The sequence below is a fragment of the Colias croceus genome, chromosome 27 (assembly GCF_905220415.1).
Source record: "Colias croceus chromosome 27, ilColCroc2.1".
In the NCBI taxonomy this organism is placed as follows: Eukaryota; Metazoa; Arthropoda; class Insecta; order Lepidoptera; family Pieridae; genus Colias; species Colias croceus.
The window spans coordinates 2,964,069-3,084,792 of record NC_059563.1 but is presented as its reverse complement, the minus strand read 5'-3'; the positions used below and the strand labels follow the sequence as shown (position 1 = coordinate 3,084,792).

Here is a 120,724-nt window from a genome sequence, read left to right as displayed (position 1 = left end):
TCAATCATATCTTCATCAAATTCATGGTTTCCTAAAATTATGCAATTAAAATGACGTTATAATCATACATCATTATGCACCCGAATCATTAACATTAGTCTCTGTAATACATTTTGAGACCGAACGAACGAATTGAATCGAAAGCAATGACTTATAGTGAGCTATTCAGATCATTGTGTGCGGTGGCACTACGCCAAACGCCAGAATGGTTTAGACGCTTGAAAAGTGACATTATCGATTGGTTAAGCTTTTTACAGCCTGATACTGATAGTTTTCTGTTTTTAACGGTGAAAATGCTTTTCGTTTGAAGGTCTTTTATAGTGACTGTGAAAGAGAGTGAATTAAATGAACGATTTGAATGGTAAAGATTATCATGCAGATAATATACTAGTAAAATATAAAAATGATATAAAATAGAGATAAGTGTCTATCAAGAGATTAAAGAATAATTAATAGCAAAAATTTTGAACATGGTTCATCAATTTGTGAAATTTATTAATAATTCATCTCATTAAATAGTCAAATATTGTAAAGCAAAATCATCGCTGAAAAACACTATAAATGTTAAAAAGTGATTGAATCTGCGTCTGTTATATAAATAAAATTTATATAAATACATTAAAAAGCACTCATAAAATGCAATTCAAGGAAAACATCAACAATAGATCCAGCGTTCCGCTTATAATAATTTGTAAACGTTCAAAGAACTTCATTTAATATCTCTCTCAATTTATTTGAAACGCAATTACGTTACTGTAAACTTGAAAACATTAAAAGCGAACCTCCCACAATGTAAAGGATCATTTAACACGGCACTAACAAACAAGACGCATTTATTTTAGAGTTAGGTATGCCGCATTGCATTAGTGTTTAAATCAAAAAGTATTTAGTCAGCGGTAGAAGCGTAGATGATAGATTGGACTGGATGTGGCAATTTTATTGAATACTAGCTTACCGCCCGCGGCTTCGCCCGCTTTGTCTAAAACCTAATAAATTATATACAAAAACCTTCCTCTTCAATCACTCTATCTATTAAAAAAAACCGCACCAAAATCCGTTGCGTAGTTTTAAATATTTAAGCATACAAAGGGACATAGGGACAGAGAAAGCGACTGTGTTTTATACTATGTAGTGAAACGTGTCACTGATTAAGTGCAATGCACTTACTACTCTTTAAAATATATTTTTTTCTAAATTTACAATTACGGCTACGTACAAGTAATACGACAATGTTTCAGTAAAACAAAATACAATCTGACGAAAGATCAGCTTTATGACTATATATTTACAGTACTCTCTCGCTAATACTTAATACTTGCTTTTAACTAGCTTTGTAGTATTATGAAGCCAAACATTTGTATTGCATAATATTAAAGTAAAGCTTTGCTTTAACATTCATGCAAGAATACATCGTACGAATTTTCGAAAAAAAATGCTTCTTTGTCGCTTGCACTTCAAGCCTTACATGAAATGCCTCAGAGCGAGGTAACGCCGCATGAGTCATGTTTATTCGTGCGTGCAGCCGGCTCTATCGAATTATAAGACGATGTCACGTCAAAAAACGGCGTAGGTTCATATTTTTGTATTATCACAACGCAACAAGCAATTTTACAGATGTCAAATAGATCTAAAAACAGCTATAGTTCGTACGACAGAATGTCGCTATTTAGAGTCTTCCCTATCCCCTTATTGATTAATTCTTCATCAGATAAATGTTTTGCAATATGCGACGTGGTTCCCGTACAAACTTACAGACTTGCTCCATCTAGTAAACCATGATCTGTGGCTTCAAGTTTACTGCATGAAGATAACTGTTTGTTGTGTGTGCCTCTAGACAGAGTAAGCACTTCAATTTGAAAACGAAACTATAAGTCTATTTCAACACAAGGGAAACAATTTCTTGTTAAGAAATAATTTTATGGTAGGATGAAGTTTTCATGTTTTATTATCTATACTAATATTATAAAGAGGAAAAGTATGTATATGTATGTATGATTTTCACGCAAGCACTACTGAACCGATTATACTTAATGAAATTTAGCAGACATATAGAGGGTAACTTGGATTAACACATAGCATAGGTTTTATCCCGGAAATCCCACGGAAACGGGAACTATACGGGTTTCCTTTAAAAACGCGGGTGAAGCCGCGGGCGGAAAGCTAGTTTACAATAAGAACATTACATTATAGTTATAATAATCTAAGACTATGGTACAGACTGCTATACAGTTTTAAGTCATGCAGTATTTGAATTAAGTGATATAATGTTAACTTCCATAATTAAAATCAAAACAAATTGGTAATTTGACAAAAACATACATGCAAATACAAGCCGCGGTATGAGTATTTGTATGTTTGAAATTAGTTTATAAATAAAGCTATATCATTGCCGTCTAAACATAGACAATATTGACTGAACTAAACTAAAAAAAAGGAATCATTGAACAAAATCTAAACTTCTATTCAGATAGTATTTCCAAACAAAGTTGGAACGTTCGAGCTCTGGTTCCTATTTATTTAACTTTCAACGGATCGTAGTATTTTCACGATTACTGAACAAACATATTATTCACCTGACGAGGTTATTCTGTACGATGTTGCAACAGCTCTAAGAAGTAAGAACGTTACGTCATCGTTATGACTTCGTTAAACGGTATGGTAAATTTTATCTGCTGGTTATTAAAGTATGTATTAGTTAACATACATACTTCATGCTGAGGTATTTAATAGAACCATTTCATTTATTTTAACCCACTATTGAATATGTTTGATAGGATAAAATCGTTTCAGTTACTATAGGGAGATGTACCAGCTCATTTCGTAGAAATTTGTTTTTGTTATTGAAATTTAGAACTTCAGATAATAATACTAAGTACCTATATCTAATCTTTTATATGCTGTAACATATCTCTAAGTATTCTTGCAAAATGATATGATATTATTAAGCGAATGAAGGATCTGATGTTCGTTTGTAAACTATTCGTTGAAAAATATTAGAATTTATATTTTTTGGTTTTTATGGCATTCAAATGCTTTATAAATATAAATTTATAAAGAATAGAAAAAATTCGATCACGAGGCGGGACTTGAACCCGCATCCTTCGCGCCATTCCGGGGCGGATGCCTAACCAACTCAGCCACTCGTGACCCGCCTGAGCAATCGAATTTATTCTATCCTTTCAGTTTTTTATGTGTCTTAAGGGACACACCGCGCGCCATCTATTGAGATGATTTAACAACCATTTCAACCAATATGAAGCACTTTTCAGTGAATACAATATTGTAACGATGGAACACGACCTTTTCTTGAATTTATATTTTTTGGTTTTTATGGCATTCAAATGCTTTATAAATATAAATTTATAAAGAATAGAAAAAATTCGATCACGAGGCGGGACTTGAACCCGCATCCTTCGCGCCATTCCGGGGCGGATGCCTAACCAACTCAGCCACTCGTGACCCGCCTGAGCAATCGAATTTATTCTATCCTTTCAGTTTTTTATGTGTCTTAAGGGACACACCGCGCGCCATCTATTGAGATGATTTAACAACCATTTCAACCAATATGAAGCACTTTTCAGTGAATACAATATTGTAACGATGGAACACGACCTTTTCTTGAATTTATATTTTTTGGTTTTTATGGCATTCAAATGCTTTATAAATATAAATTTATAAAGAATAGAAAAAATTCGATCACGAGGCGGGACTTGAACCCGCATCCTTCGCGCCATTCCGGGGCGGATGCCTAACCAACTCAGCCACTCGTGACCCGCCTGAGCAATCGAATTTATTCTATCCTTTCAGTTTTTTATGTGTCTTAAGGGACACACCGCGCGCCATCTATTGAGATGATTTAACAACCATTTCAACCAATATGAAGCACTTTTCAGTGAATACAATATTGTAACGATGGAACACGACCTTTTCTTGAATTTATATTTTTTGGTTTTTATGGCATTCAAATGCTTTATAAATATAAATTTATAAAGAATAGAAAAAATTCGATCACGAGGCGGGACTTGAACCCGCATCCTTCGCGCCATTCCGGGGCGGATGCCTAACCAACTCAGCCACTCGTGACCCGCCTGAGCAATCGAATTTATTCTATCCTTTCAGTTTTTTATGTGTCTTAAGGGACACACCGCGCGCCATCTATTGAGATGATTTAACAACCATTTCAACCAATATGAAGCACTTTTCAGTGAATACAATATTGTAACGATGGAACACGACCTTTTCTTGAATTTATATTTTTTGGTTTTTATGGCATTCAAATGCTTTATAAATATAAATTTATAAAGAATAGAAAAAATTCGATCACGAGGCGGGACTTGAACCCGCATCCTTCGCGCCATTCCGGGGCGGATGCCTAACCAACTCAGCCACTCGTGACCCGCCTGAGCAATCGAATTTATTCTATCCTTTCAGTTTTTTATGTGTCTTAAGGGACACACCGCGCGCCATCTATTGAGATGATTTAACAACCATTTCAACCAATATGAAGCACTTTTCAGTGAATACAATATTGTAACGATGGAACACGACCTTTTCTTGAATTTATATTTTTTGGTTTTTATGGCATTCAAATGCTTTATAAATATAAATTTATAAAGAATAGAAAAAATTCGATCACGAGGCGGGACTTGAACCCGCATCCTTCGCGCCATTCCGGGGCGGATGCCTAACCAACTCAGCCACTCGTGACCCGCCTGAGCAATCGAATTTATTCTATCCTTTCAGTTTTTTATGTGTCTTAAGGGACACACCGCGTGGCTGAGTTGGTTAGGCATCCGCCCCGGAATGGCGCGAAGGATGCGGGTTCAAGTCCCGCCTCGTGATCGAATTTTTTCTATTCTTTATAAATTTATAAATATTAGAATCTATTTTAGCCGTTTTAAAATAGGTTTTCAGAATAAGGCCCTTGAGTATGAACAACCGTTTAACCTTTCGTCCGTGTATTTTGTTTACGATTCGCCTCATGTTCACTTTATTCACATTCATCTTATGAACAATTTAAACTTTAAACCTCAAACAAAGTTATTTTACGATTTCTGTTTGGAATATTCAGTTTTACTGTGAAAAAGAAAAATTTCATTAACACACATGAATCTCTCCTGGTTCAACGCGCCAGTAAGATTTTTAGAAATGACACCAAATTTTGAATGTATCTACATTTTAAATGATCATGCAATGCATGATTGCATTTATGTATGTATGTATGTAATAAAGAGTTGTGGTCTGAGCACGTTACCCTGTGGTAGGTACTCCAAATTATGTTTGTATACAAATGCGTTTATGTATCAACTTCTCTATCTTAAATTATTTTACGGAACTTTTCAATAAGGAACTATTCAATATAATAATATTTTACATAATTAAATGTGCTTCACGCTCCAATTGTATATTATTTTTCCATACTTACCGTTTCCATGAATAAATCAATTATTTAACGCATCGTGCGAAACCTGAAAACAAAACAACTCAATATTCTGTACGCGGAAATGTGAAATGTAATAAATATTAACATCTTATCATGAATTATTCCGAACATAATACAGGATCAAGCGCTGACAGACGCTGTGTTTTTGCAAAATGACACATTTTTATGGAATTCCGTCTGAATATTTTGGGCTTGAGGCGAAATATGAAATTATAACAAAACACGAAAAGGGTAGCCTACGAAGAAAATATTTCTTGTATTTAGATATTTCGCTAAATCAACATTATTTTCTAGAATAATAATGTACCTATTAAACTCTAAACATGAAAAACTTAATTGACAACCATTTAATGAAATAAACAAAGCTTTTAGTTATAAACAAAGACACCACTCAAAAAAGAGAATACGAATTAATTAATGTTAATAATAATATACCAAAACCGTTAAAGGAACAGTTTTGATACTTTTATAATCCAATCGCTGTGCCACGCGGTTTTACCCGTATTGCTCCGCTCCTGTCTTAGCCTTCCTCGATACATGGGCTATCTAAAACCGAAAGAATTTTTCAAATCGCACCAGTAGTTCCTGAGATTAGCGCGTTCAAACAAACAAACTCTTCAGCTTTATAATATAAACAAGTATAGGTTCTTAGAAATATTATAAGCTAAAAATAGTCTACTCATTATTCCACCCTTTTTGCTTATAAAATAGTATTACATCAAATTGAAAAAAACAATGACATGTTAATCCAGAAGGCTTAAATAATAAATAATTCATGTAATATTATGTCAAAAACAAGATGGATGGATCACATCAGGTGTTATGAATGATTTTACGGACAAATTGGATGTTGTTTTTGTTTTAACTTTACATATTACTAAAGTTGATCTATACTTAATATTATAAAGCTGAGGAGTTTGTTTGAACGCGCTAATCTCAAGAACTACTGGTCCGATTTGAAAAATTCTTTCTTGCCCATTTATCGAGAGAGTGATATTTGCATGCATTAAATGCTTTATAAAATATGAGAAAAAAAGGAATAAAAAAAGCAAAAGTCACGGATTCAAATCCGGTCTCGTGATCCATTTTTTATATTCTACCCTTAATTTGGTATAGTCCGGTGTGACAGACACTTATTTAAAATAAATCCTGTCAAGTTTTTATTTCATGTTCATCGATTTTTAATCGATTAAATGTTTATTTATACCATAAACAAATAATAAAAAATTAAGCAATGATTGTGACAACATTTCATATGTCAGTTGGGACGCAAAATGTTTGCGAAAAGGCGGCCACCTGTTTTCCTCAAGGTATTTATAATTATTTTTCTTATTTTTTGTCGAAAAACGAATTGAATTTTATATTTATTTATTAGATCATAAACATATCAATCATTATTTACAAAAACATACACACTTTATTACATTTTTATGGTGTTTATTTGTAACCGAAATGTTTTGTCCGTCACAGCGGACATTGCTAATTGTATAGAAAAGTACCACTTTATTACTATGTCCGCTGCGGCGGACACCGTCAAAATGTGTGTGTGTGAGTTTGGATTTTTTTTCATTGCCAAAAGCCTAATCGCGCAAGTACAATTATTGATTTAGTGCCGAATGAATATACACCTTCCCATGCTAGCGAAATATCAGATTCGGAAACTCAATTGCATGAAGCACGTACTAATTCTTCCACCCCCCTGTTTCCTCCTGCACCATCTGCACCATCTTCCCTTGCTAACGTAACAATAGATACATCCGTCGATGAAGAATTACACTCCGAAGATTCTGATAGACCTGCTGATGACCAGATTCTTCCGTGCGTGAAATTGGCGAGTCCATTTTTGAAAATGTTCAGTCCCTATCTGCTATTCCTTGATTGCTTGCAACGCCTATAACACCAATAGCTTCTTGATTAGCACCCCGAAAAATAAGATCTAGGAAACCACCTACACTCAAAGCCAAAAGACCAAAAAAACAAAAAAATTCAGCTGACTTACAATTATTGGAGAGTAACTCAATTCCGTCACCAAGCGACAATAGAAGAAGGTGAGGAGGATGATTACATAGACATGCCAGAAGATGATTCACCTTTGAGTTTCCTTCACCTTTTTTTCTCTAGATATTTTACTAGTATCGTAGAGCAGACAAACTTATATTCAGTTAAAAAAACCGGCAAGTCAATTCAAGTAACAGAGGAAGAATTTAGAGACTTTTTTTTTAATTTTTATACAAAATAAACTTGAATTTTTTTTTTTTTTAATTTCATATAAAATAAACTGTACTTCGGTATCAAATAGTTCTAAAATTTTCATTTCTGTATTTTTCTTTAGTAAAAAAACATAAAAATAGCTGTGGTTTTTATTTTCCGTAATTTGGCAGTGTCCGCTGTGACGGACACAGGTTTTCCCAGCAGTGGGCTATGGTAGATTTTTTTTTTCATTTTTCGAGAACTTTATGACATACTCCTAAAACCACAAAATTGTCAAATTCATATATTTTGAATATTTTTATCGGTGCCAAATTAAGGGTTAAAATTTTCCCATTTAAAGCACTGCAAATTCAATTTTTTTTTTCAAATTCAAATTGTCTTTATTTGCTGAATGTAATTACATAGCTGAGGTACAAATTTTATAAGTTCATAGACGTTCTGCTCGTAGTTGAGCGTGCAAATATCTTAAATTATAAATTACATTATACAATATTACGTCACGCACTTGTATCTTATGTAATAAATAAACGAATTTCGAACGTGTTTTTAACATAATGTACCATTTAAAAATATTGATCCTCAGCAGAGTTAGCAACACCCCAAATAAATTAAACCCTTTAATTGAGACCATACCTCTGATCCCTCATTATTTATTCTTATAATGCCTTAGCCCGGGAAAATTCTTCTCCTAATTATGTCATTAGCGAGGTGACAACTTGCTGGGAGTTTCTCAGTGATTTAATTTTGTTTCCTCTTGTTATCCTTTAGGATTCGCTTTGTATATGCTAATTCTGGGAGTTTTATGTCATATTTAATTTATTTTAACGCCTTGCACGAAGTCGAAGTGTTGCTTTGTGTGATGATTAAAAAATGTCTTGGTCTGGCAGGACACAAAAGGTTGATCAACTACTGGTCCCTAAAGAAAATCGATCAGTGAAACAGATAAATGCGTTATGCATCTGCCCCTTACTTCACTAGGAGACACGGGACTTCATACTTCTTTATTTTACGCTTTTGCACGACTTTCATTGGCCACTGCGGTCAAAAGTTGGTTAGACGTTCTCAATACCATAATTCAAACCGCATTTCACATATACAAACGAATCCAATAATATACCATAAATAATAATCGACCAATAATATCAAACCTATTATGCATAATGTAGTCACAAAATTAGGTAAATAGGCGGCTTAATGAGTGTGGTGAAATATAATTATTGAGAGCTGTTCCCCAATAGCACTTATTTGCATATATATCGTATTTTAACCTATATTGGTTTCAATTGTATGGCCGTTGGTAATTAATGAGTTTTTGTCCCGTTTAAGGGAGTTTCCAGCGACTTAATTATATGATTACGTGTTCATACGATTGACGTTTTTGTATGGGCTGAAATCAGAGGTAAAGTTGTTAATTGTTGTATGCAAAGCTTTGATTTTCCTACTTTCAGGACAAATAAATATTTCAGGACAATTTTCACAAACGGCACGATCTGATCCCATACTAAGCTTTCGCTTGTGTTATGGAAACCAGATGGCTGATAAACATACATATATAATTTTAAATAAATACTTATATAGATAACTAATACCCACACACAGAGCAAACATCTATGTTCATCACACAAAATATATTTGCCCCGGGTGGGAATCGAACCAACGACCTCTGGCTTGGAAGGCAAGGCCACTACCAACCAAGCCAACCGGTCAGTAGGTAGTTAAATGGATAAATTGAGTTTGAATATATTTTTAAGCTTTTTGTAAGTATATTACCTATGATGTGATAAAAAATATTGTTCCTAGGATCAATATACGAGCAAATAAAGATTTGATTTGTTATGTTAACAAGAACAGAATTCTTTGAAACAAAATGTCTTACCTTAGATATATAACATGTGCTTTTTTTTGTTTATTACGATTTAATTAATGAACTACCTATTATAATACTTTTACCATTAGAAAGCTACATTTTATTCTTTTATTAACAAATATTACGTACTTTCTGTATTTCTATAGATAATAATAATATAGTCATGAAGAGGTTCTTTGCTTGTATGACCACGAAAATCTGGAACTATGGACCGATTAAAAAAATTCCGTCACCGTATATTATAGAAAATTTTTCTTGTAATACACAAGGAAAAGTAAAACATTTTGCTATAAACATTACTTTTACAGATTCAACATAAATTATCATCATTATTGCAAAGATCGTTCCTCAAATAAACAGAAAAAAAAACATCTCAAGATTAAGGCGATACCAAACACGTATTTGAATAATGATCGTTATGATCACGCCTTTAATTTTAATTGCTGTTAATCTGAAGCAATTTGTCGTTGTTCATGAGCTAATGATTCGTTTAATGAAACCGAAATGATTAATATCATATACATTTATTACGCTTTATAACTTTATAGTGTAAGAGCTGATGAATAACTTAAACTAAAAGAAGTTTTAAACAATAGTGAAAATAATAAATATTGTATCGAAATTAATATCTGGATTCGTTTAATAAGTTTTAAAAAATAATTCAGAGAAAATAGAACTGTTATGCACCACTACAATTAATGTAATCCTTCTGTACTTCGAGTTATCTGGTAGAAATTTTTGGGGGCCGAGTCACCTTCGTCCGTAGGAGTATACCCGGAGTATGGATTCCCTACACGTGGCCCCTGGGTGGTGCTAAACAGGTGACATGGTGGGAGACTATTGTCGCGGCTATAATGACCACCCATCAGCTGAAGCCGTGTCGCCAAGCGTCCGCGTTCCGACACGATGATGCTGATGTAGCCCCAGTGGAGACGGGTCGAATCAGTTGCGCTTATACAACCTGGACGATTTGACGCACACTTATGTTGTTGCACCTGGAGACTAGTCATGGAGGGTAGCGGGATCCGAGGCACGGTTCACCGCTGGCCGACCGCTAGTCAGTAGGGGGCCCAAGTAGCGTGCTAGCCACATGTGAAAGGCTGCCCCGCCAACTAGCGAAAAATCCCAAGATGCGCCATAGTGCCGGTTGGCGACCGGATGAGAGGGCCCTAAGGACATCCTTGGGGGGGCTCGGGCGTCCCCGCAGTCTCCAGACTAGTCCCCATCAGTGTAGCTGATGAGTGTGTGTCTCAGGTCTAGAAGTATAACGCCTCGATTCACTGCCGTCTTCACACCTACTTCACTCTCTAAAACAAACATGAAAAAAGCAAGGTACAGGAATAAAGTTGTACAGCGGCAGCACTCCCTCTCGCTGAAAGTAGACCTCACTAACATCAGAGGTCTACACTCCAATCTCGCTGCAGTCCACTACCACCTCGAGACTCAAACTCCTTGTATCTTGTTCCTCACGGAGACGCAGATAAGATGTCCGTCTGATCAGGCGTACCTAACTTATCCCGGCTACACCCTGGAGCATAACTTTAAAGCTTGGTCTGGTGTGTGCGCGTACGTACGAGACGACATCTGCTGTCGGCGTCTCCGTTACCTTGAAGACCCCCATCTCTCTGTACTATGGATGCTGGTGGACACAGGCTTAGAGAAACTCATCTATGCTTATGTCTACCGAGCGCACAGCGGAGACCAGGAGACAATCAGGCTCACAGAGTATCTAAGTGAGGCGGCGGATACTGCTCAACACAAATACCCTTCCGCTCAGCTAGTGCTTCTGGGGGATTTTAATGCCCACCACCAGGAGTGGCTATACCCATACCAGTGCACTGACCTAGCTGGGAGAGAGACGCGTAAACTCGCTATAGCGTTAAATCTCACCCAGCTGGTTCAAGGAGCGACGCGGGTTCCTGATGTTGAGAGTCATACAGCCAATTGCTTGGACCTTCTGCTGACAACAGATCCAGACCGTTACTCGGTGGCGATTTCATCGCCGCTTGGCAGCTCCGATCACTGTCTGGTGAAATCTGTATCCGTCTACTCGCCGCCCGATCCCAGTCCCAGGGGCTCTCGGCGCGTGTGGCGATACAAGTCGGCAGATTGGGACGAGATGCGTTCCTTTTTTGCATCTTATCCCTGGCGGCCTGTCTGCTTTTCTTCTGAAGACCCTTCAACCTGTGCGGATGCTGTGACTGATGTGCTGCGGCAGGGAATGGAGTACTTTATTCCATTCTCCGATGTAGCCACCTCCAGCAAAGCTCAACCCTGGTTCAGAGCCGATTGCAGACGCGCTGAAGCGCTTAAGCATGAAGCATATCTGGCTTGGGTTGATGCTCGACACCGCAAGGCCAAGGACTTGTCAGAGAAGAAGAAAGCCTTCAACCGGGCCGCCAAGTCCTGCAAAAAGGCTCTACGGAAAGCTCGATTTGACCATGTCAGCCGTATAGGGAACAAACTGGCTTCTTACCCCTCTGGTAGCAAAGCGTTTTGGTCCCTGGCTAAGGCGGTTGAATCGAATTTCTGCCGCCCCTCACTTCCTCCACTGCTGAAACCGGATGGGTCGCTGGCTCACACCGCCGTAGAGAAAGCGAACCTTTTTGTTTCTCTTTTCGCGGAAAATTCTCGTCTTGATCCCGCAAATGCGAAACCTCCCAGTCTACCTGGATGCGAGGTGAACATGCCGGAAATTCGCATCCGTCAGACTGAGGTTCTTAAAACGCTGCGGAATCTTGACGTGAATAAAGCCAGTGGCCCTGATGGAATTCCAGCCATAGTTCTTAAAACCTGTGCACCTGAACTTGCTCCTATTTTGACGCGCCTCTTTCGCCTCTCGATGACGACTGGAATAGTACCAAAATCTTGGAAACTTGCCAACGTGCAGCCCGTGCCCAAAAAAGGCAGTCGTGCCGACCCCTCCAACTACAGGCCAATTTCAGTCACGTCCATACTCTGTAAGACTATGGAGCGTGTACTGAACAGCCGGCTCCTGGCACACCTAGAAGCGAACGACCTCCTCAGTGACCGACAATACGGGTTCCGCCGAAACCGGTCCACTGGGGATCTTCTAGCGTACGCCACCTACATCTGGAGCGAGGCCATCGAGAATCATGGTGAAGCACTTGCTGTCTCCCTTGATATCTCGAAGGCCTTCGATAGGGTCTGGCATGATAGTCTTATTGGCAAGCTTCCATCCTACGGTCTGCCTGCTGGTCTCTGCGCCTGGATCTCAGATTTCCTGAGAGACCGGTCGATTCGAGTAGTCGTCGACGGCTGCTCGTCCGACCAATTGGCTATTAATGCCGGGGTCCGTCAGGGATCAGTTCTCTCCGCAACACTCTTCCTGCTACACATTAACGATCTGCTGAGACCCGGTATCTATGGGTACGCAGACGATAGCACTGTTGTGGAGAGATATGCATCTAGCGCGCGAGCCAGTGCGGCACAAATCCAGTCGCTACGGGAGGCGATGGTCCAACGCATGAACTTGTCCTTACAGGCTGTCTCCGAGTGGGGTGAGGCCAATCTGGTCAAGTTCAATGCGTCCAAGACCCAGGCGTGTCTATTCTCCGCAAAACGGAGTCCATTCAACCTGACTCCGTCCTTCCAAGGTGTATCCGTGCCGATAACTGACCGCCTCGAGCTTCTTGGAATCACCTTAACGCCTACTCTTAATTTTGGTTCATACATTGAATCCAAAGCCCAAGTAGCCTCGAAAAAGCTCGGTATACTGGCGAAGGTGAGGCAGTATTTCAGCCCGGGACAGTTGCTCAATCTCTACCAAGCACAAGTCCGTTCGTGCATGGAATACTGCTCTCACCTCTGGGATGGATCTGCCAAGTACCAGCTGGAGTCGCTTGAGGCGATTGAGAGGCGTGCCAAGAGGCTCATAAACGACGATGTGCTAGTAGGCAAAAAACTCCAGAGCCTCGCTCATCGTCGCAGAGTGGCAAGTCTATCGGTTTTTTACCGGATACACTTTGGAGAGTGCGCTGCGGAATTGCACGACTTAGTTCCGCCATCCCCATATTACCATCGTTCGTCGAGGCGCACAGATTCTAGGCATCGCCACATGGTTGACGTTCCATGTACCCGGACTAAGCGGTTCGGATCGACATTCTTTATTCGAACCGCTAGGGACTGGAACATGCTTCCTGAATCTGTGTTCCCCGATGAGTACAATATGGGGGTCTTCAAGAGGAGAGTGAACAGGTACATTCTAGGGAAGCACGCTCCATCTTAGGCCACATCTCAGCTTACCATCAGGCGAGATCGTGGCCAAGCGCTCCCCTATCGCAGCATTAAAAAAAAAAAAAAAAAAAAAAAATCGCTCACAGCGATAAGACCACCCTCTGTACATGGAATTACATTTATCGATCTTTTTTGTAATTCTGTATTTAGTGTGCAATAAAAAAAAATCATTTATTCATTCAGAGTGTACCTAACATTGATATATGGAACTATTACTGATGAAAAACGATTTATAGATATTCAGATTTTGAATATTCTTCGTTTATTTCATTGTCGAACAAAAAACGTTTTAATTCACTGGTTAAAATGAATTTAACCAGTGAAGTTCTCTTAGTGTAGGAGCTACAGTTAATAATTATAGTGTATAATAAGCAACAGCAAATTCTTATATTTTTAACTTGTTTTGGTACCTACTGTGTTTTTGCTGAAATAAATAATTTTTCATTTTCATTTTCATTTTTTCAAAGTGTGATGAAATTGACCTATCTAAATTATATTTTGACAAATTCAATCTTTGACGGTTAAACCACAAAAGAGAGATTTTGCAATAATATTATTAGGATAAGTAGGGTTTATAAGATTAACTCAAGTCGTGATCTTAGGGTAATAAAGGCCAGAGTCCCTACCGTGGCGAAAATGAAAATTATCCGTTAACCGTTTTATCTTTTTTCTCATTTAGTATGCCAATCATGCCTTTACAAGCCTAACTGTATCTATATCTATAATTACTAAAGAAAAGGTAGGTGGTAACGTTTCTTTCTGAAAAAGCTCTAATTAAACTGTTTCGTTTTAAAACGGAGCAGATTATTTAATGACGTAATAAAATAATCTACTCCTACTAGTCTTTATAAGTTTATTTGACAGAATTATAATAAAATATGTAGGATTTAAAATAATATGTAAGAGTTGTATGCTACGAAAATCAAACAATATATTTTCCAACAGCATCTCTTGGACCAATTAAAAAGTACTTAGGTGTATATGAATATTTAATTATTGCGTGTGTATCCGGGATATGGTTGTTTTATTTCTTTGTTGTAATTAATATTGTTCTGTTACTTTGTACTTTAATTACGTATTCGACCTTTTAGCTTATAAAATATCAAGTAGGGTAACAATATTCAATTTGTTTTGATTGTCCTTTGAATGGTTAATTGTGTTTGTAATGTCGTTTTATGACATCTTTACTGAAATTAGGAAATCCATAATATAATAAATGCGAAAGTAACTCTTTCTGTCTGTCGGTTACTCAATCAAGCAAACTACAGAACCAATTTTCATGAAATTTGGTATGGAGATATTTTGATACCCGAGAAAGGAAGGCATAGGCTTCTTTTTATCCCGGGAAAATGACGCAATCCCGGAAATCCCACGGGAACGGGAACTATGCGGGTTTTTCTTTGACTGCGTGGGTGTAGCCGCGGGCGGAAACCTAGTTATTTATATATTTAGACTGTTTTCTATAAGTGATTATGTTTCTTAAGACCTTAAGATACTATTCAAGAAACGATTCTTGGTAGGAATAATGAATGTATACTTATCATACAAGTATTCAACTTAAGCAAGTTGGTTAAATTAATAGAGTTAACTAAGTATTATTTTATTATATTATTTAATACAAATACCTATAAAAAACAAACAATGCTATATAAATATAATCTTTATTTTTAACATCTTTCGAATTAGTTTTACTATTCACACATTATAAATAAGGAAAACACAGAATCAACTGACCATAATCAAGGACGTCATTTAAACCATTAGTCTTTAACCATACCAGCAAATGCATGAAAAGCACTACTTAAAACAGCGGAACAAATATAATTTACACCTTCACAAAGCAAACACTTCCAGGTTTCAGAGTATTAGCACTCATTCGAAAGGTTTAGAGTGCTTTATACATTCCCCTATGATATCTGATACAGTCGACAGTGTATGTGTTGACACCGAAGTTCAGTGACGAATTTTGGTACTAATTTATACTCGCTTTGTACCCGCTTTGTCTAAAACCTAATAAGTTATAATATACTAGAACCTTCCTCTAGAATTACTCTATCTATTAAAAAAACCGCATCAAAATCCGTTGAGTAGTTTTAAAGATTTAAGCTTAAAGGGATATAAGGATATAGGATATCACTATGTAGTGATGATAGCTTTCTGCACGCCGATTCGCCAGCTAGTATATAAAACTTAACAAATGAAATAAAATCTTCTTCGCCATGCATTGGTCTTCAAACGGAAAGAAAATCCTTGTTTTTGTTTTTGAGGCTATCGCAAACACACAGACAGATCGTGTCGATTAGGATTAGGGAGCATATTTTTTTTTATAATATGTGAGTAATTTATACACTTTATGACCATCATTGTAAGCTAAGCTGGAAATCTATTTTTGTTTTCATTCTCACAAATTGTACTTAATTGAATGCACTTAGTTACCTATTCCGTTTAAAGTAGCTATGTATAGTTTATTTATCATGACTATTTACAACCATTAATGACGAATGTTCCTTCCTTCTTAAATGAACAACAGCTACAAATTTCGGTATTGTATTCATTCAACTCTTACATAAGAATAAAGTACGAGGACTAAAATCAAAGCAAGATCCTTTAAAAATTCTCAACTTCACACAGAATATTATATTAACACGAACAAACACCTATTATCGCGCTCGTCGATCACTCGCGACGGTGTGACAGGCGCCCACTAAGTAGGAAATGAAATTGTGGATTAGAAACTCCGTGCACAGTTCGTTGCAGTATAAACTACGGCATTCAATATAAGTTGTTTTGATATTATGCTGTACAAACATTTCTAATTCGAGAGAATTTATATTTATTTCTGTTGAGTTTATGTACCTACCTGTTCGTTTCACGCAGGAATAAAAAATACTGCCATTTCGTTGTGGAAAAACGTGGAAATTATTATGTTTCCAAAATAATCTTCAAAATCATGCTCATGCCTCGTGCTCATGCTTATGCTCATGCCTCATGCTCATGCCTCATGCTCGTGCCTCATGCTCATGCCTCATGCTCATATCATATTTTGGTTTTATGGCATTCAAATGCTTTTTAAATATAAATTTTCAAATAATAGTTAAAATTCGATCAAGAAGCGGAATTCGATTTTACCCCGGATTTGCGTGAAAAACACGGGATCTAATTCCATATCGTGATCGAATTTTTTCTATTCCTTAAAAAATTATAAGTACATTACTTTCACAAGATTTTCCACTTAATTTTGAAACGACTGTCGGCACAAAAATTTTGGATTTAACAAGTAGTACAAACTTACTAAAGATTAACATTCTCATACAAGTTACAAAATAAAAGGGATTATATTAAAAACTATAGGCCTGTTTCTGAATTGAGAATTGGTTTGATTATGGTTCGAGAAAGCTTATGTCACAAACAAGAAAATATGGTTTAAGAGTTGAAGACGTTCTTAACATCTAATATAATATATTATATTCTTATATTATCTTATAAATATATATTCTTAGTTTTAGTTTTAAATTATTATATATGTATGTTAGTCTGTAAGGTATTTATTCTATGGGTCTGTACAATTTATTGTCTGTTACCTGAATTAAATATAATAAATAAAATAAATAAATAGTCAATTCTGAGACTGACCGTAAAAATGTACATTACAAATAAGTAATAGGTATGTAAACAAAAACATACAGTCAAAATTTCTATTGAATTACTCGGATTCGTTTCATAACATTTTCAAACTTACCAGAAAATAATGCACTTTTAAACTAAAAATAATCCCCTTTAGCTTATTAGACCGTTAGCGTGTCTAGCGCTAATTTTATAAGTAACATACATGATAAGATTAAACCGACCTTAACTTTATGTTTTATAGTAAGCTAAGGTATACTTTGAGTTAAGTAAGATTAGTTTGAACTGTGCTTTAGTTAATGGTAATAAAAATTGAAAATGAAGGATACTAGAATAAGTACTGTCCCTCGTGGTATATGAAATTAAGGTGTTCATAGGTATCTTTTTAAGCTATTGCATAGCTTCTATCGCGGGCCTTGAGCGCGGGGACCGAATCCAGAAATTCCGTAACGAAAAAACCTCACGCTCCCCACTCCGACGGGCGTAGGTGTGGCTTGAAGGCATGCTATGCAAGCTTTACCGCGGCAGTCCCCGAGTGCCACACGTCTTTTTTTATTGATTTATTTTTAACCGGTTAATGCCATAAGGAATATTATTTTATATATTATTGAATTTTAGGAAAATTTGAAATGTTTACTTAATTTCTTTACTGTTCCAAATTTTATTTCAGCGACACAGTCTGTTTGTGAAATTATAATATTGTAATATCTTGTTTACAATCTCAGCACATACAAGTCAAAATTAAATAGCCCAAACTCAATTTATCAAACACTTAATTATGATAAAAATTAAGTTAAGTGTTCCGGTAAAATGCGGTTAAAAATCTTTCGCAATTAATTATCCTAGTGGAACATTACACGCAGTAATTTTGCGTCATTTTTGAGCATATTTCAACGTTATTTCGTTAAAATTATTATAAAGAATGACATTTTACTTTTCGACTATTTTCTTTTGTGGTAACGATTTAATAATTGTATGACGTTGTGGTTATTATATAATGTCATTTGTTATTAAATAAAGAATTTTTATGCAATGATAATTTGTTTGTTTATTTTGAACGATATTTAAATACCATCATTAGCTGGAAACTGTGACGTCATAAAACATCTATTCGTTTACCTCTTTTATAAGAATAAACAAGTTTGATGTTGCGGTTTCACTTGCGTGGAGTGCTAATACGGACTATAAAAATATATAATATACTAAATATCACATTATTTTAGTTTAGTTTTTTCCGCAAAATATAACATATAAATAAGTAAAATAATTATAACTGAAAGAGTAAACAAAGCATGCAAACTTTAACGTTTAGAATGTTAGTAGTTACTAGCAACCCGCCCCGGCTTCGCATTGGTAATGCATAAGATAAACTTTCCTCTTGACCACACTATCTATTAAAAAAATTGCATCAAAATCCGTTGCGTAGTTTTTAAGATCTAAGCATACATAGAGATAGACAGTAATCTTAAAAATGAAAATTCTACTTCGACCACGCAGGCGAAGCTACGGGCATCAGCTAGTTTATAATATAATATGATTTCTAACACATACATATAGGTACCTATTATGTCTATATGAATATGATTTATATCCCATAGAATCTTCAAGGGTCCAGACCCCTTGAAGATGGTAATCGAGACACGCTGAGACAATGTTTAAGTGGTCTCTACATTACAATACTGAAGTTCCTTCTCCTACCACTATTGAACAGAATTTTCTCAAAAATAACCAGGCTTTCTTTGATAAAAACAAATGATTCAGATTAATATTGTATATCTTTTAATAGGTACAGAGGTTAGAAAAAAACAATAAAAAAGAGCGTGTGTGTCATTCGAATAGATATTATTTAAGCTATCCTCAAATAGAAGCGAAGTATCAATGAGAAATGTTTATTACAATAGTTTTACTATTTATTTTGAGTAACAGGCAGACAGATAGAGTAACTTTCGCATATTTTATAATATTAGTATGGACTAGGTTTCCGCTCGCGGCTTCGCCCGCGCAGCCAAAGAAAAACCCGCATAGTTCCCGTTCCCGTGGGATTTCCGGGATTGCGTCATTTTCCCGGGGTAAAAAGTAGCTTATGTCCTTTCTCGGGCATCAAAATATCTCCATACCAAATTTCATGAAAATTGGTTAGGTAGTTTAGGCGTGATTTCCGCTCGCACAGCCAAAGAAAAACCAACATAGTTCCCGTTCCCGTGGGATTTCCGGGATTGCGTAATTTTCCCGGGGTAAAAAGTAGCCTATGTCCTTTCTCGTGCATCAAATTATCTCCATACCAAATTTCATGAAAATTGGTTCAGTAGTTTAGGCGTGATTGAGTAACAGAGTTACTTTCGCATTTATAATATTAGTACCGATTAAGACATGATAGTATTCATCCAAATTCATATAATTTTCCGTATCAATTATATTTTTCTATTAATAATTATTAAGTATTTTAAAAATAAACTATTGTTTTACCATTATTAAATTTTATTTCTACCTGAGATTGCCCTTGTCCAGGCTTGTCCAGGTATAATATTACAAAAATATTTCCTCAAGTAGAGCACTTGTAAATTTCCTTTCCAGCCCTATCGTTTGTCACGGCAATTTGGAAACTTTGCTATCGGGTTATGTGAAAAATTTCCTGTAACTTCCCCCCAACTTTGGTCTTTGTAAGCCGATATTTCAAGACTTTGAAAAATATAAGAATTTTTAATAAACAGCTTTGTTGAAAATTTCGCCCGAGAGTGGTGTAACGTGTTGTAAATCTTTATCAGATTGGAGTTTTGGATATTTTGATTTTGAATTTAATTTATTCTCTTACTATCATCTATTTATCATCGATAATCATGATGTTCACAGGCCCTTAATTGTCTTTATTTAAAAATATTATTGCATAAAAATAAAGAAAAAGCAATGTGTTAAGTAAAATAATTTAGATGTAGATAAATACATATTTATTTCATATATTCTGACTCACTGACATATACAATTTTTTACCTAGTTTGAGAGTCAGAGATCCCATAAGTAGCAAATAAAAATATTATGTCAATAAGTTTAATTAAAAAAATATAAAACTCAAAGGTGACTGATATAGTGATCTAACAACGCACAGCCCAAACCAATGGACGTATCGGGCTGAAATTTGGCATGCAGGTAGATGTCATAACGTAGGCGTCCCCTAAGACTTTAGAAAATTCATCCCCTAAAGGGGTAAAATAGGGGATGAAAACTTAAACCATGAAAATTTATCTTTTCCACGGAAGCGAAGCTGCGGGCAACAGCTAGTTAAAAAATATATTTGACTTCAGTTTATTAAAGTTATTGAAGGCCTCAAATTTATGTAATACGTGTAAAGTATTAACCTTAACCCTGTATTGTGGCGTTCTATTCAGTAATAACTAGAAATTCTTATCCTACAGAAGCACAAACTAAAAATATAATTTCACAATAAATGCATACCAATACAAACTTTTATCCCTGTGTACGTAAAACGAGTCGGATCAAGCAAGCTTCAGGAAATTAAAACCGTACAATCCAGGGATTGCCGTTTGAAATATTATATACCAAGGAGATAGAATAAATATCTGGTTTTGTGTTTATTTCATGGTTGTACATGGATACGTATGATTTAGATTTAAATAGTTACTTAGTTAACTGGGTTAAGTTATTGGCTGTTAGAATCTTAATAATTTATATTAACAAATGAATATTTTTTAAAAGAATACGTGTGATCTACAATAGATACAAAACATAAGCCAAGATTACAGTTTTTAGAAATTTTGTCTGTTTGACTACATGTATATCCGGGCTAATCTCAAAAAGTATTGCATTATTGGGGATTTTTCGTGACGCTCGCCTTAGCCAGTGTACTGCGATAAGGAGCTTGTCTTAGATGTTATTAATTAATTATGTTACTAATTTTAACAGAGCAATAAGGCGGGTAAACACAGAGCGAGTAGCCCCGCGAAGCTATTGCTGCGCGAATCAGCTCGATCAGTGTGGACATGCCTCGACGAGGAAAATTACGTGTGCTGTGATTTTTTTTCAACTGTTATAATTCTCTACTTTATATAGAGCATACTTTATATTTCAATTTCTTTCAAATTTATCGCATAATAAGCTTATAATCTCAAAGTATCGATAACCTTTGGACTCAATATAAAGACTTGTTTTCTCTTACCGTCTTTCAGAGGTAAATTATAGGCAATCAATCAAGTGAAGCTCTATTGAATTTATGACATGGAACTCAATTAAAACACTAAAACAATTGTATTAATAAATTAAGAACCTATATTAATAACATGTTAAGTGAAAATCGAACTTGTTCAAAGGTTATAATGGAATATAAAAATGGCCATTAAAAAATGTAGGTAATTATTTCAATATCTGTCTCTATAAAAATGAAGCCATATTATTTCCCTTGGTCACGACATCACGCGTGAACTGCTGAACCGATTCCGATAATTCTTACGTTGATGTGTTCGTTTTAGTCAGGGGACGGATCTTATAAAAGAAAAAACTCAAGAAATTTTCGCCAAAAAATTAAAAGATTAAAGACCATAAAAAACTTCACGAGTTTGACAATTGCGCGAAGACAGGACAACGCCTGTGGGGCAGCAAGTAAATAATTTCATACATTGAATATAGTTAGTATTAACGCGAAATTAATTTTATTTCCTTCTTTATTAGTCGGTTAACAAAAAAGCAAATCCATTCAACCCATTGCCATAATATAACCAATAACCATCCAATGTAATTAGCATTTTTTGTACAAATAAATAGTTCCCAATGCTTTTGCCATGTCCTGACCCGAGATTAAGCTAAACCGCCGTTTAAACCCTATTTACCGGTTTTAACTACAAGTAAAACAACGGTTTGCGGGTTTAAGTATGGACAAATCCTTTTAATGGGTGTATCTAAGGGATTTAAAATAAAATCAATGTTTTGAAAATAAAGAGAGAGAAAAGTTGTTAGTGTGGCTGCAGTAAAATGTATGTTTTAATTAGTTTAGTATATATGAAACTGATTAAAATATGTAATCGTTGTTAACAATAAATATGAATCAGTCTTTGTTATTTTATTTTTGTTTTTAAAATCGTGCAGTAAAAAATACAACAGCAAGATAACTATATCGCGAATCATCTATAGGAAAGGACAAAGTTTCAAATACATATTAATAGGCATGCATTGTCTATTGTTTTAAGTATACAATATTTTGTTTTAATATAACAACAAAGTAGTGTAAACTGAATTATGTGTGATAAGTGAAGTGTGTAGTGATATAATCGTGTAAATCGTAATTGTGAAAATTGAATTGTGTGTACATTTAAATAATTAAACTAATCAACTTTCTTTTTTAATATTTGCACACCCAATCAATGGGTAGAATGTATTAGCCACATAATATTGTAATGAAAACATCTATAATTTGTAACTACATTCTTGCAAATAAATATAATTTGAATTTGAATTTGAATTTTGAATTTGAACAAATAGCGTGCCAATATAACGGCGCTTTTACATCAAACGGACATAGAGCTAGAGCTAGATCAAGAGCATTCTTTTGTGGTCTTTTAGTGTAAACGAAAATCGTATTCAGTGTTGTTCAGTATTAAAACATTGCATTTAATCTTTTCGAACACACTAAGAACAATGAAAGAATGCTCTACGCCTGTTTACACTAAAAGAATTTGACATTGTAGTTAGAATGAGCATTCGCTAGTTTCATGTAAATGCACCGTAAGGCTGGTTTCAGAGCTTGACCGACCATCAGTGCGTACGTCAGTCGCGCTTGTCGTATGTATGGAAATTCATAAACCCGTTCATAGCTAGACCGACCATACGCACGCGTATTGTCATGCGCATTAGTGTCATAGTCATACAATTGTTGATGCGTATCGTCAGGACCGACGGTACGCACTGACGGTCGGTCAAGCTCTGCAACCAGCCTTAGACTCAAGCGCAAGCCTTTGTCAAAAGATGTCTACATAACACAATCCCTTAAAAACGTTAATATATTATAATTCTATGACAAATCTATCTTCTTACAATCTTATAAAAAAGATGGTAATAACACAGATGACAGATATGTACTACGTACATACAGTTAGGAAACTAAGCCCCCCCCATGAAATTATGACGTATGGCTATAATAGGGCTGTTACTTTTTGATATTTAACCGACTTGAAAAATAAAGGAGAAGGTTATCAATTCGGCTTGCTTTTTTTGTTTTAGTTGCTTTTTTAGTTGATTTTGTGGTAATTTGGAGATTAAAACCCGTTAAAATACAAAAATGGTGTAGCCTAAATATGAATTTACAAGAAGAAACAATCCGAATTAATACAGCTTGTAAAAGTAAATACGTTTTTATCAGTGCTATATTTCGAAATCTAGTTTTGTTATGGACGCCGAAGGCTATTTGACTTACTTGACTTATGTTCCTGTGTCCCCTAGCTGGGGCAGAGGTCATCCACAGTGCTCCGCCAGGCGTTTCTGTCGAGAGCTTCCCTTTTGATTTCGCTCCAGGTTTAAGGCTAAGGCTATTTAATGTACCTAAATTATTTATAATGCTTGATATTTGTATTATACATATATTCAATAATTATTTTAAACCAGAATTTACAATACTTGTATGTAGGTATACCTACTAAATTATTTTTAAAACGATAAATTAAATTAAATTAAAAAACACAAAATATGCAAAAATAAATTAAAATTATTATTATACGAGCATATACCTTTTTGTTTTAGGAAGAAAAAGAAAATAGTTTGACAGGCTTAGTGCTTGACAAAGTGGAGACGCCACCTATCGATAAAAATACAATAATTATTATAATATCTATCTTTTTCTTCCCTAATATTTACGTAATTATGCACATAAATTTAAACAAGATTTTTTTAAGGTTTCCTTTTTTTATATTTTCGTGCTCTTCTAGATTGCGTAAAAATAGATGCGACCTTTAAACAGACTGGACTCCTAATAGTGACTATTTGTAGCTATCATTTTGGAAGAAAATATGTCAACTTAATTTAAAACTCATGCTGCCATATCTATAGAAATTAAAAAATAGTCTCTGTTTAACTTGTAGTCAGATACGGTATTTACAAATATATTTATTGAAAGGGCTACAAACTGAAACAATCGATATTCATTTAATGTGAATTGACATCACTTTAAACTTTTTTCCATACTATATTCAAAATCTATGGATGTGTCACCCGCTACTATCGATCCCCCTCAATACCCTCGAAAACACGCTTGATGGGGGGGAGCCATTTCGAACATTTTGTATGAAGTTTCCTTACTGTATGTATCTGTATATTGTGGTAATAAGTAACTCTAACAAGCCCAATTAAACGTCAAATTCCCCACTCAATCAACTAAATATATTCACACACCCCTACTAAGGACGAACTCGTTTTAATATGCAAATGTCGAATCCGAGTAACGCGTGATAGCTTACAAATTGAATTGCGCACTCGATCCTCGTATAATATGTTAGAAACAGCTATTTTAGTGAGTTTTCTATTACCCGTGGTAATGGATTCTGTAGTGTCTGAAGATGCAACCAATTTGTTTGTAAAAGGACTATTTGTCCGCTTTTTTCTTTTAATTTAAATAACAATGAGACAGGATATATCTAAGTTTCTATACATATAAATTGCGAGTGTCAAAGTGTGTATAACAAAACGCATAGGAAACAGCTTTACTGATTTTGATGGATTTTTGGTGTAAATTTGGTAGAGTATAGGCTCGTAAAGTACCTATTATATAATATATTCATTTCACTTGGTGATAAGATGACCTATCAAAGTAATATAAGCTGGGTAGGCTTGTAGTTTTCTAATTAATAATAATAGGTACAATTACTTATTGACAATAATAATATATAGTTACCATTAGTATTTAAAATATTAGGGCGCAATTTAAAGTATAAAAAATATCATTTATTTTATATTCTTTGTGCAGAATTTAAACCAAAAAGCAGGGGAAATGTTAATAAATCATTAAAACATCAAACCGGACTTGAGGGTCAAAGGTCAGAATTAAATTATCTTATTTCTTTACGCATCTGTGTACTTTTGAAATTTGTAATAGAGAAGCTTATTTAGAATTCAAACAAGGGAATTATATGGTGCTGTTAATGCCCTTTATTTAATATAAATGTAAATATATGGCTAAGTATTATAATCATGAGGTCCAAAAAATGCGTGTTTGAAGAAATGTGTAATTGCAATAAAAATGGTTCTTACAAGAGTAAGGGACACATTCTTTATTGTGTATATAATATGTATTCACTGTATTATGAATTTACAGGTAAATGTATTATAATATTTTTTTTACTACATAATATAAAGCAAATTTTTAATAGATAGGAGGAAGAGAAATTTAATCAAGAGGAAGGTTTTAGTATAAGCGAGCGAAGGCAGCTAGTTTATTGAATTTATAAAATATGTAATTTTTAATTATTTGTTTGCATTTTTCTTAGAAAATCACATCATCACTTATTTAAGTTAAACACCATGAACAGACCTCAAACTAATATTTTTAAGAAAACTTTGCTCATGAATAAGTAACGTTAAGTTAATGCGAACATCAATTAACAGCTAGCAATAACTACTTGACCTGGGAAGGGAACCCTCAAGCGATAAATGTGCCATCAATGGCACTAGGGATGTGCTAATACCGATCTGATATCGATAAACTCATCGGTATATCGATATAGTACATTGGAATCGATTTATCAACTTAGAAATCACATCAATTATGCTGTGATGTGATTTCTAAGTTGTCAATCACATATGTATGCTGACGATTTACAACTGTACACGCAATGTTCTCTATTTGATTTACATAACTCCGTGAAAACTATGAATGCTGACCTAAAAAGTATTGCCGACTGGAGTAATAAATATGGCCTATCTATTAACCCGTCCAAAACGCAAGCAATTATCATAGGAAGTCCTCAATTAATTGCCAAAGTGGATTGGACCGCTATTCCTTCCATCCAAATCAACAACACTCCTATTCCCTATTCCGCTACCGCTAAAAACCTCGGCTTGCACTTTGACCAAACCTTCTCCTGGACGGTACAACTCAACGCAGTACGCAAAAAGATGTTTGGTGTCGCTGCTTCCCTTAGGCGACTACGAAATATTTTACCAATTCCCACTAAAATTGCGCTTGCACAGTCCCTTCTATTCCCTATTTTAGACTATGCAGATGTCTGTTATCCCGACCTCACCGAATGCCAGCTCAACTCCCTTGAGCGACTGCAAAACCTGTGTATCCGATTTATATTTGGACTGCGTAAATACGACCACATTTCTGAATTTAGAGCCAGGCTCAAGTGGTTTCCAATTCGCCTTCGCCGGAATACTCACATACTCCACCTCTTGTATTCCATTCTATTTGATCCTAAAACTCCTCCTTACCTGAAACAAAACTTTTCCTACGTATCTTCCAACCATTCCCTAGCTTTACGATCCTCGAACAACCTGACATTATCTTTCCCTCATCATCATTCAAAATTCTTTCACTCTTCCTTTACTGTCACCGCCATTTCGCTATGGAATGCATTACCCGAGGTTGTGAGGAGAGCTCAAAGCCTGCCTATTTTTAAAAAGGAGCTAAGGAACCATTATGCTTCCTTATCACAAGATTGATGAACCTTAACACTGTTTTGTAAGTATATGTATTATTTATGTATGTATATTTGTTGTATATATTATATGTATGTATATATATTGTATATGTATGTATTGTATGTATATATATCGTATATGTATGTATTGTATGTATATATTTATATGTAGTACTTTATATATGACGGAAGAAAGGGCCCGAAGGCTATTTTTAAAAGGTGACGTCAGCAATTCTGACGTCACCATCATCAGGGCAGGCGCTCATACTCGAAGTAGAACGCCTGTGGGTATTTTTACTGCCCTTTTATTCCACGTCGTAATTATAGAGAGAGCTCCGAACGCTCCAACGGCCGGCGCGTGAATGTGCTCTGTGCCGTCGGACGCTCGTATTTAAATTAAACCATGACTCACAAGAATTAGTTTGAGAGTGTTGCCACTCTAATTTTTGCAATGAATTTTTATCATTTTTAACAAACATTAATTATTTCGTTAATTTAACCACTTATTTAAAAAGATTTAAGTAAACTTTAGCTAGTTATAATTATTTAGTAGTTTGACGGTAGTCGTTTATTGTCGTTGCGCCGACACGGCCATACTGACAGGCGGTGCGCGCTCTGCACCAGCCTCGTTGTAAAAGTCTGTAACAATGTCAAGTTATAATCTTGGCATGTTTTTTTGTCGGTTCTCGGAGGGTCTCGAAGGTTCTCGTAGATTTCTCGGAGGTTCTCGTAGATTTCTCGGAGGTTGGTTCTCGTAGATTTCTCGGAGGGTCTCGTAGATTCTCGGAGGTTCTCGAAGGTTCTCGTAGATTTTAACTGTTTTATTTAGAAATCAGTTTTTTGTACTCACATTATTTAATCTAAGAAGCTAATCATGTTCTGACTTGAAATAATGACAACTATTCATCCACAAAATACTAAACCAAAGTTACGTCTAACACGGCCATATTGACAATCGTACGTCCTCGTACGCCTTTTCTCGTATTACAATACTACGGTAGTTCATCTCGGGATTTCAAAAACACACTGCCTCGGCCACACTGACCTTACATAACACTAAACACTCCACATGACAGAAGCAGTCCGTTCGCATATCATGCGACCAACACCTACTCATTTGTGACATAGGCAGATTCTCGAAGGTTCTCGTAGATTTCTCGGAGGTTCTCGTAGATTTATGCTTATCACAAAGAGAGGCGCAGATAGCACGCACAATTCCTTCGATGAACCACACTCCCGTTACAATAATCCACGTAACAAACTTTTACTTTACACAACGCACGAGAAAAACACAAACGCCAGTATGCCGTTACAAAACTACGTAAACGTTTTAAATTTAAAAAGAGTGAGCTTGAATTCTATCCCACTTCTGATGACGGAAGAAAGGGCCCGAAGGCTATTTTTAAAAGGTGACGTCAGCAATTCTGACGTCACCATCATCAGGGCAGGCGCTCATACTCGAAGTAGAACGCCTGTGGGTATTTTTACTGCCCTTTTATTCCACGTCGTAATTATAGAGAGAGCTCCGAACGCTCCAACGGCCGGCGCGTGAATGTGCTCTGTGCCGTCGGACGCTCGTATTTAAATTAAACCATGACTCACAAGAATTAGTTTGAGAGTGTTGCCACTCTAATTTTTAACCGACTTCAAAAAAAAGGAGGAGGTTATCAATTCGGCCGGTATATTTTTTTTTTTTTTTTTTTTTTTTTTTGTTTGTACACCGATTACTCCGAGGTTTCTGAACCGATTTACGTGATTCTTTTTTTGTTCGATGCGGGATGGTGTCGAATTGGTCCCATAAAAATTTTATTCGGCTAGGCCCAGTAGTTTTTATTTTATGAGCATTTTTGTCTGTACTCGATGACTTAATTGGAATGTAGCAAGTAACTTTGATTCACTTCCCGGTAACCGATTGAGCTGAAATTTTGTATACGTATGTAAATTGGATAGCGATGAAACATTATCATGACATAGAGCTGATTTGATGATGGAATCGGAAGGTGGCCATAGGAACTCAGTAATATATTGACTCAACTTTATCGAGTTTGGGCTCGTTTGATTCGTGTTGAAAATTACACTAAAAAGTATTAAATAAAATTAACTGCGTTAAAAACAACCGACTTCAAAAACGGAAAAGTAAAAAATAAAAAAGATTTGATATTATTAATTACTACATATTATTTAGATGTGCTATTTATTAAATAGGTTTGAAGTCGGTGCCAAACACTAAGCACTTAGTATTAAGCCCGTGCACCGACATCAAACCTATTTAATAAATAGCACATCTAAATAATAATATGTAGTAATTTATAATATCAAATCTTTTTTATTTTTTACTTTTCCGTTTTTGAAGTCGGTTGTTTTTAACGCAGTTAATTTTATTTTTATATTATAGACTAGCTGCCCCAGCAAACGCATTTCTGCCCTATTGCCTTTTTCATCTTTTCTCTCCTTATGAACCTTCCCTGTCACTTAATAAAAACGTAACTGAGTTTGTCGAGCCTTTCTCGAGTTTTAAGCTTAACAAAATTTTTGGTGATTATTTTTTAACTCGTTTTTATTAGTTTCACCTGTGTGTTTATGTATGTTTGAATGTAACCAACATGTTTGCATGCAACTGACTCCTTAAGAGTCGAGTTTGAGCCACTTTAAACGGACAGATTTAATTCACATTTTCTACACTTTTCAAAGATCAGTGGCAATAAATCACTACATAGTATAAAACAAAGTCGTTTTCGCTGTCCCTATTTCTCTCTCTTTGTATGCTTAAATCTTTTAAACTACGCAACGGATTTTGATGCGGTTTTTTTTAATAGATAGAGTGAATCAAGAGGAAGGTTTCAGTGTATAATTTATTAGGTTTTAGACAAAGCGGACAAAGCGGTAAGCTAGTAGAGTAATAATTTCTTAAGGATAGTGTGTTTTTCGTTTTTGTAAAATCCATTAATTATTTTAAGAACATTTTATTACAGTCCTATTATACTGATCTATTATTGCCTTAATAAACCTCAAAATAAAATTAACTGCGTTAAAAACAACCGACTTCAAAAACGGAAAAGTAAAAAATAAAAAAGATTTGATATTATAAATTACTACATATTATTATTTAGATGTGCTATTTATTAAATAGGTTTGATGTCGGTGCACGGGCTTAATACTAAGTGCTTAGTGTTTGGCACCGACTTCAAACCTATTTAATAAATAGCACATCTAAATAATATGTAGTAATTAATAATATCAAATCTTTTTTATTTTTTACTTTTCCGTTTTTGAAGTCGGTTGTTTTTAACGCAGTTAATTTTATTGCAATGAATTTTTATCATTTTTAACAAACATTAATTATTTCGTTAATTTAACCACTTATTTAAAAAGATTTAAGTAAACTTTAGCTAGTTATAATTATTTAGTAGTTTGACGGTAGTCGTTTATTGTCGTTGCGCCGACATATACATATTTGTATTAAAATTCAACTTTCAGTTGTGCACCACCTACTCCGTTTCTCTGCAGCTTTCCTTTGCTGTGGTTGTCTGGCAGAAATCGCTCGAAGCGATAAGACCGCCCTCTGTACTTGTTCTGTACTTTGCTGTATAATTGTTTTTATCCTCTCTTTTTGTGTACAATAAAGAATTTTTATTATTATTATGTGTATCTCATTCCATAATACTCGGGTACCATCATAAGGAAGGTACCCGGTCCTTTGGAAGGCTTACGTGGGGACACGGATCCAACACGCAGAGGCCCTTTAGAGAACTTTACTGTGTTGTGGGACACCAGCCGCAGCCTGCCCATGACTGCACTATAGAGATACAGTCCTAGGCAGTCCGCGGCCGATGTAGGACTATTTCGATATATGGAAAACAAAATAAACTGGGCTATGGAGTGGGATGTTAAATGGGCCGGTATTTGGGGACTATTGGAAACTATGGCACCTGCCTTTCTACTAAAAGAAAGTAAAAATATGTTGGCAGGTGGTGACTCGCCCTCTCACTGTATGGGCCTCCGAAATAAGCCGCTGCAATAGTGCGACAAGGGGGCAACATATTGTGAGCAGCTAAGGGTGGAGAGGCGTCCTTGGACTTTAAACGACGATCACGCGCTCCCTGAGGGTCCAGCATCACGTGCCCACTCGCCACTTACACTTCGCATCCACCCTTCGAGCTAAAAGCTCTCGCGACTCCACTCTGGCCGGCCGGTTAAGGCAAGCCAGAGGTGGGGGTCCTGTCCTCGTCAGGCTTCACTCCGACCGGCCGGTGAAGGCAAGCCGGAGATGAAGACAGGGGCCTCCCCCGGGAGCACTCGGTTCCCGCGGGGTCGCTACTCCCCGACACCCCGCCACAAGGTGTCCTGCGGGTTGACTGATTGCACGGGTGGAATATCTACTGTCACGTAGACAATAGATATTCCAACCGTGGGCGATGGGGTCGTCACATCCCTACGCCCTTTTATATTATTATCAATTGAATATATAATATTTTAGCCAACAATTTTACAAAATATTTTCCAGATCTGTGGAATGACAACGGCTATTGTTTAAAGTAAGTATCAGTTAAATATTGCATTGTAAGTATCAGTTTACCATACGATATTGTTGACCCAGCAAGGATATTACAATACTTGCAGATGCTATCAAGTTACACAATAACGATAAAATTATTCAGATATCGATATCAGTTTCGATATCAAAATCATCGTCACATCCCTAAATGACACTATATTCACAACAGTTTAAACTCACTCATTCACAAAGTATCTTCACTGAGCTGGATTTAATTAAAACTAATTTAATTAATGAGTTACGTTCACTTTATATTAATTTTATAAAATCTTGCAGGAATAAAAATTTACATGTACGGCAGGATTTTCTAAAGTTCTCTATTTACTATAATTATGGTAGTTTTATATCAAGTATGGTATGTATCATAGGTCTTGAAAAAAATAGTAAAAAGTAAAAAGAAGTGAATATATTAAAGAAAAGTAGTTTGTTAAGAAAGTAACGTATTGGTGACCCGAACTAATCGAAACAAAATAAATGCAAAACAAAAAAAAAATAATACAATTTTAACCTTTTAACTTTGGAACATTATATTCAAACAAAAGCTCGGTTCATCTCGGGATTAATTGGTAAATAAGCCACAAAAATTAACTTTTGCGTTCATACAATAAGATATGAAGGAATTAAATGAATTTTTACTATACGCGCAAAATTACCTAATCGGTACAAATGAAAAGCTCTTCAAGATAACTGTAACATTTTATAATAATTATATTGACTTATTACACTGGCTTCACTTGTATATCCCACAGTGTAAGATTTTTAAAATTGATCCACTTGTTTCTGACATTAGCGTGTGCTTACTTTCCAATTTTATGATAATATTTGTATATATTTTAACATGACAAAAATGAAAACCTACCTGATTTCCCAAATAAGTCATACCTAAATCCGGTTCTTTAACAAATCAACAAATAAAAACTAAGTATTATGTTACTTTAACCTTAATAATTAACAATCGTAAACTGCAAGACCATTCACCAAGTTATTTTTCATCATATTCATCGTTCGTTTTAAATGCTAATTCGTATCGACCGAACCGGGTACCATATTGCAATGTAGCTTGTTATAGGTAAACCAGAATCTGATGGCAATTAGGGAAATCAAAATTTTGAGTGTGCAACCCTGGGGAAAATGGACTGAACGATCTTGATACTGCTTATTTTTTATTTTGTCCTCAATATCATTAGTCACATTACATAAGTGGACAATACTGTACTTAATAATGAGATATCCACTTAATATTTTAAAGGTACATACTTACATGTCGTCGTCGTTGGCCTATACGTCTATTACAGACGGTTTATAGTGCTATGCCTGAGCAATGCTTTTGATGCCCAAACAATCCAATGCGGTATCGACATACTTTTCCGACATACTTTTTCGGAAAAGTACTTACATGTATAATATACAATTATACATATTACTTTTATACAGGTAATACATATTATTATTTACACATACCTATATTTCTATATTCATTACCAGTATGCCATGTGAAAATATCGATATAATGTTAATGTAGATCAAAACTGCTTATAATTTTTTATAAAATAAAATAAAAATAAAATAAAACTATGTTTATTTTCGTAAGTATTAACTTATACACACATTATAAAATTGACTTGGACAGCTTGGACTTGACGAATAGGTAGCCGTATTGGAAACTCCTTTAATAAGTTTTCATAAAATTATATTCTAATCAACATAATTTCATAAAATTATAGTTACCTAAATATTATAATCTTTTTTAATTTAAGTATCAAAACGGGTAAGTCCAATTTACCAATAAAATCTTCAAAATTGAAAATTGTGATGTGTTTGACCCTTCTTCATCGAATGTTTTTCTATACACATTATAAACAACACCTCTTGCTTGTGATCGCAGCGGCTTTTTCGACATTTTCGAAGAATTTTTAGGCAAAATCCTAAAAATTATTCATCAACTGCAAAAAAGACAAATAATTTGACAACCAATTTGATAGTTGTCAAATAAGTTGCCACATGAAAATCTTTTATTCCTTAAATATAAATATGCCATCAGATTCTGGTAGACCTATACGGTAACTGTTTTTGTGAGGGTTCCGTATATTTTGGATATATTTTGGTTGTTTCTTGTGGCTGAATGTTGGATTGGTTTGGTGTTTATTTATTGGTAGTAGAAAGTTAATAGTTTAAAGTAAATGGTAGCAAAACTATTTTTAAAGTAAAGAAATGAGGTAATCAAAAATGAAACAAATCATGTTTGAATTATAAATCTATGGAGTTTCTTCTCTCTCTAGAGTGGACTGTTGCGTGGGTAGTTTAATTTAATATACCTAGTTAAAAATTACTTGTGACTTAAATGACCCGATTCCTAAAATTATTTTTTCACATAGCGCATGTGACTCTATGTTCTAGAGTCTAGACGATTGGATTAACATCACCATTTCATTATAATTTTTCAAGTCCTGTATTTTCTCAACTACAATAATTAAACAATTCCAAAATTACCTCAAAAAACAGAGTTGTCACTGACCCTACACTAGGCCGGTTGCAGAGCTTCACCGACCATCAGTGCGTACGTCAGTCGCGCTTGTCATATGTATGAAAATTCATAAAAACGTTCATAGCTAGACCGACCATAAGCACGCGTAGACAAGCACGACTGACGTACGCACTGATGGTCGGTGAAGCTCTGCAACCGGCCTAATAGCATGAAAAATATACGGAACCCAATTAGAAATAAAAATAAACGCAAATGGAGGATTGCTAAAAGGGTAAAATGAATACATGTGGACATTTGCGTTAACGATCTTCAAAAAACTCGTGTGTTTAATGTTTTTACATGATTTCGTATTTTATGTTTTGCCTCCATTAAAGAGTTATGGCCGTTTTGATGAATTTATATATTTTTTGTGTAATTAAAAAGGGCGGAACATATTTTTCAGCAATGTTGGACGTTTTATATTTCAAAATTATTTAATTTATCAAAATGAAAATATTATATTAGAGGTAGAGCATATTAAACTTCACTATTTTATTTCAATCGGTAGATATAGTATTTTAGCAATGAATATTTTCGAAAAGTAAACAGTTTTACATAACAATTGCATATGTATATAAATTATATTAATATGTATATATTCTAATTATTAATTTTATTTAATCTGACCATTCGTTATAACGCCTAAAATAAGTGACCTATATAGCTAATAACGTCTACGTTTAAAAAAAAACGTAATTTACCTAATTACAAGTAAAAAAAACCACCTAACCTTATATTATCTTAACGACCATACATTTTAATACATGTTACAAAATTCACATATTATAAAACGCAAGAGAAATGCCATTACTGACTGATGTGAAAATTGGCCGTTATTGTAATGCAAACGCTTTGAAGTCCAGAATATCATTATTCTTGTAACAAGATTTAAAGATGTAAAATGAATGAATAGAGTGCCTGTGAACTTTATTTTACTTCGTACTGGAACTTGTATGCGATTTTGGTTGTATTTTCTCTGCATGTTCTCACAAAATGAGTTTTAACGAAGCATACGCACCTTTTTGATGTTTTTACTGCACAATAAACATAAGAAAGTTCAAAGGACTTAAAATAAAAATAAATTAATAAAGCAATTTAAAAACTAAACTATATTAACATTAATTAACTACTTCATTTCTAATACTGTAATCTTCGCTTTACGAAATCTATTTATTTACATACACATACACGCACAAACACGCACACACACACACAAAATTATGTTCTACGTCGGAGGTATGTAAGATTTTTAAAAGAGCTTTTTTTAGTAGTATCCAAGGATAGAATATATAAAAATAGTTTGTAATAACTAATTATAAAAATGCAACAATAACTTTGCACACTATGTCTACAAAGATATCATAATCAATAACTATGACTATAAACATACTACCAAATAATTTCAACCATAAAACGTTAACAACACCACGACATAAACGAATTATTAGTTGATGAAGAAAAATCAATCAATACTAGCTCTAATTGAAATGTTTGGCAGTTTAATAAATCATATCCACACGGATATAAAGCTAATGAAAGTGGCATTTTCTTGTAATTGATTTTTCATTAGTACATCTATATTAATATTATAAAGCTGAAGAGTTTGTTTGTTTGTTTGTTTGAACGCGCTAATCTCGGGAACTTCTGGTCCAATTTGAAAAATTCTTTCGGTGTTAGATAGCCCATTTATTGAGGAAGGTTATAGGCTATTTATCATCATGCTAGAACCAAAAGGAGAGGAGCCACGTGGGTGAAACCGCGGAGCGCAGCTAGTGTTTTATAAATGACTTTGTTCCAACGATCGTTTTTTGAATAGATTGAGGTAGTTGTAGGTTGTAATCGTTATACTCTATTAGCACTCATTTATTTTTGAGCATTATTAATCATAGTATGGCCGTATAGGAAGGCTGCCTTCCTCCGACCATAATAATTTTTCAAACCGGATAAGTAGTTCCTGACATTAACGCGTGCAAACAAACAAAACTTTAGTATAGATATTGTATAAAGACGAATGCAGGACTTTTTTATTCTTCTTAACAATCAGTTAGACGTATAAAATATATACGAAAAAATCTTATAGTTATTTTCGAAGAAATACGTATAAATCCGTAAATATCATTATTTTTCAAAATGAAAATAATTTTACAAATTCAATACAGTTTCAAAAGATACATTATCCAGAACTTTAGCATCTATTTCGAGGTGAAAAATAGAGAAAGTTGCTAATACGTCATTCGGTTCCCTCATAGGGTTAAGGATGCTTTTTCATGAGAGATGTGTTGCTACGTTACTGTGATGCATTTAGCTTAGCACTGATGGAATTAATGGATTAAATTAAGATGATTTTTGAAGTGAAACTTCTTCATCGGGGTTGGAAAAATTTTAGTGTAATATGTTTTCGTTATGCGTGACATTTTTCTTATCCCTACCACGCGTGATTCGACGTATTTCTGTAAAGTTACATATAGTAATTTTTTTTTGAAAAATAAGGCCATAAAGAAGTTTCACTTCTTACGTGTGTACACTAGTACACGCACACATTTTTTTATAAGGACGTGTGCTATGGATACCTGAATGCGTGCTGTCACGAGTTGACTAGCTATGTGCCACCATGTAGTTCGAGCTGCGCATCTTCCTCCTGCCGCTAAATAGCTTAGTATAAGCGGAAACGGTCACATATTAGCATAGCTACAAAGTAAATCTCTGGTGGAAAAGCACCCTAAGCCTTCATGGGGATTATGAATGATGCATTGTAACTCTTCTATAGGATTTGTATTTGAAACAGCTTTTTCCATCATCGAAGTGAAAAGCTTTCTGGTTTGGTTTTACGAATGTTTGTATTTTCTATTTTTGTGGTTATGCTTGTGTGTTATGTAAAAATACAACAACTTTTGCATTTTGTATAGTTTATTTATATTCACTTCATTTTTTTTCTACCTACTTAATAATTATTAAAATAATGCGTTCTTAAACATATAAAACTTAAAAATAAAATATTATATAATATATAGATAAACTTTAAAATCTCTATGATAGTTTAGCATGCTAATTTGCATGTTCATTTACTTTAATTAGTTATTATTAAAAATTAAGACTCTCTTTTAATCCAATTTAAATGGATAGATTTGATTCAAACTTTACAGTTATCAAAGACGTTTGAAAATACAATAACTGCAGGAGTATATAATATTATAGCTATACTATTAGTTTTTTAACTATATTCATTTATAAATAACTAGTGCTCCGCCCCGGCTTCGCCCGTGGTACATATTTCGCAATAAAAGGTAGCCTATGTCCTTTCTCGGGTATCAAAATATCTCCATACCAAACATGCAAATTGGTTTAGTAGTTTAGGCGTGATTGAGTAACAGACAGACAGACAGAGTTACTTTCGTATTTATAATATTAGTATGGATAAATATTAAATATATAGGATATTAGAATATAATATTCAGACCTTCGTTGTACAAACTGCATTCTGATCCGGTGGCAAATATTTTTATCGGTATTTTGAAGATTCATCTAAACGGCTAGCTGCATAAATAAATACTTGAGTTTGAGTTGGAGCTACGTGAGGTTTGAACAACGGTTCCTGGTTTGCGTTTCACATGAATCCCTTTTGTGGAGTCTTTAATATTTGATGATCATGAGGATTATTATTATTATTAAAGGGACACACATGAAGAATAATTAATTTCTCCTCAGTTAAACTTGAATTGTTTTTGTAATTAATAACGAAATATCTATTATATTATGGAAATCTAATAAAAGTTAAGAATTTTTTTCATTAATAGTATATCTAAACATTCATTTAAAACTAATCACTACATATGAAATGAAATGAAATGAAATGAAATGAAAATTTATTTGTTTGAATTTACATAGTATAAAACAAAGTCGCTTTCTCTGTCCCTATGTATGCTTAAATCTTTAAAACTACGCAACGGATTTTTATGGGGTTTTTTTAATATAAATAGAGTGATTATAGAGGAAGGTTTCAATATTTAATTTATTAGGTTTTAGACAAAGCAGGTGAAGCCGCGGGCAATAAACTAGTATACTTAATATAAAAAAAAACTTGCAGACGGATTTTAAGCTTAACATTCCGATGTACCTACTTTTATTGTTTTAATGATTATAAATGAGTTTTTCAACCCATTTCCAATGAAAAAGGAAGTTTTATATTTGACTGTATTTTCCACAGTTTGTTACTTCGTAATTTATGACTGAGTGATTCGATGTTTTTATTGTAAATCCGGTGCCTCTCTGGTCCATTTCTGATATTTGAAGACGGTTTATTTGTAAAAAAAAAAGACGTGTGGCACTCGGGGACTGCCGCGGTAAAGCTATATTGCAATTTGCATGCTATGTCTTCAAGCCACACTTTCGCCCGTCGGAGTGGGGAGCGTGAGGTTTTTTCGTTACGGAATTTCTCGATTCGGTCCCCGCGCTCAAGGCCCGTGTTTTGTTCCAGATATGACATAAGGTTTAAAGCAATAAGTGGCATTGTCTCAAGTACATAAATGATGATAGTGCGGAGATGTGACGACGGCCGCAGTTGGACGGAGTCCAGGTTCAAATCCGAGCAATTAGGATTACCTGAATGCATACGACCCTGTATACAGGGTGTTGTTTTTGTGTAGCTTAAGATATTAATAGATAAATACAAAGAAAGAGTAAATTAAAGGAAAAAAAGAGCGTGTTTGCCACGCTCAGAAGTGAAACTTCTTTGGTATTTAAAGATACCTAAATTGTCGTTTTACTCCATGACGTGACGGTATTGCTACCTTGACTCTCAATGCGTCTAGTGAAGATTCACTTCAAAATTCATTACCTATTTACTTTGACCAGTAATCGGTACCTTGATGAGAAATACGTGAAAAAGATGAAAGGTGAAAGACAGGGTTTCGAAAACAACTCGTGATCTATTTACATTCTTTTAAATATTTCATTCAAATAATTATAATAATTTATAAAGCATCTGAATGCAATAAAACTGAATATTAAAATAAACATTGATTTTGAACTTGTATTGAACTAATATAAAAATAAATAGATATTGTCATAGTTCTCGACCATTCTTTGTAAGAGTGACGTCTAATTTTAGATCTTGGAATGGGAATAGGTATCATTATTGTTCCTAGAGTTTAGCAATCAGTATTTCCACCCACAAAGTCCTAATAAATAATATATATTTCTATTTATATACATATATATTAGTTATAGTATAGTTACTACTATTTAGTATGTATTTGTATGTATAAATATGTATGTAATATATTATGTCTTTAGTTGTATCAATATGATTAGTTTATTATAATGTATATTATGTTGTGTGTATCTTGTATATATATGCATTTTATTGTATTATATAATTACTTCTACTTAATCTAATAATTGTTTTTTCCTCTGTTTCTCAATTTATTATCTCGCTTCTTTGCCTTCTCCCCGTGGTTGCTTTATGTTTATTGTAAATTGTTATTTTATGTACCTACCTAGTTTATTGCATAATAATGTGTTAAATAAATGAATAAATGCTATTTATAAAATGAGTTCGTTTCATTCTAGATCAGTTAAGTAACTTTAAAATTGAGCGTTTATCACAGGTTATTGCATGCGCATATTTTCAGGACTGACATGGTTTTAGGAAATTCACCTCACAAGGTAAACATGTAATTTAGTTCATACTAATATTAAGATAATACTTACTATACCGCGGCTTCGCCCGCCTTATCTATAACCTATTAAATTATATTACAGCTTTCTCTTAATTTAAGTCTCTGTCTATTTAAAATAAGAAAAACACAGACGACGGAAAGCGATTTTGTTTTATATTATGTAGAGACTAGTTGTGCTGCGCGGTTTCACCCGCGTGGCTCCGCTCCTGTTGGTCTTAGCGTGATAATATAATATAGCCTATATTACTCGTGGATAATGTAGCTTTCGAATGGAGAAAGAATTTTTTAAATCGGTCCAGTAGTTTATGAGCCTATTCATTACAATCAAACAAACAAACAAAAAAAGTTTTCCTCTTTATAATATTAGTGTAGATGAAGGAAAATTTGCAAATTTTTGAACGAATCAATTCAAAACAAACACCCTGTATACCCAACAGTAATATTATCTAATCCTGAGGTCACACTAGCCAACACAGGTTAGGTAACACATAGAGACTGCTCTAATTCCTATGTGACTAGTCGATATATACGGCCAGTTCAAAGTTCATCACTACACTATGTATATTGTTCTATTATTTGTTATATGATAAATTGTTATTGTGTGAGATAATCCGATTAGTATGGCGAATGTTTTATTGTGTGTGTAGGTATCTTGTGAAGTTATGTTTCCATGGAAATACTGATGATTGTGATTCCCGGTCGTGGACAGTGAATTTATTGACAACTAGCTTTCCACCCGCGGCATCACCCGCGCAGTCAAAGAAAAACCTGCATAGTTCCCGTTCCCGTTGGATTTCTGGGATAAAACCTATCCTATGTCCTTTCTCGGGTATCAAAATATCTCTATACCAAATTTCCTGCAAATTGGTTCAGTAGTTAAGGCGTGATTGAGTAACAGACAGAGTTACTTTCGCATTTATAATATTAAGTATGGATTTTTAAGTATCTACAGTTCTAAATATTTTTTTTTAAATAAAGGAATGTTTATTTTCAGCTAATATGTTAATATTTAAAGTAATTTATGTACCGTTTATCATATAGTATTAATTAATTGGCAACTATACGCATCTGTAAATGTAAATAATAAAGACCCATATGCATTGCAGATGCATTAGACCCAAATGTGTATTGAAAATAATATTAGAAAAATTGCATTTAATTAGCATAAAGATAACATAAGTAGGTTTTTATTTATTCAAAAACAAATAATAAGCAGTTTTTTTTTTTTATTTTTCCACAAACAACATTTTTTTATTTAAAATGCAATATAATAGGAAAAAGTTGTAGGACACTAATCCCTACACATTATGTTATATTTCATTCATAAACTGAGCGAAAAAATAAATATTTTCACACATCATAATCTAGAAAATCATAAAATATTTATGTTTATAAACTAACGCATGTGTAATTATAAAAACGCGTAGGAGCATATATTTTACATCAATTAAACCTTGGATGGTCTTATGCATAATGTCACCATCAGCTAAAAATAATATCGTACGACAACGAGGCTTTTGTTCTTTCTGGGTTGGTCTACGAAATATTTACTGTAGTAAACATCGTAGACACTGCTGTTGCTTCATTTATGAGGTAAATAGTTAAATAATTAATTATTGAATTTTTTTACTTCAGAAAATTGATCTCAATATGCAAACTGAATTTTCACGGAAATTTGACTTAATTCAGGTTAGCTTATAATATTTGCTCTACATTTTCAAAACTCTCATTTGAAGTATGTAGGTACTCATTTCTAAAAAAAATAGGCTCATGATGACGAAGCAATATCTACTCATCAAATAATTGTATTGACCATTAATTATTAGCTTTGCATTCTTTATCAAAACTTAACAATAATTGATTATTTACTTATGAAATTGTAAATTAATTCCTTGGGAAATAACGCTTTATTATTAAAATCAGTGCAGGTATATAAAATTAATATGTTTCTTTAAATATAATGTCACGCTCTTGCTTAATACTGACTCAATTAGCGGCGCAGTGACAAATTAATACCACCATTGTTTAGAGAAGGCGCGGCATTGCGTCACACTAACGTATTACACATGTTTCTCAATGAACATTGCTATACTAGTGCCCTGGCTTTACTCACATTCCACATAAATGAATAAGAGTAGTTACAAGACAATGACATTAAACTATAAAAAAATTGTCGAAGAGTTGTTTTGTAAAACCACCAGTAGTTCCCGAGATTACCGCGTTCAAACAAACAAACAAACTCTTCAGCTTTATAATATTAGTATAGATTTCACTACAAATAAATCGAATTCCAAGAACAAGGCCACCTCTCATTTAACTGGAGGAATCTCCCAGTGGATTAAAATCTAGTTCTCTTTAAGACTAGGCTGAAATTGATGTAGTTTACGAGGTGGAATGATAGTAGATAGTAATATAGTAAATAGATTCTGTGTATTTTGTGGTATTTAGATTATCAGTCTGGTTGTTGGTACCTACCTCGAAAATCAGAAATTTTTTACCGCCCGCGGCTTTGCCCGCTTTGACTTAAACCTAATAAATTATATACAAAAACCTTCCTCTTGAATCACTTTATCTATTAAAAAAAAACCATCAAAATCCGTTGCGTAGTTTGGAAGATTTAAGCAAACAAAGGGACATAGGGACAGAGAAAGTGACTTTGTTTTATACTATGTAATGATTTATAAGTGGAAATACATAACAATTTATATTGATAATTTAAGAAAATACTTGATCTTAATTTTCAATAAATACGTCTTAACAATAAGAAGATTAAAAATAAATCAAAAAACCTACTGAGAATCATTAAGTTCTTTTAAGGATTAAGTATTAAAATAAATCTATACTAATACATATTATAAAGCTGAAGAGTTTGTTTGTTTGTTTGTTTGAACGCGCTAATCTTGGGAACTACTGGTCCGATTTGAAAAATTCTTTCGGTGTTAGATAGCCCATTTATCGAGGAAGGTTATAGGCTATATAACATCACGCTACGACCAACAGGAAGGGGAGCCACGGGGGTGAAACCGCGCGGAGCAGCTAGTCGTATAATAAAAGTGAGTCCTAAAGATTTATTTATACACAGACAAATGGTTTTTAAACATTACCACATTAGATGATTAATATGTTATTTACTGAAAGCATTTAGCACTTTTAATGACTTTTTTACGTGAAACCAAAGTAATGTGTGGGCGTGAAAGATAATGTAATAAACATATTTTATTCTAATTAATGAATTTTAATATTATTGTATAGTAGGTATGTATGTAAAATATAACCATGAGAATGTCAGTTCTATTAATAAAACCATTAAAAAACACTATCAAAAACAATATATATAGGTATACAATTTGACTAGTAATATAAACAAAATATTTAGTATAATACCGGCACATAATCGATTTTAACAATTTTATAAAGTACTAGCTGCTCCACGTGGTTTCACCCCCGTGGCTCCACTCCTGATAGTCGTAGCGTGATGATGCCTTCCTTGATAAATGAGCTATCTAACACTGAAATAATTTTTCAAATCGGACCAGTAGTTCCCGAGATTAGCGCGTTCAAACAAACAAACAAACAAACAAACTGTTCAGATTTATAATATTATTTTATAAAGTATTAATTGAATGCTATAAAATTAAAAAGCCCTTTCACCACACTAGCTGTGCCCCGCGGTTTTACAGCATTGCTCCACTCTTGTTGGTTTTAACGTGATTATAGCCTTCCTCGATAAAAGGGTATCTAACACCGAAATAACTTTTCAAATCACACTAGTAGTTCCTAAAATTAGCGTGTTCAAACAAACAAACTCTTCAGCTTTCTAATATTAGTATAGATTTTAAAACTACTAGTTACAATAATTATTATTAAAAGTAGAAATCGTCTTACTTTGTATCTTACCAATTGCAACCATAACCTTTGTACCAATAAATGAGAAATATACCTAACCACAAAATTGTATTTTAATTGACGAATACCAAATTTTCATGAAGCTTAACATTATGTAAAGTCTAAAAGTACGTTTTATTACTTGGTTATCAAATTCATTGACATAATAAACCTGCATAGCATAAGTCAAACTTTTTCACATAGGGTTCTGTACAAATTATTGTGACGTCGATATCAAAACTTAACATTTCAATTCAAAAGTAACTGTTTGTCGGTTTGTCCTTCTAACTATGCATTTCTTCTGAACAGCTGAATCGATTTCGATGACATTTGGAACAGAAGTATCTCTGTAATGATCATGATTTTTACTGTCTCTACAATTCTACTCGCACTTTTCAATAAGTATACCTTTATACTAGTTTTTACTGTGAAATATCTAGTTCCCACGAGAATTTTCTTCAACCATGCGGGTGAAGCCACTAGTGGAAACCTATCAAATAATAAGCATAAAAATAATTTATATCATATTCTTCTAGTTTAAACTACGATTTTGTACACATCTTTGTACAGTTCAATGAACATATTTTTATCAGACGAACAGAAAACAAAGAGTTATTTATTAATATTAACTAATAAGGAACCCTAAAACCATACACAGTTATGGTAGAACTTTTTATTGACCATGCCCACGGTGTACCGTAACAAGCCGGGTAAAATAATATCACATTATGGCTCATAAAGTGCCCTTAATACAAATATTTGTTTATGGTACATTCTGCCATCTTGTCATAAACACTTGGATTATAGATACTAGATGGGACTTATTAAATAACACATAGAATAATTTATTTGTTTAGTGATTATCGAAAAACGAGTTAATGATATTTTATTAAAATAATTAATTTGATGATTAACGTTTTCATGATCTTCTTTTTGATGCTAAATCATCAAGTGCACGTTGGTTACTTCATGATTTTTTAACATGTCGGTTTCATCCTAATACTTTCTGATTAGAACAATAGTGATATGATTAATGCGTGGATAGGTTAAATAATTTATTGCTCAGCTTATTACGAAATCAATTAAAAAAAATCGAAGACTTGATAAACTTCTGAGCATGTCCACTCATTATTTAACATTATATTAAAAGCTTATTAACTTCAAATCAAATCTTTAAAACAGCCTTTTCAGCTATTTGCATTAACTTTAAAAAACAGCAACTCATCTTTAGAACATACCTACTATATACATCTCGAATTAGTTACAAAATAAAGCATTAAAAAAGGGCACATCCAGTACTATAAGTCCCGTTTCACACACATACATATACATCTACCCACACATACATTGTTCTAACAATGTACTCGCTATCTTACTTACCCTAGGGTTACTAAGAGTGTCTAGACATGTTATTTTAACTTTATCAGCTATTTTAGAGGCTTTAGTGTTTATGAAAGGACTAGGTGTTAAATGTGTCTGCACTGACTAGTAAAGGGGACAAAAGTGCCCCAGGGGCAGTTGTGGTTTGATGTTAATGTTTATATTTCTTTAGGGCATAGACAGGTAAAGTTTTCAGTGAAAGAATGAGCTTAAAATTAAAACATGAATATAACATCATTTCAGGTGTGAAATAAAGAGAACACTAGCTCTCCGTAAGCATATAAAATAAATTAGTTAAAACAATATACAAACAGTATGTACAACAATTTTTTTCTAGAATCACTCTATTAAATAAATTCCTGGGGTAGTTCCAAATATATCATACGTAGTAATTCAAATTCAAATTTTAAAGTAATAAGTAGTAATATACCTATAGTGTCTTATTATTTAGATTTCTATGAAAAAACCTGAACTCACAATCATTTTAACAACATTTAAATTTAATTAAACTGATCATTATTTATTTTTACCTTTATTTACAGCTGCGATCCTCCACCTTCCGAGACAACTACCTCTATGAACAACAATACAAAAATAACATTTAAAAGTGTACTAAAATCGGTTCATCTGTTTGAGAGATATGCTTGTAGACATTATTATCATCATCATTGGCCATTTACGTCTATTTCAGACGATTATCGTAGTCAGTCCCTATCTACTGCACTTCTTACAATGGCTATGTAGCCCAATACGATGCGATGATTTACAATGCGATCGAACGGTTTATTTTGACAGAAATATATATTGTTTTGTATCGAATCCATACTATATTAATAAAATGCGAAAGAAACTCTGTCTGTCTGTCTGTTACTCAATCACGCCTAAACTACTGAACCAATTTGCATGAAATTTGGTATGGAGATATTTTGATACCCGAGAAAGGACATAGGCTACCTTTTATTGTGAAATATGTACCACGGGCGAATCCGGGGCGGACCACTAGTATGGCATAAAGACTTGTTGCTATGTACGCAGACTAGAGCTCGCTTATAACTAAACCTTCTCTTAATATATCAGAAACTGTTAAAAAGGCAAAGCTTTATCCTATTTAATTAATGTATTAAATCAATATTTAGAATCAGCTCTAGAGCATTAAATATCAATATCTAAATACCCACGTAAATACTTAAACCATTGAGCCCCCAGCGGCCCGATCGGTCCACGACACAATAGATTTTCTATTGTATCTGTGATTCCGGGGGCTGAGTTATTAATTCGCTTTCTGTTTCAGATAATGTAAGAAAATAATTGTAAGGCTTAAAAATATCATAATGAATTGTTGCAATCCACCATTCCAGTTTTCTAGAAACCTCACGCATTATAAATACAAAAACAGAAAACCACAGGACTCCCGTGCTCCGCGATATGTCTTCAACAATGTCGATTGACTGGTTTGTGTGTGGTAAAAAATAGTTTACACCACTCGTATTATAAATGTAATGGAATTTATAATACTGCTAGCACGTGACTTCGTCTGTTGTATAAAGTCTTTAATGATTGCCTTAAAAGTTTACAATTACTTCGAAAAATTGTGACAGGTCAGTTAGGGCAGGTACCTAAACCGTTATAGCTAGGCAAACGTTCTTCGATGACAGGTTTTTAAGATATTTTGAACTGCTTTCAGATTTTTCAATCCAACCTGTATATCAAGGCACGTATCCCACTAAAATTATAAATGCGAAAGATTGTGACAAACATTCGGATGGATGTTTGTTATTCTTTCACATTAAATACTACTGAACCGATTACAATGAAATTTTTCTTCGAAACGTGCGCGAAGCCGCGAAAATCTAGTATAGACGTATACGTATATATGTATATGCTTCTCCTATGAAGAATTATTTTCGATTTTCAATTATTAATCGTCGATAGATTTTTAAACTATTGGTTTTTCGGACTCATCTTGAAGTACCTACCAAGTCAAAATCTTCCTGTGGAATCAAAGGAAACTTATACATTATGAAATTGGTTATATATGAAACGTTTAACATTCGTTTATTCATGAATACATTGAAAAGTTACCCTGTAACTTTTTCACTTTTACAAGCGCTTATGAATTTTTTATTTTTCATTTAGAATATAAATTCGGTAGGCATTTAACTTAATACTTACGAACTCAATTCCATTACAACTTATGTAAATAGTATATTGTAATACGCAAATAAACAACACAATTTCCTTGATATACAGGGTTATTTGTAAAACACCGGCAACCTCGCAGGACAAGATAGCTAACATCATAAGTAACAACATTTGATCTACGACTTTTGGCATAACGCAATAAATAATTATTTTTAAATGATTTTTTAAGCTTTTATTGTACTCTCCTCACATTTGTAAGTCTATGTTCTATTCATTATCGAAAGGACGACGCAACGCCCCCTTTCCCCTCTCGTTCGCTTCTTGTTTACGTAATTTTTGGAATGCGCGTAGAGTTTATAATATTCAAACGGAAAATTAAATGAATATTTATTTTTGTATGAAAATAAAATCTAACAAATTATCAAAAGTCGTAGAACAAATGTTGTTACTTATGATGTTAGCTATCTTATCCTGCGAGGTTGCTGGTGTTTTACAAGTAACCCTGTATAAAAGATGTTTTGAGAGCATCTTAAAAATTATAATATGTAAAAACTAAAAAGTAAATAATAGAAACTACCTTTCTGGATGACGTTTGGATAATTTGTAGATACCTATTTGTACATTAAGGCTATGTACAAAATATAAGCGTAGTTTAGAGAAGAAAATATATCTAAACACAGCTTTTCAAATTCAAACAATTTATTGTGATTCACAGGTTAAAAGGGTTTACATTGTATGAGGTGATCCGCTGTGATCTGCCATGTGGCGTACAATTTCGCCCTTAGCTTCCGCGTAGTCAAAGGAAACAACAAACATACATACAGACTTTTGCATTTGTAATATTAGTAGTATTATCTACTACTTTCAACTTGTAGTCCTTTATTATTGTGCTAAAATATTAAAAAATGAACTAAAGCAATATCACTGCATAGTATTAAACAAAGTTGCTTTCTCTGTCCCTATGTCCCTTTGTATTCTTAAATCTTTAAAACTACGCAACGGATTTTGATGCGTTTTTTTTTAAAGATAGAGTGATTCAAGAGGAAGGTTTTAATATATAATTTATTAGGTTTTAGACAAAGCGGGCGAAGTCGCGGGCGGTAAGCTAATCCATACTAATATTATAAATGCGAAAGTAACTCTGTCTGTCTGTCTGTCTGTTACTCAATCACGCCTAAGCTACAGAACCATTTTGCATGAAATTTGATATGGAGATATTTTGATACCTGAGAAAGGACATAGGCTACCTTTTATTGCGAAATGTGTACCACGGGCGAAGCCGGGGCGGACCTCTAGTGTTTCTATAAACCATTTTTTGGTTTAGTTTTACCATCAATTTTTACTTATTACCTGAACAGACTTTTCTATAATATTTTCCTTCACACCATACAGATTACAAATAACTTACGGTGTAGGTCGACAAAAACTAACTAACTGCAAGTTGATTACTCTTTAATGATTGGACTGTAACTGTGAATCCTTGATAAAAATTGCTTTGTGAAGTTGGAATACTTTTTGTAATTATTAGAGGCTATATTGTTTGTTCTTGGTTGATTGTAGAAGTTAAAAAGTTCTGGTTTTGACCCTTGTTAGAGTTCTACAATGTGAATAAAGTTTACGTGTTGATAAAACCAGAAATTAATTTTTTTAAGCATACGAGTGTATTCGGGTCCTCGTTAGGTCATACTAACAACATAATCAAATACTAAAATAACTTTTATTAAATTACTAGCACTTACTAGCTTAACGCCTGCGGCTTTGCCCGCTTTATCTAAAACCTCATAAATAATATCCTTAAACTTCCTCTTGAATCACTCTATCTATTAAAAAAAACCGCATCAAAATCCGTTGCGTAGTTTTAAAGATTTAAGCACACAAAGGGACATACAGAGAAAGCGACTTTGTTTTATACTATGTAGTATATTTGCTATCTAAAATACATAAAGTATATTACTATCTGAAATAATGTGTTGATTTTAGAGATTACCAGAGGCATAGCTAATACAAAGAATTAAAAATAGGGGCAAAAAGAAGGGTTTAAATAAAACAAAGGATACTGTCATCAAATATGTATATTGAAACAAAAGTAGCGTATTCGCATGCAACAGAAAAACAAACATGCAGATTTTTTTATATATTTATATCACTTGATAATAAAAACGCACACGATACAAAATAAACTGACCATCGAAGCTTCGAGTACTATCTAAATATATATTTTATCACAGAATATTATAATCTAGAAATTTCATATTTTTCGTTCCAGTAATTTCGTTTATAAATTGGCCAAATACATATTTTTTTTATCAAATGCCAAAAATTCTAATCATGTAAGTTTCACTATAATTGAGCAAAAATATAATAATTATTTATATTTATCAATGAATATAATAAAATGCAGTTTCATTTAGTATTAGCTAGATATAAATCATTGAAATTTTTATAGTGGACAAAAGTGAAAGGACGACATTTTTCGTTCGCATGAATCAAAAAAGTCTCAGGAGTAAAATTACAATTTAAAAATGTATTTGCAATTTGATTTTAAACTGAGAAAAGTAAAAAATAGGATATAAAAACCTTTTGTATTACATAATATTATTTCGACCTCTACAAATTAGCTTATAATTTGTATGTCAACTAAAATGTTTCACAATTATTATATCTAGCTAATCTAAATACAATTTACAATAAAAATATAATCAACACAAAACTTATAAATGTTTTATAATATTGTAATATTTACAGAAATTGTAATACATAATTGAAATGTGGACTAATTATCTTTTTCATAGCTGTACTAATTATAAGGCTTTAAAAAAATTAAAATAATTTTAATAGTTTTTATAGATTGAATCTTTCAATATCTATGAACAATTCGTTATTAATAAATTGTTTTACATATTCAATATATTGTATTGGACCTTTCTCTCTTTGTCCAATTACAATTGTGTTTATAACAATTTGTATAATTAATTTAAATTGTAATTGTAATATTGATAATAATATATTCTTAAATAATTAAAGCATGCATATGCACTTTAAACTTTTTAAATTCTTTATACATCTGTATACACTTAGTCTATTATTTACAATCAGTCGTATCATTTATTTAGGAACATATATTACAAAAATCTACGTCAGAATTTGTTTAGATGCGTGACGTCACTGTTCTATATTCAAATTCGAATGAAGAACATTCTAAATTTGAATTCGAGTTGTTCTTAATACAAAAATTGTATCACTACAATTGGATATGTACAGTTTAACTGAATTATTTTTTTTATTACGAAATTATTCGTAATTGTAAAAAAAATAACAAGGCTGAACACACACACATTAAATACTGACAGAATAATCGACGATTTGCACCAAACGGGAATCGAACTTGAGACAACACTAGATTATAAAAAACTTTATAACTTTGTAGTGTTTCTTTCATATTTCGTATCACATAAGTGTCGTTGTAAATTTCACTAAATCCATTTCACTTCACTATTTACACTAAACGGGAAGCTCTCGCTATACGTTCGTTGCCTGTTGTAAACCTGCAAAAATAATAATGTATTAATTATTTTTATAATATTACATAACAAAAACAAAACCTTAATCTATTGAAGTAAACCTATAAAAAAATACACCCATTACAATATACAATCGCATTATAAAAGGTGATCAAAATGTCCGAGCAACGTTGTATTAAATATTCATTGAAATTAACACCAAAGTCTATAAAAAACTCTGCCTAATTCAATCGTAGGCAGCGATTATGATTGTGAGTCAATAATTGTATTGTATAAAATGTTAATGACGATGATAATAATTAGCCGATTCTATGATGAGGATGACTATGATTCTGATTGTTGATGGTGAATATGATTATGACTACGATGATGACCATGATCGTGACCGTGGCTTTGACCATAACGCATGTACGCATACATATTTACCTAAGCTATGTACCTGGCGCGGGTCACGCAGTAGATAAGTATTATGATTATGACGATTCTAATTATAATGACGGTGACTTTGATAATTTTGGTTTTAGGCATTCAAATGTTTTATAAATATAAATTTATAAAGAATATAAAAAATTCCATCACGAGGTGGTGTATCCCTTAGACACATAAAACTGAAAGAATAGAATAAATTCGATTACTCAGGCGGGTCACGAGTGGCTGAGTTGGTTAGGCATCCGCCCCGGAATGGCGCGAAAGGATGCGGGTTCGAGTCCCGCTGAGTGATCGAATTTTTTCTATTCTTTATAAATTTATATATTAGTCGATTCTGATTATGATTCTTATGATGATTTTGATGATATTCTAGCACGCATGCATAACGTATGCGCATATTTACCTAAGCTATGTACCTGGCGCATGTCGCGCTGTGTAGGGCGGTGGGGCGGGGGTTGATGCTGGTTTCGCTGTATGTACTGGTGGGTAGCCTGGGTGAATGAATGAATGAATAATATAGTATTTTATAACGTTAATTAATATATTTGATGCGATAAATATGTCAATTTTTATATTATAGATAGTATTAAAAAAAATGTGTGCGTGTACACACGTAAGAAGTGAAACTTCTCTATGACCTTATTTTTCAAAAAATAATTTACTATATGCAACTTTACAGAAATATGTCGAATCACGCGTATCAAGAAAAAGACGGCGCGTAACGGCAAAATGTCACGCGTAATGTAAAAATGTTACATTAATTTTTTTTTTCCAACTCCGATAAAGAAGTTTCACTTCAAAAACTATAAATAATCATAAAATAACGATGAAAATGCGTGATATTCGAAAATGCCAAATTATGGTAGGTCTACAGAATTATTTTCCAAACAAGTTCTGAATAATGAAACATCAAAAAATCACCGCCAATGCTGTAATGAGACTTTTTCTTGTTCTACTTTATTTATACTTGTTATTTCTGTTAATAGCTATTGTCTACTTTTAAATACATTCTAACAGTTTAATTCTGTAAGTTGTAAAAAACTTACCCAAAGAACTATTTCTTAAATAAGGATTCCCGTACGTAGCGGCGTAACGCAAGTCCACACCGCCTTTACTTGCTTGTGACGGCACTGCTACTTGCGGTCCTGATTTTTTCATTAAAATTACATTAATATTTTTAATATCGATATTAAAAAATATAATCTATGTTAAATAATTATTAATGATTTTTGTTCATTTTGTGACTTTGTATCTAACGGATGTAATTAAAAAGTACTGAATCAATTTTGACAGTTCTTTCATTAAAAACAACTCTATCAGTTATATTAAAAAGATAGTTATAAAAATGTATGATTTACAAGAAAACCACTTATTACTAAAAACAGGCGAAAAAATATTTGACAGCAAAAATAATTTATCTGCTATACAAACTAACATGCAGACTCGTAACATCTTCTTTATTTCTATACAAAAATTAATGAATAAATAATAAATACCTTCACCGCCAACTGGCAACCCTAAATTGTTAATAGCGTCAGTTTCTTCTCCTTTCGGTCGTTGCAACGAATTGCTTTGCGATCCGTTGCCCGCTGACAAGGGAAGCGTTGACGCTGTGTCTATACTTCGAGTTAATGAACCTTGCAGTGATCTAGGGTTGCCAAAAATATTTTATTAGTAATTAGAATATAAATGTGAAGCTCATAATAAAGTAATTCTGAATTAGAGCATGGGTTAAAAAATATGGTTACTAATAATGATTAGATGTTTATTGATGTAATCGACTTGAAAATTTTTGCATTATCTTTGTCTGTCATGTAGTTATTGTTACACGAAATTTTTAATGAAAATATGGTTATAACTGTACCTTCCTATTTTTGTAATTGGTAATGAACATGTATATGAATGACTTTGATTTCAATTAAATTGGGGCATTTTTGTTAAACAACAAGTAAAATGAGTTAATTTTTCATGCAATAAAAATGAAAACTTTAAATTTAAATTTAAAAAAAGTTAATTAAATTATATAAAATATAACTTACCGACTAGAAGGAACATCCAATTGTGGTGGGGATTGTACCCTCAAATGGGGGGGAGGTACATAGCCTTGTGGATAGTCGTATACGTAGGCTGCTGGATTCTAAATAAAAAAAAAAACAAATAAGAGTATATATTTTGCATTTAAATTATTAAGGATAACTCAAAAACTGTTCATCCAAATCTTGATGAAATTTAAAAGAATTCGTATAAAAGTAAAGTACTAGATAGCAAATGATTAAATAGGCCATCAAAATCATTTCAATATTTTTGTATTCTTCTATAATATATACCTACCATATATTTTTCTGCATTTAAATAAATAAGTTCTCATATTAACAAATCAAAATCACATCATACCTACACGTAAATGTCAAATCATAATTATAAGAGATATTACGAAAACACATAATAAAATTAATATAAAATATAAGTATACCTTAAAATAATCATCAGCATCCTAATCACAACTATAAGAGACAGATAAAAAATGATAATAAAAAAGAATGAACCTACCTTAAAATAATGATCAGCATACGACTGATCGGAGTAGTCGTTACTGTATCGGAACTGTAACATCGTGTCGTCGTGTCGTATGTTCGGTAGCGGGACGGGCCCGGCTAGCGGGAGACCTGCTTGGTTCTTGTCTGAACGCTCGGAACTTGTGTATTCCTGGTTGGGGATTTTTGGTAGAAATTATGTGTTTGGTAGAAATTGGAAATTGCATTGGGAGTTCTGAAGTATTGGTTTATTTCTAGTAGAAAGTGGGAATTTGTATGTGTATCCCAATAGAGATAATGTGAATGAAGATGATACCCGAAAATATTAAAGATTGATTATATCTACTTTGTTAGTAAATAATACTGACTTTGTTAGTACTGCTAGAGCTATGTAGAGAGAAAATGTAGGTAATTTAAAACATATTGATAAAACAACACAAAACCACCACTTTATAGAAGCCTATCCTTCTAAAGAAGCCTAGCCAGAAGGCTAAAGAAGCCTAGCCAGAAGGCTAAAGAAGCCTAGCCAGAAGGCTAAAGAAGCCTAGCCAGAAGGCTAAAGAAGCCTAGCCAGAAAGAAGTCACAAAGTGTTTTATTTTTACGAGAAATATTTTTAGTTTTACAACTTTTTACTTATTAACTTATTGTACAAACACGTTTACTAATAGAATTAAAGATAATTTTACAGTACAAGAAATACGATACATAGAGTTGCATACCATGCTCATCTCATTACCTTGTGGTTAAAGAATGTGCAGTTAAATCATAAATATTATAACAGTAAAAGCAAGTTATGGTAGGATTTAGGAACATAAAATATCTTTCAACGCAAAATTTAAAAAGAGCGTGTGTGCCGAGCACACGTGTCAGAAGTGAAACTTCTTTGGCAAGATTCAAAGATACCAAAATCGTTGCCTTATTCCATGACGTGACGGTATTGCCATGACGCAACCTTGAAATTTTACTCTCAACGTCTTCAAAGTTTCACTTCCAGGAATCTTGTTAGAATTTCAAAATCATGTCTTCCCTTCTAAGTTTGATAAGATTACGTGTATCATCGGGAAGGAATAAAAATTCGATTTTCCCATAATTTTTTTTTATCCATATAAATTATCCCAATATAATCAAAATAACTTACCAGATCAAAACTATCTCCCTGCGGTAACTGTAGTTTCAAATCACTTATATTAGAACTTCTATCACTCTCTTTATAAGCATCTCCAGTGACTGTCACATCTGGTTTCTCGTTAATCTGTGTCTTCTGTCTTCTTCTTCTATGACAAATTACCAGAAGAATGACTAAAGCAGAAAAGAATATGATGCCAGATGTCACACCGGTTATGATTATGAAGAGGGGTAGAGTTTCTGAAAGGAAAATTGTATTATTAGACTTAATATTGAAATAGTGACTTAGAATTATGAATTTGTTGGTAAATATAATATTGTTCTGCGAGACGATTTATGGCATGATGTTCTATGAGAATTAGGAAACTAATTTGGTTGTACCACAGATAAAATATTAATTTTAATAATAGAGAAAAAATATTTTGCGAAATAAATTGTGAAACAAAACGCTTTGTGCTAATAATAACCAAATAAGTAGAACAATGATAATATTATATTTCATTAGCCATTTAATCTCTTACTGCAATAACCATTCAATAAATAACAAACTAGTCAATCTACTAAAAACACATTCTATTATTAACAATGTTAATAAACAGTCAAATATAGATACTTAACAAACTCTATGCAAAATTTTCTTTACTTTTCATCAATTTTGCCCTACATTTTCACAACCATAACTACCCAAATTTCACAATAATCTATCAAATATTTCATCACATCAAACATTTCTTAATAACTAGTTATTTCAATAGTGTACTTACTCAAAGGCTTCAACAAAATCGCTACATTAGCGTTCCCATATTCATTCGTCACGCTACAGTTATAAATTCCGTAGTGTTTGGATTGGCTAGCCCGTATGACTAGACTCGATTTTATTATACCATCTGGTGATGAATCATCTAGTTTTGTTGCGTAGTCCTAAAATTATTATGATTGTTGTAATTGTTGTAATAAATAATAAAGTAATTTTAGAGGATGAGACATAATACGAGACTTTGAAACTTTTTTTTATTGCCTGATAGGGAAGCGCTTGACCACGACTTGACTTAATGATGTAAGGTATGAAAATAATAAATAAAATAATATTATTTATCAACAAAACTATTATTGCAATTAAACCAAAAAATTACAGCATTTCTACTCAATAATAAAAACTTATTTGAATTTGAAACAGTTGGTTTACGTTGAATATTAAAATCGTTTTTGAAAAAAAAACAGTCATGTTAATATAAAACAGTAAAAATTAATAGATAATTTAAACAATAAAAACAAACAATTACAATTACACCAACAAATTTTTCAATGTGAAAGAAATTACAAGACTTATTTAATTTATTTTATACTTACGGGATCTTGTATAAAATTAATTTCCTTTCCTTCAAAGTACCATCTGACGTCATCAGGCCGTGGTACTGACAAAGCTTCACATTCGATGGAAACTTTCTCTCCTTCTATACCTACTTGTGTCCTATTTGATAGGATTTTTGGTGGGCCTAAAATTTTAAATAATATTAAAATGTTTTCTAATGTATAATGTAGTGTTGAGGGAAGAAAGGGAGCTTTAAATTTCGAGAATATACTATTGATATGTTATCGAAATCACATCATACTAGAAATGAAACAATGAATATAAATTCATAGTTACAAATACAATTTGTATGTTATGTTATATTGGTAATATAATACGTTTTAATAAGTGTAAAAAAAAAAAACAATAAATTAATTTTTAATTTTAATCATTTCCCAAATTAGCAACACATCCTTCTAAAAGTTTCGCACAAGTAATTAGGTCACTATTAATCAATAGCTAACGAACCTTTAATAAATATAGTGGCTTCACTCTCAATCTCAGGATAGCCATCGACTCCAGCCTTACAAATGTATCGTCCCGCTGATCTCTCGTCGACAAACACCTTTAAATTTGGTGCTTTCCCCTTAACCTGCTGGAAGTAGAGGGGCATTTAAAAATCTCCTCCAATAAGAGAAGTTTGCTTGTTTGTACGTGACAATCTGTGGAACTACTGGTTTGAATATATAATTGAAATAAGTATGGGCCTATAATGAAAATGAAAAATGAATATGGTATAACATAATGTTATTTAATATATTCTACACGACTTTTTCTAGCCTCGAATAAAGATACTGGATAACCTTACTACTTTATATAGGTACATAAAACTCAATCTTTTTTTTTTTCTAATAAATATTTGTATTTGTACATAATAATTCATAATTGCAGGCAGAAAAAAATATCCGGCTAACTCGTGCGCCGATAAGGCCAAGAATTATTTTTAATATGTACATTCTACAATATTGAATTAGTTTCATTTATAGCTGTTATATTAATAAATACAGTTGTAAATCAAGCCTACACAGATTAAGCACACTATAGTTTATCCATTTGTACGCAGTTATATTAAAAATGTAACTTGGGTAGTAATAAAAGTTTTATTACCGCGAAGAAAATAAAGTTGCGGCCTAAATATGGTATACAAGATACCACATTGTAAAACAGCTATACAGTTAAGGTATTTTAAACGATTTTAGGAACAGTGGGCGAAGATGTCATATTTATAGTTGTTTGTATCGACAATCGTAAAAATAATATGGCCCACTATGTTATTACGAAACATGTTTAGTGAACGATAACATAAACTATCACAAATTGATAAGATAGATGAAAACTTTAATAAAATGTCGGTCGTTTTAATAATATTGTTTGACAAATTGGAATGTAACCGAAGAACTTTCTATGGATATTTAGCGCCCAAATACACATTTTGATGCTGATTTAGAGAATTTATTTATTTAAAGAATCATTATTTAATCTTTATTTTACGTAGAAATGTATGTCATGTTTAATTGTTTGAAGAAATTGAGCTATTTCAAAAGTTAAATCCGATTATGTTAACTTATATCTTTATCATCCTTTATTTGTATGTGTTAATCCAAGTTACCCTCTATATGTGTGCTAAATTTCATTGTAATCGGTTTAGTAGTATTTGCGTGAAAGAGTAACACACACACGTACATCCTCACAAACTTTCGCATTTATAATATTAGTAGGATTTAATACCTTCTTTCCCATTTCTTTGTCTACCTTTATTTTCACCTTCAATCGCTTCTATATCTTTTACCTCATATTTTATCTATCTTTCCTTATATTATAGTATTCACTTACCCCGATACGACCAGGTTCGTGGAACAGCCATCGAATCTCCGGTGTTGGATGACCATCCACATCACAAGAGAGTGTAACGCTTTCGCCCAGTTTCGCTTCCAAGTTCCGTGGTCGAGTACGGAATGAGGGTGGATCTAGGAAATATAGTTGTATAAATATATGGAAATAAATATAATAGAAAAAAATATAATAAAAGGTTCTTAAATAATCTGTAGTCTAATGACAGTTCTTTATAGAAAGCTGGACGAATGAAAAAATGTTAAATATAAAAGTTATTATAGAAGATGTTGTGCATAACGAATCAAAAATATATTATATAATTTTTAACAAGACACTAAACCGCCTTTAAACTAAATCAAATGCAAAATTAACACACAAGAGGCACCAGCTTCAAAATAATCAAAATCGGTTCACTCAGTCAAAAATTCTGATGTAATAATGGCAAAAAAATTATTCATTCCAAATGTCCAATTGAGTAACTCTCTTTTTGGAAGTCGGTTGATAAGTCTAATTATCTAGCTAATCAACTAATGTGTGTCAATAACCAGCTATTGTTTGAGATCTTTGGTACACAGATTTACATATAATTTGTATGAAAAGTGTTTTCACAAGTCTTTATTTTGTAAACAAGACAATGACCTTTCATATTAAGGTGTCCTATAGAAAACTTAATACAAAGCTCAATGTATTTACAAGGAAAAGGGACACCTTAAACGTGTCGCAGTTCAAAGGACGTGAATCTATATTACATATAATAAATCTGTAGAGGGGTCAATTCTGTACATTGACAATATTGAAAAAATAAAATAATATACTGGATCGCTACCAAACCCAAATATGTGATTAAAAATTTTTTTGTCTATCTGTCTTTCTGTCTGTCTGTCTGTATGTGCAGGCGTCATGTAAAAACTAACGGTTCAATTTCGATAAAACTTGGTATAATTATACCTTATTAACCTGGGAAAAAAATAGGATACTTTTTATCCCGGAAAAATACGTAAAAAAATTAATATTAATTTTTCTTAATTTTTCCGCGCGGACGGAGTCGCGGGCGGAAGCTAGTCTATAATATATTACTGCTCTATTAAGGGAAAACAGATTATTCCTTTCACAACTATTAACGCGCCAAAAATAGGTATAGCCGGTAATTATTTACGCCCACAATACTAGTATTGTGTATAATATGTATATTATGTATACTTACTAGTATTGTAAATAAACCCATTAGTTATAAATAATCCATACTAATATTATAAATGCGAAAGTAACTCTGTCTGTCTGTCTGTCTGTTACTCAATCACGCCTAAACTACTGAACCAATTTGCATGAAATTTGCTATGGAGATATTTTGATACCCGAGAAAGGACATAGGCTACTTTTTATTGCGAAATATGACCACGGGCGAAGCCGGGGCGGACCGCTAGTAATAAATAAATCATTTATTTACACCATCATATTATGTTACAAAAACTTAAAGTTAATGGGTTTATTTGTGTTAAACTGCGTACAGATATTATGCTGATAATTTATACATACTACTGTTTTTTACATTTGTACATATTTATATTACAAATTTACTGATAATTTGTACATATACTGTTTTTTATTGATGTATTAGATGTCGATTTTGTTGATGAATTTATTTACGGATCAATCAATCAATCATTGGCCATTTACGATTATTTCAGACGATTATCGTAGTCGGTAAGGAGTTATCTACTGCATTTCTTTCGATGGCTATGAAAGAAGCTATTTATCTATGTATTATTTTTATTTACGGATAAGAAAGTACCTATTCGTGGCAACATAATAAATAATACAGGCTATAATATGTTCAAATGAACATAATATTACTATTAAATAAGTCAAATATCAATAAGGTTTCCATTGAAAAAAGTTGCAGTCGTATTGTATCAAAATAATAGTTTGCTTCGTTCTTCAGAGATAAGAGAAAATAATAGAAGAAATGCTCCTCATATAAAAGAGAAGGCATCTTAAATAAATACATATTAAATAAATATTTCAATGTTAATAAATCTTAACTCAAATGAAGCCATGTCAGTCAAAAAATTACAATATCAGTCTTAAAAAACTTTTGTACAAAGTTCTCCCTAGAAATACAAATTGCTTGTTTCTTCAATACACAAAGTTCTCCATAGAAATACAAAGTAATAATAAGTCTTATAAATTAAAATAGCAAACAGAACACTTACAAGTGACATTCAAAGTGAGCGTCGCGGCATTTTTCCCCACGGAGTTACTAACTTCGCATTTTACAATTGCCTTATTATGTTTTCGGGACACGTTGAAAATTATCTGGAACAAACAGACCGTTTCATTTCGGTTTATGGTATATATTATATTTAGTACATAATTGAAAAGAGGGAAATTATGTGAAATTTTGCAATTATATTTTAAAGATTTTAAATAAAAATTGTAGATAATTAAAAACTAAAAAAGTATTAGAAAAAAAAAATGTTCAATCATAAACTAAAATGGATGTTTATAAGACAATACGTGTTTCAAATATTGTATGTCAGGGTTGTAAGACGTACCTACAATAAATAGCTTAGAAAACCTTTTTATTTTTAACCGACTTCAAAAAAAGGAGGAGGTTATCAATTCGGCCGGTATATTTTTTTTTTTTTATGTATGTACACCGATTACTCCGAGGTTTCTGAACCGATTTACGTGATTCTTTTTTTGTTCGATGCGGGATGGTGTCGAGTTGGTCCCATAAAAATTTTAGTCGGATAGGCCCAGTAGTTTTTATTTTATGAGCATTTTTGTCTGTAGGTATTTGTAAATTTTGCAAGTGCAAGTTTGAAGTCGGTTGTTTTTAACGCAGTTATCACTTGTCTACAATGACATAGTAGCCATTACAACATCGCCATAGTGAATCTAATGCCATAATATTTAATTTCAGCCAAACCCGTTCATTTTATTTAAATAAATAAAAAATGTAGTCACCCTACAATAATAATTTATACACACACAACTCATTTATTTATGTGTGTGTAAAATTGCTATTGTATTGTAACCTCTCGAACTGTGACCATAAACTTTGTCCAAATTCAGTACTCACGTCCTTATATTATATTAACTTTACTCATTATTTTGACGTAATAGAGGTTTGTAGTAAAACTATCATTTAACCAATCCCATAAAAATAGGTATTTATCTATTAATAACACAGAGACGTAAAAATAAACTGATATTGTGTACATAAGCTATAAAAACAGCATGTACCAATATAACCCTATTGGTTAATAGAAACTAGCGGGCTACCCCAGTAGGCGGTAATTACATAGAAGATAATATTTTCCCCGTGAAACATTATACTGTATAATATTATATGGAGTAATACAGTAATTAGTTTATCTATATTAATGCTAGACCTGTCTAAATTTGCTAAATATTGAAATTCAGTTTTAGTATTTAGGATACGAAGTAACGTTTGATATAACTTAAGTTTTAACATTGAAGCCTATTTTCATATCGTATAGTTTCAGTTTTTATAATTTCAGTAATCATTTAAATGTATGTTATAATAGGTATATACACCTATGATTAGGAATTATAATTTAATATACCCCATTATTTAGTATAGTTAATTTTTAAAAGAAAATCCTAACCTACAACGTAAAAACATTAATTCTCAATGAAGACAAAGTAAAGTCGAAAAAAGAGCTTTCAATAAATTGGCATACCTACAGTTTTACATGATACAAAGCAAATCTATTTTGAGATATCATCAATTTTATTGTTTGAACCCACATAGATGTACATAAAATTAATTATCTTTATGAATTTGTTTTAAAACGATTGCTACATTTTGAGTATAGTTCCCAGAATGTTTTTGACATAAAACAAAACAATCTAAATCTGTTAAAAACATTTTCAATAATGGAATGAACTGGCTAATCCTGTCAGATTTTGTTGAAACATTATTTTACGATAGGTCACTCTCAATGTTTCAATTAACATCCGAGTTTCAGAGAATTATATACCATTTTGAGAGTAATTACCATCGTATAAGAGTTCGCTGAAAGTTAAAAGAATTTCTATATTAAGGTCGCGAGGTAATAAAATACTTGTATAGTACATGGAAATTAAATAATTCAAGACCTTTTTAAAAGACTTAAGAAGCCCTTGGCCATGAAGAAAAAAACAAAAGAGCGTTTAATTTTGACTAGACGACAATTTTTATCAAAATATACAATGTTTAAAATACCTACAACTACCCTCATACGTAATTATAATATCGCGTATCATATCAAGAATATCTTCGCAACATCGCTTAGATGGAGGAAATGATATTTTAATATGCATAGGTTAATTCCACACACAATAAAGTGAAGCAATTATTTTGTAGAATTTCATCCGAGTACCAGGCTCGCATAGCTAACAAGGAGTGTTTAAAAATTCACTCCAATGCAGACTGCTTGCGGTATTCTGAGGTATTTTGATTCCGGTTTATTTGTGTTTATTATAAAGATTATAATTCTGGGAAATATTTTCATTGTTTACATTTGGGTTCTTTTTATATATTGTGCATTGATTGCAGACGGATTGTCCTTCAAGTCTACACAGTTTTTACGAACATCTATATCTATGCAAATTGGAATAATTTATAAAAATATCTATTATAAAAATCTTTTCCGTTTGTAAACTATATTCTTAATGAAGATAAATTAATACTTAAATATTAAGTAAACTGTTTAAATATTGTTATTTTCTTATTTAAGTTCTTTGGCATTTAATTTGAAACAATCTTACGTCTAATGATTACATGAACCAAGTACCAGGCGGGCATAATAACGCAAGAGCTTATTTCATACAAAGAATATTCCATGCATACTCGCGTACGTAAGAAATAATATATTACAGGGGCGTTGAATGTTATATGAGAGAAAATATTAAATAAGCCTACCAAATGTACGTACAAGGTTAGTAATTTGTAATTCGGGTGATAATGGAAGCTTCTAGAATTTTTGTTTTATGATACGATTGAAATTCGTAGAATTATTTTTTGTATAAATTATTGTTTCGTGGAAATCTTTTTTGTTATAAAATTGTTGCTTATTATTTTTGTATTTAGGATTGAAAATAATGATGATTATGAATATTAAAGAAGAGTAATGATAGATATTAAATTTAATATAAATATTTATTGTTTGTTTTCCACGCAAAATCTACTAAACGGGTTTGGCTGAAATTAAAAATGTTTAAAGCACAATATTTTCTCTTAAAATTACGTCCAAAAATATCAAACAGGCTAACAAGTACATAAGTAATCAGAGGTTAAATTTTTCAAAAAATTTTGACAAATTTTTATTAAAGAAAATTCGATTGTATTCTATCAGTACCTACTTATATTTAAAATATTTTAATGTCATAATAATAAAAATATACTTACCATTTCGTCAGCATAATCCCCAATAACTGGGTTATTATTAATAAACCACCGGTATACTTGGGCTATGGGATTTGCGTCAACCGAGCATCGAAACCGGGCCTCCGTGCCTTCTGGTACCTTGTTGTTTATGGCCCCAGATATAATTGATACGTTGATCTTTGGAGCGTATTTCACCTGGTGAAGAAATATTGTTTTATTTATTTTATATTAAAATATTTTATTTAATACTAGCGGTCCGCCCCGGCTTCGCCCGTGGTACATGTTTACGTTTTCTCTACATAAGATCCATCCTCGTACTTCAAGGAATATAATAAAAAAAGAATTATCGAAATCGGTTCAGCCATTCTCGAGTTATGCGCTTACCAACACATTTTGCGATTCATTTTTATATATAAGACTAACGATTATATAATTATTATAGCTCTATTAAAGTGTTATTTTCGGATTTTCGATTCATTTTCGGTTTGAGGCAGTTTTAATAAAATGGGACCAAAAGAATAGTAGAAAGTAGATGACTCAGAACGAAAAATCTAGTTTCTTTATTTCTTTTAAGTATTAGTATATTATAATGTATTTAAAACATGCATCAATAATTTGACCAAATCTATCAAACTTTTTCTATAATATGGTGAAATATGACCTAATAAAGCTTCAGCGTCTGTACTGTCAACAAATTAGGCTTACAATACTGTTTAGTATACTGATAATAAAATAGGTTAATTATAAAGAAATTTAATGTACTAGGAAATAAATAGTTTATAACAAATTTATCAACTTACTTCAATATGTACAGTGGCCATTCTATACGCTCGATCAGCTGTGTTCTGAGCTTGGCAGGTCAAGGTTTGATTGTGGTGCACCTTACTTGGTACTAACCGCAAAACAGATCTGTAACCAAAATATAATTATATTATCTTACTATTATCTTCAGCTTAATTATCTTTTCTCTATATAACTCTCGTGTTACAATGTTATTTACTCCTCCGAAACGGCTGGACCGATTCTCATGAAACGATTGATAAACATATCTATTTTTTATACCCCTAAGTGATAAGAGAGGCAGAACAACGTTTGCCGGGACAGCTAGTTACTCAGCTGGTTGAAACTCATATCAAATAATCGGTGTTCATAATAATCGCATTATCCTTATCTAAAAATTGAATAGCACAATCCAATTTTGATGATTGTCATAAAATGTATTTTAAACACATTTTGCTAAATATAAATATCTATTTTACATACACTGAATTATTATCATGATTTTCATACGATCCGTGGCTTTATATCATTCCATATTTTTAAATATCTAATTGTAGATACCTATAATATTGAAAACCAAACAAGAAGATAAAATGTTTTATTTCAATCATAATTGATATGCAGCGTAATTAAAATGAACAGACACTGCAATTAAATCAATACTATTAATTTAATTATGAAATGAATCTAGTGCGTGTGCCATTTTTATTAACTAGGTACCTACTACATAATTGGTTCTTTTGTACGAGAAATAATTGAAAGGTTTTGTATTCTATTCTGAAAACTGAATTTACGCTTTGATATTATAATGAGTTATTTTTAAATAATAGAAATAATTTTATCATTACAATTTTACTAATTATTATTGCATAGCTTCTATCGCGGGCTTTGAGCGCGGGGACCGAATCGAGAAATTCCGTAACGAAAAAACCTCACGCTCCGCACTCCGACGGGCTCGGAGGTGTGACTTGAAAGCATGCTATGCAATAGCTTTACCGCGGCAGTCCCCGAGTGCCACACGTCGTTTTTTAATATACTTACCTACTACCTACTTACTAAAAAAATATTACAATTTTAATACTAATTATTATTTTGACAGTTAAAATTAAATGTATAAATAAATAAACTTACCTTGTTCTATATCTCTGTTCGTCCGGTAACAGTTCGACTCGGTTTTCAACGTCGTTTTTCATTACATTCTGATTTCCATCTACCCACGTTATCTGTCAAAAATATAATCATGTTTTAGAAATTACTCACGGGAGCTAGGATAAAAATTAGTTTAAATGTAATAATAATGTACTGCGATTCTACACAACTGCCTAATTGATGTAGACAGTTGATAACAAATCACAGCTAGTCAACAGTCGTTGACTAGCTGTGATTCACCTCACTTTGTTAATAGTCATTAACAAAGTGAGGGTAGTTGGGTCAAACGTCGTATAAACAACGTCTGAGCCCCTAGGCAGGATTCGTACGAATGCGCCACGATTAAAAGTGACATTTTATAGTATTGGACAGCTAAGCATGTTCTGACAGGAACAATGATATTGACAACTATTCATTCACAAAAATATAAAATCAAAAGTTACATATATAACGTATTATATTGTACCTTTGAATTATGTTTATATTTTAATTTCGATTAAATTATTATTCGTATAGAAACTTGTGAATTTTATCAAGGGTATTCGAATATTTTCAATTACGCCAATAACACAATTTGATTAAATAAATTAATTTTCAAATTAATTTACATTGATGGAATATAATTAATTAATAAAATTAAAACCACTTTATGATAAAAGCGTGGTCACCAATTGAGTTCCTATAATACAATTAAATCATAACGCACGCATTGACAAAATCCAAGTTACCATGGCGTATCTTTGAATGATGACCATAAATAAATGTTTTCATAGACTAATTATTTTTTTCATAATAACACGAAGAACATAAAAAAATAATGATTTGTTTTTCGCTTGAAATAAAACTAAAACCTTTTTATATAATATTTCGGAGAAAATAGATTTTTGATGTATAATCCTTTAGAGATAATAAATTGGCTAAGTTCGAAGAAAATATGAGATAATTGAACCTAGAAATAGGTTATATTTAGGAGTTGAGTTTCAGTGAAAATTCGACAACTTAATAAAATATAAGTACGCTAAATAAATACGTTTAATCTGAAAATAGTCTAATAAACAGAGTTCGGTTACTAACTGGAAAAAGTTGTTGACTCAATAGAGATCAATTATATTGAGACGATTAAGACTACTACTTAATTTTATTTAAATTATTTTAACTATGAAGTTAACTATTTATTTTCCATAGAATAATGTTTTCAATATAACTAAATAAGTTACTGCTAACTTGCTAAGTATTACTATTTATTATTTACTAGCTTACCACCCGCGGCTTCGCCCATTTTGTCTAAAAACTAATAAATTAAATAAGCACTATAAAACTTTCCTCTTGAATCACTCTATCTATAAAAAAAACCGCATCAAAATCCGTTGCGTAGTTTTGAAGATTTAAGCATACAAAGGGACATAGGAACTGAGAAAGCGACTTTGTTTTATACTATGTAGTGATAGTGATAATTGTTTTGAAATGATTGTGTTATTTTTTCTTTTCTGACAACTTATTCTAGCACACAAAATTCCTTAGCTATATTTTACTTTATTATAGTTTAAAAAAACTATAAAACACGCTTTAATGGTCGAATTAACTGAAATAATATTTTTCACAATATTTCCTTCTTATTATTCAGAATAATAAGATAAACTAATGAAATTTTTGTATTGTCACCGATCCTTGATAAGTGTACAAAGTTTATCTTCAATCTGTCCATTTAAAGTGAATCAAAATCGAGTCTAAAGTCTTCATACAAACTTACAGGTGAAGCTAATATAAGTCTGTTCAAAAGCACATCAAACACTTACTTCAGCAGCAGGCTTTCCACCTTCAGACACACATTCTATATCAATAGGCTGGTCTTCAGTGGCATCTATGAAGGCACCTTGGAGTATCCTTGGCGGTTCCGGAGCCACCAGGACGGTAAGATGGGCATATCTTGATCGGATTGCTGGAGCGCCTGTAGGAAATATTGGTTTAAAAGTTTGATAAGAATGTTAATAGTTTTTCAGATATTTGGTAAGAATGTGAATAGTTGTTTCAGATGTTTGGTAAGAATGTGAATAGTTGTTTCACATATTTGGTAAGAATGTTAAAAGTTGTTTCAGATGTTTGGTAAGAATGTGATAGTTACATCTCGTAATGGTAGTAATATGTTGAGCAACAGTTAATCCACTATGTTTCTGGAAATCTTATTTATATCTACGCTCAGGCGACAACATTTCAACGTGCGTTATCATTTTGTTCAACATGTTTATTCAACTTTGTTGCTAAATCAATGTTGACCATGTATACAGGGCTTTATAATGTTTAACCCTTAATTACTCGCGTGGGGTATATCTGACCCCACGGCGTATTTGAGGCGTCGTATCTCCGCCATTTTTAAAGCTACCTGCGTGCCGTTCTTAGTAGCTGCCTAAATACCTTCCCCGCCGCGAATCAGTCGCGAGCGCCGCTCCATGTCGTGTGATTGTGTCAGGAGATCGCGTCTGGGGTATATATTACCCCACGCGAGTATTCGTGCAACTTTTTTTGGACGAGTGAGTATGTGTATTTTTATTTTATAATGTGCAGTACATATACTAAATAGTTAGTTTTTTACTTATCTTTGTTTTTTGTTTATTTGTTTTAGGTTAGAACGCCTAAAATGGCAATTAAGCGTCTTTCTGACTACCAGATTGTTAAGCGTTTGGAAGACGACGTAGAAAGCATCATAGATAGTCCCGATGAAGATGAGGTAGACGAGGACGTGATCCAGAGTGACCACAACTCAACCAAATGTGTGTTAGCTATAACGTCGGCAAAACACGTACAAAATATGGCCTATGGTTATATTTACCACACTGCCTAGGGCCATACAAAAACGGCAAAAAAATGCTCAAGTTCAGGATCCTAGCCCCACTTCCAGAGGTGGTCCATCGACAACTTATAAAAGGTGCCATATCTGTCCAAGGTCAAAGGATAAAAAAATAAGATTTATGTGTGCCAAATGTCACCAACAAGTTTGTCACGACCATTCCACTATGATATGTGATAAATGTATTGATTAAAAACTTCCTAAATTTAAAGTTTCATCTTTAAAAGTTTATTACATTTATATTGATTAAAGATAGTTAATAATTTGGAACAATGTTGTCTCTTTCTAATTTTTATAATAAAAATAAAAGTATGTCATTAAAAATATGTTTTATTGTACCTTTAAAATTGGGGTTAAATATACCCCACGCGAGCGTAAGTGTAACTATATGGACGCGAGTAATTAAGGGTTAAGAAGTAATGTTAAAAGTTTAAGGGTCACAAATAAAACTTACCATTAAGCCCTGAGCTAACTTGACACTGGTAACTGCCGTCGTCATCTAATGTGACGTCACGAATGTCTAAGGAATAATCACCTGTGAACAAAATAAATAGAGTAAGTAAATTATCTTATACTAGCTTTCCGCCTGCGGCTTCGCCCGCGTTTTCAAGGAAAAACCCGCACTCCTGTTGGTCGTAGCGTGATGATATATAGCCTATAGCCTTCCTCGATAAATGAGCTATCTAACACTGAAAGAATTTTTCAAATCGGACCAGTAGTTCCCGAGATTAGCGCGAAACAAACAAACAAACAAACTCTTCAGCTTTATAATATAGATAGATTATACAATAGTATGTATAGGTACTTATAAAATTTTCGAGAGAAATAACAAACCTAGTAAAAATTCACTTAAAGTATATTTGATTCCAGTAGTTTCGATTTGTTACGTATTTTACAAAACGACTACCACAAATCGACGAAGCTTTCAATACATTACATCAACTAAAACTAGTCACGTTCGAAAACATGCCAAAGCAGGCTAATTAGCAACATGTATTCCTTTTGATAGTCGATGAATGTAACATATCAATTACATTACGCTTGGCACTGAAAATATACGTGTATACGTAAAATGTATTGATTTTCGTTAGAAATAGTGTAGAAAATATTATATAATGTCCATAGAAAATTACTTATAGATCATTTTCAGTAATATTATTATCGAACTGAGAACCCTATAAGTAATATGAAACATATTTTTACGTAAACAAACAATAATTAAAAAAATGACAGAATTTAACCTAGGAAAAATTCAGTAAATTCAGTAAATAATTATGTGACCCGATTTTTGTCAATTATAATAGAGATATAAATCATCCTTAGATGTCAATCAATATAATTATACAAATAAATTAGCCGATTTGGTCAATTTTAGGCTTAGCAACAATATTGTGGATTAAATTTCAAGATTTATAGCATAATAAAAAATACGTTAAGATCATGAATATACACTTATTATAGAAATTGCGTAAGTATTCATTCAACCTAATCACAAATCTTAAAACCTCATACTTAACTGAAATATAAACAATATGATGAAAACAACCTTGAAATCCAGATGCGTCAAACAAAAATTTTCAGCACTGTATTCTGCGGTCATTGACCGCTTCGTCTAATTATATAAATGCCATTTCAAATACTAATATATATATACAGCTGAAGAGTTTGTATGTTTGCTTGAACGTGCTAATCTCAGGGATCACTGGTCCGATCTGAAAAATTATTTCACTGTTAGATAGACCATTTATCGAGGAAGGCTTAGCTTTCCGTCCGTGGCTTCGCCCGCGTTTTAAAAGAAAAACCCGCATAGTTTAAGTTCCCGTGGGATTTCCGGGATAAAACCCATCCTATGTGTTAATCCAGGTTACCCTCTATATGTGTGCTAAATTTCATTGTAATCGGTTCGGTTGTATTTGCATGAAAGAATAACAAACAAACATACATACACATACATCCATCCTCATAATCTTTCGCATTTATAATATTAGTTGGATAGGATTTGATTTATCGTCGCTAAGACCAATAGGAGCGGAGCAATGCGTGTAAAACCTCGGGGCACAGCTAGTACATGTATGAAATTAAAATCAAGCTTTGCGGGGCTTTCAAATCAAATAACAATGTTTTTAATCAAATAATTTTCACTCTAAATTAGGTATGTTAATTGAAATATTTGAGACACGAAATTTGAAATATTATCTGAAATTAGATTTACGAATATGTGGTAGATAATTGCTAACATGTTATAAGTAAGTTAATATGATAATTAATTTTACATGCTTTTTATAGTAAATTGAATTGGACTAGAGATAATATCGTATTCACATTCGTCTTTGTATCAATGTTTAGTTAAAGATATTATTTTTGCATAGAGTGAATAATTAGAATCACATACGGAAAATTTTATGTTAAGATAATGTATCTTTAGTTATAACATACTAGGTTTCCGCCCGCGGCTTCGCCCGCGCAGTCAAAGAAAAACCCGCATAGTTCCCGTTCCCGTGGGATTTCCGTGATAAAACCTATCCTATGTCTCGGGATAAAAAGTAGCCTACGTCCTTTCTCGGGTATCAAAATATCTCTATACCAAATTTCATGCAAATTGGTTCGGTAGTTAAGCCGTGATTGAGTAACAGACAGACAGACAGAGTTACTTTCGCATTTATAATATTAGTATGGATTAAGCGTGCCTGAACATTTGACGTATACTATGCCTGAAACATTAATAGTATCTTTAAACAATATATTCGTAAATTAGCCAGTACCAAAAACTATAAATATAATAATCGTATCAGTTTTCACACTGTTTTCATTACTCCCTTCATAAACCTTAAATTACATACCTATATCACATTTTAAACTCGATTTATCAATCCATAGTACCAATTAACTAAAACGATTCAAAAGCATCTTAAAAGTCAATTTAACTAAATAAACGTTTGCATTTGAGTTTGAGTTGAAAAACGATGAGAGTCAATTCGTATTAAAACCAAGCGTTCCATCTGTCTATAAATTAATTACCAAAGCGATTATTTTGTATTGGGTCGAGCACGTTTCAAAGATATAGGTAACACGTATTCCTACATAAATATAAATAAACCTAAACATTTTAAAACAACGCCATCTAGTTACAAATTGTACAAAACTAGAAGTTTGTAATAGTGAATATTTATTACAAACTTCAGTAATCTGTTTTTTAATACCTAATTATCGGACCTACCTACGTAACTTTGACCGCTCTCAAAATAATTAATGTTATCGTTTTTGAATCATTTACTCAGTTTGGTCACAACATGTTGTTCTAAAGAACTAGGCTAAAGCCTATATCTAGGTACGTCGTTATTTATTTTTAGTATTTCCCAGTGTTTGATTTTACGCGAGTATTATTAAATTAGAAATTAAAGATTTTCAACGGATTTTAAAGCGATTTATTCGTTATATCATTTTCCTGACTTTTCGCACACTTTGCAGCGAGAATGGTCACGGGGAGACTAAGAGGTTATACATCATGACGGTCATTAAAAAATTGCTATTTGTAAACTACCTCCACTATTTCTCCGTAGTTGATATGTGGTATTATTCCTTTACATTTAGGGCCGATTTTTCAATGCTTGGATAAAACTTATTCGTCGAATATTGTATAAAGCTACCATTTTAAAAACGTATTCTAATTGCCCCTATTTGACAGTTTACGTGACATTTTAATATTATCGTTGTAATACTTTATTGGACGGATAAGTTCTTTCCAAGCATTGAAAAATCGGCCCTAACGTACATAATAGAACTACAGTGATGACGGACAATAACCGAACATGTACAGAAATAATTTTAACGTCATCGGTTTAGTAATTTACCTAGATCTCATTATCTATCTGTGCCAACTACGTAATGTATCGTAAATCGTTTAATAGTTTTTAGTATTAAGTCATGATTTGAACTTGTATTTATAAGTATTCTTTTAGCGACTACGGTTATTATAATAATTTAATAATTAGTTTAAATATCAGAAAATGAAATTTAAACTAATTATTAAATTATTATAATAACCGTAGTCGCTAAAAGAATACTTATAACAACAGTTTCTTGCCGGTTCATCTCCATAGATACTGCTTTCCGTATCGGTGGTAAATGTTTAAAATATGTAATGACGATTCAAAAGTGCTTCTAGGAGAACCCTAATTGAATAAATAAATGTTTGAGTTTGAGTTTGATCAAGCTAATAAAAACAGTAAGTTTACATCATCATAATAATATTTTTAAAGTGGTAGGTACTCAACTTTCCGTATCTATATTTACTTTAACGAATCATTGACATCAAAAATAGTTTAAAAACATGAATCCTTTATATTGCATAGTCATTTGTTTAATAAAATGATCTCTCGTATTACAAGAATAACTTTAAAAAGATGTAAATTTAAAATCGTATAAACTCGTATAAATTAAATATGTGTGTGTTAAATAAAGTAACCTACGCACACTAACAACGGAATTAGAACTACTAGGTATTATTTTATGTAACCTTAAACTATATAAGAACATTTTGGCACAAGAATTTTGGGAACATAACCTACTTTTAAACCTATTTATTTGCGAAACAAACTTGTAGTACCTACTGTCTAGTTCTTCTCTAGTAAAAACACGCTTTTTTAATAGTAAGGAAAAATTGTGGTACCTACCTACTTAGTTAATTTAAAAAAATTATTTAAATTATACACTTATTTACCCGACTACAGCGAAGCAAATGGAGGGTTATGTTTTCAACCTGTATGTATGGATGTTCATCTGTCCTCTCATAACTTCTAAAAAATCCTGTTTTATTGTGATCTATCATTTTATTAGCTCAATATAAAACGATCAAAGAACACTACATAAAAATATCACAGATCCAAAAACATTTATGTCATGTGACATCTCGTAAACCGCACTTGATCTGTGTGATGAATTGTGCTAAAAACTGACAGTTTTTCCTGTAAAAATGTTCTAAAAATAGTTTCAATAGTACTACTAGTATGTAGTATACCTAGATAGTGGCCTAAAATAACATAACCTACATTTTTATAATATTAGAAAGAAATAGAAAGGATAAAAACCGGTTTCACCACTTGCTGATAATCTATATGACACTTTTAGAAGTTTTCATAAATTATTTGTTTCTAGCTTTCCGCCCGCGGCTTCGCCCGCTTTGTCTAAAACCTAATAAATTTTATACTAAAATCTTCCTCTTGAATCACTCTATCTATTACAAAAAACCGCATCAAAATCCGTTGCGTAGTTTTAAAGATTTAAGCATACATAGGGACAGAACAAGTGATAACTGCGTTAAAAACAACCGACTTCAAACTTGCACTTGCAACATTGACAAATACAGACAAAAATGCTCATAAAATAAAAACTACTGGGCCTATCCGAATAAAATTTTTATGGGACCAATTCGACACCATCCCGCATCGAACAAAAAAAGAATCACGTAAATCGGTTCAGAAACCTCGAAGTAATCGGTGTACATACATAAAAAAAACATACCGGCCGAATTGATAACCTCCTATTTTTTTTTGAAGTCGGTTAAAAAGCGACTTTGTTTTATACTATGTATCTAGTGATTGTTATAATATTATCTGACAGATAAGCTAAACAGATCCTATCAGGAACGCGGGAAACGGACTGAATATGATGATGTACCTAACTATTTTTATGTTAACACTATTATAGGTAACAGTTGAAATAAAATTATATAAAGTATTGCAAATAAAATATTACTGAATACTCTTTCAGAACTGAGTCATGAGCGAATTTTCTATATGACGTCACAGATTTGGAGAGGCCTACGCAAAACTCAATATAAATATCTAGATCGTTTTAGAGCTATCTGTTGAAGATTTTACGCATACTTTGTGAAGTGTAATAAAATGTATTTTTCCCTCGTCTATCTTGGGTAGAAAGGTAAGAGTCGTTTTTTTATATGATTCTAATTTCTTATAATTTACAAGCTGTACTCCGCGGTTTTATCCGCATTGCTCCGCTCCTGTTGGTCTTAGCGTGATGATATATAGCCTATGCGTTCCTCGATAAATGGGCTATCTAACACTGAAAGTATTTTTCGAATCGGACCAGTAGTTCCTGAGATTAGCGCGTTCAAATAAACAAACTCATCAGCTTTATAATATTAGTATGGATATGTAGTGATTTTACAGACGTATAAAAACAATACCAATAATTATTATTAATAACATACCTTCTTCATCACTCCCAATCATAGAATACCGTTCGTATCCACTGAGATTCCTATGAGTGCCCAGACCGAAGTCGTCCTTTGTCCATTGTAATGTACCAGCTTTATGCTCCACCCTGCATGGTAGGGTTACACGGGAACCGACGATTGCACTCTGTGGAAAGATAATTTATTTAGTTATTTGTTTAAATGTATACAAAACATTTGTTTTAATAGCTTATTACTACTGCTTTGCTCTAATAACTATAATATTATTGTATAATAATAATAGTGTCTGATATTTTAGTTTTTATAGCATTCAAATGCTAACGTGCGGAAGACGCGGGTGAGAAACCCGCGTCGTGATCGATTTCGTATATTCTTTATAGTTTATAATAATAATATGGTGACTAATTTTTTTGGTAAATTTATAGGTTGTAGGTAAGTAATTTCTTTTAATAGGTAATTTTACAAAAATACTAATTGGAATATTTTTGTAAAATAGGTAACGACTTGTGTACTACCTATTATGCCACGCTAGTCGTAAACTGGTAATTTGTGAAATGGTAATGTGTAACGGTAAAATGGTAATAGAAAAAAATTATCTATCTACGTATTATAATTTATCTATTAGGTGTACTTATATCGAACTATTATATTATCTTCGCATATTAAAACTTATTTATTCAACTCAACTAATACATTCTGTACTTACCTATTTATAAAAATTCCTAAAAACAGTATAAAAACGTTCATTTTAAAGCACATAGGTACAAACGTGAAATCAAAAAGAAAATAAATAATGGCGTGTCAATTATTTTCCATTACACAAATAAAAAACTTACGTTCCTATTTACATAATGAACGAAACAACAAAATATAAAGCTGGTTTCCTTCAAAAAGAAATTATCGTAGCTTCATAAATCGTGTAACTAATGTAATTAGCACAATTACATGTCAACTGTATGAATGCTAATAAATGTTGAAAGAGCCATTCTTTATATTATTTCTTGTTTTCTATAAATGAGAAAACACGCTCAGTTGAAAAGTAACCTTTTCAACCGATTTAAAAAAGAGCCTACGTGTCAGAAGTGAAACTTGTTTGGCAAAATTTAAAGGTACCAAAATCGTCGCCTTACTCCATGACGTGACGGTATTACCATGAGGTGACCTTAAAATTTTACTCTCAAGAAGTTTCACTTCAAAAAAGTCTCAATTAGACTGTTTTTATGTTTGGGTTTTTATCTCAGAACTTTTGACTGGGTGAACCAATTTGGGTGATTCTTTTTTTATTGGAAAGCCGTTCCGGTTGGTTTTGTTAAAATTTTGTCTAGTTGTGATGTTTTTGTTAAACATAATGATGTGAAATAATTATAGTTAGAATAGGTACATAATAATATAAAAATGTAATCGATATTTTAATAATCAATGTATAATAAATATGCTATGTTAATACACTGTTGTTAGAAACACCACTTATAGTTAACAGGCACACAAACGTCAGACGTTTTGTATTGACTAAATTAAAAATTATCCCTGGAAGTAAAAAGAATATTCATTTTAGTACATGTTTATGTCAATAATTAGAATCGACACTAGCATTCCGTTATTCCTTTATAAACATATTGAATAATCTATAAATGCTATAAATAATTGAAATAATAGGCTTGACTTAGGCTTGACTGTAACTTTAAATCCATTAATAAGATATATTCTATTTTAAGATACCCGTGATCACAGAATTTATGTTTATATTATACGAAGTATAATATTTATATTATATAGTTTAATAAGATTTTATATACTCGGTTACAAAAAATTAAAATATATCACTAATAGATATCGCATATCAGGAGCTAAAAAAGTATTTATATTAATTTGAAAACAGGTTAGGCATATTTATAATAATTTAACACACACATTATCAATCACACCACTACACTAACATTTAATTTTCAAACACTAAATTTCACAAATCGCGCAATTCTAAGAAACGATAGTATCGTTTTTATGGATATTGCTTCGTGTTTTATGTCAAAGCCTGTTAATTATAAACTGTGATAAGCCCAGTAAACAAAACCCTGAATAGCTATGCAAATTACGTGAATAATTATAAAATTATTAGTTTTAATAACGCATGGTTTGAGTTACAAACTGAAAGCGATTTTAGTTGAACAGAATTTGTTATCGCGAGGCAGAATTGGAACTCGCGAATTTCTTCTGTTCATATGGGGTTATATTATATTTTACTGTTTTTTAAATAGGAATGTATTATATATTATTTTAACAATCTTGGTTAAATATAGTGTACTGTGAACCGGAAGTCATATCAGATGATAACAGATGTTGATCAATGAGAATTTATTTTTAAATCAAACATTTTTAGGCGCGTTGAGAGTAAAATTTCAAGGTCGCGATTGTGGTTCTGGTGGATCTTTTTATCTTGCCAAAGTAGTTTCACTTTTGACATGTGTACAGGCTTTTGATCGATAACTGATGTATAATCAATAGAATATTAAAAATTTAATATTAATAATATGTTAAAAATTTAAAATTGTTAAAATAAATAATTTTACACGCGGCTAGCTTTTTCCTTAAGGCATGCATCAAAAATTCGTTATACGCAAGGCCGTCGGTTTTTATATTAAAATTCACATCCATATTGATCAAATTTTACCATAATGTTGCTAATTTATTATATATTTGCATAATATGTTAAACTTTCTTGTTACGTGACTGATAGAAAAAGGATCTTTGATATTATAACACCCTAGTTGTTTTTAGATGATATCGATTATATTGTGTCGTTTTGTATTGTTGCTTGTGGTTTCTTTTCGATTTATCTGTAGATGTAAAATAGGTAACTACATATATTAAATTGATTTTATAGAAAAATATATATGTAGGTACCTAGTTTTGATTTCTTTCATAGGTAGTGTCTGTTCGCATGTGCTATGAGATTAGCACACGCAAGAAATCACTAATTGTATTTTTTTTTGTGGTGATTCTCGATGTTAGCCAGAAGGGCTACTACATTTTAACGCGGACGCTTGGGTGAACTGATGGTTCACCCTGGTAGCGACATGCGCAAGGGCGTCCCCCTTGACGGGGATCTCGAACCTCGGATTGGGCTGTCGCTTGAGTGGAGGAGGCCGGAAGGGCCCTAGTCAGACGGGAATACTAATTTTATTGTTAATATTAATTTATTCATCTACTATAATTTTTTCAATACAAAGTATGTATAAACAACAAGCACCTTTTTTGCTTATAAAAACATGGAAAACAAAATATCCGTAAACGTAAACCAGATCAGATATCAATAAACAGCAAAAACCGTTATTCATTTGGAAACTTATGAATATTCATTCACCATAATACCATTTATGGCTTTGTCACATAGAACGCGTTGTTAGCGCGCGTCAAAGCATTATCGCTCTGTTTGACAGTCTGTTACCGCGTAGTACAACACAATTTGGGGCGTTATAGCGTAGCGTCAATGGCAAAAAACGCAGCTAAGTGCCAATGCTTTGTCACGTGCTGCTTACGCTTTCTCTGACAGAGCCATTAGCGCACGTAAAGCATTTTTGCTTGCATTACCGCATAGTACAACACATTTTAGCAGCATAGCTCGGTGTGTTAGTTGTACTACGCGGCTATGTACAGTCAATCAGAGGTGACGCGCGGTAATTACTATTTGACAGAAGCATTAGCACGTAGTACTACACAATTCGGCGTCGCACGTCGACAGGTTAGCGCTCTGACGCGCGCAAAGTACGCGTCCTATCTAACAAAGCCTTAAGTGTAATATATTCAAATTTTTATGTATCAATCTGCTTTTAATTTAGAAACATATTTATGATTTATGGCGACGTTGTTTTAATAATTACACCATTAACATAAACTGTTTAAATGCAAAACTGTAAACGGATTTCGTTTCGCATTAACCTTTGTGTTCTTAATAGATTTATTTAGATAAGTTTAAGCGGAACCTTTTTGAAAATAATTGGCTGCTGAGAAGTGCTGTCCTATTCTATAGTTTTTTAACATTGGTTTTAAATTTATGGACACATTTCTTAAAATGTTAATATTTTAAGGATAAGGTAATAATAATAGAGATCGTTTGATTAGACTATAAATACGCTTTAATAAGATAACCTCACGACATAATCGTATTGCCACCGATCATCGATAAGTCTACAAAGTGTGAATCAAATCTGTCCGTTTAAATTGAGTCAAAATCGTTTCTAAGGCCGGTTGCAGAGCTTCACCGACCATCAATGCATGTGCATGACGTACGTCAGTCGCACTTGTCACATGTATGGAAATTCATAAAACCGTTCATAGCTAGTCCGACCATACGCACGCGTATTTTCATACATGATATGACAAGCGCGACTGACGTACGCACTGATGGTCGGTGAAGCTCTGCAACAGGCCTAAAAGGAGTTTACCACATACAGGAGCAGCTAATAGGTAAAAGTGTGTTAAAAAGGTACTTTTCGTATCGATAACTATTACATGAAATGTGTTTCTTTTTCCATAACCTCCGGTAATGAAGGACGCTAATTAATTATTCATTAAATAAGCCTTTAAAATGACCGAGGTCAATAACCTGCTAAGTGATATTGTGAAATCGATCAACACACGTTGCAGTCGTTAAAACTGTAATAAAACTTAATTTTATAACTGTTTTAGGATCGTTATTTACGTTTATTTATCAGTAATTATGTTAAGCGCGAATAGTATTATTTTATGGTTACAGACTAGGCTGTAAACGCTGCTTTGCTTCATTGAGAGTTAAACTGTATTAAAAACCGTATTTTTCAAGTTGTTTTACAAAAAATAGATTGTGAAGTGCACACGTGTCAGAAGTGAAACTTCTTTGGCAAGATTCAAAGATACTAAAATCGTTGCCTTACTACATGACCTGACGGTATTTCCATGGCTCGATCTTGTGATTTTGCTCTCAACGCGCCTAAAGAAGTTTTACTTCAAAAGTATATATTATATTCTCTAAGACGATAGATATTTTCTATAAGTTTTGATAAAGGTAAGAAGATACATTTAATAAAATTGTGTGTGAGGTGAGACATTTAATTATTATTAAATAACGAAATGTTATATTTTGAAATGTAATACTGTTACCGAAATAGATATAGTTTGTATTACAATTAAATTTAATTCTCTATTAACATAGAATCTTTAGAAACTCAAAGTTTTCTATTGTTGTTAACTAACTTCGAAAACTACGCAGCCTTGCTACATTTATATTAGACATATTATAGACATACTAATAAAGGTACCTACTTACATTAAATCATATTAATTATATGATATTTAATGTAATGTATTTATAGTCTATTAAAACATTGGTCTAATTTCACAAAATACAGTAATTGTACTACTTTATAAAACCACTAGCTTTGCGCCCGCAGCTTAGCCCGCGTAGAAAGGAAAAACCCGCATGGCTCCCGTTACCGTGGTATTTTCGGGATAAAAAACTATCCTATGCATTAGTCCAAGTTTCATGAAATTTCATGAAAATCAATTTAGCAGTAGGTATATATGCGTGAATGAATAACAAACAAATTATAATAAATATCCTACTAATATTATGGAGGATGGATGTATGAATTTTTTTGCTCTTTCACGCAAATACTTAACTGATTACAATTAAATTTGGTATGTAGGTAGCTGAAGACCCAGAATAAGACATACTTCACACACATAGGCTACTATTTATCTAAGAAATCCCACAGTAACGGGAACTATGCGGGTTTTTCTTTGCCGCGGGCGGAAATCTAGTAAGGATTATACACATACCTGATCCTGCGGCTCCATAGCGAACCTCTGTTCCTCGTAACCATAGCAACCGCTAACAAAGATCACCAGCAGGAACCAAACATCCGTTATCCGCATCCGTTTGCATCTATTTACGGATTTCGTTACATCCCTGCGCGCGCGCACTTCCAGTAAATCGTCGATTAGCATTTTGGTTTATTTCGTCGCATGTTGTTTTGAATTTGACATTGAGTCAGCGGAATGGCATTATCTGGAAAGACGAAAATAAATTAGTGAGGATGTATATTGAATTTTTTTTATTACATTGAATTAGTTTTTCGCCCGTAGGTACCTACACACGTAGTTATGGGAATTCACGGGAATCAGATATTTCACAGCGGTAAAAATTTGCTTATACCATTCTAGTGTAAACTATCTCCAGCCACAATAATAAATATAAACAAAAATATTCATATTAAGCGATCACTTATTAGCGACACATAGCGATAATACTGTATATAAATAAGTACAGAAATTAATAGGTATAATCTACACTAATATTATAAAGAGGAAAACTTTGTTTGTTTGTTTGTTTGATTGTAATGAATAGGCTCATAAACTACTGGACCGATTTTAAAAATTCTTTCACCATTCGAAAGTTACATTATCCACGAGTAATATAGGCTATATATTATCACGCTAAGACCAACAAGCGGAGCCACGCGGGTGAAACCGCGCGGCACAGCTAGTAATTAATAAAAGACATAAATTAGCACAATTTAATAATAAACTTTCAATCACGCTAACTTCTATTGATATCACATATTCATCTAATATAACTTCCATGTCCTACAAAAAGTAACCCAAAGAAAATCCCACAAAGTTAATTTAATTCATTCAGCCATCCAGGCTAATTGAATTTAATTTCTTTCAACTTCATCCCGTTGATTTCAACGTGCTCCACACGTGTGTAGCCATGTGGTGAGTTATCAATGAAACGTAGCTCTATGGATACTGGATGAGCCCGAAATAGTATATTATGTTAGAAGGATATTGTGCTTGCTTCCTGTGCTTGATTAGTAAGGCTTGATTACTATTTGAAGATATGAAAGTTGATATTTGTTAACTATAACTGTTTGCGGATTTTCTGAAAATTTGGAAGTAAAAGAACTATGCTCATTTGCTATAGGAAAATATTAAATTCTATAAGAGTGGCAAATGATTGGGAACATCATGCAGTCTTACAATAAAAGTAAAGCTGCTGCAGACGTATATTATTTAAAGTTTCGCAAATATACAATTTTAAAATGATTCCATGTAGATTGTAGACCGAAAGACGACCGAATCTACACAGAACACGAAAGTGTTATATTTTTTCAATTTGAGAAGCAATTTAACTTCTTTGGCTTCCGTTATACTCTATCTATAAACTATGTTTTTTGATAGATCATACTAATCAGAATAAGACAAGTAGGTACTTTAAAATATAATGATTTAACACCTACACAAATATTTTTATAATGATTTAACACCTACACAAATTTTTTTTTCCTTTTTAAGCTATTGCATAGCTTCTATCGCGGGCCTTGAGCGCGGGGACCGAATCGAGAAATTCCGTAACGAAAAAACCTCACGCTCCCCACTCCGACGGGCGGAGGTGTGGCTTGAAGGCATAGCCATGCAATAGCTTTACCGCGGCAGTCCCCGAGTGCCACACGTCGTTTTTTTAATAATCTCTCATCCAGTTTCTCTACATCCTTCATAGACAGCCATGTGCGACAAATATTATTTTAACGCCTTCTTTTTATAATTATGTCTACTTTAGTTAATTATCATCTGTGGCCACGATGGTTTAACGATTCCCATGATTTCTTGGTCTGTTTATTATAGTTTGCGGCACTTTATTATATTAAGATTAAAGAGATAATTAGTGCATCTCCCGCTTAGATATTTTTGTTGGATATTCAAAAATAACATGGAAAAAAAGACTTTAATGTTGTTTGTATGTATGTGTATGATGTTCATAAGATTATGATAATTTTCGAATATCTGAATATATTTAGGTTTTTGCGATATTTCAGAGTACTCAATTACTCATATCATCGGAAAAGAAACGATTTTTTATTTTATTTTTAAATAAAAATATATGACTCAGTAATAAGTGCCCTTAAAGATTAAGTAACAATTTTGTTACTAATTGATTGATGAAGTAGCCTTGTTAAAAAAATCCCTTTCATTATTGATGAAAGATCATAACAATATCCTTCTTAAAACGAATGAAAATAACTTATCGTAACATAACGATCTTATAAATTGACATTTGGATCAGCTATAAATAGCACAATATTTCGTTCATAAAAAATACACTCACATTTTTACATCCCTTGCTATGTGGTCGTACAATTTCAAACGAAAACAATACTATTCTGTCATCACTCGATATATTTTCGCACATTCGATACGCCCACTCAAAATATCGTATGTCAACCTAATTCGTTCGACTAATCGTTCCTGGTAATTATACATATGGTTAGTTTGGAGATCAACTTAGTAAGCGAGAAAAGATTTAATAGTAATTTGATAACAATCATAACATAAACAAATATAAGACCTCCCCGAGAGATTTAATTGATGAAATAGAATGTATTTGTATACCTCAAGGTATACCTACATAGTACAAAGTCGTTGACGCTGTCAGTGCGTCTTTAAGTATGCTAAATCTTAACAGATTTTGATGCGGTTTTTTTAATAGAAAGTTTTTTCTCGAGGAACGTTTTATAGTTTTAGAATTTAGGATATAACTTAAGTTAGTATATTACAATGGATTAAAGAACATCCTCATTTTTGAAAGTCGGCTGAAATACATTAGAAGCGATGGTAAAATAATCACGTGCACTTTCAGATAAAAGGTTTCAGCTTAAGAATTGTTCTCGCTTTATAGATAAAATGAAAACCCTATCTCATCGCCTATTTTCGAATACACTGATTGTAGTTTTACTGTAGCTTTTGAATTTGAACATTACTTATAACTTTTAACACTTAGACTGATACCAAAGATCAGCAAATTGCAAATTTAATCTTTTGGTAGATGTTACTGGAAATCTGTATAATCAGGTACCTATTCTGTACAATACCACTGTCATGTATAGAATACTTTAAACATACTTATTGTTGTTTATTTAAAATTATTAAATTCACTTCATTAGATTGACTTACTTTCTTTCATCGTTAATAATAATATATCGTAGTTACACTAAGTAAGATACGAAAGATAGTTATTAATTCATTAATAATAACTGACACTAGTAAATCGGACTTCGCGTTCCGTAAAATAATTATAAAAGTAAAATAAATGTTATCATTTTGATTTTAAAATTAAATTTATATTAATTTTATTCTACGGAACCCTCGTGCATTAACACGCTTCCTAGTATCTTGTACATCTTTATTGCTGTTTAAGTGTGACCGATGAAGGTTAAGTGTTTTGACAGGTTGAGTGTGCAAAATTAGATATCGGAGTGTCGTTTTGAAGTCAAAAGTGGTCAAGTGGGTTTGTGATTTATTTATTCCGTTAGAATGTTAAATAACACTTGGTTTCGTGTTTTGTTAACAACAATATTTGTATAAGAATTAGTTTTATTGCAGTGTAATAACTAATAACCCATTGAGGCTTGAGCCCCGAGCGGCCCGATCTGATCACGACACAATAGGTTTTCTATTGTGTCTGTGATTCCGGGGGCTGAGTTAATAACACGAGTTGGTTTTGAGAATAACCTCCTTGGAACTTTAAAATTATTAATCTTCAAATTTATAAATTTTTGCTTTTTTATATGTATATTAATTAATGGCTGCAACAATTAGGCTAATTTATTATTTTGTGTGTTCCTTCCTTTTTGAAAATCGAAAAAAAATTACTAGCTCGACGAAGCCGGGACAAACATCTAGTACCTAATAAACAAGGTATCAAGAAAATGACTGCTTATAATTAAAACATATTTGATACGTTCATCTGAATTACTGCATAATCAAAAAATACTGTACAATACAAGACAAACTCAAGTTACACTGCAAGCTAAGGTTTCGTATGTATTTATTCAATTGAATTAATAACCGCACATTCTTCATATAATATTATATAACAGTTACGTAGAAACTTAGTGACAGTCTTGCTAATTTTAAAATCGATTGGTATATCAATCAAGAGTGTCTGTCTGCTCTTTCACTGTAATTTGGTAATTTTGAACGAAAATTTTTAAAAATCGCCTGAAGGTTGAAAAAATGGAATTAAAGTTTTTGTCCGTAGTTTTGTTTGAGGGCTAAACCACGAGGCACAACTAGTAATATATACAACAGTTTTTAGTAGAAATTTGTAGACAATATTGCTAATATTATCAATTATCATAATAGCGAAATAAAAAAAATGCAATGTCACGCAAAATTTCAAAGATTTTTTGCATAAAATGCAATGCTATTTTTATTATTTAGAATGCGATACACATATTTTACATTTTACAATTACCTCTTTTTTTCCAAGTCGGTTAAAGCGATAGCATCAAAACTTTGATTGAAACGTAACATGACACTGATTCGAGTCTCAATGAAAGTCCAGTAATTGAACACTGTCACGTCTTCGTGAGCTCCGAGTTATCATTTGCTCTTATTTCATTTGCGCTTCATCACTAATTGTTTAGCTGGTGAGTGTATTGTGAAAGTTTTGAAAGGAACACGTTTATAATAAAATTAGGAAAGATTGTATTGAAATTGAAAACCTTGATGTCTTGACGACGAATTGTTTACGAATGAAGCTATTTCTTAAAATTATTAATATAGCTATTTCTAAAAAGATTTCTTAAAATTCAAAAATATTTGAAATCCGCTTTATAGAAATTCACACATAGAATATTATTATATTTCATGTAATTCCTATCTCACTGCCTATTTTAAAAACGTTGAATTAGAAAACAATTTAAAAAATCTATTATAATCTAACCCAAGCTCTTCATCTTCAATTAACTTCCCTTTAAAAGCATAATACCATACCAGGAAAGCAAACTAATTACCCCTCTATATTTCGAACACATTATAGTCGCATGCTTCCAGAATAGGACGCCACATTTCAAGGTTTATTTTACTTTTGTTTCCCAATTCTGTCTATATTTATACGAGCAATGAACCCTTGTAGAATATCTTAGAGGATGCCTTTGTAAAATATGTCAGCACTATCTATAATGGAAGGGAGTAATTCGTTTATTTATTGATACTTTAAAACCTTTTTCGACTCCAATTGTATATCGAGTGATAGACAAATTGCACTCGAGAATATTTCGTACGCTTCACTATTTTTACAAATAACGTTATTTACCTACGTAAATTAGAAGATACACGTGTATGAATTTTGTTTGAAACGTGACCTTAGATTTGTTTCTATTTACTTGCCTTTGTCTCTTTCATTAGTTTGATTGCACTGTTTTTAATTATGAAGAGAGATTTATATATTTGGAGGAATAACCTCAAAAACTACCTACTCGTCCGATTTTAAACATTTTTATCACTAGAAAGCTACGTTATTCGTTATCTTATAATAATATGTTTATTGTGGTTTAAATATAACGAATTGCAAGACTGCTTTCACGAATGTTCATAGTTTAATTTTTAGCTTGTACTTTATGATTATTTTTTATTTTTATTAGAATTATTAGAATCAGCATTAATTCATACCTCTATCGATTTCCTTCTTACACGAATTCAAGGGAGCTTTTAATTTTATCATGTTTCTTTAAAATTTAAAGATCCTTTAACATTCAGCTAAGAACGTTATAGATGTTCCTCTCTATAGATGATGGCTTCGTCATCTCTTTTTGAATCATGTTGAAACATGTTTCAGTGGTATTTGCCCGCAGCATAGCGATTTTCCTTCACATTAGTCTCTTGTCTTATTGACAGTTTAACACAGATCTCCAGAGTTTAATAATATTAACAAACAGACAAATATAATATTTGTAACATTTGAATCGTTCGTTTATCACAGTTATATTATAGTTAAAGTTACTAAATTACATAACACTACTAAAAACGCTTATAACACTTTTAACACTTTTAAAAATGTATGTAATGAATTTGGATTTATATGTATAACTACATGCTCTAAGATTAGTCTTCAAATATAAAGATATGATGTAATACACTGAAATTTTTAAAATAATTGTGATACTCATCTCACAGTCATATATCCGCTAATACCTCATGAAGTCTATTATACCTATATGGATGATTTTCTACAGCAAATAAGCCTATAATATACATAAATATGAACGATATTCCACCAAATGATTGATCACCATTCAAATACATGTAATTTTCATATATGACTTTCAGCGATCAATTCTTGCAGCATCCAATTCCTTATAAGTCAAAAGTAATATTACCAAAACACAATTCATCACTGCCAACAGTAAATAATAAATATATAACGAAAGGCATATTTTCAGTTTCGACTCATCGGTGTTTACAGATTCCGCATTTTATGGTTTTAGTTCCTACCACATTGATCATTTAGATCTGACGTTCGATGTCTAACATGACGTGGAATTAAAGAATCGAAATTTTAAAAGCGTGCTGAAATTTTTACGAACAATATTCAAAAGATTTTAAAGAATCCCGCTTATTTATATGAGTCTGTATACGACTCTGCCCTCAATAACAAAAATAAAGTCTCATAAACAATAGGGAAGCGGGGAACGGGAAAATGAAAAATCATTACCTGGCCCAGAGTCCGTATGAAATATGGTCGAGCTGGTTCAAACACTTTCGATCATGTCAAAATTTCGAACAAAAGACGGTCGAAATTTCGACTTCGGATTTCGAATTTCGAATTTCGGCGCGCGCCGAACGTCGCGACGTGACTAACCCGACTGGGTATTCGTTTAGATTATTCTGTGTCGTATATTTTTAGAATACGCCCCCTGAACGTATGTAAAAGTGAAGATACAGCGGGACCACGTGGACCGTTTCCGTTAAGGGTGAAGGAACTAAGGGCCGTATTTAAAATATTTTTGGAAAAAGCATAAAAAGGGGACGGACTGGGATATTTAATTACAGCCTTTTGAACTTGAGATAAAAGTGCCATTTAGTCACTCGTGAATCGTAATGATTTAATTTCTACAGATCTACTACTTCATACCGGGTAATTTTTAAGACTACGCTATACATAATTATATCTAGTTTCTACCTACCATAAATAGCAACAATTAGGTATATTTATTTCACTGAATTATATATGTGCACTTTGAAAAACCATAAGCCTTTTCTTTCTCTAGCGCAGTCAGTTAAAGAAGTGGCATCCATCTTTTTTCAATCAACAACAAAAACATACTATCAAATTGTGCTCAGGCCAACAACCTAGGGCTTCAAAAACAAATGATTCATATAATTAAATATTTCACAACAGGCCGTGTGAATATTAAACATGTGATATAGTTAAATTAGTCACTCATTATTCTCAATGTGAAATAGTTGCGTAATAGCACCCACGGTTCAATTGCTAGGAAATTTTAGTTATAGAAACTACTTCCTGAAATGTTGTTGCTCATTTTTAATGCATTAAAACATGTAAAAACGGAATAACTATTATAATATCTAATACCTATGAACTTTTTGTATAGGTTAGGAAACTCAAAAACAGTATTTTCACGTGAGTGATAAATCGATTAATTTCGCCGATCAAGGCGGTCATGCTCATGGGACATCAAAATACCAATAAACTCAAACTCAACATCTAATATTTAGCAATAAGAGCAACAAGTACCAAGGTACAGTTTAATTGATATACTTAATATTAATTATTAAGATAATACCTACTGGATACATAAAAATAATAATAAAATTGACGGTTAATTAAATCCTCAAAATTGTTTTGTTCAAAAGCAACCAGCATTATGCAAAATTAAACTGCAGTGAGTTTTTTGTGCTATCAGTAATTTAACAATTACTTCCAATTAGGTAGTTCTTTTTATTTCTTGGGTCCTGGGAAAATAGGTTTTCCTTGTCTAATCCGATGCGCGTATTTTTAACAATATATTATTAATCTAAAACCTGGTTTCACTTGCTGATAATATCCCTGATAGCCTAGTGGATACTTTTTCATGTACATTTTAAATTTTTATATATTAATTAAGATTCTCACAGACAGAAAAGCTATAATATAGCTAAGCTCAAGCTATAAGCTATAGCACATTATCTAAAAGACATGAAAAGTGAAAACCGCCCGTAAAAGTTATTTCACATCTAATTGCTGTCAAACTGTAATACGCATTTTATGAAGCGTTAAAAATCCTTAAACCATCCTCATACGTTTTAAAATTACACTTATTTCAGTATAAAAAAGGCGCGAACGTCTGGTCTTGCTTTTGCGGGCTTCAGTCTCTGCTAAATTTGTACGTACATTTTTTTTAACTAGAATAAATGCATCACGACTTGCCAAGCGATAATCAATTCTATTCTAAAACATTAAGGTTCAAATTCGGTTAATAGTTCGTTCGTGGAGAAATAATGACGGTATATGAGTAGTTCATAAGGGTAGTTTTAGCTTGACAGATTTGAAATGTGTCTAACAGGCGGGCACCGTGATCCCTTTGGGCGCAATTTCGTTGAGCATTTAATTTTGCGCTTTATGGTCTATATTTAATGCCTGTCAATTTGGTCGTGTTTGTGTGACTTTAGTAAATAGTTGAGTTTAGTGAAAGATACGTGGTATTCTTGGACACGATACTATGGTAACTTTAGGTCTCTTAAATATACTTATTTTATTTATACTATTTTTGTGGGAATGTCTGCTCTTTTTGCCTATTTTAAACAGTGGTTGAAAGAAGAAAGAAGAAAGAAAGAAAGAAAATACATTTATTTTAATGTCTTGCCACACAGGAAAAAAAATTGAGAATAGTAAGATACAATAAAGTTTGGATGCGAAGAAAACAGAAAATTATATTAAATACTAATAATTAAACCTAAAACACATAGGGTCTGTGCAGCATCAAACATTAAAAAAGGAAACCACTCGGTGATATTCTGTGATGCAGAGGCATCGCAGCACCGGTTTTCAGTGGGCCCTCCTCGACAGTCAAAGGCACAGTGTAAATTTTTTACATAATATATTTAAGTATATAGTTTTGAGAAAGCAAAAGGTATACATAAATAATTAATATATTTAAAAAAAGAAAACATATTACATAAATATACAATATACATAATTACATTATAATTTGTATATTATAGAACTATAGTAACTTTACTACATATATATTGACTAGGTTGTAAGGAGATCAAACAATGCGAAACATATTTAGTTACCATGCAACTAAAGCTGGCCTACCTGCCTTACGATTAGATAATTTTTATATTTATTTTTAAAATTAGTCACAGATTGAATGTTGCGATAAGGCGGAGGCAGGTTGTTCCAACATTTAGTTGCATTGTACTTAAAACTGCCTCTGAATGCGTTTGTATGAAATTTTTGAAAATACATTATGTACGGAGTTGCCCTAGTATTATATCTGCTGTTTATATTACGCCCCCAAATTATTTTATCATGGAGATACTCAGGTTTAGTAGACTTTACTATCCCAAATAGTAAGGTGGCAAAATGCATGTGCCGTCGATTTTCCATGTTTAATATTTTGGCTTTATTAAGATAAGGTGATATATGATGCCTAGAAGGTATGTTCCAGCAAAATCGAGCACATGCATTTTGAACCCGCTGAATAGCATTCTTAGTTCTTTTAAGTAAACGAGGACCGTATACAGTATCTCCATAATCAAATTTTGAGAGAATTAATGTTTCACATAATCTGACCTTTACTTCAGAATTTATATAACGCTTCAGACGATATAGGACCTTAAGACGATAAAAACAATTTGAAATTGTTTTGTTCACATGCTTTTCAAACCTCAAACCTTCGTCAAATATAATTCCTAGATTGCGGGCTTCATTAACACGTTGCAGGACCGTACCCTTAATTGACACTTCTATGTTTTGCTGTTTTTCAAGCTTCTCAATTTGTTTTTTTGTTCCCATAATAAGATATTTGGTCTTGTCTGGATTGAGAATCAATGTATTATTTTCAGACCATTTCACTATCCTATCCAAATCGGCCCCTAGATTTTTCATAAATTTGCTACATAAATTCCAAGCAGTGTAATACCTAATTAATAATTATTATATTTTTGAAGTGAAACTTCTTTATCTGGGTTGGAAAAAAATTTAGTGTAACATTTTTTCGTTACGCGTGACATTTTTCCGTTACGCGCCATCTTTTAGTTTATACATATCTCACTACAGCTAAATAGTTGTTTTTTCTCTACTGAATGTAGCCTATTCATCTTCGTACTATAAATTATAACATGGTATATAAGTAATTATTAATTATTAAGGCCGTGTACGCGGTCCGTGCGCTGTTTGGCTCAAATATGTGATTTTTCAAACCAGATTGTCCATCAACCACTTATCTTACAAACATATGAATTACTAATAATTTTAGGAAATTTTATTGTCTATATAGTTAGTTAAGAGTTTTTTTCAATTAATACAGTATTTGTGAATTCCATCAAGATAACTGAGCCGATGATTACTTGATTTCGCTTTTAGTGTCAATTTCGAAGCTAAAAATATCTGAAATCGCTGACAGATCTAACACACAATTTTTTTTAACTAACTGCAAAAATCCTTATTAAAATAGTTAGTTAAAAGATTTTTTTATTTTGGACTCCTAACTTACGAAATTAAAATCCGAACAATGTGAATTTTTTTAGAAATTATGGTCGACAAAATGATTATTTTCACCAAGATATTTGACTTAGTTTAATATAATTTTTACATATTACAATAAAAGAACGTCTTACTTAAAAGATGAAATTTAAAAAATCAACTAAGGTACCTCTATTATTTTTCTACAATTTTTTTTAAAGTACTATAAAACACTGCGCGCGACCCGATTAAAATCAGTCGGCAGCGAGCCTTTCCAGAGAGAGGACATGTTGCTCGGCGCTCTCCTGTGGACTTATGCTGTTCATAGTAAAAGGATAGCGCAAGCCGCGATCTATCGTAATAGATCGCGGAGATTTTGACTTGCGTTAAATTGAATAAGCCCTCTTAAGTATAATATAAGAATTAATAATAAGGAAATTTAAAAGGACTTTTCAAACATACTAAATATCAATTTACAGTAACTAGATTTGTTTACAAATGCTAATTAAATAAACTTATAAGAAATAAACTAATAATAAATGTTACATAATAACCTACCTACATTGAACCGCCCTTATTTGAAGTCGGATAAAATAAAACGCAAAACATACTTTCACCAAATAAGATCCCAAATCTTGGCTGTCATCTACAAAATATATCCTAACAGAGTTTATGACACTAATTTGACGTCGTCATAAAATAATTGGGTGACAGCGTAGTCGTAAAATAACTTATGCCCAAAATAATAATCGTTGGTTATTGGTTAATATTTTTATGTGACGTCACGTTAATTGCTACACCATAAATTTCGTTAATTGAATTATTTTGAAAAAAAAAAACAAATAAAAAAGTAAATTTTGCTCGTAAAGAAGAAAATGAAAATATGTGAATGATAATTATTGAATATGATAGATTTATAATACTTGTTTAATTGATTTTAAATCTACAAAAATTAGTTATTATCTCGGATTGAATCTTAAGCTTTAGTATAATACTAATGCGTAACCACTGCACCATACAGTTTTACACATATGATTATTTATAATTATTTCATACTAGCGGTCCGCCCCGGCTTCGCCCGTGGTACATATTTCGCAATAAAAAGTAGCCTATGTCCTTTCTCGGGTATCAAAATATCTCCATACCAAATTTCATGCAAATTGAAAAAAAAAATGAAAAAATATATTTATTTAAAAACCATAATATGTTTTACACAGTTAGGTACAATTGTATTTATGTTGCACGTTTTACATACATTTGGCTTTATCTAAGTTTATAATAAAGGTTTACCAATAGTACCCACACTAGGCAAGCCTGTATCGTGGGCACTGAGACGATTTTACAAAAAATTGGGTGTCCTCGGTATAATTTAACGCAGATAACAACACGTTCAAAAAGCATTCCATGACTTAAATGCTACAGGATTATACAAACTAAAGGTACTAAATGATAAAATTAATATACTTAATATATTATAAAATAAATAAAATAAAAGAATATATATATAATAAATATATATACATATAACAATAAATATAATAATTTTGAAATGATATAAATGCCGATTATATACACAAATTAAAATAATGACGCAAGAAGATTTTCTGTTGATACGTAGTTTAGAGATTTAAGGAAGTTAGTTACGATGATCTTTGCTTTTTTAGAAGAACAGTTTTTTATATTACAATTGGAGCAAATTTTATTATAAATAAATATACCAGCAAAAGGATTGAAACGCTTAGCAAAAGAAGTATTTACACGAACATTTGGTATTTTGTAAATACGCTTTCTCACATAATCCTTGTAATTGGGAGAGTTAATCACCCATTTATGCGTAGATATAATTTTATCAAGGATGAAAAGTTGGCGAACAGTGAGAACACTAGCGTCTTTATAAAGGTTGAAAGTAGGGTATCTGAAAGGTTTTTGCAGCATAGTTTTAAGTACCGCTCGTTGAGCCCTCTCAATACGAATTAGGTTTGACTTAACGGCACCTCCCCACGAACCAATGCAGTAAGTAATTAGTGATTGACATAGCGCGAAATATATAGTTTTAAGTAATTTGACGTCGGCAGATCGGCGGAGTTGCTTCATGATATAAATGATTTTACGCACGCGATCAGACAGAAGATTTATGTGATTCTTAAAACTCAGATTTTGATCCACCAAAACTCCTAAATACTTGGTAACTTCAACTCTTTCAATATATTGAGGCGCACAATCGTCCGGGGATATATTAATTAATTCTATCAGGGAAGGGGCGGACGCAGCAGTCTTATGAAAGCAGATAAAATTCGTCTTGTCTAGGTTCAGAGTCAATAAGTTACGTTCGAGCCAAGAATTAACCTGTATCATTCCCTGCCTTGCAGCTAACACTGCCTCATCCCAACTGCCACCGTGAAAAGTGATAGCAGTGTCATCCGCATAACAAAGAATATCAGCACCGCTAAGGGGGAGGTTGTGAATATCATCCATGTAAAGAATGAAGAGAGTCGGACCCAGGATACTGCCCTGTGGAACACCGTAATTAACTTCTTTCGTGGAACTAACGCTCTCTCCAATCTTTACACATTGAAGTCTCCCTCTGAGATAAGTTTCAAACCATAGCAATGCATGACCCCTAACACCCTTATTATGAAGTTTTCTAAGCAGCAGTGGGATAGAAACAGTGTCGAAGGCCTTCGCAAGGTCTAGAAAAACACTGAGACATGCGTTTTTGTTGTCCAAATGTGAGGAAACTATAGATGTTAACAGGCTCACAGCATCTGACGTAGTTTTTTGACATCTGAAACCAAACTGACGCGATGATAGAAGATTATTGGACTCTAGAAACTTGGTAAGTCGAGAGTTAACAATTTTCTCAAGAATTTTCGAAAAAACGCCTAACAGTGATATCGGCCTATAATTATTGGGATTGTCACGAGTTCCTGATTTATAAATTGGGCAAACTGCAGCAACCTTCCAGCTATTAGGGAAAATACCGAGTGATAGACTTCGATTATAAATTGAGGTTAAAGGACTTAAAATTTCTTCTCGAATCTGTTTAATTAATGAATTATCAAGGCCATCAATGCCAGGTGATTTTTCATTGCGTAATTGTAAAATAAGGTTTTCAACTTCAAATGTATCTGTTGGACTCAAAAAGAATGATTTAACTGGGATATTGTTCGATTTTATACTTGACGCTAATGTATCTTGAGTTATTTGTAAGTTATTTAAAATATGAGTAGCGTATGATTCGCCGACAGAGGTAAAATGTTCGTTACATATATTAAGAGATTCAGTAGTTCCATTTTTATTGATATATAAAAGATCTAAAGGTTTGTTTTTGTGGTTATCTATGTAACAAATATTTTTAACTGCATTCCAGAGCTTTTTGGGGTTTCCTACACTAGATCTAAGGATATTAGCTTCATACTCGCGTTTCAGCTTTTTCAACAGGTTCAGTAGTTTAGGCGTGATTGAGTAACAGACAGACAGACAGAGTTACTTTCGCATTTATAATATTAGTATGGATTGAAATATCAATATTTCTTTATACTATATTTAACAGCTGTACTCTAAGATACATAAGATATTAATAGAAAAGGGGGATTTTAAAAATATCTATATCTGACCAGCTGTGCCCCGCGGTTTTACCCGCATTGCTCTCTCCTCCCCCATAGTCATAGTATAAAGAGAACTTATACTGTGCTACAGTGTTATATTATCTGTGCCTTCCTCGATAAATGGACTATCTAACAGTGAAATAATTTTCTAATCGGACCCGTGGTTTCTGAGATTAGCGTGTTCAAGCAAACAAACAAACTCTTCAGCTTTATGATATTATTAGTAGAGATAAATCATCCGCCCTCAATATATAGATATTGTCTGTAAGAAATAATAGCATGTTCTTCTGCACATCTTTTGTAAATTATATCGGTTAAAAAAATCATGAAAAATTTCGCATTAATACATAAAATATACTATATTAAAGATCTTCATACATCATAATATTATTAATAAAATTAAGAGAACATTAATTTGTAATCAAATTTCTTAATTTATTCAATTTAATTAATTTCAATCATTGATTTTACATATTCATAGTCAATTTTATAATAAATAATTAAGTCATAAAGTAATATTAGACAACAAGACGTATAATTTATTAATAACTAGCATTCCACCCGCGGCTTCGCCCGCTTTGTCTATAACCTAAAAAAATATATACTAAAACCTTCCTCTTGAATCACTCTATCTATTAAAAAAACCGCATCAAATCCGTTGCGTAGTTTAAAAGATTTAAGCATACGTAGGGACATAGGGACAGATAAAGCGACTTTGTTTTATACTATTCAGTGATAATTTGAAGCAACAATTTTTTTTTAATCATATTCGTAAAAAAACCTCCTGGAAATCTGTTTCCCTTCAAGTATTTTATTGAAGTAATTTTTCAAGAGAAACTTCGTTAGACGCGTCATGGCAATACCGTCACGTCTAAAGTACAGGCAACGTTTTGGGTATCTTTGAATCTTCTGAAAGTTTCACTTCTGACACGTGTGCTCGGCACACATGTTCTTTTTTGTATTATTTTTAATATAATTCATACTTTAATAGTTACCCAACATATTACGAAGGTTCAAAACAACATAAAAAACAAGTATGATAATATCGAACAACTTAGTGTATCGGAATGCCATAAAAATAATCGAGATAAAAATATAATATGTCCTTTGTATAATTAGCTCATTTCGGCACGTGTCAAAACCATATGTTATATTTGATACACCCACATACTTTGAATCAATTAATAATGCTAATCTTGTACAAATCCATTACATTAAAATGATAAAGGTATGATAAAGGTAGGTATGCACATATTGTTACTATGTATTTGTATAAGGCTTGTCAAAAATAACTGAAAAATTAATCTATACCTACTTATATTATAAAGCTGAAGAATTTGTTTGTTTGAACGCGCTAATCTCAAGAAATACAGGCCCGATTTGAAAAAATATTTCGGTCACTTATCGAGAAAGACTATAGGCTATATAATATTATCACTCTAAGACCAACAGGAGAGAAGGCACGCGGGTAAAACCACGAAGCGCAGCTAGTAATTAATAGGTATATGTAGTTAAAAAAACTAAAAAACGCTTAGGCTGGTTGCAGAGCTTGACCGACCATCAGTGCGTACGTCAGTCGCGCTTGTCATATGTATGGAAATTCATAAAACCATTCATAAAAATTTTGCTCGATAAAAAAAAATCCTGAAGTTACCTCTAAAATATTATATAAATGCTCATTACAACCGTATTTTATGATAATAATTCGTATAAAATCACAAATACATAGGTATTTACCTTGTCGATTTCGTGACTGTTTTAGATTTACAAAATACTAAATATTTTCATTCACTTTTTGATAAAAATGTGAATGGCGCTTACGATTTTTAGTTTCGAGCACGTTGATTCCATACTAAACGCGGACCCCCTCACCGCTTACCTCAGGCCCGAATAGCTGAATTTTCGCTGACCGCCTAACCCCTCTTAATAGCTAGACCGACCATACGCACGCGTATTGTCATGCGCATTAGTGTCATAGTCATACAATAATTGTTGATGCGTATCGTCAGGACGGACGGTACGCACTGACGGTCGGTCAAGCTCTGCAACCAGCCTCCATCACTCAGCCAACTCATGATGTATTTATTGTCACCGATCCTTGATAACTTGACAAATGTGAATTAAATCTGTCCGTTTAATTTGGATTAAAATCAAGACTACAGTAATCAGTTACAAACAAACAGGTGCCTGGTGCAGCTAATAGAAGCGTGATAATTACAAGTTGAAATATTGACTGATTTATTTCATTAAAATTTCAAAAGAGAGCATATTAATAAAAAAACATACGATAACCAACAAGGTTTATTAATAAAGATGTTAATTTATCTTTCATGTTTTATTTTATGTTAACAAAATAGTCAACTCTATCTTCATTTACGATAATTTTGAAAATTCAACTTTATTCCATTCTAATTAGATTCAAAAAGGCTTACTTAAATATCGTTAAATTTAAATGTCACATAGTGCAATAATGGGAGTGAATTTTCGAGAAGTAATTCGATGGAAAACTGATTGAGCGAAGCAAAAGCAATTTACTTTGAAAAATGTGACATGACGCAAATTATATTTTAAGTAAATTTAAATAGTGCATTTAACACACTTGAAACAGGAATTTGAACCTTAATTATAATAAAAAATTACTGTACTTTTGCAAAATCATATATAATTATATATTTTAACAGAACCTGTGTGAAACTGTAAAGTTGAACTATATAATTATATTAATTACTCCACTTACTTTTCCTTTATATATACCTAAAAAATATTGTTATTATATTGTCTTTGTCAAATAATATTTAAAGAGAGCGAACACTAACATCGACTTTTCGTCAGAAGCTTTGCTCGCGTGTCCTACAAAATTTGTACTTGGTGGAAGAATAGACAGTATGATTTTTTTTACGAATTTTAAGTACTATTATTTTTCTTTATATTACGTTCCTGTTTTCTAGAATATCATTTATACATCTAGCAATACAAAATAAATTACAAATTGGCTTGACCATCTAACAGGGATCCTATAATTATTTATAAATGCCGGGAATCCTGTTTCTGCCTACTTTAGTATATAGTAGTGAATATTTACGACTAGACGTATTCAATATGGTGGTCACCATAAGAGGCATCAAGATTCATGTTTGAAAAGACGTTGGATTTTTTAGTATTGCTATGTATAGAGAACTGTTTGTTTGTGTATAGGACATTTCGATATATATCAGATGGTTTAAAAAAGCGAATATCTTTACCTTAAAAAAACCTAACAATCTATATCTACTAATATTATAAAGCTGAAAATTTGTTTGTTTGATACGCGTTAATCTCAGGAACTACGGGACCGATTTGAAACATTCTGTACTGTTGCCCATTTATCGAGAAGGTCTATATATTATACTAATATTATCAAGCTATGGCTAATAGGAGGGAAGCAATGCGGGTAAAACCGCGAGGCACAGCTTATTAATTATTTAATATTTTATGGTACCTAATAGATTTCATGAATCTCGTAGGTGTGACCTGTCTCAGTAAGTAGCTACGATAAATTCTAAGAAATGCTTTTAATTTTGTTTACTTCAATAAGTAAAATATACATTTGGATTGGAGGGATTTAATAAAAATTCGACCAATTATTTAATTGATTTTCTTACTATCTCAATTTGTACTTAATGAAAAAAAAAATTAATAAACGCAAAAAATTCCAAAAGCACCTTCGATCATTATCTTAAAACAAAAATTCCAAACAATTACGTCCATACCAAATAGATTAATCTATAATGAAGACGAAAAAACATCTTGTTCTTCAATAAGTAGCGAAACTAGTTTTAAATTATATAAAATTGAATCGTAATTAGGTATATTGAGTTCATTGGCAGCCAGTGATCCAGTTTTTAAAAGTAGTTTATTATAGTGGCAAATTTAACGCAATTTTGCGTTTGTATCTAAAGATTTAATGCTTTGTAAAAAACGATTAATTGGTATATTAAGTTTACCGATAGCAAGATTTTTTTATATTATGTAGAGAAAAAAACATATTTTGGGAATAATATTACATAGTTTCTGTGAATGTTTTATTACGTCAAGGACATTAAGATAAGATTATCCTCTTAGCATGCACAATGTAAATTAGAAAACCTATATTGTCTGTACACATTTAAGATTTTTATGATTAAAATTAACAAACTAAAAATTTCCGAATTTAAAAATTGCATCTATCTCGAGTTATAGCTTACAAGTACAACATTTTTCAATCAATTTCAATCTCAATACCAATTCAATTATACTATATCGATCGTCAACAAAACCCACACAGACACAAACACTTAAACGTATAAAGACACACCAATTTACACACACTTAAGAATAGGAAGAGCAAATAGCATCCCATATTTATTTGAGAGATACGGGGTTGAATTGCGTCGAGCAGATTTTATGATTTTTTTTTTCATTTTTTACAAGATTTATATATTTTTTTCGTTCTTAATGTGGTATTTATGTTGTTAATCTAAATAATCTCTCTTATAGCAAAGTTTAGCAGTATGTTGTCCTACCAACGAACATACTACTGAATGTCCCACATTGAATTTATAAGGATGAAACGAGGCAAACGGTATTAGTAGGACGTATTTGTCATTGGATAATTAATTTAGTGTCTATAGGTTTCTTTCTGTACATATTTTTATTACTACTCTACAAAATTTTAATTCAAAGGAAGTACTTAAATATACTATGCGGAAGCTAAAATCCGGCAGAATTGCTGAATGTAATCCAATCATTGCACTAGATATTTAAACAAGCAAGATTTATGTAGCAATAAATATTTTTAAGCTATTGCATAGCTTCTATCGCGGGCCTTGAACGCGGGGACCGAATCGAGAAATTCCGTAACGAAAAACCTCACGCTCCCCACTCCGACGGGCGGAGGTGTGGCTTGAAGGTGTGGAGGAAGGAAGGTGGAATTCCTCCATCGAAAAAGAGAGAATACACGACTAGTCTACTCGACTGGCCGGCCGTTAAGGCCCCAATGGATGATGTCGGAAAGTTGTATAATTATATAGCTCTGTAACGAAAAAATTTCGCTTGCGCGATTCAGAGCGAGGTGTCGCTACAAAGGCATAACATGCAATAGCTTTACCGCGGCAGTCCCCGAGTGCCACACGTCGTTTTTTTTTTCTTTCCTTTGCATTATAACAGCGAAAGGCTTTTACATAGACTTTCCTAAAAACTAAGGTATTTTTCTTTTTAGTTTGTATAACGATCACTATTGTCTTTCATTAGAAAAAAACATCTTATTAAACAGTCTATTTGAATCAGCAACAACTAAAATATCTCAATCTTTAAAACATTCATTCGAATATAAACACCCAGAAACCAATTCTAGACCAGAGACAAAAAATTGGCTTGACAGAACACGGACCCATATATTCCGAACGGGTTTTTCTTGTACGTATCTATGCAAATTGAGCTACACTATGCACCACTCTGTTTTTTACTACTCTGTATGGTTATAAGAAATAACAGTGAATATTGTATATATACTTGTTAGTGGTATGGTTTTACTTGCTTGGAACGGCTTATATTAAAATGAAAATTGTATTAAGTTTAAATGCTTTTTCTTCATAGTTATAAACAAAATACTAGAAATAATGACGTATTTTAGGGAATAAGAATTAATGTAAACTATAAATATATCGAACATACATAAGTTAGGAGTTCTGCTTGACAGTCTGAGCTTTAATTTTAGTTGCTTTTTTGTTAATAGTGGGATTTCCGGGATGAAACCTATCAAATGTGTTAATCCAAGTTACCCTCTATATGTGTGCTATATTTCATTGTAATCGGTTCAGTAGTATTTGCGTGAAAGAGTAACAAACACACACACACACACACACACATCCTCACAAACTTTCGCATTTATAATATTAGGAGGATAATAATAGGCAGTATCTAAAAGTTTACATATTTTAACGTAATATAGTGACCCAAATTAAAACATCCCCCCACAATCTTGGATATTTAAAAGCAAATTCTCGTCTCAAATTACCCGATATCTTGAAGCCTTAGTTTAAATCTTATTAGCTCAAGACAGAGACCTTACAAGTTCTGATTGGGAACTACTGAGTTAAGACCGGTTTGAGACTCATTTAGTTATATTTGAGATTGATTTATTCATGGTTTTTTGTAAAAATGTTGTATTAAACAAATATATATTTATATTTGTCCTATACTGTCCTATAATATAAAACTGAAGAGTTGTAATTGTTATTGAAAATCTAAACTAATAATAATTTACTTACGTGTGGGCCATAAATAAAGAATAAGAAGTTACAAACGAAATCGTACTATAAGTTTGTTTCTTTGTTTGCTTGAAGACGCTTATCTCAGGAATTACTGGTCCGATAAAAAAAACCTTTCAGTGTTAGATAGCTGATTGATTCAGGAAAACAATGTTTTTGTTGTAGTAATGTAGAGTACAATATAATATAATACAAGAATTATTCCATTCGTATCTTATTAGGCGTAATAAAGAAAAAATGTTTTCTATTATTTTTTGTTTCTATTTTAAGACAATTTTTATAAGAACATGAACCAATATCAAAATAATTGTAACATCATTAATTTCGATCAATTTCATTATTTTAAAGGTTACGTTGTACGCCAACGCATGATATTTGAAGTTTAGATATATATTTTTTTTTTTATATTGGCTTGTATTTAATAAACTAACTTCGCTCACACATTTAATTTATCGGTTTTGTAGCTGTTCCACAGATTAAAATAATATGATATTATTTCAATAATTTTTTATTTATGTAGTTGTTAAAAATAAGATTCGCAACTTCTTAACCGATTTTGAAAAAATAATTATCGTTTGGGATACCAGAGCGGATTTGGCTAATTTATTTTATTTTAACAACAAATGCGTATTTTGTGGATCTATGCATACAAAATTAATGTATTTTGTATTTTATACAAACTAAATGCATGTGGCGTGATAATAAACCATAAACTAAGAGTGAAATTGGTAATTGATTAGAGCGCATCGTGAGAAAAGATATAGGTACAATGTTTTAACAATATTTTAAATGCATAAAAATATTTTGTTGTATCATGTAATATTTGGTATGAATAGTGAATGAAAGTCATTTTAGAATGACATTTAAAGTTTTCAATCTTTACTAGTGTTTTGTAATAACAAAAATATGAAACACTAGCTGTGCTTTTTCCCGCAGTGCTCCGCTCCTGTTGGTCATAGCGAGATGATATATAGCCTATAGCCTTCCTCGATAAATGGGCTATCTAACTCCGAAAGAATTTTTCAAATCGGACCAGTAGTTCCCAAGATTGGCACGTTGAAACAAACAAACAAACTCTTCAGCTTTATAATATTAGTTTGATTTCACATAAGACGATGGACATTGATATATGTAATATTATCTAACTAGCTTTCTGCCTACATTAGGCAATTATTATGATTAACTTCTTATTGAAGTTTTATAACTAAATTACACCCGTTTACGCCGCTCGACTCTAGAAAGCGATTTTCTGTAAACAAGCAAGGTACAAAATTAAAAGGCTAGACGAGGCGACACATAGTTCGAGAAGTAATTCTTATCACATTATTCACAAGACAATAATATTCCCATATTATGCTCTATTTCCCATAAATCTATTTATTTTCCCCAGAATTGGCCTATTTTTATCAATCTCCCATAATTACAGGTTTACTCCTTGACCTTCTTTCACGCTACGTAAATTACACTATTAGCTTAAGCGGGGATTACATGGCGATAGAAATATTCGTATTTTATGTTAGTTTAATCAAATGTCCAAGGATCGCCATTCATCATACATACAATGGTATGCTAGGGATTAAAGAGTTTAGTGGTATTTAATTTTTACTAATTATATCATGCGGCTTGACCGCATGAGCATGCGACTTGTACATGCCACTTGTGCATGCTGCTTGTGCAAGTGGCTTGAGCATGCGGCTTGTGCATGCAGCTTGAGCATGAGGTATGAGCATAAATTATCTTCATGCAAAAATTATATAAACTTCATACATACATTACAAATCTATGTAAGCTTTTCGCTCGCAGCTTCGCCCGTTTATGTAACTAAGCCGCAGTTCGCGACAATAAAAATAAAACAATAGTTTTATTCAACATTCAAAAAAATACTTTATCGAATTTAAAAACCACGAATACGTGGCACAATACCACCCATGGTCATTCTCCTTTACGAATTGTATCATGCGGCTTGAGCGTGAGGCATGAGCATACGGCTTGAGCGTGAGGCATGAGCATGCGGCTTGAGCTTGCTGCTTGTGCATGCTGCTTGATCATGCCGCTTGTGCAAGTGGCTTGTGCACGCGGCTTGATAATGCGGCTTGTGCATGCAGCTTGAGCATGAGGCATGAGCAAAAAAATATATATAAGCTTTTTATAGATTACAAATCTATGTAAGTATATAGATTGTATTTCACATTGCAATCCAAAAATATTTTCTACTAGCTTTTCGCCCGCAGTTTCACCCGTTTAGTGAAAGGAAAACACAAAGAGTTCCCATTCCCGTGGGATTTTCGGAATACAAACTGTACAATGTATTAAACCAAGCTACCCTCTGTGTGTGCCAAATTTCATGAAAATAAATTCGGCAGTTTTTGTGTGAAGAGTAACGAACGTACAAACTTTCGCATTTATAATATTAGTAGAATTTCCAATCCATAAGTATCTCCATGTAACCCCACGCTAACCAACCCAAGTCAGTGTGGAACCGAACACGACGGGGCAATTATGTTGAATTGTCGATTAACTTCGGAATTAATCACGGAGATACTATTCCGACTACGTAATGTATTTCCTTGTGTTTGTCTAAAATACCCCAATGGGGCAGGGGACGTTTTGAACGGACGTTTTCGAGCAATTTTCAGTTAAAATTGATAATTTTGATGAAAAGTAGCTTCTTGTTTAATTTTAATTTCGATTTGCATTCGCATAGATTTTTATTCTATCTAAATGTTGATATTTCAACAAATGAATAAAAAGCGTAATTATATTTTATGACTAACAAAATTCGAAAGTTAAAGAGGATGTAAGGATATCCTCATAATGTAAATTGTGTTGTAATTAAAAATTACATAAAGTGCATGTGGTCTTTTTGCAATAAAGATGTAAAACTGTCTAACGTTAAACCTGGATTTCGTACCATGTCACAAATTTTCATTAAAATTGGTTCAGCCTTTACATAGTTATACGTTATTAATTTTTTCATTGTAATATTTATGTCTGTTTTTTGTAATCAAATTTCAAATAAAAATGAAACTTCCTAACTAATCTCGCGTTACAAATTAATAACGTTTAATTAGCGGCATCGAGCTGAAAATTACAATATAATTTACAGTTTTCAGATTTACAGGAGCTTCTATTATAGCATCGTGTTACATTGTAATAAGCGGGGTTAACCGACGTTGCAAAATAGGTATTTAAATAATGTAAGAAAGGTATTTTTGACAAATTTGTCTTCAAAAAATTTTTAATAAAAAATTTGTAGCTATTTCATAAGTAGGAAAAATTTTTGTAAAAAATATATATTTTGTGACAATTACTTCTAAAATGCCTACCTTTAAATCTCTTAAAAATGTAAGTAGAAAAAAACTTTATAGTTATATATATTTATTTATATTATATTTTTTTATATTTTACCAAGATTTTTTACCTTAAAACACTTGTTTTGATAAATAAAATGAACAAAAGTCATTGATTATTCAAAGCTGCAAAATACCTAGAAATATAGTGTTTTATCTTCAATCTCAAGCATATTATGTCCTATTATTATAAATTTAAAGCTATAGTACCAACGTGGGAAAAATTGATATATGCAAATAGTTTATAACAAATGTGATAAGCCGCAGGCTAAAAGTAATATATCATAGAAATAATTAATTGTTTCTAAAAGGTCATCTGTGATATGCTAATATTACTAAAACAATAACTTTACTACTAAAAAGTTACTATTAATATGACACTTCTCATTTATTTCAATATCTGTTAACAAACGGTTATTTATAATTAAAGTTTGTTTATTGTTATTTATTGTTTTTTTTTTCGGAAACAAAAGATAATAATTTGAAAATAACGTTAGGAGGTATCTAAACAAGCATCTAAACGGTGATGAAAAACATCGTAAGGAAACCCACATGTCGAAAAATCAAAAGTTCGACGAAATGTGACATCTGCCCGCACTTGGCCAGCGTGGTGGATTGCGGCCTGGGGACGTATTATGAGTTATGACCTCTTATTTCCAGACAGTTTACGCCGTGAATTGAACTGACTGGCAAATTAATATAATACCATAATTAACCATGGCTGCAGGTTATTGCGATAATACCATGAATTTGCCAGTCAGTTCAATTCGCGGTGTAAACTGTCTAGGAATAAGAGGTACGGCCACTGATCGCACGATGAGACTCGTGTCCTAGCAGTGTAGTGCAGTGCAGTGTAGGGACATATTTATATGGGCTGATGATGATGACAGCCTAAAGAAATATCAAACAACTCTCCGCGCGGTTTCTCCCCCGTGGCTCCACTCCTGTTACCCGTAGCGTGATGAAATATAGCCTATAACCTTCCTCGATAAATGGGCTATCTAAAACCGAAAGAATTTTTCAAATCGGATCCGTAGTTCCCGAGATTAGTGCGTTCAAACAAACAAACAAACTCTTCAGCTTTATAATATTAGTATATATGTAGAGTCTTGTAGAGTGTAGACTTTTTAAATCTCGCCAATTCTCTCTAATAAAAATGCTAAAATACGTATCTAGGAACGCGTTTAAAGGAATTTTTAATTCGCCAAACCGGAAATCCTTGTTCTAGACTAATTTGATCGTAAAATGTTAATGCAAATGAGACGCGAGCGTCGATACGTTACGAATCCAATTTGGAGTTTATCTAAATGTTTGGAGAAATTAAATTGTACTATTTATATTATGAAAAGAGGCAAGGAAAGGGTATAAAAAATCGTTAAAATAAAGGCTTAAATTGCATTTAAACTTAAATAGAAGAAAGAAAGACTTAGAGATCATATAATTTTTCACTTCGTACCTTCTAGCAGTTCTTGAGATCAGTGCGAAAAAAACTCTATATTTTCAATACTTTATACTGTAAATATAGTTTTGTACATTGAAATAGCCTAAGAGCACTTATTCCATAGTACTTCATCCAATTATTATAGTCCAAGAGCCGACCATCAACACATCCGTTAAAAACGGAAAAGTTTATTACGTGACTCATGCTTTCGACACATAGCAATGCGATGCGGTTTAATTGTCCATATTAATGATGTTTGTGGACACGTCGAATATTCGTAATTGGCGTGAGTGAATAGTACGAGAGACCGCTGTATTTACTTTTTGTGTTACTTATTTTACCGTGTGTGAAATAGAGGGTGATGTTTTTCGGGAATATACTATCTATAAAGATACAATCATATTATTGAATAGCAATCACTACCAACAGATATTATTACGCATGTTAAAAATACAGAATCCTATCGGTTTATAAAAATAACTATTATATCACAGAATATACGTAGAAACTATATCAGCATAAATTTCGATTAATATAATGTTTCTAGCTTTCTATTCATATTAATGAAAATTTCATCTTAAAAGCATCTTCTAATATGTTAAATTTGATTTGCTAATGAGGACCATCTCCAAATTCAGTTTTTATACTAATATATTTATCTCTTTCAAATACTGGAAGCTTAAGTAGGAACTACTAATGCTCTACGAATTTTGAAAAAATGTAGCAAAATATCGTGAATGTATTGAGGCCTTGAGGGTGAGGTGAGTCATACAAAGTGGATTTCCGCTGTTTGTGTATCTCTATGCTTAAATGTTTAAAACTACGCAACGGATTTTGATGCGGTTTTTTTTAATAGATTCAAGAGGAAGGTTTAGTATATAATTTGTTAAGTTTTCTACAAGGTGGGTGAAGCCGCGCGCGGAATTCTTCTTGGCTTCAAACCTACTTAATTTTTCTTATATATACATAAGTACCTAAAACAAAAATAACTCAACTCTTTAAAAACGAAAATAAAACGTCACAAATTGCAATTATTCAAATAAAATCAAACCTTTAACACCACCGCTAACGAACGTACAAAATAAAACCGAAAGAACACTATGTCATATCCGATGAAGATAAATATTAATTTGTTCCAGTTTTTCACTCTTGTTAACTTAACTGTTGAGTTTGGAAAAATCAATATGCGTCTCAATTTTTATTCACAATAGCGCACCAATTACCAATGAAACAAGAGCTGTATTGTTCAAGGAAAATACACGAATTTATTATGGCAACCGAGGTCAAAGTAAATTGGATGCATGTCTACAACGCAACGCATTCTTTTGTGATTTCAAATTTGCGTAGGTATCACTATGGAGTGTAGCGGTATATATTAATTTATACAAATTTGTACTCTAATACCATTATTTTAAGTTCCATTTTGGAGTTAAACTATACAATTATGGGTTTTTATAATATGTTCCGGCAATTATCGGATTTATGATTCTTAACAACCAGTCACACTTTATGTATTGTCTATCAAATTTATAGCTAAAGATATGCTTATTTTAGCAACGTTTAATATTACCAATAAATTGAACTGGGAAACAATTTCTTAATGAAATTAAGCTTAATCGAATTATGGAGCGATTAGTTCGCACACGTTGGTTTAATAGCTTAAATACAGTAAAATTAATAAGTTTAATTTAATAACTAGAATTTTATGCGATGGTTTTGCTTCTGTTTTATAGATAATACCTACGTACTTAGATTGTTCGATTAATAATTTTTATAGTGAAGATATTTTCTAGATTTCGAATCTTACATGAACCAACTTACAGAATTTAAATAATATAGACTAGCTGACCCACACAGCTTCGCCTACACCTAAAAGGCATTTGTTTTCCTTTTTGGTTTGTTGTTATTATTTGTAGAATAAGTAATGTTGATAATGATAAAAGCAATTATAAATTAAAACTATTGAATTCGAACTTAAAGCCTATTTTAACGCGTTTTCCAAACAGATTTAAAATTAAATTACCTATGGCCTTTGTAGTTTAACTCCAACATTAAATTCTCCATCGAATAGTAAGATAATAAAAACCGATTCTAAGAAAAGTAAGACCTTAAGGTTTATGTTTAATTGAAAACAAGTAACATAAATAAGGAAGAGACAGTATAGAACATTAACTTGAGTTGTAAGCTATTCACACTTAGTGAAGCCATTACAATATATTTTAACTTGAGAACATTTACATTAGAATGTTATTTGGGTAGTTTTCGAAATTTGGGAATAAAGTTAGGGTGCTTTTATTATTAATCGTTACTGTATTTAGTATTTATTACGTGATTTTACACTATTTTAGTACTTTTTATTGCTCTTCATTACAATGTAGGTCATCTATACTAATAATATCTATAAGTACTAATATTATAAAGCTGAACAGTTTTTTGTTTGTTTGTTTAAACACGCTAATCTCATAAACTACTGGTCCGATAACCGATTTAAAAAAAATTTTCGGTGTTAAATAGCTCATTTATCGAGGAAGGTTATAGGCTATATTTCATCACGCTACGGGCAACAGGAGTGGAGCCACGGGGGTGAAACCGCGCGGAGCAGCTAGTGTAATAATTATATAAGAGTCTCTATCGCAAATAGAAGGTATGATAACATATAGTAATCTCATAAGTTCATAACCTTATTAGTAATATTTATTTATTTCATAATTAAATGAAAATTAATTATAGCTTATCAAACAGACAGATAGACTGACGAATTAATAATTGTTATTAGATAGCTGTTATAAATAGATTTACAATTTCTTTGTCTTACCTTTCCTCTCTAATCTTACATCATATAATATATTTAAATTAGCAGTATCAATAAGATCCATCAGTCTACAATCCAAAAATACGACCACCAATATAAGAGCGTGTGTGCTGAGCACACGTGTCAGAAGTGAAACTTCTTTGGCAAGATTCAAAGATATTTACTGTAAGTTGTAACGTAAAATATTAAAGTGATGACAGTTTTAATGACATTCATTTATCAAATTATAAACAAGCTATTAAAAAAAGAACGCCATGCATCGATATTAGATAATACGTACCTAGTTCATGACAGTCGATTAAAAATATCACAAAACGTATCCACGTATAAATTTCATAAATTTAACTAAACCAATTAAGAGAGGCTAAATTAAATACAGCTAAACTTTCATTTGATTCCACAAATCAAATATTGCAGTTTTAAAGCAATCGAATCAAAACATTTCCTATATTTTATATAAAATTGTCGCTCTAACATGCGATACATCTGACGTCCGCAACTTTTAGTTTTTTTATTTGAAATAGAACATTTTTTTTCGGTCACCGATTTTTTTGGTTCGACTTTTATTTGGGGGATATTAAACGTTCGGATGGAAACTAGATCAATCAAAGTGAAATGCACATAAGTATAAATGGAAAAGGGATGACCCTGTCTGTCTGTACTTCACTGCACATTGATACTATTACCATAGTATAAAGAGAACAAGTAGGCCGTCTCCCTGTGTCTAGGAGCGCACGGTACCTATACTCGCGAAGCGCAAGATTGTCACTTGTAACGTTGATATCCCAAATAGTATAAAACAAAGTCGCTTTCTCTGTCCCAATGTCCTTTTGTATGCTTACTTAAATCTTTAAAACTACGCAACGGATTTTGATGCGGTTTTTTTAATAGATAGAGTGATTCAAGATGAAGGTTTTAGTATATAATTTATTAGGTTTTAGACAAAGCGGGCGAACCCGCGGGCGGTAAGCTAGTTTGAAATAATTGTATAAACAAACACCGACCGCTCACAGCAATGGCGCGCCCCTAACAAGAACGGTCCATGAGAAGGAACCGAGCGTCGTTGTGTGCGTGCGTCAAGCTTGCGTACGTACATGAACGGGGGTCGTGACGAAGCGCTCCGGACATACAAACGGCGCGATATACCTTTGTTCGAAGTTAACCTACTTGCTCTCTTTATACTATGATATTACCTTTGGCTGTATTAACTGTCATGTGAAATGATTGAGTGTCGAGTAGTGACATAAAAAGAGTGAGGTGCTACACATGTATTTGGCATTTGCATAAAAACGTAATTAGCATTATCATATTTTTTGTATAAGGTGTCACAGAGCAAACGTGGTTAATTTTTTGTTTAGTAGGTACATACTCTACTTGTATTGTGTGTAAAAACTAATATAGATTTGATGAAATTTTTGCATGTGTCTTTGTTACGTTGTATTTCAACTTAGTAACATAGACACAAAAAATTACAACACGACCTAAAAATAATCATGATATTTTAACCAAAGTATTAAAATTAATGTAACTTCGTAATGCGAGTTGATCTCCAAAATACTGAACCAATTTTGTCACGACTTTCACTGCTATATATCTCATTAGATAGTAAACGGGGCTAATATTCATATTATGTTATTTAAATAAATTAGAGTTGCAATTGCCAATAGCCAAGAACAAGTTAAAAAGTTATTTTATACATTATTCGATATATTCATAAAATAGACATGATTTTTAAAGAGCAACTACAGGGCTTTACTCTGTAGAAACTGCTTTCAGAACCGGTGGTAAATGGATGCCAATTCAAAAGAAGTGTAATTGAATAAATAAATGTTTGAGTTTGAAACTAAATAGCCTTAACTAAACACTAGATATAAAAACAATCGTTGTAATTTTTGTTTTATTTCTGTTTCTGTAATAGGGAAGAGCGGAACCTCCTGACACAAGCATTTTAATTGCTTACTAGGAGTGTTCCAATCACAAATTAGTTTAAGACCTATTGTAAAAGGAAGAAATAAATGTGTGCATGTTCACACATGTACACACGTAAGAAGTGAAACTTCTTTATGACCTTATTTTTCAAAAAATAATTTACTATATGCAACTTTACAGAAATACGCGTGGTAGGGGTAAGAAAAAGATGGCGCGTAGCGGAAAAACGTCACGCGTAACGATAAAATGTTACACTAAATTTTTTTCCAACCCCGATAAAGAAGTTTCACTTCAATAAATCATTTGAATTTGAATTTTAACTTAAACAACAAAAACAGTAATCTATCTAAACACTATTTCAAAAATAATGTAACAAACATAATATGACTTCAACTTGATAGAGTTAAAAACTCGTTCAAACCTTGGATTATATTTGAATTATCTAACGAGCTATATTACCTTTATTTTCTTACAAACCACATCTCGATCGGGAGCAGCAAACACCTGCTCTTTATTGGACCCTAACGTATCAACTATCGTATAAGAAGATGCATCTAAAACAATCCAGCATCATCTTCCTTATCACCAAGACATAAAGTCCACAATAGAATACATAATACTATCAACGGTACATTTAAACTTGTTGGTATGATCTCGTCTTTCAAGTTTTTTGCTCACAACAGAAATTTTTATCAAGTTTTTATTAAAGTTTGCTGCGTCGTTGTTTGGATTCAAATTTGTAATGTTGTATTCGATTCTGCGTTTGTCAGTTAAATTAAAGCTGAATTGTGAAATTTTAATTCGCAAGGATTCTATGTAAAATTGTAGAGTATTGAGATGTTTGTGTTTGTATTACATCAAAACCACTGGACAGATTCGATTGGCTTTTGGATCAAGGATAGATTGTTATCGTTGGGAATAGTACATAATCCTTTATATTAAAATAGCTAGAACAAAAGCGAAAAAAGCTAGTTAGTCGTAAATAGTAATTTTAAACCAGTTTTATTCTTGACTAGCTTCCTGCCCGCGGCTTCGTCCGCTTTGTCTAAAACCTAATAAATTATATAGTTACTTAAACCTTTTTCTTGAATCACTCTATCTATTAAAAAAAACCTCATCAAAATCCGTTGCATAGTTTTCAAGATTTAAGCATACAAAGGGACAGAGACTGTGTTGTTTTATATACTGTGTAGTGATATTACAACTCTTTATATAAACGATCAATCGGTTCAATTAAAATGAATAAATCGCGAAGAGATTGTAGCATAAATAAATACAGAATTGACAAAATATGAATAATTTAACTATATGGAATTTTATGCGAAGTAGAGAAATCAACGATTAACGAATTATTAATACATATAAGTCCTTTTGAGTCTATTAATAGCCACTTTTAATATCAGTTAACAGATACATAAGAAGTTTAACAGAGATACATATAAAGGATATATTGTGAATTTAAAAATTTTATTTTTAGTGATTTTAAACATTTACACTTATGTCGTCTTAAAATTATATATTAGGTAGATAATATGTTTTGTTATTTGTTATACAGTGTGCCTAGTGCGAGTTTTCATCGAGTACGAAACGTTACTATCGCGTTTGCGTCACAGCCGAATTAGTATGGGAAATCGAACAGCGCCCCTAGCGGACGTATGGGGAAGCTTTGATTCCCCATAGTAATTCGGCTGTGACGCAGACGCGATAGTAACGTTTCGTACTCGATGAAAACTCGCACTAGGCACACTGTCCAGTGGTCGAAATTCGATCTTCAATATAAACTTATAAAGCCTCACCTTTCATCCACTGCACGTATCGCAAAAAATCTGCATATCGTCTTATCACAGCTACTATACCTACTATCCTACTAATTTTATAAATGCGAAAGTTTGATAGGATGGTATATGTGTATGTTTGTTACTCTTTCACGTAATTTATTATTTATTAACCGACTTCAAAAAAAAGGAGGAGGTTATCAATTCGGCCGGTATTTTTTTTTTTTATGTATGTACACCGATTACTCCGAGGTTTCTGAACCGATTTACGGGATTCTTTTTTTGTTCGATGCGAGATGATGTCGAATTGGTCCCATAAAAATTTTATTCGGATAGGCCCAGTAGTTTTTATTTTATGAGCATTTTTGTCTGTAGGTATTTGTAAATTTTGCAAGTGCAAGTTTGAAGTCGGTTGTTTTTAACGCAGTTATCACTTGTTATTTTTCTCAATTATATTACTTTTCTCCATTAAACAAACACTCAGAAGTTTTTATATCCATATTGAATGCTAAACAAATCCGGAACGATAAATATTTACGATTTGCGTAGAATACGATTCTCTCAGATATTTAACATATAAGAAGGTATGTAAATCTTTGACTTTATTTACATTTTATGAAGGCACAGTTGAGAGAAGTAAGAAATATAATATAAGAAAAACAATATAAAGAAGGTGTTTAAAAGCTGTATGGGGGTTTTAAAAGCATAGACTAAAAGGTTTCAAATACGATCGCTATTTATTTTCGATATTAGTATTAATCCTACTAATATTACAAATGCGAAAGTTTGTATGGATGTATGGATGTTTGTTACTCTTTCACGTAAAAACTACTGAACCGATTACAATGAAATTTAGCACACATATAGAGGGTACCTTGGATTAACACATAGGATAGCTTTATCCCGGAAATCCCACGGGAACGGGAACTATGCGGGTTTTCCTTTGCAAACGCGAGCGAAGCCGCGGGCGGAAATGTAGTAACATTTAAAATCGTACTATTATTATTTATTACTGACCAGTAATTCTTATTAATTTTACCACAATAGGTAGTATTACAAGCATGGAAGTTTCTGAGTATGTATCTCTGCTACTCTTGCACACAAAAATTGCTTATCGAATTTGGATGAAATTTAGCACAGATAATATAAATTAAGCTCTAGCACAAATGCTTATTTCGTTCACCACGCGAGTGAAACCACGGATTGAAGCAAGTATTAAAAATGAGAAAGTTTGGTTAGGTAAATACAGGTGTTCGTAACTCAATCCCATAAAAAATACTGCAACGGTTTCGATGAAATTTGATACATTGATAGTTAATAACCCTTATTAACCTAAAGGGTAAATTTTTCCCGACGAAATCCAGTACACATTTTATTTAAAATCTTTATTTAAAGTTATAACTTTATTTAAGTTAGTTAAGTATATATTTTAAATATATCTTTATTTAAAGAAATATTTAGAATATTTTATAAAACAATATAATATACTGTGTATGAAAATGAATCTCATTTGTTATCAAAACAAAAGGCTTTTTTGAAACCAAACATTTTTATCTCTCCCGTATCACAATATATTGGTATAGTTGCTTTCACGGTTACAATTACGATTTGTGTATAAAAATTCAATACATATCGTTCGTTCGATTTTAAAGTATTTATATGTTATCTATAGTACTAATATTATAAAGCTGAAGAGTTTGTTCGTTTGAACGCGCTAATCTCGGGAACTACTGGTCCGATTTGAAAAATTATTGTTATTTATCATCCCGCTAAGACCAACAGGAGCGGAGCAATGCGGGTAAAACCGTGAGGTGCAGCTAGTTTTACATAAAATAGTTTTATGTGCTTCACAAAAACACATACGTATGTACATTTTTTTATAAATTTTATTGATTCTAAATTATTTTGAACTTATTTCAGCAACAGAAAGTTTCTAGTTGACTCATGACAAGTCAAAGTTACTCAGTTATAAGACATCAATAACTCTCTAACTTATTTCTCAATAGGTACTCAATTAATTATTAAAATGGTCAGTATTTCAATTAAAATTTATATAAAAGACTAAAATTAACTGAAACACCAACGCAAAACCCACAGCACATGATTCCTTTAATGTGTAAGTGAGCTTTCTTAGTAAAAGGTATTTTGTCAATTTGCTCTTTGAGAGATTAAAAAATAGTAGATTTCTATGAAACTCCGTCTGTATTGAAACTAAATCGATCAAATATCAGTAAAGAAGCCATTATTATAGATGATATTATATAGATACATAATTAAATAACATAATAATATGTTTAGTATATATAAAATGTATTATGTATATTTTTGTAGAAAAAACTATTCTTAAATGTGTTGACAAAGGCCTACGAAATATTATGTAATAAGTTGGTTTAATTAATGCTCTAAGAATAAGACGTTTTAGAAGCACATTTAATTAAATAAATAAATTCCATTTAATTAAATAAATAATTTCAATTAAATAAATAAATCCAGGACAATTTTCACACACGGCACGATCTGATCCCATACTAAGCTTTCGCTAGTGTTTTGGAAAACAGCTGGCTGATGAACATACATATATATATAATTTTAAATAATAAAATTTAAGAAAATAATTTTATATATTTAATATAAAATCCTATCATATCCTATTAATATTATAAACTCCAAAGTTTGTGAGGGTAGATGTTTGTGTATGTGTATGTTTGTGAGTCTTTCACGCAAATACTACTGAACTGATTACAATGAAATTTAGCACAAATATAGAGGGTAACTTGGATTAACACATAGGATTGGTTTTTGTCATGGGAACGGGAACTATGCGGGTTTTTCTTTGAAAACGCGGGCGAAGCAGTGGGCGGAAAGCTAGTTAATATATATTCATCAAATGTGTTATATAAACTAGTACCTGAAGTTTCTAACTAATGTATTATTTGAATATCATAATAACATATTGTAAAGTAGAACGGAAATTACTTGGGTTTCTCGTCTTATCTAGTTTAGTTTAGAAAGGGTCCCTTTTATTGAATTATGAACCATCCATTTAAATTATTATATTATGTTACTGATAAAGATACGTTTGTATGTATGCAAGAATATCTGGAAATGCTATAGAGATTTTTATACCGTGTAATGTATAATTAACGGACAAAAGAGATGATAAAATATTTGTTATCAGCTTTTGATTTATGACGACTCAATGTTGTGGAAATGAGAATTGAATATAAGTTTTATTAATGAACGAATAAGTTTACTTCATTGGCGAATAGTAAGAAAATGTATTATGGTTTCAGTAGGTACCTAACTAAGTACCTACATAAGAAATTTCCTAAATCGCAAATATCTATAAAATTATTTCCGATTGTGAAATTTTGTGTTCAATTATATTTTATTATATTTATTGAATATCTAACAAATAGCTTGTTCTATAACCAATATTAAAAACAGAAACAATAATTTATTAATCACAAGAAATTTGATAGAGTATGTCAGATATTTATAAAACTATGCAAATAATGTATTTACCTACTTCCCTAAAAATTAAACATAAATCGCTGCTACAACTCAAACTCAAAACTCAAACATTTATTTATTCAATTAGACATCTTCTAGAAGCACTTTTGAATGGTCATATTTTTAACATATTTTACCATCGATTCGGAAAGCAGTATCAATGGATATGAACCGGCAAGAAACTCCATAGTTGCTCCAACTTGCAACAAAAAATAATAAACGTTAAAAGCATACTAGTAACGCCATCTGTCGTTACGTTTGAGATTTAAAGGAAAAGCTCAGCGATTTACAAATGAAAGCTTTCAATTAATTATATAGACTTTTTTAAATATTAATAACGTAATATTATAATAATTTCAGTTGCATTTTATGTGAAGTTATAAAAATATAAAATAAATTTCATTATAATATTTTGTTCGTCGAAAAATATTTATTTATTTATAGATATGCTTAATTCTGATAATAATTAAAAATTTAAATTGATAACACATTACGATTCAAATACTTATGATGATTTTATTTATTTATTATGAGAAGAGAAAAATGTTTTTACAAGTTGCTCTACAATTCGTGTATTGTATTTTTTCCTTGATAAATAATCATAATAAAAGATAAGTGCGTATGAAATTTATTTAAATATTGTAATCCTTCATTTCCTTCAATATTTAAAACTGAACATAGGTACTCATCTAGTTTAAATAAATATAAAGTATAATAAACTGTAACAAAAACATAATTATAAAAATTAAAAAAACACAAACCTTTCACCATACACAATCCAAAGCATACAATCCATAAAACACAACACAAACAAAAATAATTCAACGATCGAAACACGAAAAAGTTCGAAAAACCGCGCGAAAAGTCAATACCAAGACGCGACCACCACTGCCTAGTGTTGACATAAAACTGACGTAAGCCGCGTCGATGCATTGAGCTGCAGTCTGGCCACTGAGCTGTGTAAATAAAAAAAAAGCTGCAGTGGCGCGAAAAAAAAAATAATATTTCGCGCTTTTTTTGAAAATCGAACATAAGAACGATACAGGAATCGTGTTTATGTTTTTTAATTCGATTAGTTTCAGCCAGGATATTTATGTTTGTTGAATGTTTACTGGAAATAAAAACGATATTTTAATGGTTTGTTCTTATTATACGAATTATAATAGTTACTGGTTTAGCAACCTAGGTATATCTTGCAGGTAAATTTTAAATTATCTGTTTTTTGTATGGTGAATTACAGATAACTAATACATTTCGTTTTATGTAAAGTCGATAAATTAATTGTGTCAAATACAATTTGAGATCTCACAATTCATTATTAGTACATAATACTTCTTTTATATATTAATTACAATAATTTTTCATAATAATAATTGTATAGATTTAAACCCATGTTAAAAATACGCAATTTTTATATTTCTATACAAAACGACAATACAATTCACGTGTGACGATTCAATGAGCTTTCTTAAAAGCGTTTATTTAAGCATTTGCTCCATAATTATACAGAAAGTTAAACAAACCGACTATTATATATAATGACGCGTTTATTACAAAAAACTATAGAGACAAGATGAACCTACGTTCTCGGAAAGTCATCGTGGTAACTACATTCTTAGCTTTAATGGAAACAATTTATTAAAAATTAAAAATCATTTTATGATATCTGGATACAATAAAGAGGAAAGTTTTTTGTTTGTTTGTACTAGAAGCTCAGAAACTACTTAACCTATTTTAAAAAAAGCTTTAAAAGTAGAAAACTATCTACATAATTCTATTGAGACATACATACAAATAAAGATTTTTTTTTAACTCAATGTACCTATTTCAGCTGTTATTAATAAACATTATCAGATTTATTTCTCATTCAGCTGTACAAACGTCACCAAAATTAAACAGACATTAACAAAGGAAAAAAAAATCAAAATTGGTTCATCCGTTCCCCAAACACAGACATAAAAACATAATACCCCGTTTCTACGTCGTTGATTAAAAATATAAATAGATATTCGCAAAAATGTAAATAAGTTGAAATTATAAGCTTTCTCATTCGAGACGAGTATTTACTTTTCAGAGCACGGATTCATTTCAGAGCCAGGCGTTGTGCAAAAAATTGTTTACGGAATTACAACAGTAAGTACTGGCAGGGATAATTTGTATAGAATGTCAAATAGTTGAAAGATACTAAATTAATTTCTATTAAAAAAAATATAGTAGGCACATAAAAATATAGAGTACTAATGCACTACATAGTTAAAAAAGAAGTAGCCTCCGGCTGTCCCTATGCATGCTTAGATCTTTAAAACTATGTAACGAACCTCGATGCAGTTTTTTTAAACAAATAGAGTGGTTTAAGAGGAAAGGCTTAGTAAATAATTTGTTGAGTTTTAAGCAGAAAACTAATCATCTTTTTGGATTAATCTTTATGCATTCGTTTACTTAGTTCACTCTGTAAGTACTAAGTACTTAGAAAAAATCTATAGTCTTGTTGCGTTTACGAGCATTTATGATATTTGTTACTTACTGATAGTTAACTGTTACAAGAAATTAATTCTTTATTTAATAAGTATCGACTTATTCTCGATCGTTAATTGAATAATATCTAAAATAAGTCACACTTCACCCAAGTGTTTCAAGTGTTTATGGGCCATGGTGACCACTTAATAACATCAGGTAGCCCACCTTTTCTTTTTTTTTTATAGTGGGGAAATCTTCCAAAGATACCCACGGCCCCCGGGGAAGGAGCCGTGGGTTATGTCGGATTACCTGCCCCTTTGCTTGCTCTGACAGAAAAAAAATAAGACTGAATTGATAGTTACAAAATACGTTTCTAAGATCAAGTTATAAACGCATAAAAGCAATTAAACGTTCTAAAAATAAAATATTTCAAATAAATTATTAAAGAAGCAATCCACGAGCGTCTACTTAAAATAAATGACTGCTATAGCGCTGTCAAGAAATCTTGTTATACGAATATATTTCGCATTTAAAATTTCACCTTTAAAATTGCCGTCATAAAAATCACAATACGAATTTCCTTACCAAGTTTTTCCTGGCTTCAAAGCTCACTTTAAGTGCCACTTCTCCATTTTTGAAATATTTCGTATATGATCATAGCGTGGTGTTACTTGTGTTTATAATATTGGTATATTATTCTCTAATTTGCTGGTTGGTTTGCTAAACTTCAAAACTGTGTCATATATAATATGTATTAATGTAGGATGGCTTTTAAATTTTGATAGAGCAGCAAATAGAGTACCTACTTGAGTAGCAGTAGAGTGGATACAGTTTGTTTTCTTTTATAACGTATAATTACATCGAAAATATGAATACTGTTTGATTAAAAATAAATCTAATTTTCAGTCAAATCTAGTTTCTCCTAGTTTCGGCGGTTAGCTTTCAGTCTTATTACAATAAAATTCCTAGCACAAGCTAACTGCTTGTAAATTGTACTACCTATGTCTAATATAAAATATAATGATATACTTATACGTCAATCATTTTAAGCTGACCGTATTCTTCAGTTTAATATAATACTACAGATGATATAAAAAATATTACGCTAATTTCTTTATAGAAGGCAACAGAATCCAACAAAGTTACCTAGTCAGAAAAAAATTAACAAATATAAGCATTATAAAGATTATAATATAATACAATATATTCATATTATAGCTCTACATTTTATTCAATTTAATGTGAATGTCATTAAATTGTAATAAGCAAATATTCTAAACACAAAAAGGTATTAAAACAACAATAACATTTTATTCTTCTCAATAAAAACACAAAAGAAACAAAGAACAGCCAACATTTTTTTATATACGTAAAGATAAAATTGCCTGAGAGATTTTAGATGCACCGACACTACCGCGACATCAAGAAATGTACGAATTTTCTTGTAAGTTCATTCATTTATTTTATTCATGTCTCGAAGTTTCTTTTTACTGATATGCACCTGAGTTGTGACGGAAATTAATTATTGTGTATAATTTATGTCGAAATTAAGTGCAACTTGTTTGTTGTTTGGCTTCGAATATTCGAGTCATTTCAGCGAATTTTTAATATATTCTATATTCTTAAAGCGAAACGAAGCGAAAGCGATACCCTTTTTTTGACTATTACAGTTAATCGATATTATTACAGTATACATACTTTTATCTGTTTGATGCTTTTATGTAATAAGTAAGGTCACAATATGAGCCTCTATAAATCGAAAATTGGTTGTCTATGCTATATCTATATATATATAAAACTCAAAGGTGACTGATATAGTGATCTATCAACGCACAGCCCAAACCACTGGTATGGACATATCGGGCTGAAATTTGGCATGCAGGTAGTTGTCATAACGTAGGCGTCCCCTAAGAAAGGATTTCCCGAAATTATTGCGGGAACGGGGAAAAACGGGGATGCACGTACAAAGTCGTGGGCGGAAGCTATTAGTGTATAAAATGTGGAACTTTTATTCTAAAATGATGCAGTAATTTTAAACAACTCCATCAAAAATTGCCACAACTATAACAATTTGTTTTAAATACATACAGCGAACTTATTTAATTGATTTATAGTAACTACTAACTAGACACATGCAAAATAATTTTATTTTGCGGTATATTTCACGGCATATTTCACGGTATCTTACCTATAAACTTAAATATTCTATAGTATTATACTTTTCATATTCTTCTATTATTAATTTTAACCCTTACGAACAATAATTTTCGTTGGTACAATAAAATTGACAATGACGCTTACTAACTTTCCCGACTTCACTTGCCTTTCTCTACAAAAAATATACAATTACAAAAATACATTATAATAGGCATATTAAGAAAGTTTGTTAAGAATTAATCTTCATATTATTGTCATTGCTTGCGAAAGTCGTTACATAAAGGCACAATGACTTATGTTATTATAAAGTTCTCACAAATATTATGAAAGCCTTGTTTAACTCGTGAAGTATAATATTATGACATAATGTATGAGAAATTAAATATATTATATGTATACTAATAATTGATCGTGAGATTCATCTCTCGTTGTGTACATAAATCATAAACAATTAGGTATATTCAATATGTCTTTGATTAAATGCAAAGCTTATAAAAAAGAGCG

The 120,724-nt window shown here is 32.2% G+C and overlaps 2 protein-coding genes across 8 annotated transcripts; one reads left to right on the top strand and one right to left on the bottom strand.

The window, feature by feature from the left end:
• Window positions 1-26,195: 26,195 nt before the first annotated feature.
• On the top strand, window positions 26,196-27,059 carry LOC123703673. The gene has a single exon (XM_045651751.1). It carries the CDS (start codon window positions 26,196-26,198, stop codon window positions 27,057-27,059), a length of 864 nt encoding a protein of 287 aa, XP_045507707.1.
• Window positions 27,060-49,255: 22,196 nt separating this feature from the next.
• Window positions 49,256-116,519, bottom strand: LOC123703759 (irregular chiasm C-roughest protein-like). 7 transcript variants are annotated; one of them, XM_045651879.1, is made up of 20 exons: window positions 116,368-116,519; window positions 80,196-80,424; window positions 74,397-74,547; window positions 68,622-68,702; window positions 67,119-67,270; window positions 65,305-65,396; window positions 64,194-64,302; window positions 63,415-63,588; window positions 60,209-60,311; window positions 57,996-58,129; window positions 56,631-56,757; window positions 56,162-56,307; window positions 55,576-55,732; window positions 54,825-55,051; window positions 53,702-53,857; window positions 53,191-53,288; window positions 52,648-52,799; window positions 52,198-52,296; window positions 51,555-51,642; window positions 49,256-50,746 (listed from the first exon to the last, which is right to left on the bottom strand). In XM_045651879.1, exons 2-19 carry the CDS (start codon window positions 80,361-80,363, stop codon window positions 51,560-51,562), a joined length of 2,409 nt encoding a protein of 802 aa, XP_045507835.1. In that variant the 5' UTR covers window positions 80,364-80,424; window positions 116,368-116,519; the 3' UTR covers window positions 49,256-50,746; window positions 51,555-51,559. The 7 variants fall into 7 exon arrangements, 5 of the variants coding, with proteins under 5 accessions (XP_045507835.1, XP_045507832.1, XP_045507834.1 ...); XM_045651876.1 differs by having other exon boundaries at window positions 51,568-51,642; XM_045651878.1 differs by having other exon boundaries at window positions 51,568-51,642; window positions 56,631-56,754.
• Window positions 116,520-120,724: the final 4,205 nt, after the last annotated feature.

Bases quoted from the DNA above. Each gene is read 5' to 3' on its own strand.
- LOC123703673 (XM_045651751.1), top strand. From the start codon at position 26,196: ATGTATGCTGACGATTTACAACTGTACACGCAATGTTCTCTATTTGAT.
- LOC123703759 (XM_045651876.1), bottom strand. From the start codon at position 80,363: ATGCTAATCGACGATTTACTGGAAGTGCGCGCGCGCAGGGATGTAACG. The intron at 56,308-56,630 runs GTTCGTTAGCTA...TTAAAATTTTAG, and splicing joins AGCCACTATATTTATTAAAG to GCCCACCAAAAATCCTATCA. The intron at 52,297-52,647 runs GTATTTATTATT...TGAAAAAATCAG, and splicing joins GTTGCCAGTTGGCGGTGAAG to GACCGCAAGTAGCAGTGCCG.